General features: G+C 35.6%; 10 protein-coding genes and 2 pseudogenes across 12 annotated transcripts; 1 reads left to right on the plus strand and 11 right to left on the minus strand.

The window, feature by feature from the left end:
• Positions 1-2,523: 2,523 nt before the first annotated feature.
• On the minus strand, positions 2,524-9,892 carry LOC132626646 (myricetin 3-O-methyltransferase 3-like). The gene is made up of 4 exons (XM_060341594.1): positions 9,364-9,892; positions 7,879-8,189; positions 6,746-6,810; positions 2,524-3,019 (listed from the first exon to the last, which is right to left on the minus strand). The coding sequence occupies exons 1-4, from the start codon at positions 9,774-9,776 to the stop codon at positions 2,720-2,722; spliced, it is 1,089 nt and encodes a 362-aa protein (XP_060197577.1). The 5' UTR covers positions 9,777-9,892; the 3' UTR covers positions 2,524-2,719.
• A 14,893-nt stretch (positions 9,893-24,785) lies between these two features.
• Positions 24,786-40,986, minus strand: LOC132607240 (transcriptional corepressor LEUNIG_HOMOLOG-like). 2 transcript variants are annotated; one of them, XM_060321132.1, is made up of 9 exons: positions 40,847-40,986; positions 36,387-36,438; positions 26,840-26,869; positions 26,666-26,772; positions 26,287-26,436; positions 25,922-26,077; positions 25,707-25,826; positions 25,377-25,574; positions 24,786-25,204 (listed from the first exon to the last, which is right to left on the minus strand). In XM_060321132.1, the coding sequence occupies exons 1-9, from the start codon at positions 40,865-40,867 to the stop codon at positions 25,061-25,063; spliced, it is 978 nt and encodes a 325-aa protein (XP_060177115.1). In that variant the 5' UTR covers positions 40,868-40,986; the 3' UTR covers positions 24,786-25,060. The 2 variants fall into 2 exon arrangements, with proteins under 2 accessions (XP_060177115.1, XP_060177124.1); XM_060321141.1 differs by lacking the exon at positions 40,847-40,986 and adding an exon at positions 39,902-40,418.
• Positions 32,268-36,112, minus strand: LOC132626653 (uncharacterized). Its single transcript, XM_060341603.1, has 5 exons — positions 36,007-36,112; positions 34,524-34,945; positions 33,530-34,270; positions 33,308-33,451; positions 32,268-33,140 (listed from the first exon to the last, which is right to left on the minus strand). The coding sequence occupies exons 2-5, from the start codon at positions 34,938-34,940 to the stop codon at positions 32,439-32,441; spliced, it is 2,004 nt and encodes a 667-aa protein (XP_060197586.1). The 5' UTR covers positions 34,941-34,945; positions 36,007-36,112; the 3' UTR covers positions 32,268-32,438.
• Positions 40,987-46,381: 5,395 nt separating the features above from the next.
• LOC132617946 (uncharacterized) lies at positions 46,382-47,749 on the minus strand. Its single transcript, XM_060333013.1, has one exon. The coding sequence runs from the start codon at positions 47,747-47,749 to the stop codon at positions 46,382-46,384; it is 1,368 nt and encodes a 455-aa protein (XP_060188996.1).
• A 7,504-nt stretch (positions 47,750-55,253) lies between these two features.
• LOC132626663 (myricetin 3-O-methyltransferase 3-like) lies at positions 55,254-60,458 on the minus strand. Its single transcript, XM_060341610.1, has 4 exons — positions 59,954-60,458; positions 58,480-58,790; positions 57,331-57,395; positions 55,254-55,737 (listed from the first exon to the last, which is right to left on the minus strand). The coding sequence occupies exons 1-4, from the start codon at positions 60,343-60,345 to the stop codon at positions 55,438-55,440; spliced, it is 1,068 nt and encodes a 355-aa protein (XP_060197593.1). The 5' UTR covers positions 60,346-60,458; the 3' UTR covers positions 55,254-55,437.
• Positions 60,459-69,043: 8,585 nt separating this feature from the next.
• On the minus strand, positions 69,044-72,208 carry LOC132607252 (transcriptional corepressor LEUNIG_HOMOLOG-like; annotated as a pseudogene).
• Positions 72,209-76,749: 4,541 nt separating this feature from the next.
• On the minus strand, positions 76,750-85,210 carry LOC132607261 (transcriptional corepressor LEUNIG_HOMOLOG-like). Of its 2 annotated transcripts, none has more exons than XM_060321170.1 (19): positions 85,007-85,210; positions 84,438-84,488; positions 84,232-84,318; positions 83,769-83,866; positions 83,454-83,563; positions 83,065-83,354; positions 82,862-82,937; positions 82,645-82,756; positions 81,521-81,570; positions 81,196-81,429; positions 79,709-79,792; positions 79,227-79,445; positions 78,819-78,957; positions 78,645-78,751; positions 78,256-78,405; positions 77,889-78,044; positions 77,674-77,793; positions 77,344-77,541; positions 76,750-77,171 (listed from the first exon to the last, which is right to left on the minus strand). In XM_060321170.1, exons 3-19 carry the CDS (start codon positions 84,261-84,263, stop codon positions 77,028-77,030), a joined length of 2,319 nt encoding a protein of 772 aa, XP_060177153.1. In that variant the 5' UTR covers positions 84,264-84,318; positions 84,438-84,488; positions 85,007-85,210; the 3' UTR covers positions 76,750-77,027. The 2 variants fall into 2 exon arrangements, with proteins under 2 accessions (XP_060177153.1, XP_060177145.1); XM_060321162.1 differs by lacking the exon at positions 85,007-85,210 and adding an exon at positions 84,832-84,985.
• A 4,920-nt stretch (positions 85,211-90,130) lies between these two features.
• On the plus strand, positions 90,131-92,475 carry LOC132617956 (uncharacterized). The gene is made up of 4 exons (XM_060333023.1): positions 90,131-90,153; positions 90,323-90,390; positions 92,045-92,156; positions 92,238-92,475. The coding sequence occupies exons 1-4, from the start codon at positions 90,131-90,133 to the stop codon at positions 92,473-92,475; spliced, it is 441 nt and encodes a 146-aa protein (XP_060189006.1).
• Positions 92,476-92,836: 361 nt separating this feature from the next.
• LOC132607284 (tropinone reductase homolog At5g06060-like) lies at positions 92,837-96,055 on the minus strand. The gene is made up of 5 exons (XM_060321194.1): positions 95,885-96,055; positions 95,560-95,767; positions 94,331-94,547; positions 94,105-94,211; positions 92,837-93,239 (listed from the first exon to the last, which is right to left on the minus strand). The coding sequence occupies exons 1-5, from the start codon at positions 95,971-95,973 to the stop codon at positions 93,051-93,053; spliced, it is 810 nt and encodes a 269-aa protein (XP_060177177.1). The 5' UTR covers positions 95,974-96,055; the 3' UTR covers positions 92,837-93,050.
• A 6,471-nt stretch (positions 96,056-102,526) lies between these two features.
• On the minus strand, positions 102,527-105,780 carry LOC132607275 (tropinone reductase homolog At5g06060-like). Its single transcript, XM_060321182.1, has 5 exons — positions 105,597-105,780; positions 105,286-105,493; positions 104,040-104,256; positions 103,799-103,905; positions 102,527-102,931 (listed from the first exon to the last, which is right to left on the minus strand). The coding sequence occupies exons 1-5, from the start codon at positions 105,683-105,685 to the stop codon at positions 102,743-102,745; spliced, it is 810 nt and encodes a 269-aa protein (XP_060177165.1). The 5' UTR covers positions 105,686-105,780; the 3' UTR covers positions 102,527-102,742.
• Positions 105,781-108,575: 2,795 nt separating this feature from the next.
• On the minus strand, positions 108,576-110,373 carry LOC132626668 (uncharacterized). The gene is made up of 3 exons (XM_060341621.1): positions 109,975-110,373; positions 109,776-109,877; positions 108,576-109,281 (listed from the first exon to the last, which is right to left on the minus strand). Exons 1-3 carry the CDS (start codon positions 110,062-110,064, stop codon positions 108,847-108,849), a joined length of 627 nt encoding a protein of 208 aa, XP_060197604.1. The 5' UTR covers positions 110,065-110,373; the 3' UTR covers positions 108,576-108,846.
• A 25,561-nt stretch (positions 110,374-135,934) lies between these two features.
• Positions 135,935-144,179, minus strand: part of LOC132617967 (tropinone reductase homolog At5g06060-like) — an 18,410-nt pseudogene continuing 10,165 nt past the window's right edge.

A 144,179-nucleotide genomic window follows, 5' to 3' on the forward strand; every position in this document is an offset into this window, starting at 1 on the left:
CAACAATTCTTCAATATTTTCAGGCAATATTCGTCATCCCAATCATGAAGTACTGCCTACAATTATAACCAAATTGGAGATTACGAGACGTACTTGCAGAGCAACTCTTAACGAGGACATTGCACGCTACTAAAAAAATGCGAAATTCCAACAGATTTCCATCAGAAGCATTTTCGATGAAATTTGTATTTCCGATACATTTCAATTTTTTTTAGTAGTGGCAACTGTTTTTTTTTTTAACGCATGAGTACCATTTAATTAATTAAGAAAGAAAGAAAGTGGTTATATGCAAAACAGAAAAGGCTCAAATATGCCATCGAACTATCGGAAATGACTCATTTATGCCACTCATCGATAGTTTGGCTCATTTATGCCATCGCCTATTACCAAAATGACTAATTCATACCATTTTTCATTAATTCCGTTTTATAATACCATATATGACACGTGGCCTCCAATTAGAGGTCTACGTCATTTAATTAAACCAACCCAATTTTAAATCCTAAATTAATAAAAAATCCGATCCATACACCCGGCCCACCCACAACCATAATCTAGTTGGAGGCCACATGTCATATATGTTATTGTAAAACCGGCGTTAGTGAAAAATGACATGGATGAGTCATTTCAGTAACGACGATGTCATAAATGAGGCAAATTATTGATGAGTGCATAAATGAGCTATTTCTGATAGTTCGATGGCATAAATGAGCCAAACTATCGATGAGTGACATAAATGAGTCATTTCCGATAGTTCGATGGCATATTTAAACCTTTTCCGAATGCAAAATGACTTGTTATAAATAGATCATCTTTTTTTATTCACTAACTCATACTTTCAACGTCACAATTTATCCAGTATGTTTGATTAATCACATAATTTAAAAAAGAAAAGAAATATTTTTGAAAATTATGATATTAAACATATGCCATGACATTTATGTTGTTGTATAACAACATGCTATTCAGGGTGAAATTTGTAGAAAATTTAAAGTTAATTTATCTTTTAACATAAAAATTTATCATTTTTTGATAAACAGACTAATAAGAAGGAATCGTAAGCCACATAAAATGGAATAGAGGAAGTAATAAATAAGTATTACATGCTCATATATGACAAGAATACTGACCTTCAGAATGATTACCTCTCCTTTAGTAACACTCGTAAACATTTCGCCTCCCACATGCTCTATTCCTAATATAACAAGCAAGAGTTTTAAGTTGATCTTTCAATATCAATTAAATACACAGTATTAACACTTGATCATATGATCCCTATAAGGGGTGGAAAAATTAGCCCGCAAAAATATAACTCTTTCAAGTTTTGAGCGGGTTACTAATCCGCATATTGATTGATTCAATCTTTTTTATTCACCTAGCTCGGCTCATTAAAAATTTGGGCTGATATGTAGTCGAGATTGCATGACTCATGAGAGCCTGTCAAAAAAATTAATTTCTTTTACATATGTTATATTAACTCAATTCATTTTGACCCATCTAAATTTTGCCCGACTCTCTAAATTCAGCTAAACCTACCCATTTAACACCACTAATTCCTGTATATTACGCATTTTTGTTCCCTTCAGTATAGCTCGCAGGCGTCCAGTCTATTTTTTGAGTGAGAATAATGAGGTTGGCTTATGAATTTTTGGACGTGCTTCATCTAATATATATAGTGTATGAAAAGTACTACTTTTTTCCACTTTAATCAATTCCATTCTTTAATGGAAAGGCCAAATAATTAATTATCATTTCCACTTTAATCAATTCCTATGATTACTTACGGATAAAGAGTTAGGCAAGATTAGTGCAGGCTAGAGGGTTTGGCAAGAATAGTGTAGCAGCAAATGGGCCTTTTTCTCCTTTTCTTTTCTTTTTTGGTTAGTAACTTTAGGAACACATGAAAACATCGTCTTAACTTTAAAAAAGAAATAAAAAAAGCCTTTGCTAAGTAAGAAATATGGGTCGTCCGAGATAGAAACAGTTTGTAAACACTGTTTTCATGTTATTTATAATGTGTTTGGTATTTGTCACGAAGTGTGAAGAAGTCATTTATTTCATGTATCGTAACTTTTAAATTTTATATTACTTGGTTCAACTAAAATTATGGATCTTTACTCATTGCTATATTCATATTGTTAGTTTTGTTCGGAAAGTCATTTTCTTTTGAATTATCTCAATATATATTTAACTTCATATTTGATTTAATCTACAACTAGACATTATTATCAATATTTTACACTAAGAAGTTTAATAAGAAAATATTACCATTAATTGCTGGCATTATTATCAATATCTAATAAAAAATATTTTTCATGGCCCGACAGCTAAGAAATTTGTTCACTTTGCTGAATAAAACAAAGTGACGTGAAGATCGAATATGGCTGAAGTGTCGAAAGAATTGTTTTCTTAGTCTTTCACCTTATAGTTTTGAAATGAATATCTTTTTTCTTGTTGCTTCGCCTTTGCATAAAAGAACAAAAGGAGAAATTAAATGTGTTCTAGCTAGAATATTATATCAGACACCAAGAAATATTTTCCACAAAATAAAGTAACATATATTAGGAGTCCTTTATTATGATAGGACGTTTATGGAATATCATGTTACATACTCACCGTCAGATCAGCCAAACATTTAGATATGGACAGAAAATACATAAACCACTTAACTTTTTGTTCTATCAAGACTTACTTTTATTACAGAAATTAATTTAAATAGTTAATACTTGTACAACTCCATGACCCAACAGTAATATGCACGACATATTACTTTGAGAGCAGCAAATCCAGCTTGTTTAGCCAAGGCTTCAAATTGTTGCTTTGTTCTTTCTTTCCCTCCATCAAGCATAGTCATCATTAACATGTCAACACCAAATGTATGCTTAGAAAGATCATTAGTCTCTGGATATTCTGGTTGTATTTTTTCTATTACCACAACCTTACTATCTTTTGGCAAAGCGCTCCAACAATTCTTCAATATTTTCAGGCAATATTCGTCATCCCAGTCATGAAGTACTGCCTACATTTATAATCAAGTTGGAGATTACTAAACGTAGCAGAGCAACTCTTAACGAAATCGTTACACTACTAAAAACATAAAGTGGCAACTTTTAATTATTATTTTTAAACGCATAATCCACCTTTTACGAGAGAAGAAAAAGTTGTTATATGCGGGCTGTCTCAACAAGATTGGGGCCTCAGGCCAAACTTCATAAAGAGGCCCTAATTTTTTTTACGGAAAAGGGCCTAAAATACCCTCAAACTATTGAAAATGGAGCAAAAATACCCTCCATTCACCTTTCAGTCCCCAAATACCCTTACCATCCACCTATTGGGTCTAAAATACCCCTATTGCTAACAGAATATTCTGGTCAAACACGTGGTATTTTTTTTATTGGTTGGCTTATAAAATTAATTAAACTAATTGACCAGATAACCCAACTGCCCCGACCCCCTACCCCCCGGCCCCCCCGACCCCCCCCCCCCCCCCCCGTCGCAAAAAAAAAAAAATATTTTTGAAAAAAAAAGTTTTGACGTTTTTTTTGGATTTTTTTAGTTGGGAGGGGAGGGGGGCGTAGGGGGAGGGTGCGGGGTGGAAAAAAAGCCAACTTGTGCCTTTTAGATTTTTGGGGGGTGGGGGGGGGGTGCGGGGGAGGTGTAGGGTGCGGGGTGGGGTGCAAAAAAAATATTGTAGTCTACACTTGTGCCTTTTAGATTTTTGGTTGAAAATATACCATGTTTTTTAGGGTGAGATATTTTTTTTTTTTTGGTAACTCAATTACATTAGACATTTTAATTTATCAAGACATTTCACAGTACTTGTGCTTTTTACTAGGAAGTTGAGAAGCGTAACAATATTTTTTTTGCACCCCACCCCGCACCCTACACCTCCCCCCCCCCTCCCAGCTGAAAAAAAAAGTTGACTTTTTTTTCCACCCCGCACCCTCCCCCTCCCCCCACCCCCCAAACCCCGCACCCTACGCCCCCCTCCCCTCCCAGCTAAAAAAATCCAAAAAAAAAGGTCAAAACTTTTTTTTTCAAAAATATTAATTTTTTTTTGCGTCGAGGGGGGGTAGGGGTGCGGGGTGGGGTGCAAAAAAAATTTCAACTTTTTTTTCAAAAAAAAAAAAAAATCACGGGGGGGGGGGGGGGGGGGGGGGGGTGGGTCGGGTCGGGGGTGGGGGGCACTATCTGGTGAATATTGCAAAAGTTAATTAGTTTAATTAATTTTATAATCTAACCAATAGAAAATTGACACGTGTTTAATGAAAAGATTATGTTAGTGATAAGGGTATTTTAGACCCAATAGGTGGATGATAAGGGTATTTTGGGGCTGAAAGGTGGATGGAGGGTATTTTTGCTCCATTTTCAATAGTTCGAGGGTATTTTAGGCCCTTTTCCGTTTTTTTTATAAAAAAAAGAAAAGAAAAGATCATCATATATATTTTAGGTGTAGAAGACTTGAGAATTTTCAAGTCGTTTGGTACGCAAACTAAGTTATCCCGGTATTATAGTCCTGAGATTATAATCTTCGGACTATCTCAACTGGGAGGTGCGACAAAATAATACCAAGCTTGATTGGATAAGATAGGTTATTCAAGATTAAGTTTGGGATAAATCTTATACCTTGTTTGGTTGAGATAAATTTATACCTTCTACCAAATAAGGTATAAATTTTATCCCAAATTTAATCCCGGGATATCCCACCTTATCCCGCGTACCAAACTATAAGAGTACAAGAATAATAAAAGGGAGAAAGAAATAAGTAAATATGGGCAATAGAATAGTTACCCAAATAAATAAGGATACTACAAATCTACAATTACCTAAAAAAGCTTTTCCATTCCCCCAATTATGCTGCCAACGGTACCCACTCCCCCGTAAAAGGGAAAAATTACTATTGTACTTTTCCTACAAAAAAAAACCCCAATTAATGCGGGCCCCCGTCCCTAATAAAAGAAAGAAGTTACTATTATACATTTCCTCAAATATATCTCTTCAAACTTCAAAGTTAACGTAGGATTATAATATACCTCTGTACTATCAGAAAGGGTTAAATATACCCCTCGTTATACGGTAGTGGTGGAAGAAGAAGGGGAAGAGAGGGGTAAATGGGTTGGGGTGGTGAGGTGGCATGCCATGTGGTGTCCACCTCACCGAGTTGTGAGTGCCACATCAGATCTCATGTCCACCATGGACAATTTTAATAGAAAAGGTGTATATTTGGACCCAAAGTATAACGAGGAATATATTTAACCCTTTTCTGATAGTACGGGGGTATATTTAACCTTTTCCCTTTTTTTAAATAGTAAACTATATATATATATACTAGTTTTGTGAGGCCCGTGCTAAGCCCGGGCCCAAACTCAAGATATAAAAGTAGATATTTTAACTAATGAAATATAATAATCTATACATAGTTAATGAACTTTTAAGACAAATACATAATTTAACTTGTGCAGTGGATAAAGCTGTTCCTCTCTTAATTAGGGATTAGGGGTTCGAACATGGATATGGAAAAAATCTTTGGAGGAAGCGCTCCCCCCGAATAGGCGCGATACAGTGCGAATTATCTGGATTAGTTGGGCTCAAATGCGGACATCGAGCACCAACCAGAAAATCAAAGAACATGAAAAATGAGGTAGGAGGTTCGATAGCTTTTCAAAAATAGATCTTAAAAACAAAAAATAAAAAAATTAATAAATAAGATTAGGACCTAAAAGTAATTAATTAAAAAGTTTTAAATTTTTTTGAAAATTATTGTGAGGACTATAAAAGTCTTCAGGTTCGATAGCTTTTGAAAAGTAGACCTTAAAAATAAAAAACAAAAAGATTAACTTAAATAAATAAGATTAGGACCTAAAAGTAATTAATTAAAATTTTTTAAAAAAATTGGAAAATAAAGTCCCCACATTTGCTCTTATATATAATAGTAATTTTTATTATCTTTGTGCATTGGTGTTTATGTTATATGGCATCATCACTATTCATAACTTTTGAAGCATTTTAAAGAGGCTCAAAGTTTACTATATTTACCAAATTAAATGTGACAACTTTAAGTAATAAAGGAATAAAGTAGGGATAAAAATAAAACATATAAAAAAGTATAGTCCTACTTAACCTGCAAAAAGTTGATCTAAAGGGCTATGTAAAAAGGGTTTGGAAGCATTTCAATTTACTGGAAAGACACTTTGGTCTGCAAAGTAAGAAATAGCAAATGTAAGGGCATATGTGGAAAAACAAATCACTTTGGTTAGCAAACTTCACAACCAGATGGTTAGAATGTGACTAAGGACGACAAAATCATTACTTTGACACTTATATAATAGTATAATATATATTGGGTCTTAAAGAAAAGTGGGGCCCCCACCTAGGCCATTGTCTTACCTGCCTTGCCTATGAGCCGGCCTTGTATGCAGAATGATTTGTTATAAATATCTTTGTCTTTTTTTAATCACTAATTAACTCATACTTTCAAGTTACAATTTATACAGTGGTGTTTCACTAACCACAAAATTTAAGAAAGAAAGGAAATATTTTTAAAACTTATGATCTTAAGCTGTGATATTTATGTGGCTATATAACATGCTACTGGGGTGAAATACATCGAAAATCTAAGTTAAATTATCGTCCAATATAAAAATGTGTCATTTTTTTTAATAAACAGACTAATAAGAAGGAATCGAATATCACATAAATAGAGAGAGTAATAAATAAGTGTAACATATATATATATAAAACTGACCTTCAGAATGATTACCTCCCCTTTAGGAACACTATTAAACATATCTCCTCCCACATGCTCTATGCCTAATATAACAAGCAAGATCAAGCTTAATTTGATTTTCAATATCAATTAAATGCATAACATTAACACAAGAATATGATCCCTATTAGAGGTGGCAAAATTAGCTGATGAAAACATGACTCGTTCAACTTTTAGGCAGATATATATAGTCGAGATTGCATGACTCACAAGAAAGAAAGAAAATGTCAAGAATGGCAACTCATTTAATTCGATCAATTTTGATTCGCCCAACTCAGCTCATTTAAAAGTTGGGTTGATATGTAGTCGAGATTGCATGACTCATGAGAATCGTGTCAGAATAGTTTAATTTTTTTTAAAAATATATTATATACTATATCCATAATAAAGTAAAAAAAAATATATTAGTATACACAAATTATAATTATAAGAAAACAAACGAAAAGATTAAAACTTTCTAAAAGTTGGGCGGTTGGACTATAACGCATTATTTAGTCCATTTTGACCCAACTCAGCTCAACTCCCATATCATTTGGGCGGATTATTAACTCGTCCATTTATCTTTTTTTTTTTTACGCAGATCAAAGGCACTGGCCTTTAATTTTTGCCTCTCAAATTGCTAGTCATTAATTTTTGCCCTTCGCCTAATACCCCGAGGTTTAGGCCTATTCGGGCAAAAGTTTTTACCTTAAGTAGAGTTTGCAGTCAAACTCTGCCTGATAAGTTAGAGTTTGAGGCAAACTCTACTTAAGGTAAAGTTTGAAACTTTGCCTTATAAGGTGGAGTTTGTAGTCAAACTCTGCCTTGCGATTTCTTTTTAATTTTTGAATGAGTGGGCGTTCGAACCCGAAATGCAAGAGTTTTATGTGAAGGGTAAAAATTAAAGATTAGCAATTTGAGGGGCAAAAATTAAAGACCACCCCCGAATAAGGACAATCGTGCAAATTGCCCTCCATTTATTAGCTCAATTCACTTTAACCCACCAAAATTTAGCCTCACTCCCTAAATTCAGCCCAACCCCCCTATTTCACACCCCTAATCCCTATTCAATTAAGATACATAAATGGTACTAAAGGGGACAAATGCGTAATATATAGGGTTTTGGTAATTACCTTCATAAGTAGGAGCATCTTTGATGACATGAGGTAGGTCAAAATTGGTACCCTTGATATTAGGATACTTAGAAATTATAGAAGCCAACGATATCCCAAGTCCACCTCCCACATCTATTACCTCGTTTACTCCTTGGAAGCCTTTGTAACACTCAAGAATTCTATTCATTTCAATGCAAGTGTGGTTTTGCATAGCTTTGTTGAATACCACATTGAATCTACTATCTTTTCCGTGGTATTCAAATGCATGCACTCCATGGGCCTTGTTGAATGGTATCTCACCATCTAGAATTGCATCTTTCAAGTGAAACCTTAACAAAAAAGAGAGTCAGAATATCAGCTTAGACGACTTCTCTATAATAGCCGTCCTCCGTAAATAACTTTTGCCAAGTTTTTTTCGGAATCGATTAATTGTCATGATATGTTATATATATTTTATGTTCTCTATTTTATGTTCTCTATAACAATATTTCGCTATAGCAGCTAAAAAATATCTCGACAAATGACATCGTTATAGAAATATTTGACTGTATATCCAATCAACAATAATTTAAGATCACAATAATGGAACAAGGGTTTAACTTATAAAATAACACTCTATTGACATGAGCATAAAATATTTTTACACTAACTTATATTTTAACCTATTACATAGTAAACTAATTTACGTCAATGTTCTTTTTTTAAGGTCACAATTTAGATTTTCCCCTATTTTTAAGATCTAATTGTGCAAATATAAACCTTGAAACTGATAAAACATTAGACTGTCATCTATCATTTAGGATATATTAGATAGTGGTCTAACATTTATGTAAGATCTTCAATTTTCTGTATGAAAAATGAATTTTAAAAAAAGAGGGTCAATTACTAAATAATTGTCCTAAAAAGAGACAATTGGCGAAAATAGTACACCCTCTATCCTAATATATGTTAATGGGTTCAGAGTATAATTAACGGTCAAAAAACTTAATTTTCGATGCTAATTCGAGTATAGATTCTTCAGTTTTTTAGAAATAAAATTACATATTTGAAAACTATTTGAAAAGTACTACAAGTCAAAATAGCTATTGATCATCAGGGGCGAATATATATAGAGTGTGGGGGGGGGGGGGGGGGGGGGGTTTGGTAAAAAATTACATTGTATATATAGGGTATATTTTCTGTGTTTATATACTTATATTAACTTTTGAATACCCTAAACAAATAAAAAAAAGTTAGCTCAAGCGGTTCAGGGTATTCAAAATTGTCTCTAGCATCCTTGGTTCAATTCCCAGTGGCAATATTTGTTTTTATTTTTATTTTATTTTTTATATCTAGCTTTTGTTGTTTTTTCCGAACCTTTATTCTTCAAGTTATTAATTACTCTCACTATTCATAGATGCAGGTCTACATGCAGTTATCTTTTAGATGATCAGATACTGCCAAAATTTGTCCATTGATTATACTCAATGATACAAGTATGAGAAAACATGCATGAATTCTTACCATGAATTGACACCTACTGGATCAGTAGTTAGTAGTAAAAAGGGAGCAATTGATGATCCATTTTCATTTGAGATTAAACTCTGGCTCAAAGGTGTCAAATTATATGATGTGTGAGTTTTCCCATCATCATCCTTTGTAATATTGCATGTGAGAAAAGACTGACTTGCAAGAAACCTTAGAATCCTTTCAAGAAGAAGTGGGGCTTTAGGGTTTTTTGTGGGAATTTGACATGCTATTTCATAAGAAGATAGTTGAGTATTAGCTTTTGCTATGATCTCAAATAAGTCAAGTTCAATGGCAGCTCTTAAAACCATGTTAAGATATAAACCAGCAGGAAGGTTCATAGCCTTCATCAAAGAATTTTCTTCTTCATTGGATATAACAATACTATCCATGGATAAAGCCAAGTCCATTTCTTGAAATAACAACTAGACAATAACTCAAAGGCGTTCGCTCTTCTTTTTTGATAGAGAATAATGAGGTTGGCTTATGAATTTTAGGACGCGTTTCATCAAATATATATAGAGTAGAGAATAATGAGGTTGGCTTATGAATTTTAGGACGTGTTTCATCCAATATATATAGAGAGTGAGAAAGTACAACCTTTACACTTTAATCAATTCCATTTTTAATGGATAGATGAGGCCGAATATTTTGACAATTTAATGAAGGTATTTAAGGGTGGTTAGGCAGATCCTTTATCTGGTTCTAGCTTTTAGAATCTTGAAAAAAGAAGTGGTTGAGATCCTGGTCTTATCTTCAGCAAGCCCTTTTTCTTTGGCTGATTTGCAAAATTATAAGTAATATTTTTCACCCTTATTTAACTTTGTCCCAGTTAGGGAATTTGCGCAGAAGTAGTTTCGATGTTACACACACCGAAACAATGTAAACTTATGCTTTCACAAATCATTCCTGCCTGCAAGTCATGACTTTGGGTGAGTTCTGCAGAGAGGAAAATGTTTTACAAGGAAAACTGAAAATGTGTTCTTGGAAAATAAGTGAATTTCTATTTATTTTTTCATGTTCATTTGGGTGGCGGAAAATAAATGAATTTTTTACTTATTTTCTCATGTTCATTTGGTTGGTAGAAAATATTTTCAGGAAAATACCCACCCAAGTCCCACAACTCCACCCCAACCCCACCACCCCATACCACACCAACCCCCCACCCCCACCCCAATTTCTTTTTTTTGAAGTTTTTAATTTTTTTTTCTGGATTTTCTAAACCACCACATCCCCCCACCCCCCAACGTGGACCCATACCATACCAACCCCTACAACCAACCACCCCCACCCCCAATTTTTTTTTTTTGAAGCTTTTAATTTTTTTTTGGATTTTCTAAACCACCACATCCCTCCCCCACCCCCGGCGTGGACCCATACCACATCAACCCCCACCCCCAATTTTTTTTTTTTTGAAGTTGGAAATTTTCTTTTCTGGATTTTTTAAACCACCACATCCCCCCCCCCCCCCCTCCCAAAAAAAAAAGTTTTAAAAGTTACTTTTTTTGGATTTTTACACCACCCACCCCCCTCCCCCAATAACCACGCAAACTTTCAATTTTTATAATTTTTTAATAAAGATAAAATTAAATAGGAAGTAGAAAATTCGAGGGGGGGGGGGGTGCAGGTTGGAGCCGTGGGGGTGGGGTGCGGGGTGCGAGGGGGAGGGATGTGGTGGTGTAGAAACCCAAAAGAACTTTTTTTTTTTTTTTTTAAAGTTGGTGCGGGGGAGTGGGGGTGGGGTGCGGGGTGGGGGGGTAGGGTGTGGCATGGGGGGAGTGGTGCATGGGTTGTGGGAGTGGTTGGGGGGTGGGGTGGTGCATGGTTACGGAAGTGGTTGGGGTTTGGTAGTTGGGGGTGGGGGTGGGTGGTGCAAAAAATCAAAAAAAAAAAATCAAAACTTTTTTTTTCAAAACAAAATTAATTTTTTTTGGGGGGATGGGGGGTGCGGTGGCGTTGGGGGTGGGATGGGGTGGTGGGAGTGGTTGGGGTTTGGTAGTTAGGGGTGGGCGTGGGGGTGGGTGCTGCAAAAAACCAAAAAAAAAAATCTCAAAACAAAATTATTATTTTTTGGGGGTGGGGGTGGGGTGGTGGGACTGGTTGGGAGGGGGGGGGGGGGGTTGGGTGGTTGGTGTAATGCATTGTGGATTTGTTTTCCTTACTTTTATTAGGGAAGTTATTTTTCACATTTTTAAGGAACTTGTTTTCCTAAAGAAAATGTTTTCCAATTTTTTTGACCAAACGAACATGAGAAAATTGGAAAACGTTTTCCTTCATACCGAACACACCCTTTAAGTAAAATCTGTTATAAACAGCTTGTAGATATTGTCCGCTTTGGCGCACCTCACGGCTTTAAAATGCGTCTACAAGTAAAGGCTTCAGGCCTTGCTTATAAGCACGCACACAATCCCGTGTGCGAGCGATGTGGGAACTTCCAGTTCACAACACACCCTCCCATCGCGAGCATCGTGCTGATTACGTGTTATAAACAACTTGTAGATATTGTCCGCTTTGGCGCACCTCACGACTTTAAAACGCGTCTACAAGTAACGGCTTCAGGCCTTGCTTATAAGCACGCACACAATCCCGTGTGTGAGCGATGTGGGAACTTCCAGTTCACAACAAAATCTTCATTCTATCAATTTTTAAATTTAAAAGTATAATCTCCATTCTACTTTTTATTAAATTGTTCACAAGTTATGCCAGATTGACCAGATTAGTATGTGTTGTTTATTCGTTCACAAGTTATTCTAGATTGACAAGATTTGATATTGTCTTCATCCTATATACCTATCTTGTTTAAGTTGTTTACAGTCGTACCGTATTGGCATGAATTCCATATGGTGCTCAATTATTGTTCTTAGATGAATTAAAACATTTTAGCCCGGTATTTAAACCAAAATACATGCATGTACATATTGATATACTAATGGTTGCATATGTTACATAATTTTTTTCGGACTTTATATTTTATGCACTATCGGTATAAAAAGATTTACACTAAAAAGTAACATAAAAATAATTGCCAGTAATTAGTCATAACAGACAAAAATAGTAAATGAACGATAGTATTAATTTTCTTTACATTATCAATATATAAATTGATATATTTTCCGTGTGGAAGTCTGTTTTGATTCTGTTTGTGAGAAATTTCTTTTTCGTTTAGTGATAGAAAGATGTAACAACATAACATTTGTTGCAACTTAGCTAAGTTAGAAAGTTTTTATTTGAGGAAAAAACGGTGAAAATCTTTTCATGGACAAGGGCCTTTGGAATTTAATTTCTTCTTCTAAAAACAATAAAAGTTTGCGAGTAGCACATGAGCTCTAAGGTCCTTTTACAAGAAGTTCTTTTGTAAACACTTCCATATATGCCTTTTAAATTTACAATCTTGTCGCTGAGATTAGAAGTCTAGGATTAAGTGGACAATAATAAAAATGTGGACATATTATCCCCCAAGTTTCAGCCTGTGGGCCATGCCGCGATTGGCCCTCGTAACTTTCTCGATTATAAGAAAATTCAGATTTGCAACATTACTGACATGTTAAAGTGTTGTATCGGTGCTATTCGATCGTTCAATATTACTGCTAAAATCTAAGGTCTATTTCTTTCATGGGAGATTTGGGATGTGGGGAGGGGGTATTGTCATTTGTCACTGGCTAGAGGTGCAATCAGAATTTTTAATTTATGGGTTTGGACTACAATTATTTTTACTTACTGAATTTTTAATAGATTATTTATACATATTAAATGACTTTTTGATTATAAATATAAGTTTAGTCAAAATTGTGGCTCCGACCCTCATTCTCAAACTTGTAAGTTGATGTGTACTGGATTTTGCTATACTCTCAAATAGGTCAATTTTTTTTTTTTTTAAGCAATTCAAATAGGTCAAGTTCAATGGCAGCTTTTTAAGACCATGTTAAGATTTCCCCCTTCATCGGATATAACAATATTATCCATAGGGGTGAGCGTTCGATTTTTCGGTTCGGTTTGGCTATTTCGGATTTGATTTTTTGAAGGTGGACACCAAACACCGAACCAAACTAGTTCAGTTTGGTTTCGGTTTTTTCAATTCGATTTTTTTAATATAATATTAGAAGCGATTCCATTGACACTAATTCATATTCTCAAAAGCAATAAAACATACAACAACAACCCAGTGAAATCCCACATCGTAGGGTCTGGGGAGGGAAAAACAATAAAACATAAAACTGATAAATTAAAATCAAAATCAAACAAACAGGATACACAAGAACATAAAACTAGAATCATGACATAGGATTACTAGGTGTTATATACATACCGTAAGAATAATTAAGAAAACATATAAAGGACATACATTAATCCTAAAGAGACATCCTAGTTACCTTTCTTTGTTAAGGATATTTGATTTTTTCAATTGAAGTAGAAAATTAGGGATACAAATGCAAAAGAGGACTTATTACAATTGAGTTTTTTTTGCTTTAAACTTAATGGGCCTGGACTATTTTAATTTTTTTGGGTAATGTATTAAATTTCGGTGCGCGTTCGGTTTTTCGGTTCGGCTATTTCGGTTTCGGTTTTTTGACGATGGACACCAAACACCGAACCAACTAGTTCGGTTCGGTTCGGTATGTTGAAATTTCGATTCGATTCGGTTTGGTTTTTCGATTTTCGGTATTTATGCCCAGCCCTAATTATCCATGGACAAAGCCATGTCCTTTTCTTGAAATAACAACTAGACGATAACTCGAAGGCATTTGGTCTGTTTTTTTTTCTTCTTTGTTTTTTTATTTTTTTATTTTCTGAACGAGAATCAAGTTAGCTTATGAATTTTAGGACACGTGCTTCATCCAATAGAGAGAGTGAATTAATCGCTCTCCCTTTTTTTTTCACATTCATCAATTTTATTTCTTTAATGAACTATCTGTGGCGACCGAATATTTCGACAATTTAATGAAGGTATTTAAGGGTCTATAACTTGGCAGAAAATACTTTTGGTAGTTCTAGATTTTAGAATCTTTTTTTATTTCAAGATTCTAAAATCTATGAAGTTAAAAAAAAAAAAAAAAAAAAAACTGAACTTTAGAATCTCATGGTCTTAAATTAAAGATGTGTGTAATAATCAAAATGTCCTTTGAGTCTTCTAGCCTTAAATACGCCATGTCGGGTGTAAAAAGTTACTAAATATAGAAAGTAACATTCTTTGTTAAACAAATTAAAAAGGAAAGTATGACAAACAAATTAAAACTGAGGAAGTAAGAATTAGTGACGGACAACTTATATTGGCTAAACATCAAAATCCATTACCCTAATGGCGGATTAGTGACATATCATAAAAGAATCTTAGTATTAGCTACGAACAATTTAGCGATAAATACCATAAATAACTCTTTTTTTGTTGTTGATGCAGTTCATAATTAAGTAATAAATGAGATGAACACATTAATTAATTACAATTAAATGATAAAAAGCATGCAGAAGATACATATCACATTATTTAATGTAAATATTACTTACTAATAAAAATACCATAATGAAATAGGTAAAAAGACTTAAAAACTTACCCACACACTATATGTTTACAACCAAGTTAATAGATGCATGACACGTATCTATAATTAATAGACTTTTAGCACTTAATCGTGGTTACTTAATATGATTCTCACCTCATTAGATTATTTAACTACAATTAATTGATACAAATATGGGGCGCAGGTAAATGGTTTTAGGATTGAGTTTAGACGAAAGGATGGGAAAGTAGCTAGGTGGCTGTTTTTTGCAATTAGGTTGGCTAAGAGGTGAATAACTTGTGCACGATTCAGAGTAGGCCTATCTTTGACCAAATATCAATCTCCAAATATAAATTAGAATGGGGACGAGTAGGAAGAGACATTACATGGAAAAATTCTTCAGAAATACAGAATAAAAGGTCAAATATAGCTGATATCCAAAGGAAAAGTCAATAAGACCAATAAAATAAGAATCAGTTTCTATATCTCACTACAAATTTAAAACTTTGGCAATTCTTGCTTATAGGTAGCCCATGTGGTTGAAAATTGTTCTCGTTTTCCTTGCAAACGTCAAATATAAATCATGCTAATAATAAATATGAACCCTTTTTTTTTTTTGTTGAGAAAAAGTTCAATATAGTCGAGAAAGACGTGAAATTTATGATCAGGAGAATAGTGTCAAGTTAGGTACTCAAAATACGTCAATGATAACATTCATATGCCCACCGTATGAGAATAGTCGAAAGGAACTGAAATTTATATTATGTTATTATTAGTTGTTAATCACCAAGAACAGTTGCAGAAGTTGTTACGCTTCCGTTGCTATTGCCAAACTGTTGCTCAGTATGCTCAACTTGCTTTAAGGAAAATTAAACTCTAATGTGACTTAACAAACAGAAAAAATGGATATTTGTTGAAACATTACACTACAACATATAGACGCAAGATATTTTCTCTTAAAACCATCCCAAATTGTGTAAGTAAACAGATAGAATAGAAATTGAGATGAAAGCAACTGCTTCACTAATCCATTTACAACTCTGCATGTTCAGTTTTTATATAAGCAAAATACATCTAACTGATTAAAGCAAAAGCGTATAAAATATCTACAAAACTACTCCTAAATACTACTCTGTACGGACATCTTTCGGATTTCGAGAGTCAATTACTACTTTTTTCCATTTTCATCAATTCCATTTCTTAAATGGATTATGTGCGGCCGAATGTTTCGACGATTTAATGAAGGTATTTAAAGGTTGGTTAGGCAGATCGATACTCTTGCTGGTTCAAGATTTTAAAATCTTTAAACAAAGATATATAGAAAATAAAATCAGTGTTTGGGAACTGTTGTTGTATTGAGCCTGCATCGAATGTTTATATCAAGACAACATAACTTACCATGAATAAGTGATCTCGTGAAATAAAAAATGTGCATTCTTTCGTTGAGATTTTAATGAAGTTATTTATAAACAACGGAAAAGGGCCTAAAATACCCTCGAACTATTGAAAATGGAGCAAAAATACCCTCCATCCACCTTTCAGCCCCCAAATACCCTTATCATCCACCTATTGGGTCTAAAATGCCCTTATCACCACCTATTGGGTCTAAAATACCCTTATCACTAACAGAATCTTTTCATTAAACACGTGTCATTTTTCTATTGGTTGAATTATAAAATTAATTAAACTAATTAACTTTTGCAATATTGACCAGATAGTGCCCCCCACCCCCCGACCCGACCCCCCCCCCGGTGAATTTTTTTTTTTTTTGAAAAAAAAGTTGACATTTTTTTTTGCACCCCACCCCGCACCCTACCCCTCCCCCGCACCCCTACCCGCCCCCCCCCCCCCCCCCCGACGCAAAAAAAATTAATAGTTTTGAAAAAAAAAGTTTTGACGTTTTTTTTTGGGTTTTTTTAGCTGGGAGGGGAGGGGGGCGTAGGGTGCGGGGTTTGGGGGGTGGGGGGAGGGGGAGGGTGCGGGGTGGAAAAAAAGTTAACTTTTTTTTTTCAGCTGGGAGGGGGGGGGGGAGGTGTAGGGTGCGGGGTGGGGTGCAAAAAAAATATTGTTACGCTTCTCAACTTCCTAGTAAAAAGCACAAGTACTTTGAAATGTCTTGATAAATTAAAATGTCTGATGTAATTGAGTTACCAAAAAAAAAATATCTCACCCTAAAAAACATGGTATATTTTCAACCAAAAATCTAAAAGGCACAAGTGTAGACTACAATATTTTTTTTGCACCCCACCCCGCACCCTATATGTTACACCCCGGAAAAATTTTGAGTTACCGAAAACTGTAGACGGCTTAGTATGGGCCAAAGGGCCATTACAGCGCGAACGCGCTGAGCAAAATTCGATAATCAAGTATGGAATGAAGGTTGTGTTATAAGAAGTTAATAATAACATATATATGACATTGGGAGACCATATGGTGTAAATTAGTTTATATGTTATTTGACGAAAAGCCCTCATTGCTGCAAGCTAAGTGGGGCCCACATGTCGGAGTTTTGTGAAAGACGTGAGAAGGGACACGTGAGTAGTATATGGAAAGTTGAGTAGGTCCTAAGAAGGACCCATAAGCTAAAAATGAGTGTAGACCCTCCAAAAGGACGATTTAAGAAAACATGTTTGGGTGATCCGACTTGGAGGGGAAAAAACGGCATTATAAGTTTGGAATTTGGGAAAACCCCAGAAATAAAAGTTGTAGATAATTGAATTAGCTTTCCAACCATAGGTCGTGGGCCCTCATACGATATCGGGATCAAACGTTATGACCGTTTTACTGAACGAACATCCAGTCAGAAAATTTAACCCTGCGCGACCGCGCCCAAAGGGACGCGAACGCGCAGAAGGAGTTTATATTACCCTCCGCGATCGCGCCAGAAGGCAGCGCGAACGCGATGAGCAATTTTCCAGTAGTTTCTGGCAGCTTCCAAACGTCATAAAAAGGGGGAACCCCCCCTCATTTTCAGATCAACACACGAAAAACACACCCCAAAACTCTCCAAAAATCTGGAGAGTTCTCCCAAACTCCCCAACCAAAATTTTGCCCAAAACCAGGTATAATTTCCCAATTCCAGTCCGGGTAGTGTATAATTATTGGTGCAGAATCATATAACAGTGTGTGGTGGCCTAAATTTAGCATGGAAAAGTGGAGATTAAGAAATATTAAAGGGAGAAAGGTATGAATCTCTTTCTATTTGTGCTAATACTAGTTTATTTACGAAGAATACGCGATGAAATAATTGTATACTGAGTTAATTAGTTATGAAAATTGGAAAACAGCGTGTGGGCTGTTTTATGAGATATTTTGGAGTTGAAAACATTATAATCGATGTTGGTATTGTTGTTGTTGTTGTTGGCTGCTGAATTAAAAATTTGGGCTAGGCATATAAACATGGGAGATGCTGCCCGATTTTCGGCAGAATATAAAATAGTATAATTTGAATTATGGTACAAGTGTAAGATGAAAAGGCTAACATTAGTGTGAATTATCTTAAATGTAGACTTACAAGCTCGGACACATAAGCGTAGCTAATAGGACGTGGAACAGGTATGTTAAGGCTCGTCCCTTTTATTTCAAAGGCATGATCCCGATATTATGAATTTAAAATTTGTCTCCATATCTTACTTGTTTTTAAAAGTTAGATGTCTATGATTCTAAGGTATGATTACTTTCCCGATAACCCGTCAACGTTTTTCAAATGTTCGTATTTTTCCAAAACAAAGGTTTATGATATTGTAAGCTTTTATGACAAAAATGATGGATATGTATTACAATGACATCGATGACGTTAAATATGAGGAAATGTCTATGACAGATATGTTGACGATATGTTCCTACCATTAATATGACAATATGAAAATGTTAAGTTATTTCTTGATTTCTCAACTCTATTATGATAATGACTATTTTAAAGGTTTCAAGTATATGAAATGACGCCTTATGATCTGATTCTATGTTTTATTATGATTACACTCTCCATTGATAGTCTCGCCTTATATTAATTGTCCCTTCAAGGTGAGACACGATGCCCATGGCTATTCCATAATATAATCGGAGGTTACCGACCTTACGTCACTCCGAAGAAGATATGATTTTCTCTGGGCTCTCATGCATGCTATGTATATGTTATCAGTATATGTATACGTATATGAGGAAGATGGGGAAAGGAAAGGCGCTATAGACGCACAGCCACCTGATCAGTTGGAGTATGATACATGATATCGTCCCGGACGCGGGATGCCCGGACGCGGGATATATGGTTAAATGGATCGGAGCCGACGCCTCGGCAATATGATGTATTTTATTTTCTATATATATGAAAAGAAATGTTTTCCGAGAAAGCAGAGTAATATATGCACATATGGATCGGGCTGCACGTTCCGCAGCAATATGATATAGTATATGCACGTATGGATCGGGCTGCACGTTCCGCAGCATTAAGCATGCATGGCATCCGTCCTAAAAGGGCACTCATATGTATAGGTTACTCTCTTATCTACTATATGCTCTATAAACTCATTATATTATTATTCATACTGTATGTTCTCGTTATGTTACTATTCATGCCTTACATACTCAGTACATTGCTCGTACTGACCCCCTCTTCTTCGGGGGCTGCGTTTCATGCCGCGCAGGTACACCCAGATGAGTTGAAGCTAATATAGAAGATATTCCAGCAGAGTTGGCAAGCTCCACTTGTTCCTGGAGTGCTACCGAGTCAGAGTACATGTGCTACGATGTCTGATAAATGTTAGAGACTTTGCAGACAGAGTCATGGGTATAAGATGTCGGTATTGTGAATGGCTCCACTAACCTATGTGTCATTTTATGTTATGTTATAAAGTCAATATGATCAAAGATTATATTGATTCGAGTACGATGAAAAAAAAAATTGAAAGCTTTACTATGTTTTCCACTCCTTATTAATGCAAGAGTCTAAGGAAATTAAGTACGTAATAAGAGTCAGCGGGTTCGCTCGGCTCCGAGTATGGGGTCGGGTGCCCATCACACCCTAGTACAGTCGGGGTGTGACACTATACCTCCCCCGCACCCCCCCCCCCCCACCCCCCAAAAATCTAAAAGGCACAAGTTGACTTTTTTTCCATCCCGCACCCTCCCTTACGCCCCCCTCCCCTCCCAGCTAAAAAAACCCAAAAAAAACGTCAAAACTTTTTTTTTCAAAAATATTAATTTTTTTTGCGTCGGGGGGGGGGGGGGGGAGGGGTGCGGGGTGGGGTGCAAAAAAAAATGTCAACTTTTTTTTCAAAAAAAAAAAAAAATTTCACCGGGGGGGGGGGGGGGGGGTCGAGGGGGGGGGGTAGGGGGGTGGGGGCACTTGGGTTATCTGGTCAATTAGTTTAATTAATTTTATAAGCCAACCAATAAAAAAATGCCACGTGTTTGACCAGAATATTCTGTTAGCAATAGGGGTATTTTAGACCCAATAGGTGGATGGTAAGGGTATTTGGGGGCTGAAAGGTGGATGGAGGGTATTTTTGCTCCATTTTCAATAGTTCGAGGGTATTTTAGGCCCTTTTCCGTATAAACAAAGATAACTTTCAAATAAATAAAACTAAAATTCTATACTTTACTAATATTTGTAGATGACAATTAATTAAATTATGCAAAGTATATCGAAAAGATGAAGAAAATTAATTACTTTTCTTAATATAATTAGGTTTTCCTTTTACTTTCTAAAAATCTACGGATGAGAAAATACATTTTTTCCTTTTTTTTAGTTCAAATGGAATATTATTTAAAAATTGTATATTTTAATTAATTTCTCACAAATGAAGAATCAATGCTTCATGATTCATTTAATCATGTTTCTCTGTGCTAACAAACACTACCTAACATTTTTTTCACCTACCCAAAAAAAAAAAAAAAAAGATACACAAAAACTTAAAAAAATTTACTCCCTTTTGTCACAAGTTGTTTCACATTATTACTGCCCGAAAAACTAAAAAAATCTTTCATTAAGTACATATTTTTCAAAGATGTTCTCAACATTTAAACTACTTCATCAAGTTCAGATTATAATTTCTTTTTATGTAATTCTAAGTGTCAAGATATTAAGAAATATATTTATGAATTTATACCAAAAATTTAACTGGCTGAGTAAGCCCTGCATTATTTTTTTTTAAGACGAATGGAGTATAAACTACAACTCACATTGTTCGTTATGCATAGAAAATATTATTAAGTATGCGTACATCAAATTTTAAAAATAAAATATGATAATACACCAAATAATATAAAAAAAAAATTAATTTTGTTAAACATGACCGATATGGCTAATCAACATACAAACCAACACAACATGTCAATGAAAAGATTCAAATTTCAATATTGTTAAAAAATGATTAGATAAAAATAAAAATTTTAGGTAACAACATCTAATCCAAATTAAGTTTCACACTGAACAATTAAAGAGCGGTTAATTAGAGAAATTTGAATTTTTGTGTGCAGAACATATTTTAATTAAGGTAACTGCAAATGTAGTGTATTCTCTCATTCAAATTATCCATAGTGACGTGTTTCTTTTAATTGACTTCATGACAATTCACAATTTCTTAAGTGTTTTAAGAGGACTTTTAAAGTTTCTAAATTTATCAAAATTAGGTGTGGCACCTTAAGTAAATAAGAAACAAAGTGGGAGTAAAATAAAATATATGAAGAAGTTAGTACAAGTCACATCACCTTAAAAAAAAAAGTTAGTATAGAGAGTTTTGTATTATTATTTTTTTTATTTTTAAAGTGCCTAAATATTTTTAAAACAGCTTATAATAGATGAAAAATATAAGTCAAATATAGGAATAAGTTTGGATGAGGCAGCCTTTAGTTGGTAACCCTTAGTTGTAATGCAATCAAGACTCTAACTAAGAACTACAAAAAAAGTTACATTAGCCCTTATTATATATAGTAATTCATTTAATTTACTTACAAACATCATAATTATGTTAGGTTTTTCACTTAGAATATTATTGTAGTTACTATCTTATCTTAATAGGAGGCCTCATCCCTACACCTACATTTTTCTTGCCAAACCCTCAGGTCATGCACTCCCTACATTTCTTATTTCCCAGCTTATCCTTCATCAACTTTCTATCATTTTCGATTTTGCTATAACCTAAAAGTAGGAGTAGCTTCTACTGACACTTTAATATTCTTTTAATTAAGCAGTGAGTTTTCCGTCACGTCGCTGGATACAATATACAAACTTGTTACCTAGAACCCGTTTGGATTGACTTATAAGTTACTTATAAGTTGTTTTCAGCTTTTTTGAGTGTTTGACTGGTCAGCTTAAAGTCATTTTGTGCTTAAAATAAGCTCAAAAAAAATAATTGGGCCCATTTGACTTAGCTTATCTAAAGCAGCTTATAAGCAGAAAACAACCTATAAGCCAAAAAAAATAAGTTAGACTATCCCAACTTATTTTTTTTAGCTTATAAGCTGTTTGCAGCTTATAGGCATAAGCCCATCCAAACAGGCTCCTAATCATATTTTAAAGCCTATTTGGATGGACTTAAAAAAAGCAGCTTATAAGCTGCTTTAGATAAGCTAAGCCAAACAGGCCCAATTTTTATTTTTATTTTAAATTTATTTTAAGCACAAAATGACTTTAATCTAGCCAGTCAAACAATCAAAAAAGCTAAAAATAACTTATAAGTTACTTATAAGCCAATCCTAACGGGCTGTTAGTATTAGATACACGACTAGCATGGGCCATGGCATATGTTTAGTTGTTGACTATTTGTATTATTTCTACAATTAAATTTTAAAATTATGTAAAAGCAGCATAAACCTGAACGTATATACTCCGGAGAACTTAACAACCTAGCAAACCAACTATAGAAATCTATATATAATATAAAGCTAGGCAATAGAAAAGTGATGTGGCACCTCTCTTTGGTCAAGAATGCTATTTATTCTTTTTCTCCTTTTTTTGGTTTTCTCTCTCATTTTTTTAATTATTTCACTTTAAAATATCATCTCCATAACTCACATTCATTAATTTTCATAACTTCTACTTTTAATTAGTAATTAATAATATTCATAACATTTTTTACTTTTAAACTTCCGATATCTTCCATTTACGTGCTAGCTGTGTTAAGAAACCCAAAAGACCGTTCTTAAAGTCTCTTAAATCTAATCATTTGTTATCCTATTGATTGAATCACTAATTAAATGTAATAATTTCAGATAAGTTACAAAGCTTTCCACTTGCCCATCTTCTTCTTTTTCCATAAATATCACATAATTTTCATAATTGTGGGGATGGCTAATGCCACAGACCAGGTGATGCTTAATTCACCAGTGACAGTCAAGAAAATCATCATGGCAAATGTCAGGGTGAAGTAATACCAACTAAAGAAGCTGCTGATTCGTCTTCTTCCTCTTGCAATGTTGGGAATTGGGATTAAATTGGTCAGTTCCATATGCCAAATTACAAGGCCTGATGTACATTTTGTATTACAATCATAGTTTTCATTGTTGCTGTATAATTTTCTTTGTCCGTGATTTTTCATTGTTTCACGTTTAATGTGATTGGAAGTTTACTATATTCTTGTATTTTTGCTATGTTCTTTGTATAATGTGTATAACTGAGGACTCAAATTGGCTTTTACTTCGTGCTTTCGCACCGCCATATATTTTATCTTTAAATATTTTTGAAATGATCTTGGAATTTTTGCCTTATCCGGGCCTTAATGCATGCTAATAGCACTGCTTTCGGATTTGGGTCGGTAGGCAAAACTTCTCTACTATTATTTATCGCTTATTTTGTTAAGCTTGAGTTTATTGTGTAGTAATGTAGATACAGAGAGACAATGGGATTTAGTGCTAGATTAAACAGCGAACAATTTTGTAACATATTGTAGGAAGAAGATGATGAAAAATGAAAAGAATGTTTTTAGTTATTTTAGGGTATTCAAAAATTTAAATGTGAAAAACTATCATATATTCTCATGAGATGCATATGTTCTTTGAAAAGGTGTTGTAGTAAAAGAAGATTTCTTCTATATAATTTCAGCACTCGCAAAGATTTCCTTTGGTGAATGTCAACAAAGGCCTCTATCAAACACATATAGAGAGAGGCGAATCAATGTGCCGACTTTATGATAAACTAAAGCTACAAACACGATGAAAATTTAATAATCTAGAGAATAATGCGTTCAAAGATATGGAGTTTCTTCTCATGACAGATTTAGACGGTGTCACTTTTGAACGACCGTAAACTTTTTAAATCTTTTCCAATGTATCCTTTTTTTTTTTTTTTACTTTCTTTGTGATTGAAGTATTGATTTATATACTTTTTACTTTTATAATTAGGAGCATATAGGTTTCTTTCCTATATAATTTTCTAAACAATAAGAGGAATTTGTTCTTCCTTTTAACTATTGTTTTTATTTATGTTATTTTGGAGGAAAAATTGATGAGTGAGGAATAATTAGACCAAAAGTATCTATTTTTTTTTTTGTGATTTACTATAATTTAGAAGTTTTTTCAATCATGAATTATTATTTTATAATACTCTACGAATTTTACTTAAAAGGAGATTTGATTTGTTTAGTATTTAGACATAATTTTTATGAGTGGAAATTAGTTGAAGTATTTGTCATGTTTCATCTATTTTTATACAAACTAATTCATAAAATGATCACTTAATAAATTCATTGATATTCTTTTATGCATGATCGCGCGACGCGCGGACAAGTTAACTAGTAGAGATATATACTAGAGAGGTTTATAGAAATGGCTGCGGAGGAATGAAAGAAGCACTACATATCAGGTGTACTTGCTGAAAACAACGGCTTCTTTAGTTATTTAGCTTCGTCATAGTTTCATTAGTTTGAATACGAAGAGCTCAAAACCGGTCCCATTAGGGAACATTCTTAAAGGCGATGGACTGCTGTATAGTCGAAAGGAGCTGAAATTTACATCATGTTATTATTAGCTGTTAATCACCAAGAGCAGTTGCAGAAGTTGTTAAGCTTCCTCTGCTACTACCGAACTGTTGTTCAGTATGCTCAAACTTGCTTTAAGCAAACCAAACTCTAATGTGACCAACAAACAGAAAAATGGATATTTGTAGAAACATTACACTAAAACATAAACTACGCAAGACTCTCTTCTCTAACCATCTGAAGCGGAGGCAGATGTGCATTTATCACGAAATCGAGTCTTCCCATTTATTTCCATAACTTGACAGAACTGTCATGACTTGCAGAAGCGACCATGCCAGTCACCGGCGACTGTGCTAGAGCAGCAATAATGTTTTCATGGGCTGGAATTGTCATGCTTTTATTCTTAACCATGTTCCACAGCTTCAAAGACTAGCATGGATTCACAAAGCAAGAATGAGTAATTTGTCGATTTCAATGCCCAAGCATTTGGGTAAATTTTTAAACAACTGTACTGGATGAATATGAGATAGGTCCTGCAAACTGAATTAACATCTAACGTGAATTATAGAAATAGAGTTGGCAAAGGAGAATAATAATTTACCCTCATTCCTCCAATCACCAATAGAGCTGAAGAGCTAGGATGAAAAACACAAGAGTGGAACTGATTTCCATTTGCACTTAGCTCATGGATGCAATCGCCGGTGTTCAATGACCAAACTTTGGCAGACTCCTCACTTACTGATGCCAGTAGATCACCACTGAGATCCCAACAAAGGTAGTTCACCACTCCAGAGTGCCCCTGTGAACACATTTAGCTTGGAAGTGAGGAATCATGGCTGGAAGATAAAGAAAATACAAAATTGCCACAAACATAAATAGTTTTTGAGTAACGGTCAACGTAATCCACCACATATGGAAGTTGAAGAAAAACCTGGAAAGACTGCAGTTGCCTGTCATTATCGACGTCAAAGATTGAAACCACCTTATCCGATGCGGCTGCCAGCAGCTGACCAGTTAGGGGCTGGAATCTCACGTGTGCACGGCCTCCTTGCTATGAATAGAGACAGGAGACAAATTGAAGATAGTTCAAAGGAAAATTACCACTACAAATAAATAAAAGAGCATAATGAATATTAAAGGGCAAACCTTCGAAACTCGAGTACATGAGAATGGACTAATACTCCAGTAGCGAATCTCATTGTTGCTATCGCAGAAACAAAATAGATCATTCTTTTTCGGATGGAAATCCAATGACATAACATGAGAAGTATGCCCGGTATATGAATTCAAACAGTAGCTAGGCTGCAAAAACAAATTCAACAAGAGGTCATTTGAGTGATGAATATGTGGTAAAAAATATAGATTGGATTTGTTGAATACTACATGACACTCAGATTATCTAAAAGCATGGACTTAGTATATAAGGTCTCAGGTCGTAAGCTACTAGAGGTAAGGCCTGCTTCAACATGGTGACCAAATAATTATTCAGCAGACATATCTTTAACAATTACATTAGCAGCGTCCCACAATCTCACGGACTTGTCAAATGAAGCTGTTGCAAGCTGAGTTGAATTAGGCCTGAACTGGACATCAGTAATCAAGTATTGATGCTCTTCAGGGGTGGTCTCCGTTTGCAAGGTATCCATGTTCCACAGAACAGCCTGATAAATACACAGGAAAGGATTGATTTTATGAAAACAGGAGTGCAGCATAAAATGTTTGGTCACTAGCGAAGTATAAATTTCATTTTTGAATGAAGTTAAGACGATACAGCTCAATGGAGGTTTAACCGCTGAAAAGCAGCACATCCACCATTGGAATGAAATGAAACACTCCATCCAATTATCTCTATATGCTAAAGATGTTAGCTTCTATGGAAATGCATTCTACCTTCTTGTCATGTCCGGCACTAGCGAGCAACTTCCCATCTGATGAGAAATGACAGCAAATAACTTTATTCCTTGTGCGTATACAACCAACTTCACCGCACGAGAATCCTGAGATATTTATCGTCTTAGAAAATTTGCAACAAAACAACAAAGAATACACAAATTGCATTATCACCTTTGGAAGAGTCAGGTTTGTGCTCAGTAAGAGTTTGTTGGGGGGTAGAATTAAAAGGGACTTTTGAGTTATCTATTTGAGGATTTAGGACACAAGTTTTAAAAATTGGGTAAAAGGGATTCTAATATAATTAGGTTATGCTGATTTAAAAAAGAATATTTTTATACACCCCAAAGTTTTGCTATTTACAAACAGGCCCAACATATACAGGGTTTTTTAGCCAAAAGGGCAACAAAAAATTTCCATTGTCAGCTCATTTTTTCAGCGGGAACAGCAGCAACCCTTCCCACATTCATCTTCGTCTTCTTCCATATCTGCTTTTTTTTTTTCAATTTCAACACATTCCAGCCTTCCAAACGCCTTGCTCTCTTCAAACTAGGGTTAGATTTATCTTCATTGAACAAAAATGAAATCTGCATTTGCCTTCTTCTTCATCACTAAACCAAAGATTTTTTAATTTGTGTTACTTCTCTGTTCTTGATAGTAATTTGTTAATACATTGTTTGGGAATTTGCTTGAAAGGGGATAAACATTTCATCTCAGTGATTTAAGGTAATAATTTAACGTTCTTCATCGTTTTCTACATTAAACATTCTGTTCTTCTATATTGTTAATAAACAACTGCACGTTGTTTATAAACAACATGTAGTTGTTTATAAACAACTGCATGTTGTTTAAACAATTGGATGGTGTTTACAAAAATAACCTGCATTGCACATGGTGTTTACATAAATATCATATATTTTTTAAAATCTCCATGTAGTGTTTACACTAAAAAACTACACTATTTAAATATTCATATGTAGTTTAAACAACTGCATGGTATTTATGCTAAGAGTTTGCACTGCACATGCAGGCTCCATGTAAACAACCAAATTTGTTTAAACAACCACAAGTTGTTTGCACTGCGAACCTGCAAATAAATTATCTATGTATAAATACTGTACTTACTATAATACTGTCACAAATTCTAATATGTATCTATGTAATATCCGCAGGTGTAATTAATGGGGGACACAATACTATTAGCAGTTGATCTACATGGTGAATGGATAAAGACCTATGGGCGTTATAGTTGGAAGTCGAAGGGTGGTCTTACAGTACCGATACTAGTGAGGAGGGATGTTACGTATGATGAGTTTGTTGATATCGTCATTACTAGGTGTAAGTTATGTTGTGCGCCGAAGGATCTCTTAATCACTTACATGCTCAGCATTGTCGCAACGGAAAAAGCACATTTTTCTGAAATAAAGGATGATGATGATTTGCTCACTTATTTAGCTGATGTTGACAAAGATGGTCGTCGTTGGCCCATTCTAAGGGTAAATGTGGTTGAAATTGGGCCAATAGAAGTTCCAGAATCTGGAGAAGCAATTGGAGTGTTCCCTGGACTTCCTAGTAATACAGTAGGGCAAGAAGAAACTGGAAATTTTTCTAGATTTGATTACAATACAGCGATAGTTGAAGCTACTTCAGAGTTTCCAGATTTTGATTACAATACCGCAGGGGCAGAAAGGGCAGAAGAAGATGTAGATTATTCTATTAATCTGTCCAGTACACAGGGGGTTGAGGTCTCAACACAATGTATCCCACAGTCGTGAAGACGACACAGGATTTTTCTCGGGTCTAACTTTTAAGAAGAAACAAGAATTGAAAATCCTATTGAACCTTGCTGCCGTGAAGAATAATTTTAGTTTTGAGCAGGTAAAGAACACAAAAAAAATCTACAATGTCAAATGTGTAGATAAGAATTGCAATTGGCGACTGCGAGCTATGAAGTTTGAGGGAACCGATAGATTTCGTATTACCACATACCATAATATGCACACATGTGGAGTACAACATCTTACAAGCCATCATCGACACGCAACCGCTGAAGTCGTTGCTAAACACATTGAAAATAAGTTTATCGAGGGGAACAGTCTATCTACAAGAGAAATTAAGGAAACAATTCGTGTAGAATTGGGATGCAAGATTAGTTACTGGAAATGTTTGGCGGGTAGTTATATTGCAAAATCTTTGACAAGAGGAACACCAGAACACGGATATGAAGTTATCGATAAGTACCGTCATATGATTCATGTTACAAATGAAGGATGCAAGACAGATTTGAAGGTTGATTCTTGTGGCAGGTTCTTGTATTTTTTTGTATCCTATGGAGCTTGGATAAATGGATTTGCTTATACAAGAAAAGTCCTAGCTGTTGATGGAACACATTTGTTTGGAAAGTATGGCGGAGTGTTGGTGTCTGCTGTGGCGTTGGATACCGAAAATCACATATTCCCCTTGGCATTTTGTGTAGTTAATTCGGAGGGTGATGCCTCGTATCAGTACTTTTTTGAACAATTGCTCGAGATCGTCCCCAACACTAATGAGTTGTGCATAATTTCTGATAGACATCCATCTATAAAGAAAGCAGTTTCAAAGATTTATACTAAAGCTCATTATGGAGCTTGCATGAGGCACCTTGGTGAAAGCATCCGCAAAAACTTTCACTGTGGAGATTGGATGCACCATTTTTATGATGCAGCAAAAGCATATCGGAGGGACGAGTTTAATGATCATTTTCAACAAATCAAAGATTTGGATATGAGTGTCGCCAAATATCTTGAGGATGTTGGTTTCCACAAATGGAGTAGAGCACACTTCCCTGGCAACAGGTACGTTATAAACAACCATTGGTTGCTTAAACAAATTATATTTCCTTACACTGAACAACTTCTATTGCTTACACTAAACAACAAGAAATTGTTCAATCACTTCCTGATTGTTTACAGTGCAGATTCTTAGTTAATATGTATGTATTTCTTGATGTTCTAGGTATGATGTAATGACCACCAACATTGCTGAGTCAATTAACTCGATGTTCTTGGCGGAAAGAGAATTCCCGATTACTGCTCTATTCAATTCTATAAATTGGAGGTTTGCTCAAAAGTTTCACGAGAGGCGTATGGTGTTGGCCAACACATCAACCATATGTGTCCCTTCCGTTGAAAGAAAAATAAGAGAAAACGTAACTATAGGCAATACACTATTGGCCCATCAAATAAGCTTCCACGCTTTTAGCATCATTGGTTATGGTTCAGTGGCTATGGTTGATCTAAACAATAGAACATGTTCTTGTAGAGAGTTTGATTTGGACAAAATACCTTGTCCACATGCTATTGCAGCGATAAGAACCCAGTTCGGGGATGATTATGGATTAAGAGTTTATGATTTTGTTTCTCCATATTATTCAGTATGGTCATACAAACATGCATATGAAAAATCAATTCATCCAGTGTTATCTGAAGAATTTTGGGAGCTTCCTCCAGAGCTTTCGGAGAGTAAAATACCTTGTCCATATGTGGTGCGCAAGCCGGGAAGAAAGAAGAGAAAATGTGCACCTTCAGTCTTGGAGCGGGGTTCAAAGAAGAAGAAAAATAAATGTTCCATATGCAAAAGAGTTGGTCACAAAAGAACTACGTGTAGTCTCAGAGCGAGACAAAATGAAGGAACAAGCAGTAGTGTAGCTTCTTAAATTCGTACTTGTAACCGATTCAATCTATTTTGTACTTGAAACTGAATCAATGTACTATGTTGGCTGTTTTTGCTATTGGTCTTTACATGTGGATATTGTTTGTTATCAATTTAAAGTTTTTCCCTTAAAAGGTAGGTAAACAACTAGTGGTTGCTTAAACAGACACTAGTTGTTTAAGAAAATATCTAATTATTTATACTGGAAAATTATTGCTCATAAAAATATTGGTAAGCAACAAGAAGTTGTTCCAGCAACAATAGACAATTTGTTTAAACAAATAACGATATAATAAACAACAAGAAGTTGTTCAAGCAACTCCTGATTGCTTATACAATAACGTCATATATCGTAAAAAGTAGGTAAACAACTAGGGGTTGCTTAAACAAATACTGATTGCTTATAAGAAACAACTAATGGTTGCTTAAACAAATATTGATTGCTTACAATAAACAACAAGAAGTTGTTCAAGCAACTCCTGATTGCTTATACAATAACGTCATATATCGTAAAAAGTAGGTAAACAACTAGGGGTTGCTTAAACAAATACTGATTGCTTATAAGAAACAACTAATGGTTGCTTAACAAATATTGATTGTTTACAATAAACAACAAGTTGTTCAAGCAACTCCTGATTGCTTATACAATAACGTCATATATCGTAAAAAGTAGGTAAACAACTAGGGGTTGCTTAAACAAATACTGATTGCTTATAAGAAACAACTAATGGCTGCTTAAACAAATATTGATTGCTTACAATAAACAACAAGAAGTTGTTCAAACAACAAGAAGTTGTTCAAACAACTTCTTGTTGCTTATACAAGAATTTCAATTGGACATTTATATGAATATTTGAACATCAACCATAGCCACTGACAACAATTCAACATCAAACGAGTCGTTCAATTAGTAATTAAACCCAACTTAGTAATTTGATCACAATTGATCATCAACTGATTGACCCTACTAATACTATAACTATAACTTATTGATCAAGTGATAATAGAATCAACGTTGTTTGATTTTATGAATACTTGAACGTCAACTTATTGATTTGACAACAATTCAACATCAAACGAGTCGTTCAATTAGTAATTAAACCCAACTTAGTAATTTGATCACAATTGATCATCAACTGATTGACCCTACTAATATTATAACTATAACTTATTGATCAAGTGATAATAGAATCAACGTTGTTTGATTATATGAATATTTGAATGTCAACTTATTGACTTGATAACAATTCAACATCAATCGAGTCGTTCAATTAGTAATTAAACCCAACTTGGTAATTTGATCATGAACTGATTGACCCTACTAATACTATAACTATAACTTATTGATCAAGTGATAATAGAATCAACGTTGTTTGATTATATGAATATTTGAATGTCAACTTATTGACTTGAAACAACTGAATATCCAACTTCCCGTTTGATGGATTTTAAAGTAAACAATCCATAGTTGTTTAAGCAGCCCCTAGTTGTTTATTATAAGCAATCAATATTTGTTTAAGCAACCCCTAATTGTTTACCTACTTTTTACGGGATATGAGGTTATTGTATAAGCAATCAGGAGTTGTTTGAACAACTTCTTGTTGTTTATTGTAAGCAACAATTATTTGTTTAAGCTATCACTACTTGTTTAAAAAAAAATTTATAAGCAATAATTTTCCAATATAAATAATTAGATTTGTTTAAGCAACCACTAGTTGTTTACTTACTTTTTAAAGGAAAACTTTATACTGTAAAAAAACCTACTTTTTATGAATAGCGCAAACAACTACTGTGAATGTTTAAGCAACCACTGAAGCTGTTAAACAACATCATGTTGTTTTAGTAAACAACCATCTATAAAGAGCGTAAACAACTACTGTGAATGTTTAAGCAACCACTGAAGCTGTTAAATAACTTCATGTTGTTTTAGTAAACAACCATATATAAACATCATAAAAAGATCCATAGCATCTTCTACAAATTATCCATAAATAGTCATCATACTTCCATATCAAGAAATAGTAACAAAAAGATCCACCACAAATTTATCAACAAAAATTATCCCAACAAACACATCCCTAGTTTATGGTTCCACTCTTTCCTTGCTCTTATCAATGTCAAGAGGCTTGTAAATATCAGGCAGTAGATTTGTCACACTTATTCTCTTCTTCGTTTTACGTGCACCAGCAGTAAATGGAGTTCTTATGTATTTGGAATTCCTTAACATCCTCCTAGGCTCGAGTTTTTTATTCAAGGTAGATAATTCTTCTACAAGTTGTTTGACAGACTTCCCCATTTCTTTGAACTCCTCCTCCATTTTAGAAATTTTCAGTTCCAATTGTCTTTGTTTCTCCGCACAAGTGAGACATTCACAGGAGCACTTCGCATTTGAAGGACAAACACCAAAAGATCCTGCACCAACTCCTCCTTCACTATACTGACCACTAGAATCAAAGTTGACTGGACTACCAACAAATCTGTCACCAGCATTCACTAAAGGGCTCTGCGGGTTCCTTTCATCACCCGTCCCTCTTGGAGTGTTTCTTTCTGCACCCCCACCCCTTGGTGGGCTCCTTTCCTCTGCCCTACTCCTTACTGGGATCCTGTCCTCACCACCAACCTCCCTAGCTCCTACTTCACCCGTTGTGATTGTTGTCACCCCAATCAATTCTGCTTTTAACATATCAATTTTTTCATCGGCTTCCTCACTGGAAAATGGCTCAAGGTCCTTCATGTATTTTTCCCTTTTTTCTGCATTTGTAGGAATCAGGAAAGGGTGCACTACCTGCATAGAAAGAACAAAAAATTCAATGTTATGATCTTCCTTTATAAACAACATCATGTATATTAAACAACTGAATATTGTTTAGTTCAAACAAGCACAAGTTGTTTAATCAAGTCTTAGATTGTTTAAAAAAGTCTTAGGTTGTTTAACAAGTTTTAGAGACTTACGTTTTCATCAGTGGTACTGAATGGATCCATAGATTTTTTTAGGCCTCCATACGACATCCACCTTAGCATACGTGGCAATGTCCTCTCAGGGGGAACATTCTTAGCATTTCGTTGAAGTTTCGGAATAGCTTCAAAAGCCCAAGCCTAAATTACGTAACAATAAATTACAATCAATATAAATATTAAAAGCAAAATAATATTAAAAAAAAAATATTTAGTTACCAGGAATGCCCATGGGAAGCCGTAGAGGTTGTATTCAGATTTTATTGGTTTTGCATGATACTCAACAGTCAAAAGATAGCTTTTGAGACCCCACGGATATTCGTTGAAGACAGAGGGCTGGCAAGCTAGCTTGGTCATGTCGGCATCAACACTTGATGATATATCTCTTGCACATAAGATGCAGTGATAGAACCAAACCAAGGCAAGTGAAAACTTATAATATTTTGGTGTTTCAGGTGATTTGATCTTTTCAAGGAGGAAGTTAGCAGTAACAGTTTTTCCTTCCTTGGAAACAAATTCCCATAATGGTTCACCCTTCTTCACCCAACTAGCCAATGCCTCTTCAGAAGGAAAAGGGTGACAGCGTAGTCCCGTCATCAAAGCAAATTCCCTTAATCCAAAACACACAGGCATATTTTCATATTCAAACCACAACTCCATCTTTTTCTGACAAATGATGCGTCGGAGTAGAAGACCACGAACTATCATCGACCCAAAATTTACCCGCTGCATCGGAATATCTATAAAATGCCCAAAACAACTTTTTTTGAACCTATCTAAAATACCTTGTTCTACCAGAAGTCCTCTAAATTCAAGAAATGCTTTTCCTCCTAGAGGTGACTTTACAAAAATCTTTCCCGGAATATCACCGTGCGCGGAATAATGTGTCTTGAAGCTATATTTTGTAAGATCAATGGACTTGATGCATTCGGGAATCTCAGTATCAGAATCATCAGCAAACTGTACATGATTATAAAATTGATTAATTAAAAGAAAGTATAAAAAAGCCACAAACATATGTTGTTTTAACTGGTGGTAGTTTAAACAACTAGTTGATGCTTAAATAACAACCGTTTGTTTACAATAAACAATTAGTAGGTGTTTAAGCATCCATCAGTTGTTTGAACTGGGGGTAATTTTCTAAAAAATAGTAAATGGATGCTAAAACACCTACTCTTTGTTTTCACTAATGCCAATTTAAAAAAACACTCACATTTGATCTTGAAGGGGCAGCATTCTCATCATGTAATACTTTTTTTCTTTGTTCGAAAAGTACATGATTTGTTTCTTCTTCCCTTTCTTCTCCACTTTCATTTTCTTCTTGTTGATCCGTTGATTTCTCATCTTCTGCATTTTCTTCTCCACTTTCATTTTGTCCTTCCTGATGCGTTGATTCCTCATCTTCTACACTTTCTTTTCCACTTTCATTTTTATCTTCCTGATCTATTGATTCCTCATCTTCTACACTTTCATCTTCTCTAACTAAACCACGAGCTGATGAGGTCAATTCTTCTGTTTCCTGAGCTTGTGGAAACCTATCCGCTTCTCCAGCAGAAGCAGGCTCCTCTTCCGTTGACCTAGCCTTTTTTCTAGGCCTTCTTTTATAACCTTTTTGATTTTTTGTTTCCATTTTATCTACATACATAAAGCATTATAAAATTATCAACAATAGACCAAATGAATAAACTTCTCGAAGTTATAAAATAAACACAAGTTGTTTAAACAACCATCGATTGTTTAAACAACCATCGATTGCTTAAACAACCATCGATTGTTTACACATAGAAGAAATTCTGAAACAATAGCAGCCACAAAATAAAATATTTCTTGCAAGCATAAAGCTAAATATAACACCAATTTGAAAAAGAAAAGAATTTGATCAAGCATCTTAAGATGCTAGAAGTGTTTTAATCTGTTTTTTCCATCAAACATCATTATTTGGGACTCGGAAACATCTAACGCTAACAAAAGTTCAGAAAAAAAAAATCTTTCTAATCATACTTTTTCCTCCATGAATTAACAAGAAAAAACACCCAAGAAAGTGCTAGAACAAAATCACCAACAAGTTGTCTTAGCCAATTATGAGCCAAATCCTCAAGCTTCCTCTCAAGATACACTCTCCATAATCCCATTGCTACATGAAGACAATCACAACCTTTCGCGAAAAAACTCTGAAATTCCCTCTCCTTAACAAAAGACACCACAAATAACAATAACCCAATGACACATAACATCAATCCAACAAATAAATCAGATGTTTTAATCACCAATTAGTCATGTGGGATTGACCCTAATAACTTTTTGGCTGTTTCAGTACCATGTCCAAGTACATAAACTTCATTCAAATAGAACATTGTTACAACTGCTATTAGTGAATGTAGAACACAAACTATAAAGAAATCAAATGATCCCATTCACTAAAATTCACAAAACTCAAAAACCCATTTTTCAGAATTTACAATCTTTTTGAGACTCAAATTGATTTTAGACTAAAACCCCAAAAAACTCCGTTTTTAGAGTTTACAAAAAGAACAAATCATATAGAGACCCAAATTGATTTCAGACTAATTTATAATAGTGAATGGTAAGATAAAGTTTACTGGATCGATCGACCAAGAAAACATAGGAAAAACAAAAACCCCATGTCTTAAATGAGCATAAAAACAATAGAAATTAGAATAAAAATAAATGCATACCTCAAAAAACTCGAATTTGCAGAGAAAGAATGTTCTTGGAGGAGAAACCAGTAAAAAAAATGGTTAAAGAGAAAAAAGTGGAGAGGAGATAGAGAGAAGAAGGGGAAGAACTGAAGAAGAAGAAGAAGAAGAAGAAGAAGAAGAGAAGAGGAACGGGCAGCAGCTTTGTTGGGAGCTTTGTTGGGACAAAGTTTATTTCCAACTTTGAGAATGGAACGTTGGTTTATTTCCAAAGTTTTTAAATTTTAATTTTAACCACCAAGTTTTTAAATATTTTAATTTAACCCCAATCTCTTCATAATTATATAATTATAACAAAAGAAATAGAAATCCCTTTTTTTACATTTCACTCTCAAAGAGCTTTTTTAGCTCATTTTCCCGAGTTTGTTTCTGTTGTTGAGAGGAGGATTGTTGTATTTGGGCCATTTTCATCTGTTAAAACAAGTCATTAGTACACAAGCAGTTTGAAGGAGAACATTGTAGCAGTTTGTCACGTCCTTAGTCTTCAACTAAGCGCACGTGCGGCACTTGACAACTCGCTCACGTTCTTGCACAACTTGCTCACGATCTTGCTATGCCAAGTCAGCCTAGATTACTACACTTAAGATCACTAAGGGAATAGTAATTAAGAAAGACAAGAGAATTTTGCTAGAAGGAAGCTTTGTATTAGAGAGAACTTGAATTGTTTTTCTTGATGGTTTTTACAAATGAATGACCCTTCTATTTATACTACTCACCTAGGGACTAATATGTAAATAATAATAATTATACAAGTCCCTACATATTTGCTAATAAGCCCCTATTCTAGAAATCTCTACACAACTAGAGTATTCCAAGACTTTCCATGCAAATCCATGAAATTCTAGGGTCTTCCAAGGAAAACCTCCCTATATCTCTAGAATCTTCCCATAATAACTACTCTTCCTCTTATATAATCATTCCACATGGCAAATATATGTGCCAAGTGGCACCTATGTGGCATGATGACATGGTGGGTCCTCACACTCTCCCCCACCTGATGGTGCGACGACCGCGACGCACTGCTGCTGTGTAAACTCTCGAATCTTGTCTTTAAAATGCCACAAGTCTTCATACTTCCCCCATGCGGCCTCCTCCGGTGATTTCCCCTTCCAATATATGAGGAACATGGCAGTGCCTTTTTGCCCTTGTTTCCGTCTGGCCTAGTAGTCAATGATAGATTCAATCTCCCTATCGTGTGAGGCGGTGATAGTAATCGAGGCATGACTTGACCCTTTCCCGGTTCATGCTCCAACTCAATCTTGTGATCCAGCTCACGCCTAAGAGGCAAGCTCTTAGGTAGCTTTTCGGAAATACCATCTTTGTTTTCTTCGAGCAAATTATCTATCCAAGGCGGCGGTGTCTCTTGGGTACCATTATCTTCCTCCAAACTTGTAGTGGTTGCCATGAATGTTGGCTCCTCTTCCTTGAGCCCCTTGACAAGTTGCATAGCTGAAAGTTGTGCATGGCCCTGTCCATGCGACATAGTCACTGTAGGCACCATGCAAGCGCCTTCTCGCTCCATGACCAAGAGATGTTGGAGGTAGGGATCGATCATCGCGTGGCAATGTGTAAAGAATTCTTGCCCCAAAACAATGTCAAAAATATCCATAGTAGTGGCGGTAAAATTTGTCATACCTTTCCAATCGCCCAATTTGACACTAACGCCATTAGCTACACCACGAGCATTTTCTGGCTTAGCATTCACGGTCTTGACGAAGGCGTTAATTGGAGTGAGCTTCAACTCTAGTCTCTTCGCTGCGGCCTCGGTTACAAAATTATGAGTCGCCCCAGTATCTACCAGTGCACGATCGGCCTTGTTATTAATGGTGAGATCCACGTACTGGTTTTTATTATCATTGGTTTGACTATCTTGCTTCGCGACAGCGCCACATAGTCTAATCGTCCCCAACTGTGCGATTCTCGTACTTTGTGTTTGCGGCTGCTCGTGACTTGCACGTACCATAGCGCTAATGTTCTTCAGGTCAGGGCAATTTTTGAAGATGTGCGGCCCTCCACATAAGTAGCATCCCTTCTTCTCGTTCTGCGCCTTCTTTTCAACATAACCCTGACGACCACCTGACTTCTTGCCGTCGAACTTATTTGCATTTTGAGTCTTGGAGTATTGTTGTTGCAACTCCTTGCTCTCGCCACGGTCTCCCCCATCTTTGGCATCGTTACCCCTTGACTCATTGCCTTGGCTTTTGTCGTGCTTGTCGTGCCTGAAGTCCATCAAAGTCTCGGCCTCCACTATGGCTTGGTCTATGTCTGCGACTTGACGGCGTTGCAACTCCTGCTTAGCCCAATTTTGCAACCCGTCTATAAAGTGAAACAACAAGTCATCGCTAGTGCGATTGGGAATTTGAAGCATAAGGGTGGTGAACTCCTTGACATAGTCGCGGATGCTCCCTGTCTGCTTCAACTCTCTAAGTTTGCGCCTTGCCTCGTACAAGACATTATTTGGAAAGAACTGTCGCTTGAACTCATGCTTGAACTGATCCCACGTGTTGATTGTGCATAGACCTCTGTCAGCATCGGTGACCTTTCTTCTCCACCATAACATGGCAGTCTCTGTTAGGTACAACACAGCGGTGTTGATCTTGGCCTCATCGTCCCTCACTTTTCCATGCCTGAAATAATTCTCCAAGTGCCAAAGAAAGTTCTCCACCTCTTGTGCATCACGAACCCCTTTGAACACTGGTGGCTTGGGAGCCTCGATCTTAGCCTCTCTCGTCCCGACAACATTGTTGGCTGCCTCGGTCACACTAACATCAATCTGCCCTTCCAGTGCCACTATCTTTGCCTTCATGGCATCAATAGTACTTAACGCCTCCATGAGTCTGCACTCTAAGGCAGTGATGGTTTGCTTTACCTCAATCTCAGCCTGCATGTGCCCTTCCAAGTCATTTCGGATGCTTTCAATCTCTTCAAGAGTATGCCCCTCAAGAACGCTAAGAGTGCCCTCCATCTTGCCCAAACGTTGGCCAAATATATTGATGGCGTCCATCCCCACGTTAACCTTCATAACCCACTCTTTACCGAGTGAGACGTCTTCGAACAGGACCTCCATGTCATCCTCGCTCGCCTCAACGGTAGATGGTTCTTGGGATGTAAGCCCTTCATTTGGCACAACCTCTGGCAGCACCTCCTGGCTCTTGTTGGCGTCATTCCTCTTTTTATTATGATCTTTCTTGCCAGCAGCATCCTGGATGACATTGGCTTGGGTTTTAGCAGCGTTGATTTTTCCGTCGTTTGCCATTCCCTCAGTCGTAACCTTCGCTCTGATACCACGTTGTCACGTCCTTAGTCTTGAACTAAGCGCACGTGCGGCACTTGACAACTCGCTCACGTTCTTGCACAACTTGCTCACGATCTTGCTATGCCAAGTCAGCCTAGATTACTACACTTAAGATCACTAAGGGAATAGTAATGAAGAAAGACAAGAGAATTTTGCTAGAAGGAAGCTTTGTATTAGAGAGAACTTGAATTGTTTTTCTTGATGGTTTTTACAAATGAATGACCCTTCTATTTATACTACTCACCTAGGGACTAATATGTAAATAATAATTATTATACAAGTCCCTACATATTTGCTAATAAGCCCCTATTCTAGAAATCTCTACACAACTAGAGTATTCCAAGACTTTCCATGCAAATCCATGAAATTCTAGGGTCTTCCAAGGAAAACCTCTCTATATCTCTAGAATCTTCCTATAATAACTACTCTTCCTCTTATATAATCATTCCACATGGCAAATATATGTGCCAAGTGGCACCTATGTGGCATGATGACATGGTGGGTCCTCACAAGTTGCAACTAAAATGGAAGAGCCTCTTTGAATCTACAGAAAGACACATCACTGTTTAAAAATCATACACATCCTCACACACAGCCGGAAGGAACGATTTTAAAGGCGCTCTCAAAGACAGCTGCAAGGAAAGGCATGTCAACTGCTCAAGACGGCTGTGATGATGGCAATTATTCTGAAAGATGTACAATCTATTAGCAAAGCAAGTGCTAGCACCTAGCCAAAAGCTAAGGCTTTATTGCATTTTGGTTGAGATCTAGGCCTCAATTTTCTGATAATTAGTTTTCAATTCCATCAGCCTTACGACACATAATCCTGGCACTTTGGTGGCTAAGAACCAAGAAACATTTATTTGTAGACTCCCTAGGCCACAAATTCCCACTAGTCTGCAACGTTTGTTCTTGCATCATAATATGGAAAGGTTTATCCGAAAGGGCATAGTAAAGGTGAAGGGCTTGGTGAGCTCAATATTAGTTCAAAGTTTAAGAATCTAGATGCAGTGAAGCACTGCTACTCACTTGTTCAATGGTCTCCATCACAGTTTTAAGGGCCCCCTTGTTTTCCAAAGGTAGGTTGAAGTAAATGTATACCAATGCACCAGGAAAGGTAAGCAAGAACTGTAAATGTCAACCCAAGAGAACTTACTCTATATAATGGAAGTGAAGTAATCACGGGTTCCAACTAAAATTTTCACACAAATCACATAATACAACTTAGAATCTAACTAATTGTACCCGAAAAAATGCAAATAAAATCAGAAAATACTAGGATAGTACGCCTCGTCATCAATAAAACAAAATTACCACCTTATAACGGTACAATAGTACAAGACAAGATAAAATCCCCCCTAAATCATACCCACCTAGGAAATTCCCCTAGGTTCCTTTATTGAGTGTTATGGGGCACAAGATGACAGAGAGCTCATGGCTCTGCCCATGGCAACTATAACACGAAGGAACCGAGAGTAACATCCTCAATTAGGTATAAAAAAAACAAGTCTAATGAAATTGAACCTGGGAATCACGAGAACTCATGATAAGGAACAAAAACCCTCAAAAAATGGCCGTGTGTTGACCGCCAATGGCGGCCTGAAATGAGGTGGAAGGGTCGGGGTGGTGAAATGAAGAATGGGGGGTGGAATGCATATTTTTAATAAGCTTCCACCCTTATTTTTTTTAAATTAAATAACTCCTAATTTTCTTGTACTTGTCAATTTTTGCAATTTTCAAATCATAAATAACTCGTATTTTTTCATTTAATCATGTTTCTCTATGCTAACAAACACTACCTAAAAAAAATTTCACCTACCCCCCCCCCCCCCCCCCCCAAAAAAAAGATACATAAACAAATTTACTCCCTTTTGTCACAAGTTGTTTCACGTTATTACTGCCCGAAAAACTAAAAAAATCTTTCATTAACTACATATTTTTCAAATATGTTCTCAACATTTAAACTACTTCATCAAGATCAGATTATAATTTCTTTTTATGTAATTCTAAGTGTCAAGATATTAAGAAATATATTTATGAATTTATACCAAAAATTTAACTGACTGAGTACGCCTTACATTATTTTTTTTAAGACGGATGGAGTATAAACTACAACACACATTGTTCGTTATGCAACGAAAATATTATTAAGTATGCGTACATCAAATTTTAAAAATAAAATATGATAATACACCAAATAATATATATAAAAAAAAAAGTTAATTTTGTTAAACATGACCGATATGGCTAATCAACATACAAACCAACACAACATGCCAATGAAAAGATTCAAATTTCAATATTGTTAAAAAATGATTAGATAAAAATAAAAAATTTAGGTAACAACATCTAATCCAAATTAAGTTTCACACTGAACAATTAAAGAGCTGTTAATTAGAGAAATTTGAATTTTTGTGTGCAGAACATGTTTTAATTAAGGTAACTACAAATGTGGTGTATTCTCTCATTCAAATTATCCATAGTGACGTGTTTCTTTTGATTGACTTCATGACAATTCACAATTTCTTAAGCGTTTTAAGAGGACTTTTAAAGTTTTTAAATTTATCAAAATTAGGTGTGCCACCTTAAGTAAATAAGAAACAAAGTGGGAGTAAAATAAAATATATGAAGAAGTTAGTGCAAGTCACATCACCTTAAAAAAAAAGTTAGTATAGAGAGTTTTGAATCGTTATTTTTTAATTTTTAAAGTGTCTAAATATTTTTAAAATATCTTATAATAAATGAAAAAATATAAGACAAATATAGGAAAAAGTTTGGATGAGGCCGCCTTTAGTTGGTAACTCTTAGTTGTAATGTAATCAAGACTCTAACTAAGGACTACAAAAAGTTACATTAGCCCTTATTATATATAGTAATTCATTTAATTTACTTACAAACATCGTAATTATGTTAAGTTTTTCAGTCACGATCTTATCTTAAGAGGAGGCCTCATCCCTACACCTACATTTTTCTTGCCAAACCCTCAGGTCATGCACTCCCTACATTTCTTATTAGTGAACCTATCAGCGCTTCGCGCGGATTATATGAAAGTGATGCAAAGGGCGGTGCGCAGCCCTTACATCATATGAAAGGCGATGCTCAGCCTTATGCAGAAATTTAAAAGGGCGGTGCATTGCCCAGGCAATATATGAAAGCGATGCAAAGGGCGGTGCGCAGCCCATGCATCATATGAAAGGCGGTGCACAGCCTTATGTAGAAATTTAAAAGGGCGGTGCATGGCCCAGGCAGTATATGAAAGCGATGCAAAGGGCGGTGCGCAGCCCATGCATCAGATAAAAGGCGGTGCACAGCCTTATGCAGATATTTAAAAGGGCGGTGCATGGCTCACGTAATATATGAAAGGCGGTGCTCAGCCTTATGCAGAAATTTACAAAGGGCGGTGCATGGCCCATGTAATATATGAAAGCGATGCAAAGGGCGGTGCGCAGCCCATGCATCACATGAAAGGCGGTGCACAGCCTTATGCAGAAATTTAAAAAGGGCGGTGCATGGCCCAGGCAAAATATGAAAGCGATGCAAAGGGCTGTGCGCAGCCCATGCATCATATGAAAGGCGGTGCACAGCCTTATGCAGAAATTTAAAAAGGGCGGTGCATGGCCCAGGCAATATATGAAAGCGATGCAAAGGGCGGTGCGCAGCCCATGCATCATATGAAAGGCGGTGCACAGCCTTATGCAGAAATTTAAAAGGGCGGTGCATGGCCCAAGCAATATATGAAAGTGATGCAAAGGGCGGTGCGCAGCCCATACATCATATGAAAGGCGGTGCTCAGCCTTATGCAGAAATTTAAAAGGGCGGTGCATGGCCCAGGCAATATATGAAAGCGATGCAAAGGGCGGTGCGCAGCCCATGCATCATATGAAAGGCGGTGCACAGCCTTATGCAGAAATTTAAAAGGGCGGTGCATGGCCCAGGCAATATATGAAAGCGATGCAAAGGGCGGTGCGCAGCCCATGCATCATATGAAAGGCGGTGCACAGCCTTATGCAGAAATTTAAAAGGGCGGTGCATGGCCCAGGCAATATATGAAAGCGATGCAAAGGGCGGTGCGCAGCCCATGCATCATATGAAAGGCGGTGCACAGCCTTATGTAGAAATTTAAAAGGGCGGTGCATGGCCCAGGAAATATATGAAAGCGATGCAAAGGGCGGTGCGCAGCCCATGCATCATATGAAAGGCGGTGCACAGCCTTATGCAGAAATTTAAAAGGGCGGTGCATGGCCCAGGAAATATACGAAAGCGATGCAAAGGGCGGTGCGCAGCCCATACATCATATGAAAGGCGGTGCACAGCCTTATACAAAAATTTAAAAGGGTGGTGCATGGCCCAAGTAATATATGAAAACGATGCAAAGGGCGGTGCATGGCCCATGCATCATATGAAAGGCGGTGCACAGCCTTATGCAAAAATTTAAAAGGGCGGTGCATGACCCATGTAATATATGAAAGCGATGCAAAGGGCGGTGCGCAGCCCATGCATCATATGAAAGGCGGTGCACAGCCTTATCCAGAAATTTAAAAGGGCGGTGCATGGCCCAAGTAATATATGAAAACGATGCAAAGGGCGGTGCATGGCCCATGCATCATATGAAAGGCGGTGCACAGCCTTATGCAGGAATTTAAAAGGGCGGTGCATGGCCCAGGCAATATATGAAAGTGATGCAACGGGCGGTGCGCAGCTCATGCATCATATGAAAACGGTGAGTAATGCAGGTGCAGTGCAATGCGGCCGCGAGCATATGCAGTGGCATTTAAAAATAAATAAAGCAATGTATTCGAAGGCAAATAGAAAATATTAGTGCGTTGATATATTATTTGAAAAAAATAATTTGCGAGATTAGCTTATTGTGATTGCCGAAAGTTATTGATATTTGAAGGCACGTTCGACGCGCCATCCTTACAAGATTGTACATATTTTAGCTTCTGCAACTTGGAAACCTGCATCCAAAGAAAATTTTGTAAGTTTGGGGAGGGGGTTGATTCGCGTTGACTTTGAGAATCTAGCTCTTTGCGCTTCATGCCTCCAGCTTCGTATGAACTTGTAACCCCCGCTCATTTTAAGTCTTGGCCGACTAGTAAACAGTCTGATTAGGATCACATTATTTCAAAAAAAAATAGCCATAGTAAAATATATGTATGGTGATAAATAATTTCTGCTGAACTCGGAACTGTGACACATTGTGAAACAAAGCGAATGCCCCTTTTCCGAAGTTTTCTTCTGCCCGATGACTCTGTTGAAACAATATCCTTCTAAGTCTCTCGTTGTCACCTTGCGGTGATGCCTTTAAAAAAAATTGTCCCAGTTTTTGGCACAAAGGATGTTGAGCTTTTAAAATGGTGAGACCGAGCCTATATAGGCTGCCTACGTATCCCCCACGGGAATCAGGTCGAGTGTAGTTCATATTACAAGCGGAAATAAAATTGGAATTTTGAAGTGATGTGATCGAGGCCTATGCGGGCCGCCTACGTATCCCCCATGGGAATCAGGTCAGGCGTAGTTCATAATTACAAGCAGAAATGATATTGAAGGATTAAAGTGATGTGACCGAGGCCTATGCGGGCCGCCTACGTATCCCCCATGGGAATCAGGTCAAGCGTAGTTCATATTACAAGCAGAAATAAAGTTGAGGTTTTAAAAATTATGTGACCGAGGCCTATGCGGGCCGCCTACGTATCCCCCATGGGAATCAGGTCAAGCGTAGTTCAAATTACAAAGCAGAATAAAATTGAGATAGAACGCGGTGCTCGGTCTTATGCAAAAACTTCAAAGGGGGCGGTGCACAGCCCATGCAATATATAAAAGGCGGTCAAGCCCAAAATGTCCTATGAAAGGCGGACGAGCCTAAAATGTCCTATTAAAGGCAGACTAGCCTATAATGTCCTATTAAAGGCCGACAATCCTAAAATGTTCAATTAAAGGCGAACGAGCCAAAAATGTCCTTGTTTTTGGGTGGAAGAACCCGATATCCTATTTTAGGGTGGAAGAACCCGATATCCTATTTTAGGGTGGAAGAACCCGATATCATATTTTAGGGTGGAAGAACCCGATATCCTATTTTAGGGTGGAAAAACCCAAATGTTGTGCGTTTGCGAACAATGATGTTGTGCCTTTGCGGGGCATTTGAAAGTAATAATGCAATGCAGGTGCGGTGCTTTTGCAGTGCGGGACATTTGAAAGCAGTAGTGCGTATGCAGTGCGGGGAATTTAAAGCAATAGTGCATATGCAGTGCGTGGTATTTAAAATAGTAGTGCATGCAGTGCGGGGAATTTAAAGCAATAGTGCATATGCAGTGCGTGGTATTTAAAATAGTAGTGCATGCAGTGCGGGGAATTTAAAGCAATAGTGCATATGCAGTGCGTGGTATTTAAAATAGTAGTGCATGCGCAGAGCATTTGAAAGCAATAATATTTGTGCGTGTTATAGGAAGATTCAAACCGCTCGATGCGCAGTCCCTGCAAAGCTGTAAGCATACTTCGGCTTCCGCAACTGGAAGCCTGGGTGATATTTCACCTTGCTAAAATGTTTCCATGAATAAAGTTCCTGCGCTCAAAGAAAATTATGAGTTTCGAAATTTGTGTTGATTTTGAATCATCCTTTGCTTCATGACTTTCGTGATGTTTTCTTGATGCTAAGATTCGTATGCCGTGCATTATCGTCGAGGAGTAGCTAAAAATCGGTTCTGCGTTACTCAAAGAAGATTTGTTAGTATAAAAGGAAGTGGTTGCCTTGCGTTGAACATTGAAGCTTTGGCTTTGAATCTGTGCTTCTCGTTTCTATGTCATTGGGGAAATCTGATTATGTGAATATGGCTTGGGATAAGCCGTCTGCAAAATTTCTCCAGTTCGACTATGGGAGGAAAATTGGGATTTTTATTTATTGAGACCGGACCCAACATGGGCGCCTACGTATCCTGCTACTAACAGGAATCAGGTCGACCGTAGTTCATTTAAAGTCTAGAAAAGATTACAAAATAGCAGCCACTCCTAGAGATGGGCATGTGGAGAATGATGTTCTCAAGTGGCGAGATGATGTCCCTATCAGTCTGCTTGACTTGTTGCACGCTTTCTTTTCAAATGCCTTGGTGCCAGTTTCGATGAATCACCCCTAACAACAGTTGTCTTTGTGTTTGCAATATTACCGATTGAAGGCTCTAGCTGTAGCTTTATCTTGCCATTTTCAATCATGCTTTGAATCTTAAATCTTAGTGCTGGACATTCTTCAATGTCATGTCCTTGAATGTTTGAGTGATAAGCACAACTCTTAGATAAATCAAAGTTTGGTGGTGGATGCTTAGGTATAAATCTCTTCTTTGGTTGTAGAATACCCTTAGCACTCAACCTCTTAAATATATTTGCCAATGGTTCATTTAGAGTAGTGAAGCAAAAAGATTTCCTCTTCTTTTTATGTTGAGAGCTTGATTGTGCTTGGTGAAACCGTCGTTGGTAGCATTGCTGGGAGTTTTGCTGACGAGGACATTGCATAGTGGCATAAGATTGAAAAATTTGGTGACTTTTATGGCATTGCGCTTGATGCATAGTCGTGGAAGCAAATTGATTTTCCTTCATTTCACTTTGTAGATTTCCCAGTATCTTCGCTTGGAAGGTTTGGTGAACGTCTTGTGTTGCTGAGCTATCTATAATTCTTCCTTCTTGAATGGCATTTTCTAGTTCTCTACCAATCCTAATCAAATCAGAGAAGTTGTGTGCACAAGCTCCGAGCAACTTATCATAATATAAGTCTCCCTGAATTTGGATGAAGGTTGAGATCAATTCCCTCTCGGATAATGGAGGATGTATTTTTGAAGCTTCTAACCTCCATCGTATGGCATATTCTTGGAAAGACTCATGTGGCGTTTTCTTTATTCTAAGCAAATCGGCTATGTGCGGATCGCCTGCATTGTTAAACTCGAATTTCATTATAAATCCGCGGGCCATATCTTCCCACGTAAGCCATTTGCTAAAATCTTGTTTAGTGTACCAATTGAGTGCTGATCCTGATAAAATTTGAATGAACAATATCATTCGTACGGCTTCAATATGTCCAATACCAATTAATCTGCTGCAATAGTCCTTTAAATGAGCGACGGGATCTCCCTTCCCATTGAAAGTGTTAAACTTAGGTATTTTGTACCCTGACGGAAGCTCAACGTTTGGATGCACACATAAATCTTCATACTTCAAAATCTGGAAATTCCTTGAACATAACTCTTCATTAACGACTTTCCTCAAATTGTGGAGTTCTTTTCCCAAATCTTCATGGTAAAGCGACTTGATTTCCTTTCCAGGCCTCCTGTATGGGGATATTGCCAGTTCGTTTTCCTTACTTTTCTCGAATTGAGTGGTGGCTATGGAAAATTGAGGATTAGGAATTATCGCTACTTGATCGGGAGTGTAGGTTGAAGACATTTGTGGAATGGTATAGGTAGGATCTAAGTGAGGCGAAATGGCTAAGGAAATGTTGCAAATTGAGCTGGAAGTTGAGGTTGTGTTAGGAAGAAGGCTTAAGGTATTTCCCAGATTGACTACAATATTTTTTTCGAACCACCTTTCCTTTGCTATCATTTTGTTCTTGCACCAAACCCATACCGGTGTTGAAAGCTTCAAATCTCTCTGCCATTATAGTCTCGTCCTTAATACAGATTCGCAGCCAAAACAATGTTCAATGCCAGACAACCTTTTAAAGAGAAAAGTAAAACTTCATAAACAAAATAAAATGTTAGTGCATGAAGTAAATGCCCAAAATAATATATATATATATATATATATATATATATATATATATATATATATATATATATATATATATATATAATCCTTTTTTTTTTAAGTTAGATTAGTTCGTGATCTAATTAAGCAGGCTCTAGATTAGAGACGACTTGAGTCATATAAAGGAAACGAACGGACGAAAATGAATCATCAGCTATTTAGCTCTGACGATTGAGAATAAATCGGAAGAAAGGAAACCACATTAGAGTAGAACATGTCATTTGAAGAAAGGCTGACTCATATCGAACGCCAAAGCTTGGTTCTGAGTTAATTCTTACCAATTCCAGCATATATATTTTTTTAAAAAAAACAAATGCCCCAATTTTAGGACGTTTTGACAAAATGTCTTGGTTGCATCCCAAAATTGTCCCAGTTTCATGCTCCTTCGTTTGGGGAATATTAAAATTTGTAGTAAATAAGACCGGGCCTTATATAGGCTGCCTACGTATCCTGTATCCGACAGGAAATCAGGTCAAACGTAGTTCGGGTGGTGTGTAAAAAGTTTTTTTTTTTAATGATGCAAGGATTAGCTTAGAGAAGATCATGATTGATCGGGCGCAAGACAGTTGAATTTAATATACCCGAGAGTTACGAAGCACTGGCGGGTTGCAAAATGTCAAGGACAGGAGACCTATGAGATTGTCCTTCGACTTGTCTGCCAAAAATTGAAATTAATGGGTGCGCGAAGATAAATTTCAGCGACCTAGAATGACGCGATTGACTGAGCGAAGACTCCGCAGAAGCAAGGTACTTGAACAGTCATTCTTGAACAACTTGATGGCAAAAATCGAACAAATATCGAGAAGTGCCATTTGATAGATTGGACCAATAAATTTGGACATCTACCAATTTAAGAAACGATAAATGCTGAAAATGATAGAATTTGAAAGTAAAAGTTCCATGACGTAAACCGAGTGCGAAATGGATTCTACGATGCATGGAGCTAACGGGTCAAATGTTCCGTCGTTTGAGACAGAAGATCATACTCGTAAAAGAAGGACACAAAAATCTCTAGAATTTGTAGTTTGATGCGAGACAAATTGTTCGACACTAATAGATTTGAGTAAGTAAGCAAATAACGATAAGAGAATGCCTATTAAAACAAAGTTGGAATGATAAGAGTTAACTTTAAGGATTTTCAAGGCTAGTTCATGTATGCGAAAATTAGGAAATTTCCTCCGACGATTAGAAATTTGTCGGGAGTCATGCTAAGAATGCGAACGATCTTAAAGGTGCTCTAGAGTGGCTAAAGTGCGCTAACTGCGGAATAAATAGTTTTTTTTTTTTTTTGAAGTGAAGATGATGCAAAAATAATTAATGAACAATATGCAATTGTGCGGCAAAGCAAATATGAATTTTACTTTTCTTCTGAAACAAAGATGATGTTAGTAAATATCAAGTAATAACATTTCACAAATAAATTTAAGTAATGATCTTGGTATCAGGTGATAATCGCAAATAAATTCAAAAGCAAGCATATTGCAAATAAATTCAAGTAAACCACTTAGCAAGCAAGTACGCAACTTAAAAGCTTATAACACAAGTATATAAAATAACAGTCACGCGTGTTAATACGTAGGGGACCTCCTTATAGCCGAGGTAGGCCTAGCGTGTATTTGAAAGATGAAGGTGCCATTATATGTCATCCCATTTGCTCTTTAATTAATTAAACGAGTCTATTCCCAAAATGAAGTACATAAATATTTTTAAGCTTTATTACATGCCAAATAAGAAAAGAAAAAATATTCCTAAAAATAAGCTAAGTTCAATTGCGTCCAAGCTTCTTTCAAAACTTGCGATCTTCATGGCTATCTGCGTCACAAAAGGTTAGTCAAATCCCACCATCCTAAAGTTTAATTAATTAGAGTAATGGTCGATATTTGGCACAATCAACTTCAAATAATGCACACATAACATGATAAGCGTCGCTTGGGTCATGAACCCACTTGGACATTTTGGTAACGTTTACTAATGGACTTAATACACCTTGGGTATTAAGCCTCCTAGGCTCGTGCATGTCCTTAAAAGAGTTTTGGCTTAGCTCTATCTTAGGCTAACTGAGAGTTGGCTTACTACACACAGGGTTCCCGAGCGGACTATTCGAGTGAGAAGGCTACGCGGTCCCCGTTACTCGAGCACCCCGCGCATACGCCAACTCTCCTAAAATTTGAATTCTACGAAAAAAATTTGCGGGTGCGCAAAACACACCTCGCGTGTACGTGTGATAGTGTGAGTTTTCCAGAAGTGGAAGAAATATGACCGGAATGCCAATTTAAGGAAAGCAGTAACATATTATTACATAGAAAATTTCACATAATAAAGCAATCACTTAAAAGAACATAAAAGAAACAAACAAGGCAACAATAAGAGCAAACATAAAGAAAACAACCAAACATCCAACAAATTAATTATCAACCTAAGTTTGTTATGGTTAAGAACCTAGAAGTTCCCCAGTGGAGTCGCCAAGCTGTTATACCCCATTTTAACCGGGTTGAAGCGGAGTACAACATATTGGTGATTCCTAAATTGATTTGTTTTAAGGAGTCGCCACCTAATTAGTTCAACGGTGAATTATGACACCTAGATATTAACTAAGGTAAAGCTAAAACTAAACCTCTATTAATGATCTGCTTAATCAGTGTGATTCTAGGTAAGGATTCTATATTATCCTAAAGGGAAGGTGTCAGGCATCCTTTAGAATCCGTTAACTACGGTTATCCGGTCAAACTTAAGTTAATTAATTAAAGTTAAAGATGTAAATGTAACATTTAAATTTTAAAAAATTGGCTCACAACGTTGCCGATGTTTTAAAAGGAAAATATAAACTATTTAAAATAACACCTGTAAATATTATTAGAGCTTTAGATAATAAAGCTATTTAAAATAAACTTAAGAATGTTGCTAAAGCTTCAAGTGAAAAATATAATAATGCTATAGAAAATAATCTTATAAATATTGCTATGGCTTTAAAAAAAAATGCTATTTTGAAAAAATAAAATTTTGCAAAATAGAATAATTTGCATATAAATGGAAAAGAGTGCGGGTTGCAGCGTTTTAATATTTGAAACAACTCAAATGGCGAGATATTAATTGATTTTGCAATTTAAGAATATAGACCATGTGCGAATTTTCTTTCTCCTTTTCATTATCTCTTATTAATTATGCTTAGCTAAAAATGTACATGATTCAAACTTGAAAAGTTATTTATAAAATATACTTGAATTTATATTTGTGTATTAGTGAAATCCTGAAATTCCTAAAATAGTAAGAACAAAGATGATTCCTTTAACCCAAAATATATAGGCATGCTATTTTGCAAATCGATTATTCCAATAAAATAAATATTATATATGCTATAAATAGTTCAACATAAAAAGAAACTTATGGGACTAATGGCGAGTTTCTCTCTTAAATTCTACCCATTATACTAAAGCTAACCCACTAAATTTACTAGAATTCATCTAAGTTAGGAAAACAAAACAAGGGTTAGTCAAATAATACAAATTAAATGCATAAAAAAAAATATAAAAAAATAAATAGAGGCTGAAATAAAATTAAATGGGCTCAGCCCATTTTGAAGGATTGCTACTGCTGCTGTTGCTGCCTATTGGGCTTTGGCCCAGGACTTGTTTTTTTTTTCTATCTTTTTTGCGGACAGATGGCTGGACAGGGAGAGGAGTCATGTTGGGCGTTGAGCCCAACGCCAAATGCGGAAGAAGAACGAGTCTCTCGAACTCGTATGTGAGGTTCATGCAAAGAAATGAAAGAAAGAGAAATTAGTATACTAATAATATACATAAATATACATAATCAAACACATTATACTTGTAATGCACAAACATATAAGACTTGTATAGGCACAGAATCACCAAGCATTCATGCGACTTCCTGCTTTCAGCTGGAAGAAGAAGAAAGGAAGTACTTCGGTTCATGTTTTTGAAATCATTTTTTAGTCTTAAAACAAAAAAAAAAAAAAACAACGAAAACTGGAATAATTGCTCCAGAGGGTTTCAACACAGCAGAATGGTAACACCTAGGCTAGGTGCTATTGCAAAAAAAAAAAAAAAACTGAATCAAAATCATAAAGTGAATGCTTCTACATAAACTAGCAAAACAGAGCTTCATTACGCACCGAAGGATATTGCCTAGACATGGGAAGTTAAAACAGAAAAGGGAACAGTGATAACATGTACCCATATTAAACATGCTAAACAAAGAGAAGGATTTGGACATAATAACCAGCCGTGAAAAACCAAACAGGGGAGGGACAGCAGGATCTGTCACCACAACAAGCTGAGTAGAAAGGCAAAGAGACCACTATTATGACTAAACACACTGATCCACAACCAAACCTGTATTTAGACTTAAGAAAACTATTTAATAATACCCTATCTATGAGGACACAGAATACTCAAACATCAGCAAATTTCAACCTGTTGACATACTTGAGACATCATTTCAAGACATACAAAAAAAGCACTAAAAAATGGGTAACATACGGCAGTCAACACACAGATTTGCACACTGGATACACATTTAATCATTTTAAATGGAGAATTTTGTATGTGTGGCATAGGCAGAGTTTAAAAGAGATGCACTAGAAATACACAGCGCGTATTGAACCTAAACATGGCAGATTTGTGGTACAAAGCAACCACTGAATTCAGGAGGAGTACTTATAATATTCAGACACATTTTAGTCCACATTTTTCATATTAACAAGACAAACACTAGTGGCTACATCAGATATCACCCCTGCCAATAGATTTCCATCAGAAGCATTTTCGATGAAATTTGTATTTCCGATACATTTCAATTTTTTTTAGTAGTGGCAACTGTTTTTTTTTAACGCATGAGTACCATTTAATTAATTAAGAAAGAAAGAAAGTGGTTATATGCAAAACAGAAAAGGCTCAAATATGCCATTGAACTATCGGAAATGGCTCATTTATGCCACTCATCGATAGTTTGGCTCATTTATGCCATCGCCTGTTACCAAAATGACTAATTCATACCATTTTTCATTAATTCCGTTTTATAATACCATATATGACACGTGGCCTCCAATTAGAGGTCTACGTCGTTTAATTAAACCAACCCAATTTTAAATCCTAAATTAATAAAAAATCCGATCCATACACCCGGCCCACCCACAACCATAATCTAGTTGGAGGCCACATGTCATATATGTTATTGTAAAACCGGCGTTAGTGAAAAATGACATGGATGAGTCATTTCAGTAACGACGATGTCATAAATGAGGCAAATTATTGATGAGTGCATAAATGAGCTATTTCTGATAGTTCAATGGCATAAATGAGCCAAACTATCGATGAGTGACATAAATGAGTCATTTCCGATAGTTCGATGGCATATTTAAACCTTTTCCGAATGCAAAATGACTTGTTATAAATAGATCATCTTTTTTTATTCACTAACTCATACTTTCAACGTCACAATTTATCCAGTATGTTTGATTAATCACATAATTTAAAAAAGAAAAGAAATATTTTTGAAAATTATGATATTAAACATATGCCATGACATTTATGTTGTTGTATAACAACATGCTATTCAGGGTGAAATTTGTAGAAAATTTAAAGTTAATTTATCTTTTAACATAAAAATTTATCATTTTTTGATAAACAGACTAATAAGAAGGAATCGAAAGCCACATAAAATGGAATAGAGGAAGTAATAAATAAGTATTACATGCTCATATATGACAAGAATACTGACCTTCAGAATGATTACCTCTCCTTTAGTAACACTCGTAAACATTTCGCCTCCCACATGCTCTATTCCTAATATAACAAGCAAGAGTTTTAAGTTGATCTTTCAATATCAATTAAATACACAGTATTAACACTTGATCATATGATCCCTATAAGGGGTGGAAAAATTAGCCCGCAAAAATATAACTCTTTCAAGTTTTGAGCGGGTTACTAATCCGCATATTGATTGATTCAATCTTTTTTATTCACCTAGCTCGGCTCATTAAAAATTTGGGCTGATATGTAGTCGAGATTGCATGACTCATGAGAGCCTGTCAAAAAAATTAATTTCTTTTACATATGTTATATTAACTCAATTCATTTTGACCCATCTAAATTTTGCCCGACTCTCTAAATTCAGCTAAACCTACCCATTTAACACCACTAATTCCTGTATATTACGCATTTTTGTTCCCTTTAGTATAGCTCGCAGGCGTCCAGTCTATTTTTTGAGTGAGAATAATGAGGTTGGCTTATGAATTTTTGGACGTGCTTCATCTAATATATATAGTGTATGAAAAGTACTACTTTTTTCCACTTTAATCAATTCCATTCTTTAATGGAAAGGCCAAATAATTAATTATCATTTCCACTTTAATCAATTCCTATGATTACTTACGGATAAAGAGTTAGGCAAGATTAGTGCAGGCTAGAGGGTTTGGCAAGAATAGTGTAGCAGCAAATGGGCCTTTTTCTCCTTTTCTTTTCTTTTTTGGTTAGTAACTTTAGGAACACATGAAAACATCGTCTTAACTTTAAAAAAGAAATAAAAAAAGCCTTTGCTAAGTAAGAAATATGGGTCGTCCGAGATAGAAACAGTTTGTAAACACTGTTTTCATGTTATTTATAATGTGTTTGGTATTTGTCACGAAGTGTGAAGAAGTCATTTATTTCATGTATCGTAACTTTTAAATTTTATATTACTTGGTTCAACTAAAATTATGGATCTTTACTCATTGCTATATTCATATTGTTAGTTTTGTTCGGAAAGTCATTTTCTTTTGAATTATCTCAATATATATTTAACTTCATATTTGATTTAATCTACAACTAGACATTATTATCAATATTTTACACTAAGAAGTTTAATAAGAAAATATTACCATTAATTGCTGGCATTATTATCAATATCTAATAAAAAATATTTTTCATGGCCCGATAGCTAAGAAATTTGTTCACTTTGCTGAATAAAACAAAGTGACGTGAAGATCGAATATGGCTGAAGTGTCGAAAGAATTGTTTTCTTAGTCTTTCACCTTATAGTTTTGAAATGAATATCTTTTTTCTTGTTGCTTCGCCTTTGCATAAAAGAACAAAAGGAGAAATTAAATGTGTTCTAGCTAGAATATTATATCAGACACCAAGAAATATTTTCCACAAAATAAAGTAACATATATTAGGAGTCCTTTATTATGATAGGACGTTTATGGAATATCATGTTACATACTCACCGTCAGATCAGCCAAACATTTAGATATGGACAGAAAATACATAAACTAATTAACTTTTTGTTCTATCAAGACTTATTTTTATTACAGAAATTAATTTAAATAGTTAATACTTGTACAACTCCATGACCCAACAATAATATGCACGACATATTACTTTGAGAGCAGCAAATCCAGCTTGTTTAGCCAAGGCTTCAAATTGTTGCTTTGTTCTTTCTTTCCCTCCATCAAGCATAGTCATCATTAACATGTCAACACCAAATGTATGCTTAGAAAGATCATTAGTCTCTGGATATTCTGGTTGTATTTTTTCTATTACCACAACCTTACTATCTTTTGGCAAAGCGCTCCAACAATTCTTCAATATTTTCAGGCAATATTCGTCATCCCAGTCATGAAGTACTGCCTACATTTATAATCAAGTTGGAGATTACTAAACGTAGCAGAGCAACTCTTAACGAAATCGTTACACTACTAAAAACATAAAGTGGCAACTTTTAATTATTATTTTTAAACGCATAATCCACCTTTTACGAGAGAAGAAAAAGTTGTTATACGCGGCCTGTCTCAACAAGATTGGGGCCTCAGGCCAAACTTCATAAAGAGGCCCTAATTTTTTTTATAAAAAAAAGAAAAGAAAAGATCGTCATATATATTTTAGGTGTAGAAGACTTGAGAATTTTCAAGTCGTTTGGTACGTAAACTAAGTTATCCCGGTATTATAGTCCTGAGATTATAATCTCCGGACTATCTCAACTGGGAGGTGCGACAAAATAATACCAAGCTTGATCGGATAAGATAGGTTATTCAAGATTAAGTTTGGGATAAATCTTATACCTTGTTTGGTTGAGATAAATTTATACCTTCTACCAAATAAGGTATAAATTTTATCCCAAATTTAATCCCGGGATATCCCACCTTATCCCGCGTACCAAACTATTAAGAGTACAAGAATAATAAAAGGGAGAAGGAAATAAGTAAATATGGGCAATAGAATAGTTACCCAAATAAATAAGGATACTACAAATCTACAATTACCTAAAAAAGCTTTTCCATTCCCCCAATTATGCTGCCAACGGTACCCACTCCCCCGTAAAAGGGAAAAAATTACTATTGTACTTTTCCTACAAAAAAAACCCCAATTATGCGGGCCCCCGTCCCTAATAAAAGAAAGAAGTTACTATTATACATTTCCTCAAATATATCTCTTCAAACTTCAAAGTTAACATAGGATTATAATATACCTCTGTACTATCAGAAAGGGTTAAATATACCCCTCGTTATACGGTAGTGGTGGAAGAAGAAGGGGAAGAGAGGGGTAAATGGGTTGGGGTGGTGAGGTGGCATGCCATGTGGTGTCCACCTCACCGAGTTGTGAGTGCCACATCAGATCTCATGTCCACCATGGACAATTTTAATAGAGAAGGTCTATATTTGGACCCAAAGTATAACGAGGAATATATTTAACCCTTTTATGATAGTACGGGAGAATATTTAACCTTTTCCCTTTTTTTAAATAGTAAACTATATATATATATGGTCTTAAAGAAAAGTGGAGCCCCCACCTAGGCCATTGTCTTACCTGCCTTGCCTATGAGCCGGCATTGTATGCAGAATGATTTGTTATAAATATCTTTGTCTTTTTTTATTCACTAATTAACTCATACTTTCAAGTTACAATTTATACAGTGGTGTTTCACTAACCACAAAATTTAAGAAAGAAAGGAAATATTTTTAAAAGTTATGATCTTAAGCATATGCTGTAATATTTATGTGGCTATATAACATGCTACTGGGGTGAAATACATCGAAAATCTAAGTTAAATTATCGTCCAATATAAAAATGTGTTATTTTTTTTAATAAACAGACTAATAAGAAGGAATCGAATATCACATAAATAGAGAGAGTAATAAATTAGTGTAACATAAATATATATATATATATATATATATATATATATATATATATATATATATATATATATATAAAAAAACTGACCTTCAGAATGATTACCTCCCCTTTAGGAACACTATTAAACATATCTCCTCCCACATGCTCTATGCCTAATATAACAAGCAAGATCAAGCTTAATTTGATTTTCAATATCAATTAAATACATAACATTAACACAAGAATATGATCCCTATTAGAGGTGGCAAAATTAGCTGATGAAAACATGACTCGTTCAACTTTTAGGCAGATATATAGTCGAGATTGCATGACTCACAAGAAAGAAAGAAAATGTCAAGAATGGCAACTCATTTAATTCGATCAATTTTGATTCGCCCAACTCAGCTCATTTAAAAGTTGGGTTGATATGTAGTCGAGATTGCATGACTCATGAGAATCGTGTTAGAATAGTTTAATTTTTTTTTAAAATATATTATATACTATATCCATAATAAAGTAAAAAAAAAATATTAGTATACACAAATTATAATTATAAGAAAACAAACGAAAAGATTAAAACTTTCTAAAAGTTGGGCGGTTGGACTATAACGCATTATTTAGTCCATTTTGACCCAACTCAGCTCAACTCCCATATCATTTGGGCGGATTATTAACTCGTCCATTTGTCTTTTTTTTTTACGCAGATCAAAGGCACTGGCCTTTAATTTTTGCCTCTCAAATTGCTAGTCATTAATTTTTGCCCTTCGCCTAATACCCCGAGGTTTAGGCCTATTCGGGCAAAAGTTTTTGCCTTAAGTAGAGTTTGCAGTCAACCTCTGCCTGATAAGTTAGAGTTTGAGGCAAACTCTACTTAAGGTAAAGTTTGAAACTTTGCCTGATAAGGTGGAGTTTGTAGTCAAACTCTGCCTTGCGAATCCCAAACTCTGCCTTGTGATTTCTTTTTAATTTTTGAATGAGTGGGCGTTCGAACCCGAAATGCAAGAGTTTTATGTGAAGGGTAAAAATTAAAGATTAGCAATTTGAGGGGCAAAAATTAAAGACCACCCCCGAATAAGGACAATCGTGCAAATTGCCCTCCATTTATTAGCTCAATCCACTTTAACCCACCAAAATTTAGCCTCACTCCCTAAATTCAGCCCAACCCCCCTATTTCACACCCCTAATCCCTATTCAATTAAGATACATAAATGGTACTAAAGGGGACAAATGCGTAATATATAGGGTTTTGGTAATTACCTTCATAAGTAGGAGCATCTTTGATGACAGGAGGTAGGTCAAAATTGGTACCCTTGATATTAGGATACTTAGAAATTATAGAAGCCAACGATATCCCAAGTCCACCTCCCACATCTATTACCTCGTTTACTCCTTGGAAGCCTTTGTAACACTCAAGAATTCTATTCATTTCAATGCAAGTGTGGTTTTGCATAGCTTTGTTGAACACCACATTGAATCTACTATCTTTTCCATGGTATTCAAATGCATGCACTCCATGGGCCTTGTTGAATGGTATCTCACCATCTAGAATTGCATCTTTCAAGTGAAACCTTAACAAAAAAGAGAGTCAGAATATCAGCTTAGACGACTTCTCTATAATAGCCGTCCTCCGTAAATAACTTTTCACTATAAGGGCCAAGTTTTTTTCGGAATCGATTAATTGTCATGATATGTTATATATATTTTATGTTCTCTATAACAATATTTCGCTATAGCAGCTAAAAAATATCTCGACAAATGACATCGTTATATAAAGATTTGACTGTATATCCAATCAACAATAATTTAAGATCACAATAATGGAACAAGGGTTTAACTTATAAAATAACACTCTATTGACATGAGCATAAAATATTTTTACACTAACTTATATTTTAACCTATTACATAGTAAACTAATTTACGTCAATGTTCTTTTTTTAAGGTCACAATTTAGATTTTCCCCTATTTTTAAGATTTAATTGTGCAAATATAAACCTTGAAACTGATAAAACATTAGACTGTCATCTATCATTTAGGATATATTAGATAGTGGTCTAACATTTATGTAAGATCTTCAATTTTCTGTATGAAAAATGAATTTTAAAAAAAGAGGGTCAATTACTAAATAATTGTCCTAAAAAGAGACAATTGGCGAAAATAGTACACCCTCTATCCTAATATATGTTAATGGGTTCAGAGTATAATTAACGGTCAAAAAACTTAATTTTCGATGCTAATTCGAGTATAGATTCTTCAGTGTTTTAGAAATAAAATTACATATTTGAAAACTATATGAAAAGTACTACAAGTCAAAATAGCTATTGATCATCAGGGGCGAATATATATAGAGCGTGGGGGGGAGGGGTGTTTGGTAAAAAATTACATTGTATATATAGGGTATATTTTCTGTGTTTATATACTTATATTAACTTTTGAATACCCTAAACAAATAAAAAAAAGTTAGCTCAAGCGGTTCAGAGTATTCAAAATTGTCTCTGGCATCCTTGGTTCAATTCCCAGTGGCAATATTTGTTTTTTTATTTTTTTTTATTTTTTATATCTAGCTTTTGTTGTTTTTTCCGAACCTTTGTTCTTCAAGTTATTAATTACTCTCACTATTCATAGATGCAGGTCTACATGCAGTTATCTTTTAGATGATCAGATACTGCCAAAATTTGTCCATTGATTATACTCAATGATACAAGTATGAGAAAACATGCATGAAATCTTACCATGAATTGACACCTACTGGATCAGTAGTCAGTAGTAAAAAGGGAGCAATTGATGATCCATTTTCATCTGAGATTAAACTCTGGCTCAAAGGTGTCAAATTATATGATGTGTGAGTTTGCCCATCATCATCCTTTGTAATATTGCATGTGAGAAAAGACTGACTTGCAAGAAACCTTAGAATCCTTTCAAGAAGAAGTGGGGCTTTAGGGTTTTTTGTGGGAATTTGACATGCTATTTCATAAGAAGATAGTTGAGTATTAGCTTTTGCTATGATCTCAAATAAGTCAAGTTCAATGGCAGCTCTTAAAACCATGTTAAGATATAAACCAGCAGGAAGGTTCATAGCCTTCATCAAAGAATTTTCTTCTTCATTGGATAAAGCCAAATCCATTTCTTGAAATAACAACTAGACAATAACTCAAAGGCGTTCGCTCTTCTTTTTTGATAGAGAATAATGAGGTTGGCTTATGAATTTTAGGACGTGTTTCATCAAATATATATAGAGTAGAGAATAATGAGGTTGGCTTATGAATTTTAGGACGTGTTTCATCCAATATATATAGAGAGTGAGAGAGTACAACCTTTACACTTTAATCAATTCCATTTTTAATGGATAGATGAGGCCGAATATTTTGACAATTTAATGAAGGTATTTAAGGGTGGTTAGGCAGATCCTTTATCTGGTTCTAGATTTTAGAATCTTGAAAAAAGAAGTGGTTGAGATCCTGGTCTTATCTTCAGCAAGCCCTTTTTCTTTGGCTGATTTGCAAAATTATAAGTAATATTTTTCACCCTTATTTAACTTTGTCCCAGTTAAGGAATTTGCGCAGAAGTAGTTTCGATGTTACACACACCGAAACAATGTAAACTTATGCTTTCACAAATCATTCCTGCCTGCAAGTCATGGCTTTGGGTGTGTTCGGCAGAGAAGAAAATGTTTTACGAGGAAAATGTTTTCCTGGAAAAATGTGTTCTTGGAAAATAAGTGAATTTCTATTTATTGTTTCATGTTTATTTGGGTGGCGGAAAATAAGTGAATTTTTTACTTATTTTCTCATGTTCATTTGGTTGGTAGAAAATATTTTCAGGAAAATACCCACCCAAGTCCCACAACTCCACCCCAACCCCACCACCCCATACCACACCAACCCCCCACCCCCACCCCAATTTCTTTTTTTTTGAAGTTTTTAATTTGTTTTCTGGATTTTCTAAACCACCGCATCCCCCCACCCCCCAACGTGGACCCATACCACACCAACCCCTACAACCAACCACCCCACCCCCAATTTTTTTTTTTGAAGCTTTTAGTTTTTTTCTGGATTTTCTAAACCACCACATCCCTCTCCCACCCCCGGCGTGGACCCATACCACATCAACCCCCACCCCCAATTTTTTTTTTTTTTTTGAAGTTGGAAATTTTCTTTTCTGGATTTTTTAAACCACCACATCCCTCCCCCCCCCCCCCCCAAAAAAAAAGTTTTAAAAGTTACTTTTTTCGGATTTTTACACCACCCACCCCCCCTCCCCCAATAACCACGCAAACTTTCAATTTTTATAATTTTTTAATAAAGATAAAATTAAATAGGAAGTAGAAAATTCGAGGGGTGGGTGGGTGCAGGTTAGAGCCGTGGGGGTGGGGTGCAGGGTGGGATGGGGAGGGGGAGGGATGTGGTGGTGTAGAAACCCAAAAGAACTTTCTTTTTTTTTTTAAAAGTTGGTGCGGGGGAGTGGGGGTGGGGTGCGGGGTAGGGTGCGGCATGGGGGGAGTGGTTGGGGGGTGGGGTGGTGCATGGTTACGAAAGTGGTTGGGGTTTGGTAGTTGGGGGTGGGGGTGGGAGTTAGGGGTGGGTGGTGCAAAAAATAAAAAAATTCAAAACTTTTTTTTTCAAAACAAAATTAATTTTTTTTTGGGGGGGATGGGGGGTGCAGTGGCGTTGGGGGTGGGATGGGGTGGTGGGAGTGGTTGGGGTTTGGTAGTTAGGGGTGGGCGTGGGGGTGGGGGTGGACGTGGAGGTGGGTGCTGCAAAAAACCAAAAAAAAAAAATCTCAAAACAATTTTTTTTTTTTGGGGGGTGGGGGTGGGGTGGTGGGACTGGTTGGGAGGGGGGGGGGGGGGGTTGGGTGGTTGGTGTAATGCATTGTGGACTTGTTTTCCTTACTTTTATTAGGGAAGTCATTTTTCACATTTTTAAGGAACTTGTTTTCCTAAAGAAAATGTTTTCCAATTTTTTTGACCAAACGAACATGAGAAAATTGGAAAACGTTTTCCTTCATACCGAACACACCCTTTAAGTAAAATCTTCATTCTATCAATTTTTAAATTTAAAAGTATAATCTCCATTCTACTTTTTATTAAATTGTTCACAAGTTATGCCAGATTGACCAGATTAGTATGTGTTGTTTATTCGTTGACAAGTTATTCTAGATTGACAAGATTTGATATTTTCCTCATCCTATATACCTGTCTTGTTTAAGTTGTTTACAGTCGTACCGTATTGGCATGAATTCCATATGGTGCTCAATTATTGTTCTTAGATGAATTAAAACATTTTAGCCCAGTATTTAAACCAAAATACATGCATGTACATATTGATATACTAATGGTTGCATATGTTACATAATTTTTTTTGGACTTTATATTTTATGCACTATCGGTATAAAAAGATTTACACTAAAAAGTAACATAAAAATAATTGCCAGTAATTAGTCATAACAGACAAAATTAGTAAATGAACGATAGTATTAATTTTCTTTACATTATCAATATATAAATTGATATATTTTCCGTGTGGAAGTCTGTTTTGATTCTGTTTGTGAGAAATTTCTTTTTCGTTTAGTGATAGAAAGATGTAACAACATAACATTTGTTGCAACTTAGCTAAGTTAGAAAGTTTTTATTTGAGGAAAAAACGGTGAAAATCTTTTCATGGACAAGGGCCTTTGGAATTTAATTTCTTCTTCTAAAAACAATAAAAGTTTGCGAGTAGCACATGAGCTCTAAGGTCCTTTTACAAGAAGTTCTTTTGTAAACACTTCCATATATGCCTTTTAAATTTACAATCTTGTCGCTGAGATTAGAAGTCTAGGATTAAGTGGACAATAATAAAAATGTGGACATATTATCCCCCAAGTTTCAGCCTGTGGGCCATGCCGCGATTGGCCCTCGTAACTTTCTCGATTATAAGAAAATTCAGATTTGCAACATTACTGACATGTTAAAGTGTTGTATAGGTGCTATTCGATCGTTCAATATTACTGCTAAAATCTAAGGTCTATTTCTTTCATGGGAGATTTGGGATGTGGGGAGGGGGTATTGTCATTTGTCACTGGCTAGAGGTGCAGTTAGAATTTTTAATTTATGGGTTTGGACTATAATTATTTTTACTTACTGAATTTTTTAATAGATTATTTATACATATTAAATGACTTTTTGATTATAAATATAAGTTAGTCAAAATTGTGGCTCCGACCCTCGTTCTCAAACTTGTAAGTTGATGTATACTGGATTTTGCTATACTCTCAAATAGGTCAATTTTTTTTTTTTTTAAGCAATTCAAATAGGTCAAGTTCAATGGCAGCTTTTTAAGACCATGTTAAGATTTCCCCCTTCATCGGATATAACAATATTATCCATAGGGGTGAGCGTTCGATTTTTCGGTTCGGTTTGGCTATTTCGGGTTTGGTTGTTTGAAGGTGGACACCGAACCAAACTAATTCAGTTTGGTTCGGTTCGGTTTCGGTTTTTTCGATTCGATTTTTTTAATATAATACTAGAGGCGATTCCATTGACACTAATTCATATTCTCAAAAGCAATAAAACATAAAACTGATAAATTAAAATCAAAATCAAACAAACAGGATACACAAGAACAGAAAACTATAATCATGACATAGGATTACTAAGTGTTATATACATACCGTAAGAATAATTAAGAAAACATATAAAGGACATACATTAATCCTAAAGAGACATCCTAGTTACCTTTCTTTGTTAAGGATATTTAATTTTTTCAATTGAAGTAGAAAATTAGGGATACAAATGCAAAAGAGGACTTATTACAATTGAGTTTTTTTTTTGCTTTAAACTTAATAGGCCTGGACTATTTTAATTTTTTTGGGTAATGTATTAAATTTCGGTGCACGTTCGATTTTTCGGTTCGGTTTTATCAAACTTCGGTTCGGCTATTTCGGTTTCGGTTTTTTGACGATGGACACCAAACACCGAACCAAACTAGTTCGGTTCGGTTCGGTATGTTGAAATTTCGGTTCGATTCGGTTTGATTTTTCGATTTTCGGTATTTATGTCCAGCCCTAATTATCCATGGATAAAGCCATGTCCTTTTCTTGAAATAACAACTAGACGATAACTCGAAGGCATTTGGTCTGTTTTTTTTCTTCTTTGTTTTTTTATTTTTTTATTTTCTGAACGAGAATCAAGTTAGCTTATGAATTTTAGGACACGTGCTTCATCCAATAGAGAGAGTGAATTAATTGCTCTCCCTTTTTTTTTCACATTCATCAATTTTATTTCTTTAATGAACTATCTGTGGCGGCCGAATATTTCGACAATTTAATGAAGGTATTTAAGGGTCTATAATTTGGCAGAAAATACTTTTGGTAGTTCTAGATTTTAGAATCTTTTTTTATTTCAAGATTCTAAAATCTATGAAGTTAAAAAAAAAAAAAAAAAAAAACTGAACTTTAGAATCTTATGGTCTTAAATTAAAGATGTGTGTAATAATCAAAATGTCCTTTGAGTCTTCTAGCCTTAAATACGCCATGTCGGGTGTAAAAAACTACTAAATATAGAAAGTAACATTCTTTGTTAAACAAATTAAAAAAGAAAGTATGACAAACAAATTAAAACTGAGGAAGTAAGAATTAGTGACGGACAACTTATATTGGCTAAACATCAAAATCCATTACCCTAATGGCGGATTAGTGACATATCATAAAAGAATCTTAGTATTAGCTACGAACAATTTAGCGATAAATACCATAGATAACTCTTTTTTTGTTGTTGATGCAGTTCATAATTAAGTAATAAATGAGATGAACACATTAATTAATTACAATTAAATGATAAAAAGCATGCAGAAGATACATATCACATGTCATTAATTTAATGTAAATATTACTTACTAATAAAAATACCATAATGAAATAGGTAAAAAGACTTAAAAACTTACCCCACACACTATATGTTTACAACCAAGTTAATAGATGCATGACACTATAATTAATAAACTTTTAGCACTTAATCGTGGTTACTTAATATGATTCTCACCTCATTAGATTATTTAACTACAATTAATTGATACAAATATGGGGAGCAGGTAAATGGTTTTAGGATTGAGTTTAAACGAAAGGATGGGAAAGTAGCTAGGTGGCTGTTTTTTGCAATTAGGTTGGCTAAGAGGTGAATAACTTGTGCACGATTCAGAGTAGGCCTATCTTTGACCAAATATCAATCTCCAAATATAAATTAGAATGGGGACGAGTAGGAAGAGACATTACATGGAAAAATTCTTCAGAAATACAGAATAAAAGGTCAAATATAGCTGATATCCAAAGGAAAAGTCAATAAGACCAATAAAATAAGAATCAGTTTCTATATCTCACTACAAATTTAAAACTTTGGCAATTCTTGCTTATAGGTAGCCCATGTGGTTGAAAATTGTTCTCGTTTTCCTTGCAAACGTCAAATATAAATCATGCTAATAATAAATATGAACCCTTTTTTTTTTTTTGTTGAGAAAAAGTTCAATATAGTCGAGAAAGACGTGAAATTTATGATCATGAGAATAGTGTCAAGTTAGGTACTCAAAATACGTCAATGATAACATTCATATGCCCACCGTATGAGAATAGTCGAAAGGAACTGAAATTTATATTATGTTATTATTAGTTGTTAATCACCAAGAACAGTTGCAGAAGTTGTTACGCTTCCGTTGCTATTGCCAAACTGTTGCTCAGTATGCTCAACTTGCTTTAAGGAAAATTAAACTCTAATGTGACTTAACAAACAGAAAAAATGGATATTTGTTGAAACATTACACTACAACATATAGACGCAAGATATTTTCTCTTAAAACCATCCCAAATTGTGTAAGTAAACAGATAGAATAGAAATTGAGATGAAAGCAACTGCTTCACTAATCCATTTACAACTCTGCATGTTCAGTTTTTATATAAGCAAAATACATCTAACTGATTAAAGCAAAAGCGTATAAAATATCTACAAAACTACTCCTAAATACTACTCTGTACGGACATCTTTCGGATTGCGAGAGTCAATTACTACTTTTTTCCATTTTCATCAATTCCATTTCTTAAATGGATTATGTGCGGCCGAATGTTTCGACGATTTAATGAAGGTATTTAAAGGTTGGTTAGGCAGATCGATACTCTTGCTGGTTCAAGATTTTAAAATCTTTAAACAAAGATATATAGAAAATAAAATCAGTGTTTGGGAACTGTTCTTGTATTGAGCCTGCATCGAATGTTTATATCAAGACAACATAACTTACCATGAATAAGTGATCTCATGAAATAAAAAATGTGCATTCTTTCGTTGAGATTTTAATGAAGTTATTTATAAACAAAGATAACTTTCAAATAAATAAAACTAAAATTCTATACTTTACTAATACTTGTAGATGACAATTAATTAAATTATGCAAAGTATATCGAAAAGATGAAGAAAATTAATTACTTTTCTTAATATAATTAGGTTTTCCTTTTACTTTCTAAAAATCTACGGATGAGAAAATACATTTTTTCCTTTTTTTTAGTTCAAATGGAATATTATTTAAAAATTGTATATTTTAATTATTTTCTCACAAATGAAGAATCAATGCTTCATGATTCATTTAATCATGTTTCGCTGTGCTAACAACCACTACCTAACATTTTTTTCACCTACCCAAAAAAAAAAAGATACACAAAAACATAAAAAAATTTACTCCCTTTTGTCACAAGTTGTTTCACATTATTACTGCCCGAAAAACTAAAAAAATCTTTCATTAAGTACATATTTTTCAAAGATGTTCTCAACATTTAAACTACTTCATCAAGTTCAGATTATAATTTCTTTTTATGTAATTCTAAGTGTCAAGATATTAAGAAATATATTTATGAATTTATACCAAAAATTTAACTGGCTGAGTAAGCCCTGCATTATTTTTTTTTTAAGACGAATGGAGTATAAACTACAACTCACATTGTTCGTTATGCATAGAAAATATTATTAAGTATGCGTACATCAAATTTTAAAAATAAAATATGATAATACACCAAATAATATTAAAAAAAAAAGTTAATTTTGTTAAACATGACCGATATGGCTAATCAACATACAAACCAACGCAACATGCCAATGAAAAGATTCAAATTTCAATATTGTTAAAAAATGATTAGATAAAAATAAAAATTTTAGGTAACAACATCTAATCCAAATTAAGTTTCACACTGAACAATTAAAGAGCAGTTAATTAGAGAAATTTGAATTTTTGTGTGCAGAACATATTTTAATTAAGGTAACTGCAAATGTAGTGTATTCTCTCATTCAAATTATCCATAGTGACGTGTTTCTTTTAATTGACTTCATGACAATTCACAATTTCTTAAGTGTTTTAAGAGGACTTTTAAAGTTTCTAAATTTATCAAAATTAGGTGTGGCACCTTAAGTAAATAAAAAACAAAGTGGGAGTAAAATAAAATATATGAAGAAGTTAGTACAAGTCACATCACCTTAAAAAAAAGTTAGTATAGAGAGTTTTGTATTATTATTTTTTATTATTTTTAAAGTGCCTAAATATTTTTAAAACAGCTTATAATAGATGAAAAATATAAGTCAAATATAGGAATAAGTTTGGATGAGGCAGCCTTTAGTTGGTAACCCTCAGTTGTAATGCAATCAAGACTCTAACTAAGAACTACAAAAAAGTTACATTAGCCCTTATTATATATAATAATTAATTTAATTTACTTACAAACATCGTAATTATGTTAGGTTTTTCACTTAGAATATTATTGTAGTTACTATCTTATCTTAATAGGAGGCCTCATCCCTACACCTACATTTTTCTTGCCAAACCCTCAGGTCATGCACTCCCCTACATTTCTTATTTCCCAGCTTATCCTTCATCAACTTTCTATCATTTTCGATTTTGCTATAACCTAAAAGTAGGAGTAGCTTCTACTGACACTTTAATATTCTTTTAATTAAGCAGTGAGTTTTCCGTCACGTCGCTGGATACAATATACAAACTTGTTACCTAGAGCCCGTTTGGATTGACTTATAAATTGTTTTCAGCTTTTTTGAGTGTTTGACTGGTCAGCTTAAAGTCATTTTGTGCTTAAAATAAGCTCAAAAAAATAATTGAGCCCATTTGACTTAGCTTATCTAAAGCAGCTTATAAGCTGAAAACAGCCTATAAGCCAAAAAAAATAAGTTAGACTATCCCAACTTATTTTTTTTAGCTTATAAGCTGTTTGCAGCTTATAGGCATAAGCCCATCTAAACAGGCTCCTAATCATATTTTAAAGCCTATTTGGATGGACTTAAAAAAAAGCAGTTTATAAGCTGCTTTAGATAAGCTAAGCCAAACAGGCCCAATTTTTATTTTTATTTTGAATTTATTTTAAGCACAAAATGACTTTAATCTAGCCAGTCAAACAATCAAAAAAACTGAAAACAACTTATAAGTTACTTATAAGCCAATCCTAACGGGCTGTTAATATTAGATACACGACTAGCATGGGCCATGGCATATGTTTAGTTGTTGACTATTTGTATTATTTCTACAATTAAATTTTAAAATTATGTAAAAGCAGCATAAACCTGAACGTATATACTCCGGAGAACTTAACAACCTAGCAAAACCAACTATAGAAATAGTGATATATACTAGAGAGGTTTTTAGAAATGGCTGCGGAGGAATGAAAGAAGCACTACATATCAGGTGTACTTGCTGAAAACAACGGCTTCTTTAGTTATTTAGCTTCGTCATAGTTTCATTAGTTTGAATACGAAGAGCTCAAAACCGGTCCCATTAGGGAACATTCTTAAAGGCGATGGACTGCTGTATAGTCGAAAGGAGCTGAAATTTACATCATGTTATTATTAGTTGTTAATCACCAAGAACAGTTGCAGAAGTTGTTAAGCTTCCTCTGCTACTACCGAACTGTTGTTCAGTATGCTCAAACTTGCTTTAAGCAAACCAAACTCTAATGTGACCAACAAACAGAAAAATGGATATTTGTAGAAACATTACACTACAACATAAACTACGCAAGACTCTCTTCTCTAACCATCTGAAGCGGAGGCAGATGTGCATTTATCACGAAATCGAGTCTTCCCATTTATTTCCATAACTTGACAGAACTGTCATGACTTGCAGAAGCGACCATGCCAGTCACCGGCGACTGTGCTAGAGCAGCAATAATGTTTTCATGGGCTGGAATTGTCATGCTTTTATTCTTAACCATGTTCCACAGCTTCAAAGACTAGCATGGATTCACAAAGCAAGAATGAGTAATTTGTCGATTTCAATGCCCAAGCATTTGGGTAAATTTTTAAACAACTGTACTGGATGAATATGAGATAGGTCCTGCAAACTGAATTAACATCTAACGTGAATTATAGAAATAGAGTTGGCAAAGGAGAATAATAATTTACCCTCATTCCTCCAATCACCAATAGAGCTGAATAGCTAGGATGAAAAACACAAGAGTGGAACTGATTTCCATTTGCACTTAGCTCATGGATGCAATCGCCGGTGTTCAATGACCAAACTTTGGCAGACTCCTCACTTACTGATGCCAGTAGATCACCACTGACATCCCAACAAAGGTAGTTCACCACTCCAGAGTGCCCCTGTGAACACATTTAGCTTGGAAGTGAGGAATCATGGCTGGAAGATAAAGAAAATACAAAATTGCCACAAACATAAATAGTTTTTGAGTAACGGTCAACGTAATCCACCACATATGGAAGTTGAAGAAAAACCTGGAAAGACTGCAGTTGCCTGTCATTCTCGACGTCAAAGATTGAAACCACCTTATCCGATGCGGCTGCCAGCAGCTGACCAGTTAGGGGCTGGAATCTCACGTGTGCACTGCCTCCTTGCTATGAATAGAGACAGGAGACAAATTGAAGATAGTTCAAAGGAAAATTACCACTACAAATAAATAAAAGAGCATAATGAATATTAAAGGGCAAACCTTCGAAACTCGAGTACATGAGAATGGACTAATACTCCAGTAGCGAATCTAATTGTTGCTATCGCAGAAACAAAATAGATCATTCTTTTTCGGATGGAAATCCAATGACATAACATGAGAAGTATGCCCGGTATATGAATTCAAACAGTAGCTAGGCTGCAAAAACAAATTCAACAAGAGGTCATTTGAGTGATGAATATGTGGTAAAAAATATAGATTGGATTTGTTGAATACTACATGACACTCAGATTATCTAAAAGCATGGACTTAGTATATAAGGTCTCAGGTCGTAAGCTACTAGAGGTAAGGCCTGCTTCAACATGGTGACCAAATAATTATTCAGCAGACATATCTTTAACAATTACATTAGCAGCGTCCCACAATCTCACGGACTTGTCAAATGAAGCTGTTGCAAGCTGAGTTGAATTAGGCCTGAACTGGACATCAGTAATCAAGTATTGATGCTCTTCAGGGGTGGTCTCCGTTTGCAAGGTATCCATGTTCCACAGAACAGCCTGATAAATACACAGGAAAGGATTGATTTTATGAAAACAGGAGTGCAGCATAAAATGTTTGGTCACTAGCGAAGTATAAATTTCATTTTTGAATGAAGTTAAGACGATACAGCTCAATGGAGGTTTAACCGCTGAAAAGCAGCACATCCACCATTGGAATGAAATGAAACACTCCATCCAATTATCTCTATATGCTAAAGATGTTAGCTTCTATGGAAATGCATTCTACCTTCTTGTCATGTCCGGCACTAGCGAGCAACTTCCCATCTGATGAGAAATGACAGCAAACAACTTTATTCCTTGTGCGTATACAACCAACTACACCGAACGAGAATCCTGAGATATTTATCGTCTTAGAAAATTTGCAACAAAACAACAAAGAATACACAGATTGCATTATCACCTTTGGAAGAGTCAGGTTTGTGCTCAGTAAGAGTTTGTTTCTGTTGTTGAGAGGAGGATTGTTGTATTTGGGCCATTTTCATCTGTTAAAACAAGTCATTAGTACACAAGCAGTTTGAAGGAGAACATTGTAGCAGTTGCAACTAAAATGGAAGAGCCTCTTTGAATCTACAGAAAGACACATCACTGTTTAAAAATCATACACATCCTCACACACAGCCGGAAGGAACGATTTTAAAGGCGCTCTCAAAGACAGCTGCAAGGAAAGGCATGTCAACTGCTCAAGACGGCTGTGATGATGGCAATTATTCTGAAAGATGTACAATCTATTAGCAAAGCAAGTGCTAGCACCTAGCCAAAAGCTAAGGCTTTATTGCATTTTGGTTGAGATCTAGGCCTCAATTTTCTGATAATTAGTTTTCAATTCCATCAGCCTTACGACACATAATCCTGGCACTTTGGTGGCTAAGAACCAAGAAACATTTATTTGTAGACTCCCTAGGCCACAAATTCCCACTAGTCTGCAACGTTTGTTCTTGCATCATAATATGGAAAGGTTTATCCGAAGGTGAAGGGCTTGGTGAGCTCAATATTAGTTCAAAGTTTAAGAATCTAGATGCAGTGAAGCACTGCTACTCACTTGTTCAATGGTCTCCATCACAGTTTTAAGGGCCCCCTTGTTTTCCAAAGGTAGGTTGAAGTAAATGTATACCAATGCACCAGGAAAGGTAAGCAAGAACTGTAAATGTCAACCCAAGAGAACTTACTCTATATCATGGAAGTGAAGTAATCACGGGTTCCAACTAAAATTTTCACACAAATCACATAATACAACTTAGAATCTAACTAATTGTACCCGAAAAAATGCAAATAAAATCAGAAAATACTAGGACAGTACGCCTCGTCATCAATAAAACAAAATTACCACCTTATAACGGTACAATAGTACAAGACAAGATAAAATCCCCCCTAAATCATACCCACCTAGGAAATTCCCCTAGGTTCCTTTATTGAGTGTTATGGGGCACAAGATGACAGAGAGCTCATGGCTCTGCCCATGGCAACTATAACACGAAGGAACCGAGAGTAACATCCTCAATTAGGTATAAAAAAAAACAAGTCTAATGAAATTGAACCTGGGAATCACGAGAACTCATGATAAGGAACAAAAACCCTCAAAAAATGGCCGTGTGTTGACCGCCAATGGCGGCCTGAAATGAGGTGGAAGGGTCGGGGTGGTGAAATGAACAATGGGGGGTGGAATGTATATTTTTAATAAGCTTTCACCCTTATTTTTTTTAAATTAAATAACTCCTAATTTTCTTGTACTTGTCAATTTTTGCAATTTTCAAATCATAAATAACTCGTATTTTTCATTTAATCATGTTTCTCTATGCTAACAAACACTACCTAACATTTTTTTCACCTACCCCCCCCCCCCCCCCCAAAAAAAAAAAAAAGATACATAAAAAAATTTACTCCCTTTTGTCACAAGTTGTTTCACGTTATTACTGCCCGAAAAACTAAAAAAATCTTTCATTAACTACATATTTTTCAAATATGTTCTCAACATTTAAACTACTTCATCAAGATCAGATTATAATTTCTTTTTATGTAATTCTAAGTATCAAGATATTAAGAAATATATTTATGAATTTATACCAAAAATTTAACTGACTAAGTACGCCTTACATTATTTTTTTTAAGACGGATGGAGTATAAACTACAACACACATTGTTCGTTATGCAAAGAAAATATTATTAAGTATGCGTACATCAAATTTTAAAAATAAAATATGATAATACACCAAATAATATATATATATAAAAAAAAAGTTAATTTTGTTAAACATGACCGATATGGCTAATCAACATACAAACCAACACAACATGCCAATGAAAAGATTCAAATTTCAATATTGTTAAAAAATGATTAGATAAAAATAAAAATTTTAGGTAACAACATCTAATCCAAATTAAGTTTCACACTGAACAATTAAAGAGCTGTTAATTAGAGAAATTTGAATTTTTGTGTGCAGAACATGTTTTAATTAAGGTAACTACAAATGTGGTGTATTCTCTCATTCAAATTATCCATAGTGACGTGTTTCTTTTAATTGACTTCATGACAATTCACAATTTCTTAAGCGTTTTAAGAGGACTTTTAAAAATTTTAAATTTATCAAAATTAGATGTGGCACCTTAAGTAAATAAGAAACAAAGTGGGAGTAAAATAAAATATATGAAGAAGTTAGTGCAAGTCACATCACCTTAAAAAAAAAGTTAGTATAGAGAGTTTTGAATCGTTATTTTTTAATTTTTAAAGTGTCTAAATATTTTTAAAACATCTTATAATAAATGAAAAAATATAAGACAAATATAGGAAAAAGTTTGGATGAGGCCGCCTTTAGTTGGTAACCCTTAGTTGTAATGTAATCAAGACTCTAACTAAGGACTATAAAAAGTTACATTAGCCCTTATTATATATAGTAATTCATTTAATTTACTTACAAACATCGTAATTATGTTAAGTTTTTCAGTCACTATCTTATCTTAAGAGGAGGCCTCATCCCTACACCTACATTTTTCTTGCCAAACCCTCGGGTCATGCACTCCCTACATTTCTTATTAGTGAACCTATCAGCGCTTCGCGCGGATTAAACATCCGAATATTAATTTTGTAAATTTATTGCTATTTTTTTAAATTCAAATATTTCAAATTTTAACCAATTATATTGTTAACTCTTAGTTTACATATTTTTCATTACGTGAGAGTTTTTTTTTGTCTTCAATAACGACTTTTACAATCTCCGTGAGCGAAATAATATTTTCATTTTTCTTAATGGGGTGTAAAGACGGAGTTTCAATAAATATTTGTACAATCTATGTGAGTAAATTAATATTTCATTTTTCTTAAAGGAATATAAAGACAAAATTTCAAGAGGAATCGATCTCCTTCTGTGCATATGCAACCTTCTCCTTCCCCCTTTTAAGTTTTAACCCTTTTATCTTTAACTTTTTTCCTTTCTTACTTGCTTTCACTTCCTAATAATAAAGATAAAGTAATAAGAATATAAGGTTCTCAAATCTCAACGTAAAATATAGAATAATATATTAAAATAAATGCATAACATATTATAGGATATGAATAAGCATAGATATTACTACACATTAATTGTAGTTTAATTAGATAATACGAAAAGTACCAATATAGTAAGGAACAGGGAAAAACAAACAATTTTAATTGAAGAACAAAATTATTAGGAGTCAAAAAGAACTAGTAAAATATTATAAATCTATTATTTTAATTTTTTTATCATTAAATATTTTAATTTAACAAATTTGATTAAATCCTAAAATTGATATGGAGCGTGATTCGGTAGCCATTTCCTTCTTTCTCAATTTTTGTTTTACCATATGTTTTTGGTCATTTTAATTATTATGCATATCCCCATGTTGAAGGTGGCAGCTAGTTTTTAATTTTTGAAAATCATTAAAAAAAAAAAAAAAAAACAACAACAACAACAGCAAAAGCATCAATATATGTCACAAGACCGTAGAGCATAGGTAGAGATATGCCTAACCAGATTTAAAAGTTCATGAATTCATCGAGTGAATATAGTTATCTTGAAAGAAATATATTCAACGTTGAGATGAATATCACTGAGTGTCTTGGTTTTTCGATGCAAATGGCATAGCACGGATTATCAAAATTCAACAAATAATGAGTAAGAAGTAGTTCTTGAATTCAAAGGGGTAAACTTTTCAATCAAAACATTAGCATATACCTTTACCTGTAAAGAAATTGATTCGTTGAGTGTTCAGGCTCCATTATGCAGATGGCGTGGCACACATTACCAAATTTCGGTAAATAATGGGTAAGAATTCTTAATTATTGAATTCAAAAGAGCACACTTTTCAATGAAAGCATTTGCATATATCTTTACTTGTAAAGAAATTGATCCATTTGAATATGCTCGGCAAATGACACATACAAATAAATTCTAGCAAGATATTAAATATTCACTCACACATAAATTTCACAAGATAAGCTGTGACCATGCAAAGTAAAATAAAAAGCTGAAAAGGCAGTTTACCTCTTTCGGAAAAATTCCCAAATACAATATTGAAGACTTCTTCTTTCCTGGGTAACGACTGATGAAGCTAAAATAGATGGATTGTATAGCCAACATAAGGCTTAGGTTCATGCTTGTCTTTTAACCTCCCCTCAAATATATTAATACACATTAAATAAAAGTTAATTTAAGAGAAGGGTACAAGAATCATAACGTTTAGAGCACTAATGAAGATTTTTAGGCTTTTCAATATTAGCTAAACTAATAAAATGGAGGAGGGAAAAATCAAAATAAAAGAGAAAAAAGATGATTAGTGTTCTTGTGTTGCAAGAGTGAATTCACCGTTAGTTATCATCTAATACATATATTTATTGTCTTTACAATTTATTCATTTCTTAAGTAACATTGCTATGCTATGCCTCTTCATTTTTTTAAAAAAATTTATTACTACAATTCTTTATTCTTTATTGTCTTTACATATGGGTCTTCAAATTTAGTTAAAGGGAAAAATATCAAAAAGATGAGATAAAAGATAAATACATTTGGTGGCCATAGAGAGATGTCACATATGATTGACTATTTCTAGCTTTATTATATATATTGATGATTGCCTAGCTTTAATATATATATATATATATATATATATATATATATATATATATATATATATATATATATATATATGAGAAAAGGTAAAGGTTTTAGCAAATGAAAAGATTTAGAATATGATAATAACAATAAAAAATGCTTTGGGCTGATTCAACCAAAAACTTTACCTGGGCAGTGGTTGAATCATAAAGATCACCATTTACTACTACTACTATTACATGGGTTTATTGCTCCATTTACTTGGAAGGCATTTTTTTAATTCATTAGTTAGTAGGAAAAACTCATAAAAATTTTAAAAAAGGAGAAAAACGATAAACGTCAATGGAGACGATAGAGAGGTACCATATAGGATTGTTTATGCCTAACTTTAATTAAGAAGTGAATTTTCCGTCACATCGCTGGATACAATATACAAACTTGTTACCTAATCATATTTTAGAGCCTATTTGGATGGGCTTAAAAAAAACAGCTTATAAACTGTTTTAGATAAGCTAAGTCAAACGGACCCCATTTTTTTTTTTTTTGGAGTTCATTTTAAGCACAAAATGACTTTAATCTGACCAACCAAACACTCAAAAAAACTGAAAACAAAGTTACTTAAAAGCCAATCCAAACGGGCTGTTAGTATTAGTTACACGACTAGCATGGGCCATGGCATATGTTTAGTTGTTGACTATTTGTAATATTTCTACAATTAAATTTTAAAATTATGTAAAAGCAGCATAAACCTGAACGTAAATACTCTGGAGAACTTAACAACCTAGCAAAACCATAGAAATAGTGATATATACTAGAGAGGTTTATAGAAATGGCTGCGGAGGAATGAAAGAAGCACTACATATCAGGTGTCCTTGCTGAAAACAACGGCTTCTTTAGTTATTTAGCTTCGACATAGTTTCATTAGCAAATACGAAGAGCTCGAAACCGGTCCCATTAGGGAACATTCTTAAAGGCGATGGACTGCTGTACAGTCGAAAGGAGCTGAAATTTAATATCATGTTATTATTAGTTGTTAATCACCAAGAACAGTTGCAGAAGTTGTTAAGCTTCCTCTGCTACTACCGAACTGTTGTTCAGTATGCTCAAACTTGCTTTAAGCAAACCAAACTCTAATGTGACCAACAAACAGAAAAATGGATATTTGTAGAAACATTACACTACAACATAAACTACGCAAGACTCTCTTCTCTAACCATCTGAAGCGGAAGCAGATGTGCATTTATCACGAAATCGAGTCTTCTCATTTATTTCCATAACTTGACAGAACTGTCATGACTTGCAGAAGCGACCATGCCAGTCACCGGCGACTGTGCTAGAGCAGCAATAATGTTTTCATGGGCTGGAATTGTCATGCTTTTATTCTCAACCATGTTCCACAGCTCCAAAGACTAGCATGGATTCACAAAGCAAGAATGAGTAATTTGTCGATTTCAATGCCCAAGCATTTGGGTAAATTTTTAAACAACTGTACTGGATGAACATGAGATAGGTCCTGCAAACTGAATTAACATCTAACGTGAATTATAGAAATAGAGTTGGCAAAGGAGAATAATAATTTACCCTCATTCCTCCAATCACCAATAGAGCTGAATAGCTAGGATGAAAAACACAAGAGTGGAACTGATTTCCATTGGCACTTAGCTCATGGATGCAATCGCCGGTGTTCAATGACCAAACTTTGACAGACTCCTCACTTACTGATGCCAGTAGATCACCACTGAGATCCCAACAAAGGTAGTTCACCACTCCAGAGTGCCCCTGTGAACACATTTAGCTTGGAAGTGAGGAATCATGGCTGGAAGATAAAGAAAATACAAAATTGCTACAAACATAAATAGTTTTTGAGTAAGGGTCAACGTAATCCACCACATAAGGAAGTTGAAGAAAAACCTGGAAAGACTGCAGTTGCCTGTCATTATCGACGTCAAAGATTGAAACCACCTTATTCGATGCGGCTGCCAGCAGCTGACCAGTTAGGGGCTGGAATCTCACCTGTGCACTGCCTCCTTGCTATGAATAGAGAGGGGAGACAAATTGAAGATAGTTCAAAGGAAAATTACCACTACAAATAAATAAAAGAACATAATGAATATTAAAGGGCAAACCTTCGAAACTCGAGTACATGAGAATGGACTAACACTCCAGTAGCGAATCTCATTGTTGCTATCGCAGAAACAAAATAGATCATTCTTTTTCGGATGGAAATCCAATGACATAACATGAGAAGCATGCCCGGTATATGAATTCAAACAGTAGCTAGGCTGCAAAAACAAATTCAACAAGAGGTCACTTGAGTGATGAATATGTGGTAAAAAATATAGATTGGATTTTTGTTGAATACTACATGACACTCAGATTATCTAAAAGCATGGACTTAGTATATAAGGTCTCAGGTCGTAAGCTACTAGAGGTAAGGCCTGCTTCAAGATGGTGACCAAATAATTATTCAACAGACATGTCTTTAACAATTACATTAGCAGCGTCCCACAATCTCACGGACTTGTCAAATGAAGCAGTTGCAAGCTGAGTTGAATTAGGCCTGAACCGGACATCAGTAATCAAGTATTGATGCTCTTCAGGGGTGGTCTCCGTTTGCAAGGTATCCATGTTCCACAGAACAGCCTGATAAATACACAGGAAAGAACTCATAAGGATTGATTTTATGAAAACAGAAGTGCAGCATAAAATGTTTGGTCACTAGTGAAGTATAGATTTCATTTTTGAATAAAGTTAAGACGATACAGCTCAATGGAGGTTTAACCGCTGAAAAGCAGCACATCCACCATTGGAATGAAATGAAACACTCCATCCAATTATCTCTATATGTTAAAGATGTTAGCTTCTATGGAAATGCATTCTACCTTCTTGTCATGTCCGGCACTAGCGAGCAACTTCCCATCTGATGAGAAATGACAGCAAGTAACTTTATTCCTTGTGCGTACACAACCAACTTCACCGAACGAGAATCCTGAGACATTTATCGTCTTAGAAAATTTGCAACAAAACAACAAAGAATACGCAAATTGCATTATCACCTTTGGAAGAGTCAGGTTTGTGCTCAGTAAGAGTTTGTTTCATTGTATCATAGATATTTCCATCTCCCCCATCACGTGATAAAAATGACTCCACATTATCTTCCAGGGAACCAATGTCTCCAAACGTCTCCAAGTCATCCTGTACGATAGACAAAGGCATAATGGAGATGCTATGTTTCAAATGTAACTTCAAAATGCATAAAGAACCAATAAACTTTAAGTTCTTATTCATCAAAGATAATGGAAGCTTTACGATAACTAAGTACTCCTTTACAAATAACATGCTCGGAACTGCAATATTAAAAAATGCGTGATAATGGAAGCTATACGATAACTAAGTACTCCTTTACAAATAACATGCTCGGAACTGCAATATTAAAAAAATGCGTGAAAGACTAGAAGTTTTACCAGCTGATTTGTAGAAGATGCAATACCACCTGTTCCATCTCCTCCGTACATCATCATGCTTTTTGAAACACTGCTGACATGCTGCATACTGGCACTAGTCATCCCATCACCAGGTGTATGAGTTGATGCTGGTGAGCTTGGTGAAGGGCCAACAGTATTTCCGGTGCCAGTACTATTGGCAGGTCCAGATGACGAATGTTGCTTCCTTTTTCTGCCATTCTGAATCACAGGAGGAAGAAAGGTAAACTTCTCCTCTGTTGGCTTTGATAGGTTAGCTAACTTAAATTTTCAGAGACTATATACAAAATTTAGAAACAAGTAAAGGAAAAAAGAGAAAGACCACATGCTCTCTCTCTCTCTCTCTCTCTCTCTCTCTATATATATATATATATATATATCGTTAACTACTTTTGAGAACATGGTTTTTGGTAGATATCAACAAAGCTAAAATCAAATGTGAACTCTTATCTGGTTAAGCCAACCTGTGGCAATTGCGGCTGCTGCTGATGATGATGCAACTGCTCCTGTTGTTGAGAGGAGGATTGTTGTATTTGGGCCATTTTCATCTGTTAAAACAAGTCATTAGTACACAAGCAGTTTGAAGGAGAACATTCTAGCAGTTGCAACTAAAATGGAAGAGCCTCTTTGAATCTACAGAAAGACACATCACTGTTTAAAAACCATACACATCCTCACACACAGCCGGAAGGAACGATTTTAAAGGCGCTCTCAAAGACAGCTGCAAGGCAAGGAATGTCAACTGCACAAGATGGCTGTGATGATGGCAATTATTCTGAAAGATGTACAATCTATTAGCAAAGCAAGTGCTAGCACCTAACCAAAAGCTAAGGCTTTATTGCATTTTGGTTGAGATCTAGGCCTCAATTTTCTGATAATTAGTTTTCAATTCCATCAGCCTTACGACACATAATCCTGGCACTTCGGTGGCTAAGAACCAAGAAACATTTACTTGTAGACTTCCTAGGCCACAAATTCCCACTAGTCTGCAACGTTTGTTCTTGCATCATAACATGGAAAGGTTTATCCGAAAGGGCATAGTAAAGGTGAAGGGCTTGGTGAGCTCAATATTAGTTCAAAGTTTAAGAATCTAGATGCAGTGAAGCACTGCTACTCACTTGTTCAATGGTCTCCGTCACAGTTTTAAGGGCTCCCTTGTTTTCCAAAGGTAGGTTGAAGTAAATGTATACCAATGCACCAGGAAAGGTAAGCAAGAACTTTAACTGTAAATGTCAACCCAACTTACTGTAGAGAACTTACTCTATATCATGGAAGTGAAGTAATCACGGGTTCCAACTAAAACTCTATGGCTTCCCAGTAGCGCATTCCTAATGATCCTCACAGAAAAGAGGTTCCTCAAAATTTACTCCAAGTCTCTAACTGAAGCAAACATCCTTACCAAGAGGCCTTGACAAAGAGAGATTTTCTAAGCAAGGAAAACAGTTTCCCTTGAATTACCTGCTTTATTATTACTAACAAACTACATATCATCAGGCGCTCCCATATTTTTTTTTAAGAACTGATCTACCCTCTGGGCGGGCAAAGAAGAAAATGAAACTTTAGAAGTGTGCTCTCACTCTCTCCCCCTCTCAAAATTTTTAGTCCAGATTCAGACATTTTCCAACGTGAGTCAGCTTATGTTACTCTATTTCCACATTATTTGAATTAATTGGTTCAGCGACCTAAATATTTGTATGCACTGCCTTCAACGACAAGCTTCAATTGCAGTATGTCTCTTGATTTTACGCTCTAAGAAAACTACAAGGATCTTGAAGAAAACGAAGTTGAAGATCTTTTCACCTAAACAATGCATTGAAATTTGGAGTCCAAGAGCAAAACAACCAGTGTGCTCTGGCTGTGGAAAACAGTTTTTAAGATTGCATAATGGACAATACACAACATAACTAGCCAATGCAGGTACTGTTCTTCATTCTAGGAAAGGAGACTTAACCTTTGGTGAATTTGATTGTACTGGAGAGCATACGGATCCATCATTTCTCGGTGGCTGACCATCTTTTGCATTGAAGTTACCTCTTGGTAATCCACCGTATCCATAGTTAGGGGAATTCAGGTTACCTTGTGCGAGAGCCTGCTGTTGTTGTGATGCCAAAAGAAATTGATTTTGGGTCTGTATATTGGGCTTTTGTACTTGCAAACCAATACTCGGCCTCAAATGGTCAATTCCCTGTCAATATCAATGAGCAAAGTGGCCAGCCATGAATATCAAAATTGTAAGAATTCATTTACCAGATGAATAAAAGCAATTAGTAACTTACCGTTAGCGGCCAGCCCTTCAACGGTAGACCAGTAACACCTTGATTCAAGCCTAAAGAATGAAAAGACACGTTTACTGAGTTGTCGGCAACAACCAACCCCCCCCCCCCCCCCCCCCAAAAACGAAAAAAGTACAAGAAGACGACCTCATTTCACATTAAATGAAAAACTGGGGAAAAGAGAAAAAAAATGGAACTATTCAGAAAGATTGAAATCCACTAACAGACCAATGAAAAAGATAAAAATCAGAAAAAAGACTTGCTACTGATGGCCGTAAAGAAAATCCCTCAAAAATCTACCTATACACTGTTTTTGCTGCTAAAGACAATTGCTTGAGAAGCCAAACAATTTTACCGAAAGATGACATAAAAAAGGAAATAAACAAATCACATATCCATGTCCCATTTGCATTTGACAATGTCATCATGAGGAAGTCAAAAGATTAACAAGACATCACAGCAGCATTCTAACACATTCCAACAGCGAGTACTAGATATACGTCCACTACCCATGCTAAAGAATCAGAAGTAACACATGAGAGTAAACAAGAAATGTCAGTATGAAATTATGCATGAGCCAGTTGAAGGAGCACGATCAGCAATTGACTCCAAGAATCTACATAACACCAACATGCATACCATGGACAATCAGCTACACCAAAATGAGAAGCAATAAAGCAAAAATGCAGGTGCCGGTATTGCATAGTTACGAACTTAGAGCAGATTGAAGATGGAAATAATCATTTTCGAAGTCCTGAGCAAATCCTCTAAAAGTGAAAGTTTAATCTTCTAGAACTTGCAGTACAGGAAACAGAAAGAGGAATGTCATTCATGAAAGTGAGCATAGGGGAGAGGAATATCCACTTGTCTGGCAGCCAACAATCGAAAAACTGAAAGACTTCAGATTACGGCAAATGAATGCTATCCATACTTCATAAGGAAGTTTGTCTTGCAGAGATATGAATTTAAAAAGTTCATTAAGAGAACTCCATGCTTCATTTCAAAGATAACTAAGATAACATGCCAAACTCATTCCATGTGATTACATGTGAAAATAATTGTTCTCGACCAGGGATCATTAGTTGGGTAGGTGGACAAAGACTGCTAAGCAACCCAGGGGACAGTACCTGCACCACCAAGTCCTGACTTCGACTGCAGAATTGCTTGCCCATAAATTGATGAAGGATCCATGGGCAATGATTTCTGAGTACCACTCAAGTTCACTTCTGTTTTAATATCCTACATATTTTCCAACGATATTGGTCTGAGCTTGGTCCAAGACGACAAAATAAACTCAATAATAGGCAGATATAGTCTGCTAGATATAAGAGTTTAACTAGTTACCGTTGCCAGCTGAGGGCGTCCTTGCATTTGCTGCAATGCTGCAGACATGCTCCCCGAATTACCTTGTACCAACTGGCTGAATCAACAGAGAAGACATGCAGATACAGAAGTTCAGACAAAGCATGCAACAAATCAATAGAGGCTGCCTAAAATAATGCAACAAAAGCATGAGATGTGGAAAGAAAATGTTGCACCACTCATACCGTTGATGATTAGATGCAGACTTGAGAAGAGCCATCCTATTGGGATCGATAAGAGGTGAAGATGTCTCTGAGTCCAAGGAGTGAGGGTGCTTCATTTGTTCCTCGTACATTTTCATGGCTAAAACACTAGCAGATGGTTGCCCCATCATGCCTTCAGAGTTCATAGCATTTATAGGACCACCAAGGGAATTCTGATCCCTTCGCTGTAACTGGGCATTTCGTTGTTGCATGAGTTGCAACTGCTGCATCTGTAGCTGTTGTTGATGCTCCCTTGCTTTCATCTGCTGTGTCTAGAGTTCAAACCAAACAAACAAGGTGCTTCAGCCTCGTTAGATTAAAATGCCACAGAACTCCTAATGTTATTTAGGGAGAGGAATGGCACATCACACCTCTATGTATGCTGCTGCTGCTTCAGAATGTTTTTCATTTGTCCGTGCAATGAAAATGTCCCAAAATACGGACCACCATTCAAAAAGAAACCCTCCAGGTGCATCGATGGCTACAAAAGGGCAAATCAAATTATGAACACCTCGAGTGGAGCAAACAAAATCAAACTGCATATATAATTTATGAAAAAAAAAAAAGAGAATAAGCATGAACTATTCTGCAGATTGACTAGCGAAACAGCTACATAAGATGATATACATAGAAACTATTAGAATCAAAAGAACTCAACATGTAGAGCACTGTGTTAACATCATTACCTACAGGATCCGTAGCAACCTTCCCTTCCGTCATGAAAGCTTTTGCAGAATTATGCAGCTTTCTTTTCAACAAATAGTCATGAATGTAAACATCAAGCCTAGCAAGACAACAAAAAATCAAGAACGGATGAAAATCAATAAGTAATAACTGTAAACAACCAATACTCTTTATCGGAGAGGAATTTTACTTCCCCCCTCAACTAGCAACTTGAAAGATTAATAACTTTTGTTTGTTCTTTCGACTATTTTAGAGAATTCAGCACTTAATCATACAGTTTTTTAATCTTCGGTAGTGAAACATGGATGATGTACTCTTATTGAGGAAGAATTTTACTATTCCCCCTCGATTAGGAACTTGAAAAAATGGAAACTTTGGTTTTTTTTCTTTAGACTATTTTGAGAATTCGGCACTTAATCATACAGTCAATAATGTTTGGCAGTGAAACACCGAAAATTTGCATACATCTTATCTGCTTCCCAATTACTCTGCGCCATGACTTCACTCGATCACTTACGCAGCCAACTACCGGTATTCACAGCAATCACAGAGCTACACAATAATAACATAAAAACAGTTAAAAAAAATTACCAATTAAAAAAAAAAAAAAAAAAAAACCTTAAAACACAGTGAAAAAAAGGGAACTGATTCTCATCAAGTAGATACTTTACCAATTATGAAGATGATATCCAGCATTGCCGATTCAACAAATATCTCTAACCCTAATTCAAACAAAATAAGCCATAAAAACAAGAGAATTATACAAAATTCAAGTAACAAAAGGTAAGATCTTCATCAATAAGTAATTCACAACTTCAAAATCACACAATAACACCAACACATATTCAAATTCACAAAATTCATAAATCAGTTCACAAGCTCAACAAGCTAAAAACACAAGTAAAAAAAAAAAAAAAAAGTTACCTCAAAAAAAAACAGTAATTCAAGTAAAAAAGCTCCAATTGAAGTCAAATATCAGGTTTGTAGACGTCCGATCAATTACAGTTTATCCGAACATTAATTCTGACAAAAATCAACGGTAAAAACGAAAATTTAGATACTTACAGTGAATAATTCAACGTTTTCTTCGAGAAAATTCATCATTCATAGCTCGAAAAAAAAATCGCTTAAGAAGAGAGCTTCAAAGTGAAGGAAAAAAAAAAATTGTACTAACAACTGGAGTATCAAAGTGAAGGAAAGCCGAAAATAGCAAAACAGGCTGTCAAGTAAGGTACCGAACCTGAGGTTAGGATTAGCTTTTTATTTGTCTTTGATGGGGACAGGGGTTAGGTCCGGGAGGAAGTATTGGAACTTTAACGAGGCTTGGAGAGGTTGCTTCGGTGATTCCGTTCGAAGAAAGGGTAAAAAGTGGGGACTAGTTTTACGCAAAAGCGGTTCTACTTCTAAATATATACAAGAGCCGGTTGGGCTCCTTTTTTCTAATTCTAACTATATAGAAGAGCCGGTTGGGCTTCTTTTTCATCGTCCGTTGTTAAAAGAGCCGGTTGCGCTTCTTTTTCGTCGTCCGTTGTTAGAAGAGCCGGTTGGGCTCCTTTTTCGTCATCCGTTGTGGGCCCCATAAAAAAATTGTGGTTTTAACTATATAGAAGAACTAGTTGGACTCCTTTTTCGTCCTCCGTTGTGGCCCCATAAAAAAAAATTGTGAGCCCCATATATATTAAACAACAACTAAAATAAATAAATAAATAAAATGTGGGCCCCATATATATTAAACAACAACTAAAATAAAAAATTGTGGGCCTCATATATATTAAACAACAACTAATATTACCAAAAAAAAATATGGGCCCCATATTAAACATCAACCAGTATTAAAAAAAAAGTGGAACCACCACATCCAAACTCACGGGAAAAAAACAGTGGACCCCATATTAACAAAATCAAGCAATATTAAAAAAAAACTTATATATTATTTCCACATGCGTATCAACCCATTAGTGGAAGCAAATAAAATTATTGTACAGCAACATACTTAAAATACTTATATATTAAAATAAGATAGAATTTAATTACTTTTTCATTTTTTCCTTACTCTAATAAATGTGAAAAGAGATTAATGTCATAAAAGAAAAAATAATATTAAATGGAGATCAAATAATTAATAAGAGAAATTAGTGAAATTATAATTCTAATTGACGTTTTCTTAAAAAACCGTGTAAAAAATAACATGACAAGTAAAATGAGTTAAACAAAAAATATTTACTAAAAATTAAAAAATAGAAGTTCTTCATGGCCCTATATTAAACACCAATCAATATTAAAAAAAAAACCCAACCAATATTAAAAAAAAAAGTGCAAAAAGTGGAACCCACCATCTCCAAACTCAGGGGAAAAAAAAGTGAACCCCATATTAACAAAATCAAGCAATATAAAAAAAAGTGTATCTCATATTAAAAAAAAACAAACAATGTAAAAAAAAAAGTGCAGACTTTGTATTCGTAGCAAACACTAATATAATAAAGTTTTAAATACGGAGCACAAACTACAATGTTATATTAATCGTGTTTTGAATATAGTATCTGATATTGACAAAATCAAGCAATATAAAAAATAAAAATAAAAAGTGAAACAAAATCAAGCAATATATATATAAAAAAAAAAAAAACAAATCTCATATTAAAAAAAAAAAACAAACAATGTCAAAAAAAAAGTGCAGATTTTGTATTCGTAGTAAACACTAATATAATAAAGTTTTAAATATGGAGCACAAACTACAATGTTATATTGATCGTGTTTTGAACATAGTATCCCATATTGACAAAATCAAGCAATATAAAAAAAAAAGTGAATCCCATATTAAAAAAACAAACAATGTCAAAAAAATAAAAGTCCAGACTTTGTATTCGTAGCAAACACTAATATAATAAAATTTTAGATACGGAGCACAAACTACAATGTTACATTAATCGTGTTTTGAACATAGTGTATATATATATATATATATATATATATATATATACATTATATGCATAAAAATAGTGCAAATTAATAATGTCCAAAAAAAAAAAGTGCACTCCATATTAAAAATCAAACAATATTCATGTAATTTCCAAAGTATCTCATTAAGTCAATAATGATGGATTCATTGCCACGTGCGTATCAATCCATTAGTGGGAGCAAATGAAATTGCTTTTCTTCAAAAGATTAAGTAGTCAAACCATACAATTTTCTTTCTTTTTTTTATATTAGCCTGAGATCTAATCTAGATATTAAACTGTTGTATCAGCTATTCCGCCATGTCATTAATTTGTTATGTTTACTAAAATAAATATACTTAAAATATTTATATTTTAAAATAAGATAGAATTTAATTATTTTTTTTATTTTTATTCTTACTCTAATAAATGTGAAAAGACATTAATGTCGTAAAAAAAATAATCAAATGGAGATCAAATAATGAATAAGGTAAATTAGTCAAATTATAATTCTAATCGACGTTTTCTTAAAAAACCATATAAAAGACAACATGACAAGTAAAATGAGCTAAACCGAGAATATTTATCAAAAATTAAAAAATAGTATTTCTTCGTTTAAATAGAAAATCAATTTCTACTTTGTTTCGTTTTAAACATGAAAATTAATTTAATAATTTGAATTATAATTATCCAAATCAAAATTTGATAAAAAATAATAAGTATTTTACACATTTAAATTAATCGAATTAAAATTGAAAGTAGCAACTAATGCTTAAATATTGCTATTGTTTTATCTCAAAGAGAGGAAAATAGTTTCCTTTTAAATAAGTCTTCTCTTTTAAAAAATATTAATAAATTTGCCGATTTTGTATTCGTAGCAAACATTAATATAATAAAATTTTAGATACGGAGCACAAACTACAATGTTATATTAATCGTGTTTTGAACATAATATATATATATATATATATAATCACTATTCAAAGATAACTACATACATATAGATGCACTATAATCTAAAGTGTTAGGCCCGTGTGCAGCACGGGCATAGGCCGTCTAGTAGAGTATAGAGTATATAAATTATAACGCGCATAGAAGACGCAAGTGAGGGTTTAATTAAGGTAACGAACCTGAGGTTAGGATTAGCTATTTCCCACCATTTTTAGTTGATAATATATTAAAAATAGATGTCCACTTTTACTTGTTTAGTTTGAAAAAATCAAAAGATAATTATAATTTCATCCACATTTTAATTTTATTATTAATTATTGAATTGGAAACTTTACAAAACTATTAGTAGCTGCATAACTTTTAAAGCATGATTGATTAGTTTCAATCTTTAAATAACTTTATAATAATTAAAGGTGATATAGCTCCAATTTGGTCATAGATTTTAAAGTTGAAACTTGAAAACCTGAGTTTTTGAAGTTGTGATTTTTGGAACTTGAAGTTGCATTTGGACATGCACTTTACTTAAAAAAATTGAGGTTTAGTGAGTGGAAGTCTCAAAACCCAAAACTTATCTGGACCAGTTTTTTAAAGTTGATTTTTTTTTTAACCAGAATCCATGGCTAAACAGGTGTTTGAAGATAAATTTTCAAAATCTAATACAAAATTCATGGCCACACTCTAGCATAATAAAATTATCATTCTAATTAAAATGTGTCAAGTCAGTACATAACAAGTAAAATTGGACGGGGAGAGTATTTATTTGTCTTTGATGGGGAAAGCGGTTAAGTTCGGGAGGAAGTGTTCGAACTTTAACGAGGCTTGGAGATGCTGGTTCGGTGATTCGGTTTGAAGAAAGGGTAAAACGTGGAACTAAGTTTTACGTAAGCAAAAGCAGTGCTTATAGAGTGTAACGTAACGCGCGTTGAAGGAGCGAATGAGGGTTTTAACAAGTCTGCAAAGAGGTTAGGTCATTTTCGGGAAGTAATTCTGAACTTAAATACATGCACAGCGCAAATACAGTGTGCTAAAAGTGTGACCCCTGGTGCTAGTATTGTTAATTTTAGAAAAAAAAAAGACAAAACGAGTCCCTTATATTTAAGGATGGGTTCACAATAATCCGTTAAATTTGCTTTAGAGTAATATTGGTCCTTTAAGTCTGTCCATCTCTGAAAAATAAAAATTTAATAAATCATGTCTGTTAATTTTGATAGGAATCCGTGGTAAAATAAGATTTAGCGATAAATATTTGGAGGTGCAATTTTGTAGTTTCAGTAATTTTTTTGTTTATTTCAAATATTTCGTATAATTTTTTAAGTGTAATTTCTGCTATTTTTTAAAGTTTATTGCAGTTTTTTTACCAGATCCTGTTGGAGAAATCTTGCGGCAACAACTCTTATTTGATGTTATTATTCATGATTGTAAAGCACTCATGTGTAACTTTACTTCTGTGGCTTAGTCTTTTGTCAAAAGATCAGCGAATCAATGTGCCTATCTGTTAGCTCGGGCTTCAAGTTCTATGTTTGATGCTATGGAGTGGATACTACATCCTCATCTTTGATTCATGATGTAATCAACTTTGATTTGATTAATAATTGATCAGAATGTCTTTTTAAAAATAAAAAATAATACTTGATGGGAATTAAAAGTGAACCTCAAAACTACTCAAAAGTATATTAATACATGTTTCAAAATATCACAAATTCACAGAATTTAAACTTTCTGCTTAAACTCTATTCAAATCAAACTACATCACACACTTAATACACATCACATACTTAACACAGAGTTTAAGAGGAAAAAAAAAACAAATTTTTATATTTGTGATCTAAATTAAAATTATAGACATTTTTGTTTTTATAAATCATCTCATTGAGGATAGAATAAGAAATTTAAAAATTAAATTGTTACTAAATATACAAAGATATCATTCATTTTGAAATTAGCTAAAAATGTCATCTAAATTGGGACGAAAGAGTGTTAGATTAGACGAACATATATGTATCACCTTCCAAGTGCTAGAGTGAGTAAAAAACTAAAGGCAGAACGAAACGTCTCTCTTCTAACTCGCACATAGAAAGACACATGTAATCATGTAGGACAAAGTTTCGATTGTTATGTTTGTCATCAACACGTAGTTATTAAAAGAAATAAATAAATAAATAGGAGGAAAAGGTCATCCGCATGCATATGTAACATAAAACTGTTTGTGCATGGAGAAACAATTGTCACTTTCACAAGACATTGCATGGAATAGATTTTAACATATATTTTTTGTGCAATGATTGCAAGTTTACAATGTATCAAATTTATTTTAGTCAAGGCTGCCAAATTTATTTTAGTCAAAGATGCTAAACAAATCGCATTTTATTTTATTAACACGAGTACATGCGTATGTTTGTTATTATTAAAAAGAGAAGGCCCGACTTTTATATGATATATTTGACAATTGATGCGGTGTGAGATTCTTCAAGCAAAAGATGGTGTTTTATAATTTATTGAGGTAGTATCGGATTTTGATGGCGCGCAGTTGTCGAAGGTGAACAAACGAGTTTAATGAACGATTGGTGGATCGTGGTAAGATTTAGATGGTTGCAAGTGTGGTTGTAAAAGCGGATTTAATGGAGGTATTTGTAAAATTAGAGTTGAAGAGTTATTTGTTTGTGTTACAGGAGGTTCAAAATTAGTGCTACTGGCGGAGGAGGCAATGGTGGTGGAGGTGGCGGAGACAGTGACTACGGTAGTGGCAACAAAACGTAAAGGAAAAAAAAAGGTGTCTCCTGCACTCAAATGTGTTATATTACTTGTTGTGTCATGTCATAAAGTGTATTTAATAAAATATAAACTACAAAAATTATGTTATAAGATATTCAAAACATGTAAGATAATCGCTTATACTCCCTTTGGTCCATAATAAGTCTCGTTTTGGCCTTTGACGTATCATTTTCCTTGAGGAAAAAAAGATATTTAATTTTAACTAACTTGCTCTTAATTGAATGGTACTTATTTAATATAGTTTCTTAATTACATGAAAACTCACTTATTTAAATAGAGAAAAATTTGAATGAAAATAATTATACCTTTTTGATATATGTAAAACAACCCTTATTTTGGACCAAAATAAAAGGACACTTATTATGAATTTGAGGGAGTAAATTTTAGCAATTACTTTCACTGTATAATGAACAGTTACAATTACAGACAATAATCTGAGCAGCAAGTGTAAAAGTTATGTGTATAAAAATCAAACTTTTTTTTTTTTTTTTTGTAAAAATACAAAATTTAAGATTCCTCCCCTCTCTTTTTAGATTCTAATAGGTGTCAACACACTAGTGGCTGATACTTTCTTGAAATTCACAGACTCCGAGATTCTTGTGGTCTTCGTCCGTACCTACAAAAGATCCGAATTTCTGTTGCATTAGTCAATTTTTACAGCCTCTAAATTATTGGCGGCACCAAAATAGAAGAAATTTCCTTTTCTCAGGTGATTGATGTACACATTCTTCTTCACATTACATCACACTTCGTTCAATGATGTGTTGACATATTCTTTCCGTGAAATTAAGGTTAATCTTTTGTTTGATCTACGAGTTTTTTAATGTTTATATAACTTCCTATCTACATATTGTTCTGAACTCATCGAGTAAACGTTTTTTTCCTTTGACATGAGAATGCTCAATTTATGGAGATTATGCTAGATTACTTGTATTTATCCAAATTTGGTTTTAAAAATTACTCTCTCTGTCCCAATTTATATGTCAGTGTTTAACTGAGACTGGAGTTTAAGAATTTATGAAAGAATTTTGTGGTCTGACACACGCGATAGACATCTGTGTGACTATAAATCATTTCATTGAGGTTAAAATGAAAAATTTAAAGTTATATTGTTAATAAGTATGATATCCTTATTCGGACATTGGGACAGAGGGAGTAGATCTGATGATCTAATCTTTCTCTAGTCTTTTGCCAGTCATTTTTTATGGATGGGAAGTCTTTTGAACTTGAGGTTTAGGGGATACTTAACTTCAATGTCCTTTTGGAAATTGAAGATGTTTTCTAACAAAATGCTATTACAATCTTGAGCCGAGGGCTAAATGTTTTGGTCTTGGTGACGTTTTCAATATTGCAACTTGGCAAGGTTGAATTTTGTGTTTCAACTATGTGGCGGTGATTAAATAGAGAATTACACGTTGAAATGCTTAGCAAGAGGCTGCAATCTCTGGTGTATTCCCTTTTTTGTTGGTGGAGCAAGTTTAGCTGCATTCTGTATCCTTGATTGATATCTGACGGGATAGTGAATTGCTCTGCTTTATGAAATTTCTCTGTCTTTGATTAGTATTACATGTTTCTTTAATATCTGTTTTCTAATGTTTCTCCTGATTGTGAATTTTCAGGTCATCTCTCAAGCTCGACTTTTGAGTTCTATGGGCCATCTCTACCTAAGAGACCTTTTATTTGGATTGTCAGGAGCCTCAATAGAAGTTCTGTTTCTCCATATAAAAAATCGTAATCATTAGAAATGGTAGTTCATACCACCTAAATTAGCCCTACTTTTCACTTAATAGTTTCTACCGAGTCATCTGATAGGCTAGGCGACCAATCTAGCAAGACAAAGAGTGAGGATGCAAAGCGTAAGTTAATCTCAGAAGTTAAACCTACCAATCATGGAGAGCAGAAGATGATGAAGAATGATAAGCCATCTACCGATATTGCTGCCATAGATTCTCTAGGGGATGCTCGGAGAAAGGTACAAGAGGAAATCACCCGTGAATTTGCTGTAATTATGGCAACGGGGACACTGCGTATGAGTGACCCTGCTGTTTAAGTAACTAAGAGTCATACAAAGGCATGGACACACAAGTGCTGCTCAGAGCTGAGATCAAGAGGTCCGTTTCCGGTAGACTTTTTCTATCGTTCCATTTATTGGTTGAGAATTACTTTCCACTAAGATTGATGCAACGGATGGTAGATTCATAGCTGCCCCGTAGGAAACTGTCCTGTTGTTAACGCTTGAATCAGCTATTCATGGATTGTCATTCTTTTGTACTTTTTGGGAAACGGAAGTTCTGTACTGCTATTGATCTATTATTCGTAACATAATGATTCTGAACCATGATGTGGGGACATGGGGTTCAATTGGATGTAACATTATGGGACAATGGAAACAAAGAACTAAGCAAGATGGGTACACCCAAACTGAAAAAATTGACATTAAAAAGATATAATGTGTGTTCTGAAGTTTTATCTTCAGAACAATATCGCCTGTCAAATACACTAGCAACACTCGAGCAAATGCTAGCATGTTTATCTGATCAAGACTTTTATTCATGATAATTTCAACTGGATCATCACACTTGAAACACAAAAAACATGAGCTAATACCAATCACAAAAGAACCATTCATAGCCCAGGCTGTTGGAAGCCATAGACAGTGAAGCCTCCGTCAACTGCTATAACCTGGCCAGTGACGTAGGAAGCAGCAGGAAGGCTGAGATAAGCCACCAGTGATGAAACTTCTTCAACTTCTCCTGCACGCCTAAGAGGCGTTCTTGATATTAACGCATCCGAAAACGTTTTGTCCTTGAGCAACTGTGAATACAAAGGCCATCAAATTCATCAATAATTTAAAGAAGGGAAACTTACGTAAATGTTCCCTTCGGCCAACTAGTTTACCAACATGGTCGAAGTATACACTATCAGTGTATGTGTTGTGTATAGGTAGGTATATTATATGTATAGTATATGTATATTTAGTATAAAGTATACACTATCTATACACTGTGTGCATATTTTATAAACTAGATGGCCGAATGGTATTTGGTAGTAATTTTCCCTTTAAAGAATTTGTAATCTAGTTGGAATTGTGATTATTATTTTTTTCAAAATGGATATATTAAAGTGCTTATTTTGTCAAAAAGTACTTATTTTAACAAGATGAGGTGTTTGACTAAGCTTTTAGGGGGGAATAAGGGTTTTTTTAGTAGTAGCAAAAGCTGTTTTTTAGAAGCTAAAAAATATAGTTTTTCCCCATAAGCACTTTTGGAACATTAATCAAACACAAAGTATATGCTCTAATATTGGCAAAAGTGTTTTTCAATTGACTAGCCAAACACTAACTGAGACTCTCCATAAGTACTTTTTCGAAAAGAACTTCTAACCAAAAGCACTTCTCAGAATAAGCAGATTTTAAAAGCTTGGCCGAACAGGCTATTAGAGGAATTGTTAAATGACAACTCCCTGCTTGGATGTGGAGTATCACCCTGTTAGCAAATCAAAGTACGTTTCACTCAAGTAGATTTGTATACAAGATTTAAAGTAAGTGAGTTTAAAATGAGTGTGATCGTATACATAGACATTAATTTCAATTTAAAATGAGCCTGGGTTCGTCTTTGCACTTATGCAAAGAGACTCATATAATCTGAAGCAGAAGCAACAGGAGGAAGGAGAATATTACATGTTTCACGAGTGGCGTGTTTGTGTACCATGGTGCAACGGCATTAACCCGAATATCATCTTTTCCCCATTCGCAAGCCAAATTTTTTGTAAGCTGAATCATTCCAGCTGCCATAAGAAGAGAGAGCTAATTTTTTAGCTTGTTATTTCCCGTTGTTTTATGATTCAAAGGAAGATGGTATGAGTGCTGTGTAAAACAACGGGAAATAACAGCACGAATAAAGTACCTTTTGTTGCTCCATAAATAGAAGTACCGTCCACGTGGACAAGACCAGCAACAGAGGATGTGAAAACAATACTTCCAGATCCAGATGATTTCATAAGAGGATGAGCAAGTTGACTGAAGTGGAATGAAGGTTCTAAATTGGTAGACATCATAAAGGCATAATCTTCGGCAGTGTATTCGATAGAGGGCTTCCAAATGTTTGTTCCAACATTGTTTATCTACATCAATAATGCAATAACTTGGTCAAAAATTAAATGTTGCGTGTGAAACGAATTAAAAATTTCAGTGTTGGATCTCTTAATTTCACATTCGAGCAGCTCTTTTCAACAATCCAACATACAGTCATCTGCCCACCTAGAAGAGCAACTCGGATTGGTCTTTGTATTAGTTTTGACCATTGAATCTTTCTATGACAACATCTACTACGTCTCAATCGAAGCAAGTTAAGGCGACAAAATATAATCCACACTAACAATGGTGGATCCACTCATGTATAGATTTATATTTGAAAATTCACTAACATTTCAACAAATGCTAGTAGATCTGATCCCATAAATTTTAAAAAGTATAATAAAAAGTCAAACCCGTAGTCCCAATTGATCCAAGTAAATTATGCCAATCGGCTATTTGAATCCTCACTAATAGGGGCAAGGGCAGATCCAATGCTTCGCCTCAACTGTGTATAGTTAATAGGGAATTTAATCGGAGGCGGATCTACGGGGACGTGCACTCCACCCTTCGGAAAAAATTATGTATCTATACCTAGAGATATTATTATATATTTAATTGTGCACTCTCATAAACAAAAGTTTCTTTGGGACTCCTTGATTGCAACTGCTGCTTCCCTTACATGTCACCTCGGATCGAATCCGAATGTCAATTTTAATTATTTTTGTGAGCCTATTTTTAGAAAAACAATAAGCGTTAAATGAGCTCGCCCAAATTCAAACTTGCACTGTCACCACATGTTGCAGAGCTTTAGCCACTGAGCTATCTCTTTTATTTGCTTCACTGCGTTAAATTTTATTTATTACACATATTTGACCTATATACTTGTATTTTCGCCACTGCTATGTTATTAGTGATCGGTCCAACACAGTATTATTCCTTAGTTATCATTAAAAAATTTATTGGCATTTATGTTAAGATAATAATGCCCCCTCTGTTTTAAAATCCTGGGTCCGGCTCTAATTTTAATACAAAATAAGTAGAGGGAATTATGGTACTCACAAGAATGTTGAGTTTTCCATCGAATTCAGAGGAAACCTTTTCCATGAGCTGAGCTCTTTGCTCCCTACAAGTTACATCACATGCTGAGCCTTTTACTTGAATGCCCCTGTCTGCCCAATCTTGCATTGGCTCATTAAGCTCCGATTCCGTCTTCGAACATGTGTACACTTTCGCACCAAGTCCAGCAAGCTCTTCTACAATAGCATGCCTAAATAAAATTAAATTAAAGATTTAAGTTCTATGCACGAACAACTAATAGTGTAACGAATTTTTACATCATCGTTGTAGCTAGAAACTAGAAACTAAAAATAAAAATCTTGAGTACCCAATTCCGGAAGTGCCACCAGTGACAAGAGCGGCTAAACCATTAAGTGACCATCTGGAACTCTTGGCAAAAGCTGCAACTTTCGCCATTGACTTCTACTTTCTTGCTGTGCGATTGTTTCGAGATCTAGTTGTCCTTTTATAAATAGTTGAGTAGGAGAAACTTTTGTTTCTTGTTTGCCACTAAAGGTTTTTTAAACATTTCAACGTACGTAGTACTACTAATATGTTTTTTTAGTTTAAAGAATCTTGCAGAATCCCACGTTTAGATTTTGGAGTATAGTGTTAGCCTGTTAGGTGGGACAATATAATTAATATCCACCTGTTTTGCATGCTTACGTATTGTAAATTCATTTTTTACGGGGAAGTCATTTTCTACTTTCTATTTTTGGGTGTTTTCTCGTAGGGTTGGACATAAATACCAAAAATCGAAAAGAATGTTTCTGAAAGCCTTTACTATGTAATTTAGGATTATTTGATTTAAGAGTCCAAAGAGAATATGTGTGTAATAGGAGTGTGCGGGTTCGCTCGGCCTTAAATAAGGGTCGAGTGCCCATTATGCCCTGATCAAGATTAGGGTGTGACAAGTATGTAAAGCAACTGAATGAAATAACATGATAAGAACTGAAACTAAAACCCTGTACATAAACGTGAGCATGAATACATATATAGCCTGAGTAAAACATGGTAAGTAGGGAGAGCATTTCATAAACCGACAATAAGATATCACCACGTGGGTACGTGGAGTTTGGTACCTCGCCGGACCAGCAGAGCCCCTATACCTTGGCAGGGTATAAGGTGGTAACGTGCCTGATGGATCCATTCAGTGTAGAATTAAGGAATCGTCCTAACTGGGCGGAGCGATCCTTGTCCTACGGTGGCTACGTAGTTTCAAGCTATCTGAGCCTTCTCGGTAACTTGTGTAACTCCCAAAAACATAAACATGATATAATTGGCTAAGAAGCCCATGATTTTCGTGAATTAACTTGTACTTGACTTGTAATCATGATTTCACGAAATATCTTATAAACATGGTTTCATGAAATAACTTGTATTTAGCATGTATGTATCTTGTATCATGACATGAAAGTAATTATATAATATAGTTGCATGAAAACTTGTAGACATGTAGGATATTCATGAAACAATTATTTTTAGTTAAAAACATGCATGCAAGAATCCATGGAATACAAGATATGGGTTTTCATAGATTACAGACTGATTCTTAATAATCATATGGAGTTATTAAGAACACAATGATGGAATAATAGCAATTCATACATAATATAATCATGGACATGGACCTAGGGTTGTCATGAGCATGGTATAGAAACTCTAGTTTTCGTAACTATTCATACTTTATGGATTAAGAGGCGTGGGGAAGAACAATGATGTTCCCACACGTAGATAGCAGCCCCTCCAAAACTTGAATTAAAGACTTAAACTTTGAAGAAGATTTTCAAAATCTTGAATCTTGAACCTTGAGATGGGTTTTCTTGAAAACCCTAGGTTAGGAATGATGATTTCTTATTTAGATTACAAGGATATGTATTAGAATTGACTTGGAATAATTAGAGTAGGCTTATCTTGGTGTTCTTGATGATGGGAGAGGGTATAAGGTCGTTCTAGGGCTTGAAGGAATGAAAAATAATGATATGGATTGATGTGGACGAATATATACTGTTCTGGAAAATTAAATTTTACGCCCAGTAAAATACTGGCCGTATTTTGAAATACGGTCCGTATTATGTGTGGACTGCACTGCGTCTCTTCAGTAAAATGGCCATAACTCTTTGCACATATGTCCTTTTAACCCCCATAATATACCGTTGGAAAGGTATTTCAAAACTCTACAACTTTCTTCAAGGAAGTTTCCCAAATTCCAAATACGGTTTGAAATACGGTCCGTATTTTGAAATACAGTCCGTAATTAATAATGTAACCTCAAAATGCCAAATTCCAGAATGCTCAGAAATCTTTGGTACCAGTTTACGACTTGAAATACGAGCCGTATATTGAAATACAGTCACTGTTCATGGGCGTAAACCACCATCTTACAACTGAAGAGGAAACTTCAAATTCCTACATTCTTAATTTGGTTTTCTAAGTCTAGGATCACGGTCAAAGCTTAGGTTAAAGGTATGGGGTGTTACACTTTACTTCTATGTCTTTGTCTTTTGTCAAAAGATCAGCGAATCAGTGTGCCTATCTGTTAGCTCGGGCATCGAGTTCTATGTATGATGATATGGAGTGGATACTGCATCCTCATCTTTGATTCATGATGTACTCAACTTTGATTTGATTAATAATTGATCAGAATGTCTTTTTAAAAATAAAAAAGAATACTTGATGGGAATCAAAAGTGAGCCTCAAAACTACTCAAAAGTATATTAATACATGTTTTAAAATATCACACATTCATAGAATTTAAATTTTCTCCTTAAACTTTATTCAAATCAAACTACATCACATACTTAACATAGAGTTTAAGAGAAAAAAAAAATCATATTTTTATATTTGTGGTCTAAATTAAAATTTCAGAAAATTTTGTTTTTATAAATTATCTCATTGAGGATAGAATAAGAAGTTTAAAAGTTAAATTATTACTAAATATACAAAGATGTCACTCATTTTGGAATTAGCTAAAAAGAAAAAATGTCATCTAAATTGGGACGAAAAAAGTATTAGATTAGACGAAAATATATGTATTACCTTCCAAGTGCTCGAATGAGCAAACTAAAGGCAGAACGAAACGTCTCTCTTCTAAATCGCACATAGAAAAACACATATGTAATCATGTAGGACAAAGTTTAGATTGTACTGCTATGTTTGTCATCAACACGTAGTTATTAAAATAAATAAACAATAAATAAATAAATAAATAAATAAATAAAAAGGAGGAAAAGGTCATTGGCATGCATATGTAGCATAAAACTGTTTGTGCATGGAGAAACAATTGTCACTTTCACAAGACATTGCATGGAATCGATTTTAACATATTTTTTTGTGCAATCATTGCAAGTTTACAATCTATCAAATTTATTTTAGTCAAAAATGCCAAATTTATTTTAGTCAAAGATGCTAAACAAATCGCATTTTTTTTGGAACCCCCAGAAAAACCCGCAGCCTCTGCTCTTCGGGTGAGCACTTTGTGATAAGCACTGGGTAAATTTTATTAACACGATTACGTGTGTATGTATGTTATTAAAAAGAGAAGGTCTAACTTTTATATGATATTGACAGCTGATGTGTTCTTTAGGTGTGAGATTCTTCAAGCAAAAGATGGTGTGTTATAATCTATTGAGGCAGTATCGGATTCTGATGGCGCGCGGTTGTCGAAGGTGAACAAACGAGTTTAATGAACGATTGGTGGATCGTGGTAAGATTTAGATGGTTGCAAGTGTAGTTGTAAAAGCGGATTTAATGGAGTTAATTGTAAAATTAGAGTTAAAGAGTTATTTGTTTGTGTTAAAGGAGGTTCAAAATTAGTGCTACTGGCGGAGGAGGCAATGGTGGTGGAGGTGGCGGAGACAGTGACTACGATAGTGGCAACAAAAAGTAAAGGAAAAAAAAGGTCTCTCACGCACTCAAATGTGTTATATTACTTGTTGTCTCATGTCATAAAATGTATTTAATAAAGTATAAACTACGAAAATTATGTTATAAGATATTCAAAACATGTGAGATAATCGCTTATTCTCCCTCTGGTCCATAATAAGTCTCCTTTTGGCTTTTGACACATCACTTCCCTTGAGGAAGAAAAAGATATTTGATTTTAACTAACTTGCCCTTAATTGAATGATACTTATTTAATATAGTTTCTTATTTACATGAAAACTCACTTATTTAAATAGGGAAAAATTTGAAAGAAAACAGCTATACCTTTTTGATATATGTAAAACAACCCTTATTTTGGACTAAAATAAAAGGACCAAAAGAACACTTATTATGGATTTGAGGGAGTAAATTTTAGCAATTAATTTTACTATATAATGAACAGTTACGATTACAGACAATAATCTGAGCTGCTAGTGTAAAAGTTATGTGTATAAAAATCAACTTCTTTTTTTTTTTTGTTTGTTTAAAAATACAAAATTTTCTTTAGATTCTTCCCCTCTCTTTTTTGGATTCTAATACGTGTCAACACACTAGTGGCTGATACTTTCTCCAAAATTCACAGAAATCGGGGCTCTGAGATTCTTGTGGTCTTCGTCCGTACCTATAAGGGGTCGTTTGATTTGAACACAAGTTTGATGAGATTAATTATATTGGGATAAATTATACTAGAATTATTTATGTTGAGATTAGTTATCCTGCTATTATTTTTTATTGATTGTTTGGTTTGTTTGATTTGTTGTATTAAAAGTAATATGCATTGTTTAACTTTTAGGAAAAAGTTCTTTGTTTACAAAAATATCCTCCGCCTTATGTAGTAGAAAAAAGATTTTGAGAACCTCAGGGCTATTTTAATCAATTTCACTGTTTTATCCTGAGATTAGTTATCCAAGATTACTATTTCACCCTCTGGTGGGTATAAGTTATCCCAACATTATTTTTAATACTAGGATAATTTATCCTACAATTAGTAATCAAATAAAGGATAAGGTGGTACTAAATTTTTATTCCATTACTATTTTTGCTTATCTATGATACCAAACCATCCCTAAAAGATCCGGATTTCTGTTGCATTAGTCAATTTTTACAGCCTCTAAATTATTGGCAGCGCCAAAATAGAAGAAATTTCCTTTTCTCAGGTAATTAATGTACACATTCTTCTTCACATTACATCACACTTCATTCAATGATGTGTTGACATATTCTTTCCGTGAAATTAAGGTTAATCTACGAGTTTTTTAATGTTTATATAACTTCCTATCTACATATTGTTCTGAACTCATCGAGTAAAACAGTTGGTAGGTTTTTTCGGTTTTTTCCTTTGACATGAGAATGCTCAATTTATGGAGATTGTGCCTGATTACCTTGTATTTATCCAAATGTGGTTTTAAAAATTACTCTCTCTGTCCCAATTTATATGTCACTGTTTAACTGGGATTGAAGTTTAAGAATTTTGAAACTTGTGGTCTGACACATGCGATAGACATCTGTGTGAATATAAATCATTTCATTGAGGTTAAATTGAAATTTTTTAAGTTATATTGTTTCTTAATAAGTATGATATCCTTATTCGGACATTGGGACAGAGGGAGTAGGGCCTCATTTGGACATGATTTGAAACCATGTTTGGACATGCAATTTGGATATTTTAAGTTGTATTTTCTCTTATAGATATAAAAATCCCACAAATTGTGAAAACTATCAAAACATTCCCAATTCTTATACAATCTTATCAAATGAACAAATTATAGTTTATAACAAAATTAGTACACTGCTAGAAGGTCCTTCTAAAAAATGCAACATCAATTAATCAAACTTTAGTTCAATAAAAACGAAAATTTAACATGCATAGTAATGTAATTACTCTTTAATATAATACTCTCACATAAATTAAAGGTTGGTAGACATAAATAAAGGTTGGTGGAAGTTAATGAGATTGGTAAATGATTGATAGAGGTAATTGTTAAAAATATCTACCAACTTATGAATCATTTTTTATAAAATATAAACTTATGGGCTAAATTTTGTATGTGGCGGTGATTAAATAGAGAATTACGCATTATAATGCTTAGCAAGAGGCTGCAATCTCTGGTGTATTCCCTTTTTTGTTGGTGGAGCAGGTTTAGCTGCATTCTGTATCCTTGATTGATATCTGATTGGATAGTGAATTGTTTTGCTTTAAGAAATTTCGTTGTCTTTGATTAGTATTACATGTTTCTTTAATATCTGTTTTCTAATGTTTCTCCTGATTGTGAATTTTCAGGTCATCTCTCAAGCTCGACTTTTGAGTTCTATGGGCCATCTCTACCTTTAGAAACCTATTATTTGGATTGTCAGGAGACTCAATAGAAGCTCTGTTTCTCTATATAAAAAATCGCAGCCATTAGAAATGGTAGTTCATACCAGCTAAAATAGACCTACTTTTCACTTAATAGTTTCTACCGAGTCATCTGATACGCTAGGCGACCAATCTAGCAAGACAAAGAGTGAGGATGCAAAGCGTAAATTAATCTCAGAAGTTAAATCTGTCAATCACGGAGAGCAGAAGATGATGAAGAATGATAAGCCATCTACTGATATTGCTGCCATAGAAAGGTACAAGAGGAAATCACCCGTGAATTTGCTGCAATTATGGCAACGGGGACACTGCATGCGAGTGAGCCTGCTGTTTTAGTAACTTAGAGAGTCATACAAAGACATCGACACACAAAGTGCTGCTCAGAGCGGAGATCAAGAGGTCTGTTTCCGGTAGCATTTTTCTATCGTTCTATTTATTAGTGAGAATTACTTTCCACTAACATTGATGTAACGGATGGTAGATTCATAGTTGCCCCGTAGGAAACTGTCCTGTTGTTAACGCTTGAATCAGCTATTCATGGATTGTCGTTCTTTTTGGGAAACGGAAGTTCTGTACTGCTATTTATCTATTATTCGTAACATAATGATTTTGAACCATGATGTGGGGACATGGGGTTCAATAGGATGTAACATTTTGGAACAATGGAAACAAAGAACTAAGCAAGATGGGTACACACAAACCGAAAAACTTCGACATTAAAAAGATATAATGTGTGTTCTGAAGTTTTATCTTCAGTACAATATCGCCTGTCAAATACACTAGCAACACTCAGAGCAAATGCTAGCATGTTTATCTGATCAAGACTTTTATTCATGATAATTTCAGCTGGATCATCACACTTGAAACACAAAAAACATGAGCTAATACCAATCACAAAAGAACCATTCATAGCCCAGGCTGTTGGAAGCCATAGACAGTGAAGCCTCCGTCAACTGCTATAACCTGGCCAGTGACGTAGGAAGCAGCAGGAAGGCAGAGATAAGCCACAAGTGATGAAACTTCTTCAACTTCTCCTGCACGCCTAAGAGGCGTTCTTGATATTAACGCATCCAAAAACGTTTTGTTCTCGAGCAACTGTGAATACAAAGGCCATCAAATTCATCAATAATTTAAAGAAGGAAACTTACGTAAATGTTCCCTTCGGCCAACTAGTTTACTAAGATGGCCGAAGTATACACTATCAGTGTATGTGTTGTGTATAGGTAGGTATATTATATGTATAGTATATGTATATTTAGTATAAAGTATACACTACCTATACACTGTGTGCATATTTTATAAACTAGATGACCGAATGGTATTTGGTTGTAATTTTCCCTTTAAAAGAATTTGTAATCTAGTCGGAATTGTGATTATTATTTTTTTCAAAATGGATATATTAAAGTGCTTATGTTTGTCAAAAAGTACTTATTTTAAAAAAGATGAGGTGTTTGGACAAACTTTTAGGGGGAAAATAAGAGTTTTTGAGTAGTAGCAGAAATTGTTTTTTAGAAGCTAAAAAAAGTAATTTTTCCCCATAAGCACTTTTGGAACATTAACCAAACACAAAGTATATGCTCTAATATTGGCAAAAGTGTTTTTCAATTGACTAGCCAAACACTAACTGAGACTCTCCATAAGTACTTTTTCGAAAAGAACTTCTAACCAAAAGCACTTCTCAGAATAAGCAGATTTTAAAAGCTTGGCCGAACAGGCTATTAGAGGAATTGTTAAATGACAACTCCCTGCTTGGATGTGGAGTATCACCCTGTTAGCAAATCAAAGTACGTTTCACTCAAGTAGATTTGTATACAAGATTTAAAGTAAGTGAGTTTAAAACGAGTGTGATCGTATACATAGACATTAATTTCAATTTAAAATGAGCCTGGGTTCGTCTTTGCACTTATGCAAAGAGACTCAAATAATCTGAAGCAGAAGCAACAGGAGGAAGGAGAATATTACATGTTTCACGAGTGGCGTGTTTGTGTACCATGGTGCAACGGCATTAACCCGAAAACCATCTTTTCCCCATTCGCAAGCCAAATTTTTTGTAAGCTGAATCATTCCAGCTGCCATAAGAAGAGAGAGCTAATCTTTTAGCTTGTTATTTCCCGTTGTTTTATGATTCAAAGGAAGATGGTATGAGTACTGTGTAAAAACTTACTCGCACCTTATTTTTAAACTAAAAGCACGAATAGAGTACCTTTTGTTGCTCCATAAATAGAAGTACCGTCCACGTGGACAAGACCAGCAACAGAGGATGTGAAAACAATACTTCCAGATCCAGATGATTTCATAAGAGGATGAGCAAGTTGACTGAAGTGGAATGAAGGTTCTAAATTGGTAGACATTAGAAAGGCATAATCTTCGGCAGTGTATTCAATAGAGGGCTTCCGAATGTTTGTTCCAACATTGTTTATCTACATCAATAATGCAATAACTTGGTCAAAAATTAAATGTTGCGTGTGAAACGAATTAAAAATTTCAGTGTTGGATCTCTTAATTTCACATTCGAGCAGCTCTTTTCAACAATCCAACATACAGTCATCTGCCCACCTAGAAGAGCAACTCGGATTGGTCTTTGTATTAGTTTTGACCATTGAATCTTTCTATGACAACATCTACTAAGTCTCAATCGAAGCAAGTTAAGGCGACAAAATATAATCCACACTAACAATGGTGGATCCACTCATGTATAGATTTATATTTGAAAATTCAAATATTTGAAAATTCACTAACATTTCAACAAATGCTAGTAGATCTGATCCCATAAATTTTAAAAAGTATAATAAAAAGTCAAACCCGTAGTCCCAATTGATCCAAGTAAATTAGGCCAATCGGCTATTTGAATCCTCACTAATAGGGGCAGGGGCAGATCCAATGCTTCGCCTCAACTGTGTATAGTTAATAGGGAATTTAATCGGAGGCGGATCTACGGGGACATGCACTCCCACCCTTCGGAAAAAATTATGTATCTATACCTAGAGATATTATTATATATTTAATTGTGCACTCTCATAAACGAAAATTTCTTTGGGACTCGTTGATTGCAACTGCTGCTTCCTTTACATGTCACCTCGGATCGAATCTGAATGTCAACTTTAATTATTTTTGTGAGCCTATTTTTAGAAAAACAATAAGCGTTAAATGAGCTCGCCCAAATTCGAACTTGCACTGTCACCACATGTTGCACAGCTTTAGCCACTGAGCTATCTCTTTCATTTGCTTCATTGCGTTAAATTTTATTTATTACACATATTTGACCTATATACTTCTATTTTCGTCACTTCTATGTTATTAGTGGCGGGTCCAACACAGTATTATTCCTTAGTCATCATTAAAATTTTTGTTGGCATTTATGTTAAGATAATAATGCCCCCTCTGTTTTAAAATCCTGGGTCCGGCTCTAATTTTAATACAAAATAAGTAGAGGGAAGTATGGTACTCACAAGAATGTTGAGTTTTCCATCGAATTCAGAGGAAACCTTTTCCATGAGCTGAGCTCTTTGCTCCCTACAAGTTACATCACATGCTGAGCCTTTTACTTGAATGCCCCTGTCTGCCCAATCTTGCATTGGCTCATTGAGCTCCGATTCTGTCTTCGAACATGTGTACACTTTCGCACCAAGTCCAGCAAGCTCTTCTACAATAGCATGCCTAAATAAAATTAAATTAAAGATTTAAATTCTATGCACGAACAACTAATAGTGTAACGAATTTTTACATCATCGCTGTAGCTAGAAACTAGAAACTAGAGTACCCAATTCCGGAAGTGCCACCAGTGACAAGAGCGGCTAAACCATTAAGTGACCATCTGGAACTCTTGGCAAAAGCTGCAACTTTCGCCATTGACTTCTATTTTCTTGCTGTGCGATTGTTTCGTGATCTAGTTGTCCTTTTATAAATAGTTGAGTAGGAGAACTACTTTTGTTTCTTGTTTGCCACCAGGGCGGACCCACATGGTCTCAGGTGTATTCATATGAACTCATTTGTCAAAAAAATTACAGTATATATATGTTATTTATTCAGTTTTTGAAAAAATAGACGAGTATATTTAATTTTTGACTCTACTTTAAACAAGTCCAATGCTCAGCCCAGTGGCAAGTGGGTTCAAAAGTTTCTGAAGGGTTGCGAGTTCGAAACCAACTACAGCAAATCAGCGGTTTTTTTTTTTAGTCATTTAAAATTAAAATTTCACCACTATTATAAGTCATAACCTGCTGTGCTACCCAACTACAACAAATCAGCGATTTTACCACAGTTGTGGCTGCCAAAAACTAAAGCTCTGATATTGTGCCCTCATTTAGAGAGCGTAGCTCAAATGGTAGCAACGTTTGAGGTTCACAGCGCTTCAAAGGCAAAGATTAACAGAGAACTAGATTTATCAGAAACATCTGTGGCTAAATATAGAATATATTTTTCTAATTGGGACATATTTGATGGACAAACAAGGAAGAGTCTATTGCTCATAAGCTTTACTGGTATGTCATTTTTACTTTTATAGTCCTTGATGGAGTTTGTTATGTGAAAATATAATACAACTTGGTGAACTGCATACATCTTTTTAGATTGCTCTACCATGGGCAGTCTACAAACATATGATAGCTTGTTTTCAAATTCTGAGTCTCACACGAGCAACAATATGGATCATCCACAGTACTCTGCATTTTCAGTAGTCTATCTTTGGTCAGCAGCCTGCCCAGGACTGATAGCCATATGATAAACCTGTGCTTTGGTTGTGCAACCGACGTCCATACAAGGCTTGCCACTTCAAACTTCCTTTGTGTACCCTTCAACTGCATATAGCTTCTTGTGATAGAATATGTTCCATTGGCAGTTAAATTATAGCAGTTTTGGACATACCAGGCCATCATGTTCACTTTCAATGAGTTTATTTTCCTCCAATACCAGCTACTATCCATAGGAGCTATATGGGTCCAGATACAAGTATAATTTTTCATTATATACTCCATGTACCCATCGTACCCACAATGATTCTTGATTTACTACCAATTGCCACAGGAGCTTTCCCATTTATGCCATATTCCAGGTTCTGCATTCCTTCACATTGAGTCCTCCTCTAGCCTTTGGTTGACACACACTATCCCATGAGACCAATGCAGTTTTCCTCTTTTCCTCTGAGGCACCCCAAAGGTACTATCACTACAAAAAAAGGCTCCATTTGCGGGGGTTAAATTCACATATTGCGGCGGTTGTTAACCTCCGCTATCCTCTGTAGCAGCGGTCCACAAAACCCCCCCAATTCTGGTCGCCGCAAACATTTTGCGGAGGTTGTTTTCCTGACCGATGCAACGGCGGTTGTGTGATGTATTTAGCGGCGGTTCTGACCTCCGCAATTGCTATTTAATTTTTTTATTAAAAAATGTTCTGGGGGTTAAAACCCCCCACAATTCATTTATTTAGCGGGGGTTACAACCTCTGAAAGCTTGAATACATTTCACCAGCTAGCCATTGTTAGCTATGCTATTCTGATACCTTTTTTTGGGACAATTATTACTCCAAAACTGATTGAGAATATATTAATATAATGAAGCATCAATTTATTATTCAAATTGTTTACTAAAATCAAGTAACATCAATGTATAATTAAGCCATATTGACATTAACATAAAGCAAGTATTATCATTAGTCTCAAACCTAATATTAAACACATTCACTCCAACATCAGTATCCTCATTAGTCTCACAAACTAACATTAAACACATCCACTCAAACCACTAATCATAAAGGATCTGCTACGTCCATTCAATCAACTACTATACTTAATTGTCTAATACAATTGCACGGAACTTCATTGGTTGCCATTACGATTACTGCCACCAAATGATCTTCTTACATCCGTGGGTGAAACGTGTCCACTAGCTGCATCACTTGGCTACAAAAAAGAATTTAAAATAAAATAAAAGTAATCAAAAGGACCACAACTAATGATCAAATCCTCATAATCAGAGATATAATTGTTCATGCTACTTATGTTTGAATCAATAGCTTAAACAAATATACGTTCATTCTAGCAAACAACCACCGTTTCCTTGAAAAACATTTATTCCAGGATAATGTATTTAGTATCTGCTGTCTAACAGACAGTCCTCCTGATTCATTGATAAAAGGAGAGAATTATTTTTCTTGGCACTGCTAAGTCCTCGCTTTTATCAGTTGTCACAAATATTTCTTCTCTCTATCTATTGGTGTAAACTCTCGGTCCCTCGCAAGAGTATGACGTACGAAAACATCAAAACAGACCATAGTCGATTTCATATATTGAATAATTGTCCACTTAACCTTCAAATCTTGTCCAAAATTCAGACCATCTAAAACAATAAAAAGGAGGTCCATATCAACAAAATCTTTGTCCTATTATTGAAGGGACACAGAGTATCATCCATCAATAAAGTAGCAATCAGAAGATATGTTTGATTTGCCTTTAATCGTAATACAACCAAATAGTTCACTCTGAGAACATTCAACAACTATAAGCCAGAAAACTAAACATGAAAAGAGAAGAGAACTCATTTTGCACTAGACTATCTAACTAAAATCTAAATACTAAATCTCAAACCCAGAAAAAAAGTACCAGCTTTCTTCCACAATACTCAAGTCTGTTATGTAGTTATATACCGTTATTTCATTACAAAGAAGGAAAAAAAAAAGGAAGACAAAGAATCCAACTTCACATAATTGATTTAAACACAGAATCCAACTTCACATAATTGGAGGGTACATAGAATTGGTACAAACTGGGCATTCATGTACACTAGCTAGTAGGGACAATGTTAAGGGACAATTTTTTCTAATCAGTAAGCCAAAATATGTGCCTTTATACTTGTTGTCTAGATCCAGATTCCCTAGGTCTCCATTCTTGAAGAATGACAATAAAAATAGAGCATAACTACTTACATTCTCATCATCTTAACAGAAAAAGGTACATAGAAGGAACTACTCTAGGTTCCAACAAGTCTACAATGAAGGGATTATAGTTTGAGATTAATTTAGGATGTGAGTAAGTTACATTTCAAAGTTAACAATCTTACCGTTGAAGGAGGAGTAGTAGAAACAAAGATCCCAGCAAATTCTTCAGGTATTCTCCCTTCTTTCCTTATCATATACATCTTGAAAGCGCTCATCATTTCAGTGTGAGCATTCATCAGAAAATTGAGGTTGTCTTGGCTTTCGTTGTGAGCACTCAACATCTGATTGTACTTCTCTTGCCATTGAGAAGAACATGAACCATTATTGTAACTTGAAGCATTCAAATCACTATAACAGGGTCTTGTTTGTTTAAAAGCTCTACTTGGGACGACTCCTAATCCCAAGCACCTTACCCGTCCAGAATGCTCTTTTCCTAGTACTTTTCCGACGGCATCATTTGGCGAAATCTCGGACTCATCTGTGGTGCTTTGAGTCATGTCTTGTTCAATTTTTTCCTAAACACAACACACACGATTAACTCAAGTACCAGTTGACAAGATAAAAATAAATTAAAGCAGATTTTTTAGACTCCCTGGCCTTGTTTTTCCAATCCTTCTTATTGAATCATAATTCCTCACTTCTACTTGATCAAAAAAATAAATAAAAAATCCTCACTTCTACTCACTGCTTTGCCAACCATTTTTCCTATCTTAACATTTACCCTAATGATGGTTGCAAGCATTTTGGTATGAGCTACTACATTTTCTCATTTTAACACTCAACTAAAGTTCGGAACTATTCTGGTTAAAACCAAGAACAGACAGTTTTCCAAACTCTAATATCATTAAGGTCCTTGTAAATGTATTCATTTTTGGAGAAGGTCCTCATAAATGTACTCATATTGTCAAGAATCATGTCAAACTACATCTACATAGATTACAGTAAGAACTATCCACTTGGAAGATGATTTGAAGAAATTTACTGAATCCACAATTACATAAAAACTTACACATATCTCTTTTGCTGCCTCATTAACATATGATCCATCTTCATTCCTATGAGTAGCAAGATAAAGTTGACCTCGTCCAGGAGTTTGTCCGTTATTAGCCATCTATAAAAATTGAAAAATCAAAGCCACAATAACTTAACTAACTAGGAGTAGATTCTAGTTTCACTCATGTAATCCAAAATGAAGCAAAAACATTCACCATTTCAGCCCTTCTTTTGGAGTTGGGTTTGGAGACACCGATGTGTGAAATGGTTTGTGTCTTCCGAATTTCAGCATTTCTTTTGCACATTTTCTTACAAAAAGATACTCAAAAGTTAAGATATACAAACAAATAGCCATATAATTACACATACCAATTGAAGCATTTAAATAAATACCCCTGTTTTTTCTTTAAGGCGGTAATCAACATAAGAAATCCATTGATCCCGTGGAATCCCATCTGGAACTTTATTAATTGCCTCAGCTCTTATCTGATCTCTGCTCTTAAGTGGGCCATCAATTGCATTAAACAACTTTAGCCTTCTTGCACCCCACTTCTTACACATCGAACTATATGCATATCGCCTTGCATTTGACTCGCTGGTCCTAAAACAAAATCGCGGCTGCAAGAATAAAAGAAATGGTTAGCTTATCTATTATATGCAAATATACAGTCCAATGACATAAATTTAAGGTAAGGAAAGAGTTGTCCAATATAAGCAAGCACACATTTCGTCTACTATTTAGCGCTTAAATATATTAGCTTTTGCATATGTGAACAGTTGTTACAAAGATGTTTTTTTTTCTTTTCTATTAAATGTGATTATTTGTTGTAAAGACAACAACAGTCGAGATTTCCCCGAGTGAGATGTGTGATTGTTTACTCTTACAGACTTTTAGGAGGAGGACACTGTTCAATATATTATCCCCTACATCTGTACATGGAATATCAAATTTGGTTGCTTCGTACACAACCAAGGTGGCAGGTTATATGGAATCAAAATCACTGGCCAAATGCTATAAGTAGTACTCATTGTCCCAAAAGGATTGAAACCATCACTAGCTAGGCCTAAACGAACATTTCGGGGATCAAAAGAAAATTCAGGAAAAGTAGTATCAAACCTCTTCCACGCCTCACCATCTCTAGGATGCCTCATGATTCCATCTCCATTACTATTCTTTGCATGCCATCGCATGTGCTCTGCAATCTTAGAGCACATGAACAATCTTTGCAATCTTGGTTTTAACGGAAAGTAACGTAATCTTTTTGCAGGCATTTTCTTTTGCTTCTTCTTTTTAGCAGGCACATGATTAGTGTTGCTCTTCCTGTTAGGCTTCCATCTAGAGACGTGACAATGCTTACATGTTTCTCATTAGCATCATCTCCCCAGTACAACATGCAGTCATTCGGACAAGCATCTATCTTGATATAATCAAGAGAAAGCTTTTTTATGGTTTTCTTGGCCTCGTAGAAAGAATTAGGGATCCTTGAAAACTCAAATGCATCCCTAAGTAGATCTATAATCATAGTCATTCCCTTGTCACTTAGCCCAAACGAACACTTTATGTGATACAACTTTAACAAAACTCTAGCTTTGAGTACTTGGACCCTTCAAATAATTCTTCACTTCCATCTCTAAGCAACTCAAAAAAATCTTTGTTATTTGAAGGCGTATCATTTAACATTTCTTCTTCTCCAACTACTTGTGACAGACCTACATCAATGTGCTTATGCCTTGAGCCCTGAAATGCTTCATTAATTAATAATTCTATAGGATTTTCAGGAGGCAATGTATCTGGGATAATCTCTATGTTTCCAGAGTTTTGTAATAGATTTGTTTCCCCTTGCATAACCCAAGTGACATAATTTTGAGGGAATGGCTTGTCGATCAAATGATTGTACACTATATTTCTAGTATGCCACTTCTCATTCCCACATTTAGGACACAGACATTTTATTTTATTTCTTACAGCTCCGTTCATAAATGCAAAATCTAGAAATTGATTCAACCCAATCAAATATTTAGTTGTGGTTCTAGGCATTCCAATCCAAGATTTATCCATCGGGGAGTACTGGTTTATAACCTTTCAACAAGTGAAATTGATGAACAAAAATCAGATTTTGAGAAGAAGAGTTGAATATAACCTACAGAATTTCATGCGAAAGAACAGTTTAGTAACCTAATTTATGGATATAGCATAAACAGAACAGTATTTGTGCTTGTGTATAAATTATCATGTATTAGTTGAGACAGAATTGCACATCAGAAACCCAATACAAACAAGCTTGTTGTTTGGTTTGAATCGATTAATGAAACAAAAAGTTGATAATTGAGAAGTAGGAAGTATACAACAAACAAGTAGTAGAGGCAGAATTTAAACTAGTCATCATCTTTTGGTTGAGCAGAGATTAGAACTAGTCATCATCATGAGTTGTCTAGCCAAAATTATACAAGCATACGTGAGATAGCAGGTATCAAGCTCATCATGAGTTGTCTAGCCAAAATTTGCTGCTTTACAGAAATAAAATTTTACAAACTAGTCCAGTTAATTCCATTGTCTAAGTAGATTCACACACAAATCTAAACTAAATTTCCAATTTCTCCATAGATAAACACAACTACCTAAGTCGTAATAAGCTAGAATTTGAAATCTAACTCGATTCACACAAATACCTAATTTTTTTCAGTAAGCTACAATTCGACTATGAAATCTAACATTTCGATGAGCAGAAATATGTATATTTCAATGATTGATACAAAAGCACAAAATCAGTGATAAGCGAAATGTGTTCATCAAATACGAAGAAATGCATATGAAAAAAGAGATTATACTACCGTGTTTGCTAAACACAAAGCATAAGAAATTAATTTAACACAAATAGCAAGAACATTACGTAAAAATAAGGAAAATAATTGTATAAACTGAAACGCATGTTAGAATTGCAGATAATCAACGAGTTTAGCAAATAATTATATCGAAATTAAGAACATCGCCAAATGAAAAAAAAGAGTGATATAGAAAAAACCTAACTAGCGAGAACATTACTTACAAAACACAAATAATTATGTACTGATTCATGTTAATTTCACATACTAAGTTTATCACCACCGATTCTACTGATTCATGTTAATTTTAGTAGAATCAGTGAAAAAAAAAACTATGCAGAGAAAATCCACATGCAGGTTACAAATTAAATTAAATCACAATTTGAAGAATAAGGAAGAAGAATACCTTGCATAAACTTACAACCACAGTAGAAACTTGAAGAACTCAGCGATTTTCTACATTGTATAAACTTACAATCCCATTTTTGTAGCTTCAAAATCTGAATCCGTAAGATTGGGAGAATTTTAGAGAGAGAGAGAGAGAGAGAGAGAGAGAGAGAGAGAGTGAGATTGGGAGAATTTTAGAAAGAGAGAGTGGAGAAAGTAAATGAATTTTAGAGAGAGAGAGAGTGGAGAAAGGTTTTGAAGTCGCAAAAATCTCCTGAAAATTAAAGTTCTGAAAAGAGTTTTTCCAGTGGCAAAAATCCCCTAAGCAATATTAGTACATCAGCTCTATTTCTGCATATCGAGTCAAAAAATACTAAGACAATTTCCCTGCTTTTCGTTTGCTCTGTTGTTGCTGTGAACCCGTGCCTAGCAAGCTTTGATTTGGCAGTCTTTCAAGGTAGATCGGAGACTCAAAGCCTCACTTCGCTGCACCCGAAGCAGGTAATTCTCCATTCCCTTTATTTATTTGTTTTTCATTCTTTGGTTGCCCTGTGGTATTTTTGGTTTACTATTCCGTGATTCGAGTATGTTAGTTTAGTTAAGTTATTTTAGTTCGATAGACGAGTCTGTTTCTGTGATACTCTGTTTGGGTGTTTTAAGCATGTTTAAGTAGAATGATTTGGTTTGGTCTATTTAAGTATGTGAGCAACTCTTCTTTATTTAGCTGATTTCAGTTTTAGCAGTTAAGATGTGTTCTCATGTTTATATGCTAAGTTCGATTCATGTTTAGTTAGATATGTTTCAGTGTTAGCCTGTTTATGTGTTCAAGCATGTTTAGGTATGATAGTTTAGTTTAGTTTTAGTAAACACCTTCCTCCCCTTTTCTGTCTAGTTCTATTTAATCTCTGCTTGTTTGCTTTGGATGCTATTTGCTTCATTTGTATCTAGTTAGTATATGGTCATTGTTAGTAGTTGGTCTGAATATGGTTAGTATGCTTCAGGCCTTTACTGTGGTTATTTCTTTGATGGAATTTAGTGTGATTTAATGGTCTGATGTGTAATTTCTCTTTTAGTTCTGTGCGTGCCAAGTATGTATTTTCAGCATTCCTTTTCCCATGTTGACTCCTTTTATTCACTCGTTTCCTTTCCGTTTTAACGAAAATAATGTTCGCTCATGTTTTTGGCTTCTTTTTGTTGTTTTCTATACTTGGGTTAAAGTAAAGAAGGAACTAATTAATCTGTTACTTTTTCTTAGAACAATAATAGCTTTTGTCACAGTTGGATGCTAATCTTTATCTCTTTTCCCCTTTCTTTTACATGTACACATCGGAGCAAACAGAGTCTTAATTCGAGACTTTATCAAAACAAAGTCTCAAGATGAGACTCGACACACCCATCCATTGGCACGACCCAACCCGTAGGCCGTGACTAGTGCCCGATCTGGGCACCCGAACCCATCTATCAAATATTATCTCAAATTCTATCAACTCATTCTAGTATATGGCGGAAGCCGACAAGACTTTATTTCAAATTTAGGTAATTTCCAGAAAAATTTTGGCAGAGTTTCCTCTGTTTTACAGACTATCCAAAATAACCCTGTACACAGCAAACACCAACAAAGGCCACACAGGGCTAGCAAAGCAACGTATAAACATATGCGGACCGGCCGCCTTGGCGTATGGGATCGCCCAAACAACATATACACCTATCCATACAGAAAGACCCTAACCCACAAACATTTCCACAGACCTCTAAATAGACCGACAGAATCATATGACGGGACAGGGCCCCGCCGTACCCATGAACGAATATATACAAATGCACTAATAAATATATATATCAAAAGTATAAGCTCCGGAAAGAGAGGAGCACTCCGAATAGCAGAAAGGGTGTCCTAAACAGGTAGATCACCAGGCTGTGCGTCCGTACCTGCGGGCATGAAACGCAGCCCCCGGAGAAGGGGGTCAGTACGAAATATGTACTGAGTATGCAAAGCAGAAGGTACAGAAATAAATCTGAACAATAATCGAATCAGATATATAGAAAATAATACATATAAAAAAAAATATCAAAATGTTTATTTCCAAAGTATAAATTATGCATAGGGCACAGGAAAATGTGGTCGCCCGCCTGTTGATGGCGCCACAACACAGCATAACACCAGAAAGTTTCAAATCTCCGAATCCCCGTCACACATCACAACACAGCATAACGCCAAACACAACATAACGCCAAACATAAGTGTAACCCGGCCCTCGAGCGAGGAGCACGGTGAACCATAATCACAGCATAACACCGGAATGTATCACAAAGCACACGACAACAGAACCGGCCCGGGAACCGGTGAACGATATCACAGTAGGCACGAGCGGAGTAGTGAGGAATCATATGCATAAAATCATTATTATAAATCTGAAGGATAAGTAAAATAGTCATATTCGAAATCGGAATAATAATTATCACTTTTTGTTTCAAAGTTGTCGAATTTCAAAAAGGGCGTCGCGGGACCCACGGACGAGTATAGACCCGAACTGAGCCCGCCTATGAAAAACATACTCATTTTATATCATACAAACTCCTACGAAAATTTCAAAGCAATCCGAGCTTTTCTGAGGAAATTATGGGCGTTTGAAGTTTTGGAATCGCTAAAGAATGAACTTTAAAACAAAAATCAGCTTTCATGTAATCTTTACAAATTATGGATTCCAAGAACATAAGGATCAATGTTTTGCCATGACAAGGCAAGGATGCCAAAGAACAAATGCGATTCATAAACATGCTCGGATTGTGAGAATAGAGTTTCCTCGAGGCTTATATCATAGCCTATTTTAACTAAGGCATGCCGAAGAAGGAAGAACACTTTACATACCTCAAGCGCTCTTCAATACGATCCAAACTCAAGCTAAATCCAACCTATGATTCGGGCTGCCCACGATCTATAAACAAGCCATAAAATGCCAAACATTAGCTAAAGACTCTTTGGGCATTAAATTCCAATTTCGCCCTTAATTCTACAGAAATTTGGGCAGCATTTCCCCTGTAAATAGGCTACCCCGAGAATTTAACTCGGCCGTATCAATCAACAACAACAACAACAACCAACCTAACAACATTAATAATCAATCCGAAAGGTAATACAACAATAATAGCTCTCTTTTCCATCATTCATCAACTTTCATAAATTCAATTCGACGACTTACCTTCAAGCCAAAATCGACGCTTATACGCTCACATACTAACCCGAACCCATACCAAAAACATTTCAAGACATTCTAAGCAATTTATACAATTTTTCCAACAATCCATAAATTTTCCCAAGCTACCCGAAACAGCCCTTAACCGAGACAGCCCCCCTAACTTTTTCTTCATTTCCAAATCATGGTTCGTATCTACAATTTACATTCTAACAATGCTATTTTCATCAATACACAATTTACATTAAATGTACAACAACTTCCAAATCAGTCCGCAATATTTACAACATCAATTTGAGTCAATAAACTTTCATTTCCAACATAGAATTCATGGCGACGACGGCTAAACAATAAGCGATACTAATTCAATTCTTGGCACATAAGGTGACCCATTTTCGGCTAACACTACACATATACATATATGGATGATTCTCAATTGTTCTTCACCTTACAATGATCATAATCAACTAACTAGGCATTAATTCATAATTTCAATCACAACACAACAACACCCATTTACACGGCTCAAGCTCCACATACACAACTCACCTCCAACATTTCATATTTCATGATTTTACTCCATTATAACATACTACAAGATACAAACAACCTTTATAACACAAAAGCAAGATCAACTCTTACCTATCCTCTTCAATTCCACAAAATGCTAGGGTTTCCAATGGATGAAAAATAATGGGTTGATCGCTCCAACGACACTTCCACGTTACTTAGGAACCTCAATATAGTGGGTTTACATCAACGGAAAAATTTTGGAAGACAAGAAATGGGAGTTGATTTTCTCCCTTGTTGGCCGAGAGCCTCAAGGGGGTTTTTCAGCTTTGCCCTTTTTTTTTTCAAGTGTGGGGAATGAAGTAAATGAAGTGGAAAGAAAATGTGGTCATCTTTTAATACTTAGGTGAATTGTACACTTGCCCCTTGGCCCACACTAATGTGTTGTCCCAATTAAAATTGAACACCATTTGTGTGGGCCAACCATGGAAATTGTGGATGATTTTTATCTTCCAATTTTTCTCACTTTTGGTCCCGAATTTTCCTAATTGTTCCATACCAATAAATTCATGCACAACTTATATCTCAAAATAAAATCGAAGGTTAAGAATCCCGACTTTGTATTCCAAAATAATTTTGTCCTTAGCTTATCATAAATAAATCCGGATTATTCCACTGTACAAAAATACGGGTTCTAACATCCATAGAGTCATCTCGTTCTGCAATTCTTAGATCACATCGGGGCAGGCGAAACTCGTTAGAGGCCGCCTGTAACATTTTATTCTTTTTTTTTCCTTATCATTCATTTTCTTTCATCCATTTTTATGATTGCTAATTAGGTGGAGAACCTATGATTCATGTAGGATTAGAAAGGGGTAGATTCTATCATTTAGGATTACCGCTCTGAACATTAAGTACTTATTTTCACCATATAGAGTGCATCATTCATATAATAATATTTTAAACTTTGTTAGCTATAAGTTTTTTTTTTCCCTCAAAAGCTATTTTCTTAAAATTTAAACCTCAATTAATTAACCTAAGATTGACCGGATAACCGTAGTTAACGGATTCTAAAGGATGCCTAACCCCTTCCCTTTAGGATAATATAGAACCCTTACCTAGAATCACACTGATTAAGCAGACTATTAACGGAGGTTTAGTTAGCTTTACCTTAGTTAATAATTAGGTGCCCTAATTCACCTTAAAATCAATTAGGTGGCGACTCCTTAAAATAAAATAAATAGGAATCACCAATATGTTGTACTCCGCTTCAACTCGGTTAAAATGGGGTATAACAGCTTGGCGACTCTGCTGGGGACTTTAGGTTCTTAACCATAACAACTTTGGTTAATTTATTGGATGTTTTGTTTGTTTTCTTTATTTTGCCTAATTGTTGTTTTTCCTCTATGTGCTTTTAAGTGTTTTTTATTGCTTTACTCCTTATGTGAATTTTCTATATTATTGCTTTCCTTAAATTGGCATTCCGTTCATATTTCCTCCACTCCTGAAAATTTCACACAAATTCACACACTTAAAGCGGTTTCGCGGTTCGCGGTCGTGCACTACTAAATTACCCTCTAGTTGGATCGATCTTGTGGATTTAGTCGATCGGCGGTGCAGTCGACAGCCACGGACTTTCCACTCCCAAGTTGTCTACTTGGGAGAGCCTTGTGTCTAGTAAGCCAAATCTTAGAAAACTTAAGATAGAGCTATACCACCAATTCTATTTAAGTCATGCATGCATAAGCCTTAGGTGGGTCGGTCCTTGGTATCGACTCCACAATTAGGAAACCTACCAAATTGTCGACGGGTTTCATAACCCAACGACCAACAAGCATATTATGTGTAACGTGATAATGATAGAAGGATCCAAGCCTAACCATGACACGTCGAGTTTGGGAGTCATTTCTTTTTGTAGGAAGATTTAACATCCCCAAGTTCTGAACTTTTCAATTACGTCGCTTAAAAAAAAAAACTTGTAAATCGACTTCTTGAATTATCGGAACAAGTTAAAATATTTTTGAATTCGAGTTAGCTATCGCGTTATTTCGAAGTTGATTCGTAACTCCCGTATCCCCGTCGCTGCTCGGCAAAAAGTAATTCTCAAAATCTCTCTCTTTTAAATTTTTTCGCTTTTAGCTCTGTCATGGTATAGCATTGTGTAGTTTTTATGCGGTTTGTGTTTTAGACAAGTAGGTCTAATCAGGTGTAACAACTTCAAATCTTGAGAGTTTATTAGTTTAAGCTTCAAAAAATAAAACTAACAATGCTCTAGTGTTAGCTTAATAATGCCTTGAATAGTTGCTGATGTTGACTAGTGTCGATTTGTTTTATATGATCAGTTTAGTTTAAATCTAATGGGAAATCTGGTTTAAATTAGCATAAGAGAAAATTGATGTGCTGTTTGGAGCTATTAACATACATCAGTTTCAGTTCTTGGGCTGGTTTATATTGTCTTAAGGAGATTAGATGTTGTTTTACAATCTAGAGATGTCTTTTGAAACATACTTGAGCACCTGGCAGCCTTGATACATAGACATCTAATCCAATTTTGACCAGAAAATTTCTCTTATTAATCCCTTCTTTATGGATTGGGATATATGTTGATTTGAAACTGTATTATGTTGACTCGGTCATGTATTTGAAACTGTTTGTGTTGGCCAAACAACCTGTAGTGAGAGTCATTCATTTTTTTCTTCTCTCTTTGCTTAATTGTTTATGAGTTATTGAAAGGAAATGGGGGGAATTTACATGCTGGTTTGAATAAAATGGGAATATGAATCTGCAATTTTGCCTACTGTTCTGTTTGAGTAAAGAATTATTGTTCAGCATGATTTTCAAGGTTACCTTTGTTTGAGGCATTTGTTTCCTTCAAGACTCGTTGACTGTTAGCTTAAGTTGAAGTCTGACCCCTTCTTTGATGAATGTGGCTTGTATTTCAGCTCTATCTTCAAACATGTTTAAGGCAGGGTAGAAGTAAAGGCATGCCACCTGCTTTACACTTTGTTCTTCCCTTTTGACATGTTCAACTTTGACCCAACTCTTTATTTACTTGAGAATCTATGATTGACTCATTTAACTTTTAAAAACTAGAGTAGTTCACAATAGGTATGCATCCTACTTACTGTCAATATGTTTGTGCCTGGTGTGTTAGTTTGCTGCTATAGATCTTGTTTTAAGTCCAGTTGTGTCAAATTCGTGGAATCATTTTAGAATTGAAGTTGACCAGTTAAACAAACCTATGTGATGTTGTATATAGCTTAACAAGTTTACTTTGATAAGGAATAAGTATCTAGATTTCTTACTTTAAGAATTGATTCTCACTTTATTTGGTTTATATGACCCTGGGAAGTTTCTGGTTATGATGTGGACTGTGCTAACGGAATCAGAATTTTGAACTCTTTTAATTAGCTTAAACAATTTTCAAGACTTTAACCAAATCTACTAATCAATAGAGAAGGTATCTCAGTTAATCTTATCTTGTTAAAAACCTTCCTTGTTTGGGATACTCTCCTTCACCCTTGTCTTCTTTGTATGACTTGGGGGTTTTCAAATCCCAAATGCTTCCTGAGTGGCTGTTGAAACTTTGGAAGATACATTGGGTGAGACCTTGCAAAGAAGATAAATTTGGATAATTTTGTTGTTGCTTGCCCCCTGCATTTGAGATAAACTTGCTAGTCCTTTATACTTATTTCTATCATGACTCATTACATGCTAATGAATTAACCATTGCAACTAATTTGGAAAAAGGCCAAATGTAGCTTGAGAGTAAGCATAGGTTGATCAAGGATTAATAAAAACATGCTAAATATATCCTCTGGAGATTCTGCAGTTGTTAATATCTTGTACAATTAGCCTTTTGTGATCATTTTCTGAATAATTATAGATGCATATTACACCAGTAAACCTTGCATTTAAGTACTGCTTCACTTAGATTAGTTGCAGCAGTTTTTGTCAAACATTAGTTGGGTTCTAGCCCATGTATTACTATTGTTTGTTATGGCTTCATTCAAGGAAAACCTGTGAAATAAGGCCATCTGCAAGGATGTGGCTGCTGTTTTGGGTTGGCTTGAAGTTTGGAATGACATTTGTTGCTTATGACGGATGAAAGCTAGGGAAAGTCATGAGATTAGTTTAGCCCCTTTCAATAGCCTGTCATGCCAAGGTTTTAGAAACCTTTGGATCTTGTATGACATTGGAAATCAAGGGTAGTACCCCCCTAAGTTTCCTTATTCCTTAAACCTTTGCAGACATAGTTGACCACACTTTGAAAGCTGATGCGATATTTGGCTTAGCATTGTTACACCTTGATGTGCTATCCTGCTCACTACATTGTGATGCTGTTATGCTTGTCCTTTGGGGCAGTTGATATTTGTCTTTTCAAGGTTGTTATTAAGTTTGTTCTTAGAGGCTGTTGTTGCTGTTTGTGGTGGCTGCCTGTTGTTGTTACTGGTTACTATAATACGTCATTGTATTTATAAGAAACAAAGGCTACACTTGAGAAGAAAATAAATTGTGGCTGCACTTTGCTACAAATTATTACCTTTTTGAAGCAAGACATTGCTGTGAATAGCTAATGCCTTTGAGGGTTTGGCCTATTGTGTTTGAATCTGTATTCTAGGGCACCTTTGACATAGAAATATTGTCATTACTGCCTATTGTTATATTTTCCATCTGGGTTGCTTTATTTGGACAATGTTGTACTATCTTCGAAACCTCTCATATTGATGTCTTTTAGAAGGCTAAACTACTACCATTTATTGCACTGCTTTGCTGCTATGTTTCTGGCTTGTTGTGGTTACTTATTCCTGCCATCAAAGACACACTACCACTGCTCTCAAACTCTGGTTGTTTGCTTCTTGTTTGGCTGAATTGTTGCTGCCATTTGACTGTTCACTGTTACATTAATAGCCATCTGCTGTTACGTCTTGGTCAAAATAGTTTTCTGTCGGGTTTTTAAATTTTCTAAGCTGTTGTTAGGCATGTGTTACTGCTGCTGTTGGCTGTTACCTGCTGTTAGTGGATCTGTTTACTACACTCTTGGGCCCTTTAAATGCAGCCTGTTGTTACAGCTTATGGGTTGGTTTGCTATCTATTGAGCTGTTGATCTAATGCACTTGTCACGACCCAGCTAGGGGCCACGACGGGTACCCGGAGCTAGTTACCGAGCACCGCTCACTCTACTGCTTATCTTGCTCATTTAATACTCTTTTATCAATTTTACATACCAATTGTAGGAAAATCATATTTAATCGAAACATAAATACTTTATATACATTTGCCTCTCGGCCATCAAAATAATACACATACATATGAAAACATCTTGTGAGACCATCTAACCCACACTGCGTATCTACGAGCCTCTACTAACATAATGAATACATGGACGGAACAAGACTCCGTCATGCCCAAAATATGCATATATGAATGTACATCAAAAGAATAATCATAAGCACCTCCGAACAATGGAGTGCTATCTATCAGCTGACAGCTACTGAGGACTTGGGCCAAGCTCTCCTCCCTGTCTACCTGTGGGCATGAACACAGCGTCCTAAGAAAGGACGTCAGTACGAATATTGTACCGAGTATGAGAGGCATACATAATGAAAGGAGACATCGGTAATATGGGAATAACATCAACATGAGACATATGGATCTGACTGATAATCATAAATGAAGTAATGCATGCTATCTTACTCATACTCATCATCATAACATGTATGCATCATATGCAAGCTGCCTGTCCATGTCGGAACGGTGTGATAATCAATAATATTAGCCCGCGTCCAGGCCTCCCACGTCTGGGGTACCATCTCATGCTGCCCACTAGTGGTGTCTGCCCACGCCCGTAGGTCATGGTGTATCCGTATCGCCGCCCGCCGAAACGGTGTCTGCCCGGCCAACTAGGCCCGGTGTGAAATGCTCATGACATGCTCAATATAAATGCTCATAGTAATAGGCTTATCGTAAAATACTTGTCTTATCATAATACGTATATAAGACTCATGATCAACTTTACTGTATCGGGGTGACGTAAGGTCGTGATCCCCCGATTACGTTATGAAACCATCATGGACATTCCGCCTCACCTTGAAAGGACTAGCACATAAGGTGAGTGTAGGCAAGGAATAACATCGTCATCATTCTAGTGTCATCATATCGTATAACTTATCTCATATAGACATTCATAAGTAATAGCTTTTAACTTCTTAGAATGTAAGAACTCACGAAAGAAGTAGGGATTCAAGTTAAAAGATTCATGCCTTTAGAAATAAGGACTAGCCTCACATACCTTGGTCGTTTAGCTAAGATATCGCTCACTTGTTCTCCGTCGATATCACGTCATTACCTTCATAAGAGAATTCGTATCAACATTAGTAACTGACTATAAGAACGTGTCGCTAATTCTAGGAGAAGTCGGACAACGCTTCCTTCGCTCATACTACTTTTCTCACGTTCTATATCAACTCCCAATATTCATAATATTATTCGCAATATCATAATCGGCAATCGTCATTTACGTGCGTTTGGCAAAATCCACCATTTTCCTCCAATTTTCCCTTATTTCTACTTCTAGCTCATCCTTGCGTTTTCATGCATTTAATTCTTGTTTCATGATAAAAACATCATTTATAACGTATTCGTACTCACAACACTTCAATATTCATAGTTCGATTCCACTATCATTCATTCACGCCACTATTCACTCAATAATGACCCATTTCTATGTTCTTCTACATTTCAAGTGTCTAAGCTTTCCAATACTTCAAACAACATGGAATAATCATGAAACTTACCTTGGATGGTGGTTGAACAATCCTTAAGTTGAAATACTTCAATTAGCCAAAACTCTAGTTCCACTTTCTTGGGAATTTCTTGACTTAGAAGATCCTTTGATGTGTTCTTACACTTATTTTTATGAATTTGGTTTTGATAATCTTGATATCTCCTTTGATTCTCTTGAATTCTTGTGGAGGAAATATTTGGAGAGTTCTAGAATGTCTCTTGAGGTGTATGGCTGAAAATGAAGTGAAATGAGGCTTAAGTCCCTTTTAAAAATCACAAAATCTGACTTTTTATGAATTCTTGTCGGGGTGAACAGTGGTCGTAAACCACCATATACGGACCGTATTGTGATTTACGGTCCGTCCACCGTGGTCGTTTTTAAGCATTCCAAAAACAGAAAGTTTGGCTGGTGGACATGGCAGTTTACGACCTGGTTTACGGGCCGTAAACTGGGTCGTATTTAACCATATTCAACATTTACAGAAGGTTGAGATTTTTGACAAGCTGGAGGACGACTGCACTAAACGGTCCATAAATCACTTTACGGGCCGTATAGTGCCATATACGACCACTGTGCTGAAAATTTTCCGCGACTTTCTTATTTCCAAAAATTCTTAATTAGCCATTCCCGACTTAATAAAACATCATTCACTCATTTTTTTTATCATTCCACTCATCACACAAGTACAATGAAATTTCCGAGGTGTAACAACACTTAGTACCAACGCTGGTTGCATCTGATAATTGGTTTAGTGATGCAGCACTTTGGTTGAGGACACATTGTTGCACTTGGACAATTGTTTCACTGGGAGAAAATGGTTATGTATCTCTAAGGCTGTTTGAGATGAAGTTGTTGTTCTCCTTAAGGATATGCTTTTGGTATTCTCTAATTGTCATCAGTTTGATATTGCATTGCTGCTACCTTTACTGAACTTAAGTGCTGCATTTTGCTGCTGTCTTGAGAATGTTTTACCCTATTTTTGGACTGTTTTTATACTGCAAAGCAGTCATTACATCCTGTGGAATAGTTGAAGAGAACAGATGCCACATGTTGAGGAAAATGATCATTGTTATCTATTTTTTCTATATTCTGCAGGTCGTTACATTTGTGACACTAGAAACACTTAAATTGATTTGAACACGATACTACGCTTGGGCCGATGAAGAGTTATTTAACTTGAGGCGTCATTTTAAAAGAACTAAGATTTCTACACTTGACCTTATTTGAAAGCAGCAAATATTTTACTGAAAGTAACGAACACTACTTTGGTTGTAGCAGTTTGCTGGCTATTGCACCTCAGTTTTGAGGCTCAAAATGCTATACTTATTGGTACTCCTAACTGCTATTTGGGCTGCTGTACTTGTTGTAGTGTGCGACTGCCGTTCGGATATTTCATTAAAAGGTAACGTGAGTGGAGGGATTCTAGAATTGAAGTGGAGGTTTCAAACCTCACCAGTGGCGTGAATTCCTTGCCCTGTCTCCAAAGCAAGAATAGTTATGCATGCTATTACTATTTATGCATGCTAATAAATAGTTAGAACTGGATTGCAGGCAAAGAAGTTCGGTCGATTGTGTTTATTTGAAGAGTTTCGTGGCGTCAATTTTTTTTTTTATTATTATTATTTTTGATGGTGGTGTAGAATCGAAAAAGGACTTTGGTATTAAAGATGAGCAAGCACAGGCAAACAAACATTCCTTGTTTTCAAGCACAGGCAAATTAATTGTACCATGCCTTGGTCAAATATAAACAACTCGTGATGGTAGTTCGCAGAGACAAATGATAGGGAAGATGCTCAACATGAATACGTAATAGTACACTCTTTCAAAACAAGCCGAGTTCTGACAAAAGTTTAACAGTTCCTCAAACGCTATCTGTCTAGAATCAAGTACTTTTGGCCGTATACAAGGAGGTTAGAAAGTCGTTAGTTATCAATAGCACCTTGAAAAGTCATTCACTAAGAATCAATCTAACCCACCAAATCGTTTAAGGAATTTCGACCATTGCCCTGTCTCCATAAGCAAGAATAACTGAGCAAACCATTTGAAAGCAACTAATTCTAGATATTCTAATTCTTCCAATCCTTTATCTTGGATATGGAAACATGCATAAGATCTATCTAACTAAAATGACTATTGATCAGCCGCCGACATGATTAAGTGCGAAAGCTTTAAGCTAAGTCTTAGGATTGTCTCTACATTATGTCCCCTTTTATGTGTTTTGGTTTATTGTCTCATCAATGTACTCGCTTTTGTTATTTCAATAAAAATTGGCCTTTTATTTCCGAACTCAAGTGTCTCAATTAAATGGCTTGGATCACTCTATCATAATCTCGAATATTTGGCGTTAGGTCTACCTCTGGTATAAAGAGGTCCCCGCATATTAGGACGTGTTATTAATGTTTGTGTTATAAACTTTGTAAGTCATTTGCTTGCTTACTTGCTAAGTGATTTACTGGAATTTATTTGTAATATGCTCGCTCTTGAATTTATTTGCGATTACTTGATGGTAAGAGAATTATTTGAATTTATTTTCTACTTGTTTAGTTTTAATTCTTTAGAGGTTGCCTAGCATTGAACATTGTGTTGGCTGCGAATCTGCGTTAAGGACAAGATACAATGGCAATAAGATTTGAATCATTCAACATCGGTGTGGGATTGGCGCGAGCGCAAAATGAGGATAGCGAGAAGAATGTGGTACAAAGAAGCTTGTTGGTCAATTTGGGAAATACCTTCAGCCTTCTTCCTAACAGAAGTTCAGCTTCCAGCTCAACCCAAAACATTTCCTTCGCTATTTCTACTCACCCAGCTCCTACATATATACCGCCAAGATACTCTATTAAACCAGAAGCTTTGCAAGTCACGTTGATGCCTAATGTCCAAAAGCCTGCACTTACAGCGCCCTTCACAGAAAACCAGCAAAATCAGTTAGTGGTATGCCCATACAAAAGATTGAGAAATGAAACGAATGCAATCAATTGGGGTGACTCGGATAGAGAGCTTCACAATTTAAGGAGAATTGTCGAAGAAGAGATGCGGGCAAGAAATGTCCAAAGTTTAAGATATGAAAGCTTGTGCATGCTTCCAAATGTTGAGTTGCCGCCAGGATTCAAAGTGCCAAAATTCAACACCTTCAATGGCAGAGGAAATCCCGTTACGCACTTGAAGGACTATTGTAGCAGATTAATGGGAATTGGACAAGATGAAGCCATACGAATGAAATTGTTCATTCAGAGCCTATCAGGGTTAGCATTATATTGGTACACAGAACAAGACTTTCGCAAATGGTACACATGGGAGGGCATGGCCCGCGACTTTGTAGAACAATTCAACTTTAACATCGGGGTTAGTCCAAATCTTTATGATATGCGTGAGATAGAAAGAATGCCACATGAGTCTTTTTAGGAATATGCCATCCGATGGAGATTGGAAGCTTCAAAAATACGCCCTCCATTGCCCGAGAATGAGTCAATTTCAACTTTCATCCAAACGCAAAAGGGCATATATTATGAAAAGTTGTTATGTGCGCGGTTATGTGACTTTTTTGATCTAATTCAAGTTGGAAAGCAAGTAGTAGCGGGCGTTCGAGCAGGAAGAATTGTTGACACTTCATCAGTACAAGCAATTTTTCAAGCTGAGACATTCAACAACTTGCAAGGCAAAAAGAGAGAAACCGACTCAGCTGCCAGGTCTACATATCAGCCGCAATCACGACAGAACTATCAAGTTTCGCGTGATCATATATCTCTTCACCAACAAGGCTTTCAATATCAACCTGATCAAGCACAGTCTAGTTTACGACAGTCAGAGCACGTAAAATTCCGCACTTTTACTCCTTTTGAAGAGTCATTAACCAGCATATTTGAGAGAATGAAAGCCAATGGACTCCTGAAGCCAAAGAAAGGATGGATCCCTAAAAGCCTACCGCCAGATTTTGATTGGTCCAATAGTTGTGCTTACCACTCTAATATTCCAGGTCATGACACAGAAAATTGCCCGGCACTTAAGCATAAGATCCAGAACATGATCGAAAAGGATAATATAAGCGTGCAACGAAATAGATTGTGCGACAATGATGGCCCTCCAGTTGAAAATGCAATTATTGTTACCGGTGATCCATCAAAATTGGCACCGAGACATTTGAAAAGGAAGCGTGGAATTAAGTAAGATGATTGAAAGGATCTACCGTCACTAGCATTCTCCACCCACTTGCCTCATGATCAGCTTTCCTTCTTGTAATTTTTGCTAAAGCTTTGTATGAACTACTTTTGACCTGATTCCTTCGGGATAAGTAGGCAGTCCATTCTTGGACACGGTCTTAATATAGTGAAAATTTCATTTTTCCCACAAAGCAACACTGGGGCAGCTTTGCAAATGGCCTATCACTATTCGACAAAAGCATGAATCGAAATCTCAAGCAATATATTAGCGTCACCAGATTGTTGCAATGCCATCACCACGATAAATGCAGATTCAACGCCAAAGCTTTGGTGTTCAATGCAAGACAACCATTTTATTTTACACTAACAAATTTTCTTTGAGAAGCAGGGGAATATTTTAGCTATTCTTGAAGGATATCGCACAGTATCAAGTCGGTAATTGCAAGATTCAGATAAAGCAAAGGGAAAAGTCAACTTAATACTGATTAAATTTGAAACTTACAAATTTCTTTGAGTGTAGGAACTTCTAGATGCAAATTTTGGCAGGGTATAAGGTCCCCAAATCTTCGGCACTGCATCATGAATATTTACTGCTGCAAATTACGCACCGCGGCAAACTCGTCTCACCGCATATGAATCAAGCATTGCAAAAGCTCTTCGCTCCGCACTAATTTTAGTAATCATAAATCAAGCACTGCATTTAGGCTAGTCCGCCTTTTAAAAAGGACATTTTAGGTTTGTCCACCTTATAATAGGACTTTATCATTCATTTAGGTTTGTCCACCTTATAATAGGACTTCATCATTCATTTAGGTTTGTCCGCCTTATAATAGGACTTCATCATTCATTTAGGTTTGTCCCCCTTATAATAGGACTTCATCATTCATTTAGGTTTGTCCACCTTATAATAGGACTTCATCATTCATTTAGGTTTGTTCACCTTATAATAGGACTTCATCATTCATTTAGGTTTGTCCGCACCTGCGTTGCTTTATTATTTTTAAATGCTCTGCGTATGCTCGCAGACGCACCGCACCTGCGTTGCTTTATTATTTTCAAATGCCCTGCGTATGCTCGCAGACGCACCGCACCGCACCTGCATTGCTTTGTTATCTTCAAATGCCCTGCGTATGCTCGCAGACGCATTGCACCGCGCCTGCATTGCTTTATTATTTTCAAATGCCCTGCGTATGCTCGCAGACGCATTGCACCGCACCTGCATTGCTTTATTATTCTCAAATGCCCTGCAAACGCATCATGCCGGCTCAGAAAGCCTCATTTATCATAAGGCATTCGGCTTAAATAGCCCATCCGGTTTAAAGCCTCATTAATCATCGCCGAAAGGCATTATTCTCATGAATCATCGGCCTAGAACCTCATTTGCATTAGCCTCAGCAAAGGCTGTCATTTTAATCATTGCAGTTTTTTATGGGTTTATTTTACATCGCTTTATTTTGATATTTATTTTACTGACTATTTTTATCTAGTTTAAAGTTTCGCAGGAGCTTTAGCGCAACGTGGAACTATTTCTTTGGCAGCGAACTAGGGCAATGCGTCGGGAAGGATAAGCATACTTCCCGACAAGGGTCAAAGATCAACCTCGAACACTCGGCTCCAATTCCAAATATCCCGCTCGCATTCCAGCACATTCAGTTTTCAAAATTCTCGAGTAATACCCAGTGTCATCGTAATTCGACACTGGGATAATATTTTGCAAAAATTCGCACCAATCGGGATTTGTTATTCATAGGAATCGTAGTCATCCCAGAACTACACATGGCCTGATTCTCATGCAGCTCGAGATATGTAGGCAACTCGGAGACCGGAGTTCGGCCGTAATCCTCTCAAATTTTTCTTTACCCTTAGTCCTCCAAAATCCTTTAGCCGGGACAAAATAGGCTACTAAGTCAACGTCTTTGCCCGAAAATTCTTCCATCATTACCGGGCAAAGAGGGACAAGTTGTTGACACCCAATTTTGTCCCACCTATCCTCCGAAATACCTATTTTTCGCTTCCAATATTTTGACAACTTTAAAAAATAATTATTTGTATTTTTTTTACTATAATTATTAGTTTTTATTAATACCGGCATTTCATTATCCTGTCATTATCTTTACTACTGTCACTACTACCATTATTATTACTATTATTATTATTATTATTATTATTATTATTATTATTATTATTATTTTTGTTATCATTATTATTACCAGTATTATCATAATTTGCGTTTCAGCATTTTTTACCACCTTATGCATACGCATCGCATTTATTTCGCACAATTAAATGATAGCGTTTATTTGTTTTCAAAATGATTTTTGCACGACTATTACAATGTCATATAATTTTATTATCTGAGCACTAATAATTACATATTTTATATTTTAGTCCGTATTAATCCAGTCCATAATTAAAATCCTAAAACTCTTTGGGCTGAAACCAATTCATAAAATCAGCCCACAGTTTAAAACTCATCCAACCCAGCCCATTTCCTAATTAATCAGCCCTACTCTAAATTCCCCAGCCCACTATTTTTAACCCAATACCCGGTCCATTAATCCGACCCGCCCCTTCATTTAACAAAGGAAACCCATTAGGGTTCCCTTGATCTTTTCATCAACCACGCCGCCTCCCTCCTTTTTCCCGCTCCTCCTTCGTCTCTCATCTCTCCCACGCTCCCTCTGTCCCCCGTTGTTCTTCTCTCTCCCTTCCCACTTCTCTCCCACTTCCTCCTGTTCCCCACGCCCCTGTCACTCCGCTTCACTTTGTCCCCCGCTCTTTCTCTCTCCCGCTCCTCCTTCTCTCTTTTTCTTCAACACAAAGCAAAAAAAACTATAAAGAGTGGCTAGTTGAATCGAAAAAAGGGACAGGTTTTGAAAACCCCAAAAATCCTTGACAAAAAAGACATAGCTTGAATCCCAGAAATCCCCTAAAAACGAGTTTGCAGTCGCCATTTTCTAAAAAATATTAAGTTTCTTCAACAGCCTAAATCCCCGAAAGGTTTTGAAGTCGCAAAAATCTCCTGAAAATTAAAGTTCTGAAAATAGTTTTTCCAGTGGCAAAAATCCCCTAAGCAATATTAGTACATCAGCTCTATTTCTGCATATCGAGTCAAAAAATACTAAGACAATTTCCCTGCTTTTCGTTTGCTCTGTTGTTGCTGTGAACCCGTGCCTAGCAAGCTCTGATTTGGCAGTCTTTCAAGGTAGATCGGAGACTCAAAGCCTCACTTCGCTGCACCCGAAGCAGGTAATTCTCCATTCCCTTTATTTATTTGTTTTTCATTCTTTGGTTGCCCTGTGGTATTTTTGGTTTACTATTCCGTGATTCGAGTATGTTAGTTTAGTTAAGTTATTTTAGTTCGATAGACGAGTCTGTTTCTGTGATACTCTGTTTGGGTGTTTTAAGCATGTTTAAGTAGAATGATTTGGTTTGGTCTATTTAAGTATGTGAGCAACTCTTCTTTATTTAGCTGATTTCAGTTTTAGCAGTTAAGATGTGTTCTCATGTTTATATGCTAAGTTCGATTCATGTTTAGTTAGATATGTTTCAGTGTTAGCCTGTTTATGTGTTCAAGCATGTTTAGGTATGATAGTTTAGTTTAGTTTTAGTAAACACCTTCCTCCCCTTTTCTGTCTAGTTCTATTTAATCTCTGCTTGTTTGCTTTGGATGCTATTTGCTTCATTTGTATCTAGTTAGTATATGGCCATTGTTAGTAGTTGGTCTGAATATGGTTAGTATGCTTCAGGCCTTTACTGTGGTTATTTCTTTGATGGAATTTAGTGTGATTTAATGGTCTGATGTGTAATTTCTCTTTTAGTTCTGTGCGTGCCAAGTATGTATTTTCAGCATTCCTTTTCCCATGTTGACCCCTTTTATTCACTCGTTTCCTTTCCGTTTTAACGAAAATAATGTTCGCTCATGTTTTTGGCTTCTTTTTGTTGTTTTCTATACTTGGGTTAAAGTAAAGAAGGAACTAATTAATCTGTTACTTTTTCTTAGAACAATAATAGCTTTTGTCACAGTTGGATGCTAATCTTTATCTCTTTTCCCCTTTCTTTTACATGTACACATCGGAGCAAACAGAGTCTTAATTCGAGACTTTATCAAAACAAAGTCTCAAGATGAGACTCGGCACACCCATCCATAGAGACATCTCGTTCCACAATTCTTAGATCACATCGGGGCAGGCGAAACTCGTTAGAGGCCGCCTGTAACATTTTATTCTTTTTTTTTCCTTATCATTCATTTTCTTTCATCCATTTTTATGATTGCTAATTAGGTGGAGAACCTATGATTCATGTAGGATTAGAAAGGGGTAGATTCTATCATTTAGGATTACCGCTCTGAACATTAAGTACTTATTTTCACCATATAGAGTGCATCATTCATATAATAATATTTTAAACTTTGTTAGCTATAAGTTTTTTTTTTCCCTCAAAAGCTATTTTCTTAAAATTTAAACCTCAATTAATTAACCTAAGATTGACCGGATAACCGTAGTTAACGGATTCTAAAGGATGCCTAACCCTTCCCTTTAGGATAATATAGAACCCTTACCTAGAATCACACTGATTAAGCAGACTATTAACGGAGGTTTAGTTAGCTTTACCTTAGTTAATAATTAGGTGCCCTAATTCACCTTAAAATCAATTAGGTGGCGACTCCTTAAAATAAAATAAATAGGAATCACCAATATGTTGTACTCCGCTTCAACTCGGTTAAAATGGGGTATAACATCAAGTATGTAAGTCGAGTTGATTTACACATGGAATGAAACTTGAAGTCTGGCAACAAACTCATACATTGCAAGATTCTTATCAAATACTCCATCACTAGAACAAATAGCAGGGGTGAGACAGGATCCCTCTGTCTTAATCCCCTTTTTCCTTCAAAGTACCTATACCCCTCTCTATTAACTTTAATAGTGAACTTAGGTGTAGAAACACAGATCATTAAGAGTCTAATGAACTTTTCTGGGAACCCAAAACCAAACAGTGCTTCCTTTAGAAACTCCCAGCTCACCATGTCATATGCTTTCCTAAGGTCTATTTTCATTAGACATCTGGCAACTGTCTTTCTATTATAATGTCTGTGCAAATCATGGCATACAAGTACATTATGAAGCATTGACCTTCCCTGCACAAAGGCTGCCTGATTGTCTGCTACTATGTGATTCACTGCTTCCTTCAGTCTACTGCACAATAGTTTTGAGATACATTTATACAAAACATTGCAGCAAGCAATTGGTCTGTATTGACTAGCATTTTCTGGGCACTCCATCTTTGGAATAAGGGCTATATTAGTAGAATTAATCTGCCTGAGCAACTTTCCATTTTGAAAAAACTCCAATACTACATCTGTTACATCTCTTCCCACTATCTCCCAAGCAGTTTTGAAGAAGTCACTCCCATAACCATCTGGACCAGGACTCTTGTTCTTGCCAATCCCAAACATAGCAGTCTTGACATCCTTTTCATTAAACTCTTTGAGAAGGTTAAGTTGGTGCTTACTTGTCAATATATTGCCATTCTTCAAGAAACCACTCTTAGCCTTTATTCTACTAGGGGCTTTCTTTCCTAGCAGGTCTTCATAAAAATTCACAAATACTTGAGCAATGGCCACTGGATCTGTCTGCATTTTACCTTGATTATTCTTCAACTGAGTTATAGCTTGCTTTAGTCGCCTATGTTTGATAACTGAATAAAAATAGCTAGTGTCGTCATCTCCTAGCTTAATCCAGTTTGCTTTACTCCTTTGCTGTAAAAATACTTCGGCCATGTATGATGATTGCTTGAATTTAATGTATTTCAACCTATCTTCTTGTTGGAAGTCCATATTCAAAGGGCAGGTATGTAGCTGCACTTGAGCTTCATGCAGTGCTTTCCTATCCTCCTCAGCCTCTGTAACAATATTTCTGAAATGATGAGAGTTTAGTGTCTTGAGTGGCTTTTTCAACATCTTCAACTTTTGTACCACCTGAAACATCTTACAGCCAGGAACTTCTTGTGCCCATCCTTCCTTGACTAAATCATGGAATTGTGGGCGGTGACTCCAGCTGTTGCAATACTGAAAAGGTCTTGAAGACCTTCTTATTTCCTCATTAAACACCACCGTTGCTGGACTATGATCACTAATCCCCTTGGGTAAGAATATGACTTTACTTGATGGCATCTCCTCCACCCAAATATCATTGATGAATACCTAATCTATTTTGGAGAAGATTCTCTGTCCATCATGTTTGTCACTCCATGTATATCTCCCACACTCTCCACACAATTTGCAAAGTCTATCACTTTAGACCATGAAACTGGGTTGCCACCTATTATGTCTTCAGTTCTCAATACTGAGTTGAAATCTCCTAGTACTACCCATGGCTGATGAATAGTAGTACTCATACTTTCCAAACTACTCCACAATTTTCTTATTTCATCCCTTATGTTAAATGTATAAACAAATGTTGCCACAAAACTCACCTGCAGGGGTATGTGATGGACCTTGCAATTTGTGCATTCTTACTTAGTAGTACTACTTGGAAATAGTCAAGTCTCTAAGTCACCCATATTCTTCCATTGTAGTGGCACTCTAAATTATCTCTATGTTGCCACCCATTAAACATATTAGTAGCTATCTGTCCCATCTTGTTACTTTTTATTTTTGTTTCTAATAATCCAACCAGCCCAACGTTTTCTTCACTGCAAAGGAGTTTCATCTCCTTTTGCTTATTAGGGGCATTCAGCCCCCTGACATTCCAACTAAGGATACTATCCATTCCTAGATGGGGGAATGCTTTGATCACCCTCTTTTCCACCTGCTTTCTTGCTTGGCTGCTCTAATGGTCCTTATTGGTTCAAACCTTGGAACTTATTTATCACCTTTTGTTGAGTAGTTGGTGTTCTGGCCTGATTCATTGGTGTTACCCATCTTTCCTGGACCTGTTGGTTCTAGGGCTGGGCATAAATACCGAAGACCGAAAAACCAAACCGAATCGAAACTTCAACAAACCAAACCGAACCGAACTAGTTTGGTGTCCACCGTAAAAAAAACCGAAATCGAAATAACCGAACCGAAGTTTGATAAAACCGAACCGAAAAACCGAACGCGCACCGAAATTTAATACATTACCCAAAAAAAATTAAAATAGTCCAGGCCCATTAAGTTTAAAGCAAAAAAAACCCAATTGTAATAAGTCCTCTTTTGCATTTGTATCCCTAATTTTCCACTTCAATTGAGAAAATCAAATATCCTTAACAAAGAAGGGTAACTAGGATATGTCTTTAGGATTAATGTATGTGCTTTATGTGTTTTCTTAATTATTCTTACGGTATATATATAACACCTAGTAATCCTATATCATGATTATAGTTTTCTGTTCTTGTGTATCCTGTTTGTTTGATTTTGATTTCAATTTATTAGTTTTATATTTTATTGCTTTTGAGAATATGAATTAGTGTCAATGGAATCGCTTCTAATATTATATCAAAAAAACCGAATTGAAAAAATCGAAACCGAACTGAACCGAACTTTAAAAAATCGAAACCGAAAGAACCAAACCGAACTAGTTTGGTTCGGTGTTCGGTGTCCACCTTCAAAAAACCGAACCGAACTAGTTTGGTTCGGTGTTCGGTGTCCACCTTCAAAAAACCGAACCCGAAATAGCCAAACCGAAGTTTGATAAAAGCGAACCGAAAAACCGAACGCCCACCCCTAGTTGGTTCTTTCCTGCACCATTTCCCTGTTGAATTGGTAGAGCACCACCTTTATTTGTTACTTGCTCCTCTTGGTTACCTTTTCCTACACCCTCCTTCTGCTGAATTGATGGAGTTGGTTTGGTCACCTGAACACTTCTTGAGTTCCCTGTCTGCCCCACCTAAACACCCTCTTTTGAAATTGTCTGGCCACCTTTGCTTGCTTCTGGTTGTGCAATCATATTACTGGTTGACCCTTGTTGATTTGCTACTTGCACCACCTCCACTACCTTCTCCTGCTGGACTGCAGGAGGTGGTGCCTGCTTTTTCCTACATTGATCCTCTACTTCTTGCAATGCTTACACAAGGTTGGTCTCCAATCATACGTAACTTTCTGTTCAACCACATTTCCCCTCTCATTCTTGAAGTGGATCACCTCTGAGGGAAAAATTTAACATATGACATAATCACAACTTTTATTCTCATAAAGGTTTCAAACTTTTTGACACTTAAGAAACACAGAACATAAGCAACTTAATACAAACATTAAAAAGTACTTCAAAGGTACTAGCTAGATCGAAACTTTGCTACCATTTTCAAACAAGAACTATTACTAATAGCCAGGCTATTAGAAGACATGGACAGTGAGTCCTCCATCAACTGCTATAACCTGGCCAGTGACATAGTAAGCAGCAAGAAGGCAAAGATAAGTGACCAATGATGAAACTTCTTCAGCTTCTTCGAGACGCTTAAAAGGAGTTCTTGATATTACCTCTTCCAGAAATGCTTTATCCCCCAGCATCTGTAAATACAGAGCCATCAAATCTTCAATGATTCAAGAGTAACGTAATGAAGAAATAACCTGAGTTGTCAGTAAAAGGATCACGTTTATCCTCCATTATACTATTGGTACAAAAGTATTCTGATGTTATCTAAGTGGCTGATCAGTTACATTCCTCCTCCTTCAGGGCTATCCAAGATGGATGCCTAATGTGACACTTATATTTTGGTGAGGTGGACATCACGTGATATGCCATATTACAACATCCCCACCCGCCCCCTTTTTACTCCCTCCCTTCCACTTCGTCTTCAACCACTAGCTAGCACCTCCTCCCTTTCCACCACCTCAACGCCCGATAAGTCTGGTGATACACTGATAAAAGTGGCAAAGCCAAAATTTTACTAATAAGGTGGTTTATAAAAATACAATAATGCCACACTACTGTCATTGAAACTTGTAACCAAAAGTAATATTTAACTTTTCTTGTAGATGCAAATTCAAGATTTTCAACTGGGTTTGAGTTTAAGATTCTACCACAATCATTTTAATTTACTGGATTCGAAATCAATTATTTGGTAAATTTCCTAATATGTAAACAGTATCTGAGTCAAGGCTATTAACGTTTGCACCTATTATCCATCTTTGTTTTTGTTGCTATACTAAAACATTTCCTTATATATATTAGTCAAGAGATAATTCAATAATTTATATGTACTTAAAATTTTTTTAGTACCTATTTGCATTATATTGGCACTGGGAAGATTACATGTTCGATGGGGGGGGGGGGGGGGGGGGGAGCGTTTACGAACCAGGGTGTCACGTCATTAACCCGAATACCATCTTTTGCCCATTCACAAGCCAAATTTCTTGTAAGCTGATTAATTGCCCCTGCCATCAGATAATAAGAAGAAGTATATAATATAGTCTTAGCAGTATATTACTATTTTCTTTAATTTGTTTTAATGTTTTAAAGGATAGATATATTATATTTCCTCCGTCCATTTTTATTTGTCATGTATTAACTTGAGAGTCATAAATAAAATAACAATTTTACGATATCACCCTTAATCATTACTCAGTCATCTAATGATTGAAATTAAGTTTAACTTTTTATCTTAATCTGACAATTTCTCTCTCTTCTCTCGACTGTTCCATTGACGTACGTTAGGGTAACGTCCGCCCAACTGAATGGCCAGAGGGCGACCAGAGAAGGATGGAAATAAGGGGATGGAGAAGGTGGTTGCCATCTCCATCGCCAAGGAGTTCAACTGATAGCCATCGCCGAAAACAATATGTGTGACAGTCAATCAGAAACAATGGCCAGCACTGCAAGTATGAAGGGATAGGTTGTGCACCCCGATGAGTCAGGGACTTGCTGTAGAAGGGGCACAGGGGTCACATTCAACACAGGGAATAAGGAACACAAACCCAATTGCTGAGCTGCAACTCGTAGAACCGGGATCGCGAGGACGAATGTTCACACCTCCGAATCAACCAAACATCAGCCAATAGGTCAATACGGAGTGAGGCCCTTAAAACCCTAACCCTAATAGTGGATTGCAAAAATCTGCAGAGGCGCAACCAGCTAGGCTTGGGGAATATCAGAAACCTGACGCATAAAGGATATTGAAACTATTTAATGAACGAACTGCTCCAACCTGGGCAAACCTTGTAACATGAAGAATGACAACCAGAGGTATGGATTTACAATTTATTGCTCCATTGATTAAGGATGGGGAAAAAATAGCTAAGCTATAGAAGGATGAGATGGCTAGGGAGAATAGTAAGTGCCAATATGCGATGGTGCTAGGAGACTCACCTACCATAGGTGCTATCGTGAGATTCCTTGCTACACATGGCAAACCAAATATTAAACCCCATGGGTTTTACCATAGTAATAGATACTTTATCGTGAGAGTTAACACTTTGGAAGAGAGGGAGGCCATATTATTCTCTGGTCCACGCACAATTGGAAAGAAACCTGTTATAGTGAAAACGTGGATGGCTGATTTTGATTTTGATGTTGAAGTTCTTAAAGTCCTGCCATTGTGGGTGAGGTTGTCTAACTTACCTCTGAACTGTTGGGGAATGGAGACATTGAGGAGTACTTTGGGAGTGCATGTTTATGCCGATGAGTGCACTTCCAGCAGAGGATATCCTTTGCAAGACTAATGGTAGAAATGGATATCACTAGACCTCTACCTAGTTTAATATCAGTGAAAGATCCTGATGGCAAATGTTTTAAGCAGCAAGTTACATATGACTGAAAGCCCATCTATTGTAGCACTTGTTGCATGATTGGGCATAGATTTCCTACAAGAGCTCAACAAGCTAAATCACAGGCCAAACAGGCTCTACTAAAAGTTTGGGCACCACAAGCTGCCAAGAACAAATAAGGAAAAGAGCAGAAATAGAGTGTAACAACTGAACAACAACAAATGATTAATGAGCAACCCAAACAGGCTCCTACTAATTCTTAGGTCCAGACATGAGGGATTGGTACTAACAAGGGCACAGTAACACAACAATTAGACAATCCCTGGATGGATAACAGTTAAAGGGAAGTCTGCAGCTAAGAATCAAAAATCCACTCAAAGAGGGGGAATAATCAGTACAGGCTGGATTTAAGCATCTTGGTGGAACTCATACACAGATAGAGCCTATTAGCAGTACAGAACTTGGGAAAAGTAGCAAGGGTGATGAAGACATCCAATCCCCCTCCTATATCCAAGTGTCACAGGGTCAAGGAGAATAAAGCAAAAAACATCATATAGTAGATCACTAGGGAGTGGATTTAGGTTGCAAATTATGCAGTAACACCTAGGAACAGGATATAAATTCTATGGGATCAGAGGAAAGTTGATTTTAACCTACTTGGGATGACTACTCAATATATCCATGGTAATATTCAGTTGATTGGCACACAGACAAATTTTCTCTTCTTTGCAGTATATGGGTACCATACAGTAGAGGACATAAAACAACTCTGGGATGAACTTAGGGTGTTGCAGAATGGTATTCAGGAGCCTTGGTTGTGCATAGGAGACTTTAATGTTGTACTTCATGCAGAGGACAGGATTAATGGTACCCCTATGCAGGAAAATGAAATAAAGGACTTTCAGGAATTCCTATGAGATACTGGTATGACAGATGCTTGTTGCTGGCAGAGGGTATACCTGGACTAATAATCATGTACATAGCAAAATTGATAGGCCCCTGGTAAATGCTCACTGGATGATGTCTATGCCTAAACATACATTCTAGATAATATGTTTAAGACCACCAGATTTAAAGGGCATTTTGGTACATTAAACAAATCTTTTGTCTAATACCACAAAATTAAAAAATATTCCTTTATTTTCTTAAAATCCGTGCTTAATCAAACCAAAGCACTTCAATTGAAATGGAGAAAGTAATAAGTAATTTGCTCAAAAGATTTATCAGGTCTAAGAATAGTGCTTTCTGGACCAAAAGGAATGTATTTCCAAAGTAACGTAAAACTTCCTCTGATGGATGTATTTAACACCGCTGATAGTGTAATATTTTTTTTTTATTAGTAGTTTTTTTGATAGTGTGAATTTTTAAACTATCAGCTGGTCACATTAAACGCAATTGCAAGTAGTTATATATCCCAAATAAGTAGTAACTTGGAAAATAATGCCCAACCTTAGCAGGTTAATTAACTTCGCTAGATTGCACAAAAAGTTATCACAGTGTCATATAAGTTGAATTTAGGGTTAACAAGAGGATATATGGTATTAAAATTCTCACAAGAATGTTGAGTTTTCCATCAAATGCCAAGGAAACTTTTCCATGAGTTGTACTCTTTGCCCTCTAGATGATACATCGCATACTCAACCTTTTACTTGAAGGCCTTTGGCAGGCCACTCTTGCAAACGTTCATTGAGCTCTAACTCTGATTCTTTCCTTGAACATGTGTACACTATTGCACCAAGTTCAGCAAGCTCCTCCACAATTGCATGCCTACAGAACAAGAAGAAAAAGAAGCTATGGACATATGGTCACCTAAGTTGATGAGAAGAAGTAAAGTTGATTTTTTGGAGGTACACAAAATCCTAGATATTTAGTAAGGGGTCTAGAATAGTCTAGCGTCGGATCTTGAATAATTATCTTAAAGAAAAATCTATATATTCTAGAGTAGTGTTAGAAGATAAGGCTAACTAGATATTTTGTAGATATATCTAGATAATTCTATATAGAACCATCCCTAAACAAGTATAAATAGGGGTGACCTTGAACATTTGTAATCAACCCAAGTTACCTCATAAAAACACAATTGTAAGTCATGCAAGCCAATTCAAGAGAGTCTTCTTCCATTACAAAGTTCTCCTTTCCAAAGCTTCCTCTTCTTTAGTTGAATCTTCCGATCTTAGTTAACGATCTTGGGCTAGCAGAAGGTCTCCCCGATTTACTTTTCTTCTGCTATATTTCTCTACATAGTATTGGAGTCATAGCCATACGTTAGCTTCTATATTTTATTTCAAGATCGGGTTAGTGATAGATTCAACTGGTTTCTCTAAATGGATTTGAGCGGCCGTGTTAATGGACTGGGGATGGAGTTGTTGAATCAGTCCAATTACAAGGTATGGAAGACATGTATGGAGTCATACCTTGTGGGAGAGGATTTATGGGATGTTATTAATGGTAGTTACACAAGTCCTCCTACTGACGGACCAGAAAATGGCAGCATATACAAGAAGTGGAAGCAGATTAATGCGAAGGCGGAGTTCATCCTAAAGAGGTCCATCTCACACAACTTGTTTGATCATATTATAAGTTGCAAATCAGCTCATGAAATTTGGAGGACCCTTGATCGTTTGTTCGACACGAAAGATGAAGCCTGACTTCAAATATTGGAGAATGAATTGGTGAACACCACTCAAGGTAATCTTTCTATTCCGGAGTACATTTTGAGGATTAAGAACTTATGTTCAGAGATCTCTTTGTTATATCCGGACGAGGCTATCTCTAAAGCACGAATGAGAAGAACTATCATTCATGGTTTGAAGTCAGAATATATTCCTTTTGTCATATCAATTCAAGGATGGGCTTAACAACCATCCTTGGAGGAGTTTGAGAATTTGTTGTCATCACAGGAGCTACTAGCCAAACAGATGGCTAGTGTATCGATCAAAGAAGGGGAAGGAAATGCTCTTGCAGCTAACAGAAGAAATCCTAAAGTAAGGCAAAAGCAAAGTCGCTCAAGAGAGATGTCGTATTCTCAATTCCAAGAGGGTTCAAGATCGCCAAAATAGAAGGAAGAGTCTTCTAATAATGTTAAGAAGACTATTAAATGTTACCGATGTGGTGAAATAGGACACATAAAAAGATATTGCCAACAAAAGAGAGCAATATGGCTCAAGTTGAGAAAGCTGCTGAAGAAGAAGAGGACTGGGGAAGGTGCTTCGTAGCTGAGGCTCGAGTAGTAGATGCCCTGGCTTCCTTCAATTTCGAAAGAGACTGGATCATGGATTCAAGAGATAATACGGTCCCTCACGTGGAGAAGGAAGGCATTGGTGTCATCAACAAAAAGCAAGAAGATTCCAAAGACGTTCAGACTAGTGACGTGGTAGCTGCTACTGAGGAAATCAATGAAGCAGATCCTGAAACTGGTAATAAAAGTCTGGACGTAGAGGGTGTTGAAGTAGAACCTGAGCATGAAGTGTCTGAAACTATATATTGCAATGGTGACCATTCCGGAGAAAGAATTGAGGGAGTTGTAGTGGAAGTTGAAGTCTCTGGTCAATCATTTGTCGTATCAGAGTCAATCACTAGCTCAGATCAAACACTGGAAGCAGATGGAGAATGTTACACCTCAGAAAAAAAAAATTGAGTTCATGAAATAATTCTGCGGGTGAACAGTAGACGCGTATGAACAGTAGACGCGGAGGAACAGTACCGATGAACAGTAAAAATCAGAGACTAAAAAAACGAAAAAAAAATCTGATTTTTTTTCATTTTCTACCCCTCTCTCTCACTCTAAACCCTCCCAAAACCCTCCTAAAATCTCTCTAAATTTTTCAAGTTGAAGTCCTCCAAATCAAACCAAGATTTCATCTTAGGAATTGGAAACTAGTTAAGAAAGGATTATAGTATTTGGTGCTTGATGTGTGGCTGATTATTGAAGCTTGGAGCTAGGATTTTAGTTGAGTATTCTGGGCAATAAGGTATGTAATATACTCTATTCTTGTTAATTAAGTTATTCATGGGAGAATTCCCTAGTTTAAAGTGAAGGGAATTATGTTATGAAGTCATAGATTAGTTGGTTGATATGATTGCCTTGAGGGTTGTTTTTTTATTGGAACTTTGAGAGATTTCTAGGTGATTATATTGCTATATGAGGTTGTTGATATTGTTGTTGATGTTGTTCTTGAATTTGGAAGAATAAAGTGTATAAAAATATTGTATACAAAGCGTATACCGGGCTGTTTTGTGCCGATACTTGGGGCTGTTTTATGTAATTTTCGTGGCTGCTTTATGACAATATTTTGGAGCTGTTTTATGTAATTTTCGTGGTTATTTTGTGACTATATTTTGGAGTTGTTTGGTATAATATTTGTGGTTGTTTTGCGATGATATTTTGGGGACTGTTTTATGGTCGTTATAGATTGTTTTGAGGGCTGGAATATCGGAGGATTGGCTGTAGTTGTTGTTGTTATATTATGAATATACGGAAATAAAGAAGTGTATACAAGCATTGGCATCCGAATGTATATTGGGCTGTTTTGGGAGTAATTTAAGAATGGATTTAAGTCTAGTTTGATATGAAATTGTTGGTATTGTTGTTGTTGGTATTTTGATTGACGTTTGGCTAAGTTGGAATTTCGAGGATTGTTAAGTTTACAGGGGAAATGCTGCCCAATTTTCTCTAGAATTTACGACGCGTTCTTATAGTCGATTAACTAATGTTAATACAAATTCTCCCGTGAAGGTAACGACGTGACATTGGGGGAGAGCAAGTGAACGATAACATAGCTAAACGACAAAGGTATGTGAGGCTAGTCCTTTCTTTCTAATGGCATGAATCCTATATCATAAGTTCTTTTCCTCTTCATGAGTTCCTATTTTCCGGAAAGCTAGAAGCCTAAGTCCATAAATGTCTATATAAGATAAGAGATAAGAGATATGATATGATGATGCCATATTGATAATGATGCTATTTATTTCTTACACTCACCTTATGTACTAATTCCTTCAAGGTGAGGCAGAATGTCAATAATTGCTCCATAATGAAATCGGGGGATCACGACCTTACGCCACCCCGACAGAGTATAGTGATCTTGAGTCTTATGCATGTACTATGATAAGCATATTATGATAAGCATATTATTACAAGTATTTTTTATGAGCATGTCATGATCATATTACACCGCGCCTAGTTGGCCGGGCAGTCACCGCCAAGGCGGGCAGCTATACGGATACACCATGACCTTTTGGCATGGGCAGACATCACTAGTGGGCGGCATGAGATGGTACCCCGGACGCGGGAGGCCTGGACGCGGGCTAATGTTATTGATTATTACACCGTTCCGATATGGACGGGCAGCTTGCATATTATGCATATATGAAATTATGATGAGTATGAGTAAGACAGCATGCATTACTTCTTTTATGATTGTCATTCAGATTTAGATGTTTCATATTGATGTTCACATTATATTAACACTGTCTTTCTTTATTATTTATGCCTCTCATACTTAGTACAATGTTCGTACTGACGTCCGTTTTCTTTGGACGCTGTGTTCATGCCCACAGGTAGACAAGGAGGTGAGCTTGGTCCAGACCCTTAGTAGCTGTCAGCTGATTGAGAGCACTCCATTGTCCGGAGGTGCTTATGATTCTTCTTTTGGTATATATGCATATTTTGGACACGAGGGAGTCTTGTTCCGTCTATATGTTTAGTATGTCAGTAGAGGCTCGTAGATACGCAGTGTGGATCAAATGGTCTCACAAGATGTTATTATTATGTATATATTATTTTGATGACCGAGAGGCAAATGTATATAAGTATTTATGTTTCTATATAAAATATGATTTTCCTACAATTCGTGTATAAAATTGGTAAAAGGGC

This window comes from Lycium barbarum, chromosome 1, assembly GCF_019175385.1.
Source record: "Lycium barbarum isolate Lr01 chromosome 1, ASM1917538v2, whole genome shotgun sequence".
NCBI lineage: Eukaryota > Viridiplantae > Streptophyta > Magnoliopsida > Solanales > Solanaceae > Lycium > Lycium barbarum.

Coding starts and splice junctions, on each gene's coding strand:
- LOC132607240 (XM_060321132.1), bottom strand. CDS start 40,867: ATGAGTTCTCGTGATTCCCAG. Junction 26,870..36,386: donor TCAACAACAGAAACAAACTC/GGGAAAATGAGC, acceptor CCCAACAAACTC/TTACTGAGCACAAACCTGAC. Junction 25,827..25,921: donor CATGTACTCGAGTTTCGAAG/GTTTGCCCTTTA, acceptor CTCTATTCATAG/CAAGGAGGCCGTGCACACGT.
- LOC132617956 (XM_060333023.1), top strand. CDS start 90,131: ATGGTGTTTTATAATTTATTGAG. Junction 90,154..90,322: donor GTGTTTTATAATTTATTGAG/GTAGTATCGGAT, acceptor TTTGTGTTACAG/GAGGTTCAAAATTAGTGCTA. Junction 92,157..92,237: donor GTTTCTCCATATAAAAAATC/GTAATCATTAGA, acceptor GTCATCTGATAG/GCTAGGCGACCAATCTAGCA.
- LOC132607284 (XM_060321194.1), bottom strand. CDS start 95,973: ATGGCGAAAGTTGCAGCTTTTGCCAAGAGTTCCAGATGGTCACTTAAT. Junction 95,768..95,884: donor GGTGGCACTTCCGGAATTGG/GTACTCAAGATT, acceptor AATTTTATTTAG/GCATGCTATTGTAGAAGAGC. Junction 94,212..94,330: donor TATTTATGGAGCAACAAAAG/GTACTTTATTCG, acceptor TTCTTATGGCAG/CTGGAATGATTCAGCTTACA.
- LOC132607261 (XM_060321170.1), bottom strand. CDS start 84,263: ATGGCGCAGAGTAATTGGGAAGCAGATAAGAT. Junction 83,564..83,768: donor GGTTGCTACGGATCCTGTAG/GTAATGATGTTA, acceptor GCCCTTTTGTAG/CCATCGATGCACCTGGAGGG. Junction 82,757..82,861: donor GACGCCCTCAGCTGGCAACG/GTAACTAGTTAA, acceptor GAAAATATGTAG/GATATTAAAACAGAAGTGAA.
- LOC132626646 (XM_060341594.1), bottom strand. CDS start 9,776: ATGGACTTGGCTTTATCCATGGATAGTATTGTTATATCCAATGAAGAA. Junction 6,811..7,878: donor AGATGCTCCTACTTATGAAG/GTAATTACCAAA, acceptor TTGTTATATTAG/GCATAGAGCATGTGGGAGGA. Junction 3,020..6,745: donor GGGAGGTAATCATTCTGAAG/GTCAGTTTTATA, acceptor TTATAAATGTAG/GCAGTACTTCATGACTGGGA.
- LOC132626668 (XM_060341621.1), bottom strand. CDS start 110,064: ATGTGCAAAAGAAATGCTGAAATTCGGAAGACACAAACCATTTCACAC. Junction 109,878..109,974: donor CCAAAAGAAGGGCTGAAATG/GTGAATGTTTTT, acceptor CAATTTTTATAG/ATGGCTAATAACGGACAAAC. Junction 109,282..109,775: donor AGGCAGCAAAAGAGATATGT/GTAAGTTTTTAT, acceptor TGTTGTGTTTAG/GAAAAAATTGAACAAGACAT.
- LOC132626653 (XM_060341603.1), bottom strand. CDS start 34,940: ATGGAAACAAAAAATCAAAAAGGTTATAAAAGAAGGCCTAGAAAAAAG. Junction 34,271..34,523: donor CTGCCCCTTCAAGATCAAAT/GTGAGTGTTTTT, acceptor AATCATGTACAG/TTTGCTGATGATTCTGATAC. Junction 33,141..33,307: donor TCAGTACCACTGATGAAAAC/GTAAGTCTCTAA, acceptor CTTTCTATGCAG/GTAGTGCACCCTTTCCTGAT.
- LOC132607275 (XM_060321182.1), bottom strand. CDS start 105,685: ATGGCGAAAGTTGCAGCTTTTGCCAAGAGTTCCAGATGGTCACTTAAT. Junction 104,257..105,285: donor ATGGAAAACTCAACATTCTT/GTGAGTACCATA, acceptor TTATTGATGTAG/ATAAACAATGTTGGAACAAA. Junction 103,906..104,039: donor TATTTATGGAGCAACAAAAG/GTACTCTATTCG, acceptor TTCTTATGGCAG/CTGGAATGATTCAGCTTACA.
- LOC132626663 (XM_060341610.1), bottom strand. CDS start 60,345: ATGGATTTGGCTTTATCCAATGAAGAAGAAAATTCTTTGATGAAGGCT. Junction 58,791..59,953: donor CCAGTAGGTGTCAATTCATG/GTAAGATTTCAT, acceptor TTTTTTGTTAAG/GTTTCACTTGAAAGATGCAA. Junction 55,738..57,330: donor GGGAGGTAATCATTCTGAAG/GTCAGTTTTTTT, acceptor TTATAAATGTAG/GCAGTACTTCATGACTGGGA.
- LOC132617946 (XM_060333013.1), bottom strand. CDS start 47,749: ATGTCTTCAACCTACACTCCCGATCAAGTAGCGATAATTCCTAATCCT.